The sequence below is a fragment of the Sphaerodactylus townsendi genome, linkage group LG04 (genome assembly GCF_021028975.2).
Source record: "Sphaerodactylus townsendi isolate TG3544 linkage group LG04, MPM_Stown_v2.3, whole genome shotgun sequence".
NCBI lineage: Eukaryota > Metazoa > Chordata > Lepidosauria > Squamata > Sphaerodactylidae > Sphaerodactylus > Sphaerodactylus townsendi.
The window spans coordinates 158,214,942-158,357,805 of NC_059428.1; the positions used below are offsets into that span (position 1 = coordinate 158,214,942).

Here is a 142,864-nt window from a genome sequence, read left to right on the forward strand (position 1 = left end):
ATGGTTGTGGAAGCAACCCATGGTAAATCTGGAGCGGCATAAACCCAAAGATCCCGGTGTCTTTGCAGCAAACTGAGCAAACTAATGTGCAGATTTGGAGTTTGTTTAGCAATCAGTCTAAATCAGGGGTCTGCAACCTGCGGCTCTCCAGATGTTCATGAACTACAATTCACATCACCCCTGCCAGCATGGCCAATTGGCCATGCTGATGGGCTGATGGGAATTGTAGTTCATGAACATCTGGAGAGCCGCAGGTTGCAGACCCCTGGTCTAAATGCACAGAGGGTTAGTTCCACTTGGAAGGGGGCCCAGCGGTTTTGGGTTCTTACATTCTGAGCCAAAGTCCAATCTCTCCCCCCCTTCTTGTCTAATTTTCCATGAAAATGTCCTTTGCTTGACCTCAATAGACTGCTTTCTACCCCATTTGCTCGGCAGAAGGAGGTGGTATTTATTGAGTGTATTATTTATTTTTTAAAGAGGCTTTAATGGATGTGTATTTTTTTAAACGAATAAAAAAGGGGAAACTTTGCTGCTTGGGGGAGGGATAGTTTTCCTCTGGGAACGAATTTCTAAATGTATATCATAGTAAATATTTGTAAAAAGAAAAGAAAAAAAGAGTTCTTTAAATTATTGCTTTTTAAATTATATTATATAATTGTACAGTCCGGTCAGTGAGACTAGAAAAAAATATGCATTGTATTTTTAAAACTACTGCATAGATCAACATGAAATAATTTGTAGGAAAGCCATGCAGATCTAATAAATGACAAGGTAATTTTTTTTCCCTTCCATAATCCCTTTCCTGTTAAGATCTAGCTATGAGAATACTGTTATATAAAATGTATAGCTCTAGAAACTGAATGTGCTGTTACATAATGTATAAATATATATATATTTTTTGGCCTACCTGCGAGAGCTATAGTTGTTTGTTCTTTCCATTTGCAGAGCAATCACGTAATTAATGCTACATGGGAACAGAAGTTGGAGCTTTCACCTTTGTTCCCAGCCTGGTTCTTGCACCTTTAACATTTATCAAAATAAAAACAAAGTATGCTCTTCTCGTTGATTCGTCAACAAGACAAAAACATATCAAAGGCTAAATTTCTGCAGGAAAGCTGTGGTTAAAGGTGAACCATGGGGCCAGATGAAAAGTTCACAACTGTGTTTATAAGCCGAGGCCCTTTCCACACAAGCCACTGGAAACATTTTCAAACTCCCCTGTTTGTCCGCACTGACCATCTCAAAAATGTTTCCTGGCTGTCATCTCGTGCTCATTCCATTTAAAAACAAAACTTAGATTTGCTCCCGGGCCTCTTGCTGTGATTCTCTAGGGGTCATGTCCAAATAACTGTGTAGTCACGACCCCTCAGAACATCGTCAGTGTAGCCAACGTACTTTTTGGTCCGGCTCTACCTTTCGAGAAAAATTAGCTGCTTGTGTACAAGGAGTGCAGTGTCTAGATCAAGGGATGTAATTGTACCTCTCTATTCTGCACTGGTCACCTGGAATATTGTGTACAGTTCTGGGCACCACAATTTAAGAAGGATATTGACAACTGGAACGGGTCCAGAGGAGGGCAACCAAAATGGTCAAAGGTCTGGAATCCATGCCCTACAAGGAGAGACTTTGGGAGATCGAGATGTTTAGTTTGGTGAAGAGAAGGTTAACAGGTGACATGATAGTTGTGTTTAGATATTTGAAGGGATGTCATGTTGGTGAGGGACAGTAGTAGGATTCAGCAGGTTCCCACCGGTTGTTAAAATGGTGCTTGTAAACAATCAGTTAAATTATTTGAATCCCACCACTGGAACTGGTTGTTACATTATTTGAATCCCATCACTGGTGAGGGAGCAAGCCTGTTTTCTGCTGCTCCAGAGACTAGGACCAGGAGTCATGGGTTCGAGGTGAAGGAAAAGAGATTCCACCTAAATATCAGGAAAAACTTCCTGACCGTCAGGGCTGTTCGACAGTGGAATGCGCTACCTCAGAGTGTGGTGGAGTCTCCTTCTTGGGAGGTTTTCAAAGAGAGGCTGGATGGCCATCTGTCAGTTTGATTGTGTGTTCCTGCATTGCAGGGGGTTGGACTTGCGGGCCCTTGGGGTCTCTTCCAACTCTATGATTCTATCAGGAAAGGTGGCTCTTAAGAGGAACCTTTTTATAATATCTTGGGTGCTTCCTCTTTGAGTGTTGCCCACGCCAGCCTCATACCCTCAACCTTTCGCAGGCCAGCGTTTGCTTGACCTTCAAATCGTTTGAAAGCCATGAACGCAGAGCTACCTTTTCTATCTTTAATAAGGCAGAACAAACATGTTTAAAAATAAATACCGCTGCTCTTTTCCCCTTCCTTCTACTCAAGCTGAAAGACCAACAAGAGATTGGCGCCTCCTTTATTTTCCTTGCCCTACTGAAAGAGGCGACTGGGGGCAATTGGCCAAGGAAGGCAAGAGACGTCCCTTTGTTTTTCTGGATCCCATGGCAAGATTCCTCAAAACTATTTGCTATTCCACACAGTAAAATCCAACTGCAAAGTGCCTTGAAAGTGGATTGAAAGTGCATTATTTTGCATGTGCGGAAGGGGCCCCAGACAGACTCTCACACCCGATAGATGGTCTGCGGTAGATCCCGGAGGTGGTTCGTGTCTTGGTTTGTCCTCAGGTGACTATCCGGCATTGGAGAAGTCGCAGCTGAACGTGGTGAGACCTTAGAAAAGGAGGGGAAGGACGGCGCTTAACAGGTGTGGGTCTGCTTCAGGCGAAAGCACATTGCACGCTTGTAGGGAAATAACCATTGGCACAAGGATACTCTGATTACCCTGCTTCTGGAAACCATGTAGTGTAGTCATGTGGAATTGACCAAAGCTGAGTTTTCACAGCCAAAATGCCCCATGGTAGATCCGGGAGCGTTCCTGCCTGCCATGGGGCTTTTTGCCCTACTTTTGACTCTTCACTGCTCCCTGGTTCTTCCTGGGATTTGAGGCAGGACCGGTGCGTTATGCCCCAACTGTTTCCTCACGAGCCCGGTACTTCTCCATTTGCACCGTGAGCTCTTCCGCAATGCCTTCCACGCATGCACAGACAACCTCCATTTCCCGCTTTCTGACTGGCTGAATCTCCCCCTCCCCCCGACTCGCTTTCACTATTTTACTTTTAAATGGCTCTGAACACAAAACAGGTGCTGAGAATCAATGCTCTTGCCTCCCCCCATCTAAAATCCTTGCATGTGCAAGGGAATTGCTGTCCTACACACACCCCTGTCTAAAATCTAAATCTACAATCCTTGCATGTGCAAGAGAATCGCTGCCCTCCCGTTTGCGGCGCCTGCACACACTGCTTTTCTGTCTAAAAACCAAGGTTTCTCCCTCCAAGGGGGGGGGGTTCCACTGCAAGAGGGGCGAGGGCACCAATTCTCAGCACCTGTTGGTTGGCGGGGTGGGTCAGAGTGGAGAGGCAGGAAAAATGTTCTGCTGTCGAGGAGTTTTGCACGGCAGCGGAATCCACCGGAGCAACAAAGGGGCATTTCAAAAGAACTCAACCTATGCGGTTCTGGAAATTCACAGAGCACAGCCAGTACCACGGGGTGTGACTAGGGCAACAACATGGCAGACACGCTGCAGCACTGGGAGCCGTGAAGAACTCCTGGCTGCCCTGGACGATTCTCCGTGCTAACAATGGGGCATTTTTACTGTGAAAAATCGGCCCGGGTGAGAAACTCTGCAGGCAATCTTGATTCCTGCCTCCAGTAGGTATCAGGACCCTGCAACTGAGCAGAAAGTGGGAAGATACAACAAAGGCATATCTCTGTGCACACATTTGTGCACACGTTTGGCTGCTAAGGAGGTGGAGAGGGGTCCCCAGGAGCACATATATTTAGAAGGTGGAAGGGCCAAGTCTGCGAACACAGGAAGAACCAGCGGAGCAAATAAAGAGCAGGTCATCACAACAACCGAGATGGCCCTCAGAGCACAGAAGGAGGAATCTGACACCAACTGAGAGGGAAAAGGTGCTGGAAGAAAAGGAACCTGGGAAATATTTATCGAACTCGGACAAAAATAACCGGGCTGGGGAGATGGCAGCTTCTAATGTGCTGTGCACAGTAGTCTCTAGGGCCGAAAGGAGGGGGGGGGGGTGTCTGTCCCATGTTGTGCTAATAAAGAACTGTTTCTGCAGAAGCATCCAAGGATTCAGGAGGCAGCCAGCTTCTAAATGTGCAGAGGCCTTCTGTTTTGCAAGCTAGAAAGAGGGCTAATAAATGCTTTGCATAAATGAAATGCACTTGTTGAATGTGGTCTTCGTATGCCTCTTACAGCCACCTGTAAGCCACCTCTCATCCAAAGCCTCAATGAAATCAGCAAAATTGTCCTTATCAGGGATGATATTACCCTAATGAGAAACAAGCAAGCCCCAGACCGCTTTGGCGTCCATCTTTCTTTGCTCCCCCAGACCCGCTTTATGCCGGTGTCTTGGCAGCGCCTTCTGGGAAGGCCCAGCGACTCGGTTCTGGGAGGTTTCTGTCTTTACCCTCGGGTACCATACCACTGGGAAGCGAATGGGTTGCCACACACGGGGGTAACCATAGCAACGCATCCTCGCCTTCTCCGCCACTTCTCTAATGTCAATTTTGTTTTTCTTGTTGGCATTAAGGGAGAGCCGCTCTCCCGTGCGCTTTCTCCCCAGCTCAGTAAAACGGAAAGGTATTCCAGAACCGGCAAAGGTTGCTCCTTTGCTTTTCTCATTTGCTTGGAGGCAAATTTTTGCCTGAGCGCTCTGGTTCCTAACAGCCAAACAGCTGGAATTTTGAATGGAGGCAATTTTAAGCTTCCCGCCTTCCCCTTTCCTTCCATTCCTCCTTAAGAAATAACTTAATTATGAAGGGAGGTAAACCAGGGGGTTAATAAGAGATCCTGTCAGGTTAAAAATAACAAATGATGTTTTCTTTCCCAAACCCCCTTTCTCTGCATTGTTCATCTCATCAGCACGATTCAACCCCCCCCTTTTCCTCCAAGAGGCTTAAACCGTTCTCTTCAAAGCAACCCTGTGAGGTAGGACAGGCCGAGAAAGGTCAGCTTCCTTCTTCAGTCTGGGTTTGGCACCTTAAATGAAAAAAGACATGGGGCTGCAGCATGGAGGTCAGACACACTGAGCTTCTACTTGGGCCACAGGGGCAACCATATCTCTGTGGGGACTTCCATCTGGGGGTTGCTGGTCAGCACCTGTAGAGGAACATTTGAGTCAATTGCATCTTAGACCAGCTAGATTTTCAAGGCCGCAGCTTTCAAGAGTCAAATAGAGAGCTGACTCTTCATCAGAGAAGTAGGGGGACTTGTGTAATTGTCCAGTGGGAGGGGAGGCGGCATGGTGTAGCCCGGGGGGGTCCAACTCTGGCCCGCCAGGTGTTCATGGACTACGATTCCCATCAGCCCCTGCTGATGGGAATCGTAGTCCATGCCCCCCCCCCACCCCCCCCCCCCACCCCCCCCACCACCCCCCCCCCCCCCCCCCCCCCCCCCCCCCCCCCCCCCCCCCCCCCCCCCCCCCCCGCCCCCCACCCCCCCCCCCCCCCACCCCCGCTCCCCCCCACCCACCCCGCCCTCCCCCCAGCTCCCCCTCCCCCCCCGCCTCCCCCCCCCCCCCTCGCCCCCCCCACCCCACCCCCCCCCCACCCCCCCTCCCCCCCCCACCCCCCCCCCCCCCCACCCCCCCCCCCCCCCACCCCCCCCCCCCCCCACCCCCCCCCCCCCCCACCCCCCCCCCCCCCCACCCCCCCCCCCCCCCCCCACCACCCACCCCCACCCACCACCCCCCCCACCCCCCCCCCCCCCCACCACCACCCCCCCCCCCCCCCAGAGTTACTTTAAGTGATAGACAAGAAGAGAAATGGATTAGAAATATTTTTCTTACTTTATTGTATTAATAGAAGAAGCCTCTTAGGATTTTAGTAGTTTTATTTTAGCTAGGTAACAAGGAAGTAGATCAGAAAATGCAAAGTTAGGACAACTCCTTTTTACAATCTGATAAGTTTGTCAACCTCAACAAAAGACCTTTTTGGACTTACAAGGAGTGCCTTGACCATTTGGAGGACATCACCCTACTTCCCATTGGACTATTTGAATTTTCACTTCTAGGATCTCAAGACCCATTGGATTATTAAAGTTTCCACTTCTAGGATCTCAAGATTCATTGGCAGCCTTTTCTTCTGGGACTTAATCCCATCAGCAAAAACAAAGGACTGTCTTCCTCCTCTTTGTTTTAGATTGTCTGTATTATGTGGCATGGGACTGCCCCCTTCCTCCTCTGATTGGGTGAAAAACTGTATAAAAGGGGCTGTGTTTCGTTCTGTACTGGGCAGTCTGGCCTGGAAAGAGCTTGAAATCACAATAAAGAACCTCTGCTCTGAAGGCAGCCTGCCTCTGCATCCACTCACTGCTGCCAAAGCTGAAATCACTCTGAAATCACTTTCTAGTTACCCCTGGCAGTGGGTAACAGTTTTGCACTCTTCTAATCTAGCAGTTGTCACATTCTCTCCTTCCCCTTCTTACCTGTGATTCTGGATTTCTGGGGATAAGGTAGAAGGAAACATTCTGTCCTGCCTCTGTAACCCTGCAGGTGTGATCGGAAGGAAAAAGCTGCACTGTGTCGTGGAACCAGTAGATCCGTTCCAAAACACCTCTGTGCTGAACCAGGAACTATTTATCTGGAAGAAGATCCACGACACAACGCAGACAAAAACATGCCACAGACCACTTTTATTGCAGTTTAGGTTCCGTATCTGGCTCCTCCTGCATCGCGGAAAAATGCATTCAGATGTACCACTCCCCACTTACTGCTCACCCAAATTACCATGTCAGTGTCAGGCCTGATCCAGGGTCAGTAGAAGAAGAAGAAGAAGAAGAAGAAGAAGAAGAAGAAGAAGAAGAAGAAGAAGAAGAAGAAGAAGAAGAAGAAGAAGAAGAAGAAGAAGAGGAGTTTGGATTTATATCCCCCCTTTCTCTTCTGTAGGAGACTCAAAGGGGCTTGCAATCTCCTTGCCCTTCCCCCCTCACAACAAACACCCTGTGAGGTAGGTGGGGCTGAGAGAGCTCCAAGAAGCTGTGACTAGCCCAAGGTCACCCAGCTGGCGGGTGTGGGAGTGTACAGGCTAATCTGAATTCCCCAGGTAAGCCTCCACAGCTCAGGCGGCAGAGCTGGGAATCAAACCCGGTTCCTTCAGATTAGATTAGTACTTGGAAGGAAGACCCCCAAGGAAGGCTCTGCAGAGAAAGGCAGCGACTAACCACCTCTGCTTCTCCTTGAAAGCCCCTTGCTGGGGTCAACAGGTCAGCCACAATGCCACGGCACGTGACGCACACGCAAGTGTCCAGAGGGACTGCCATGGTTTGGAGGTGGGAAAACGTAGCTGTGGGCAATTTGAAAATCTCCCCCCAGGTGTGGGCAATTCGGAAGAGGAAAAAATGCATAAAGCCCCGCACAGTAAACTCATAATATGAGGCATGTTCCCTTGCAGATTCTCCACTCTGGCTTAAGGGAGGTTTGGGGGTCTCAGAATAGGTGGGACTATTGACCCCTGATTGGCAGGTTCCCTCACCTATAGAACCACCCCAGGTTCCCTCCTTAGCCTGGGCTTTTCCTCATTTGAAAGGAAAATGGCTTCATCCCTTTGACTGCATCACCAATGGAACCACCCTTCCCATGATCCTCCTCTCCCCAGAGGTGGAACTTCTACCTTGCTTGCGGCCTACCTGGCTGTGGGCCCTCACTCCCCGGAGTCCAACTTCCTCTGAGGGAAAAATTCCCCTCACGCCCAATGGGGCTTCTCGTGAGGTGCCCCAACCCTCTTGCTCTGCGCTGGGCATGGGCTACTTGCAGCTGCCTCTCTGTCAGCCTTTGCTGCTGGCAAGGAGATGCCCGCAGGGAATGGGGCCATCAAGGATTCTCCTGCCGGGGGGCAAAGGGAGGGAGGCCGTTTCCACCTGCCAGGCCTCTGAAGACAAAGGTGTTGAGAAACCCCCTGAAGGTAAGCGCAGCAGTGTGGTCTGAGGCTGCTCAGGGCACTGTGGGAGTGCTGTGAGGGCATCAAGGTGTGTCCATACCTGTCCCTGGAGAAGGCTGGGAGGCCATGCTTGGGGCATCCACAGATACGTAACATTTCATCCGGTTTGGCCCCAAAAAGCTTTGTGGCTTGCCTAAAATTATCTAGTGAACATCTGTCGGGGGTGGGATTTGAACCACAGGAGCAGCAGTGGCTTAGGAGGTTAAGAGCTCATGTATCTAATCTGGAGGAACTGGGTTTGATTCCCAGCTCTGCCGCCTGAGCTGTGGAGGCTTATCTGGGGAATTCAGATTAGCCTGGGCACTCCCACACACGCCAGCTGGGTGACCTTGGGCTAGTCACAGCTTCTCGGAGCTCTCTCAGCCCCACCCACCTCACAGGGTGTTTGTTGTGAGGGGGGAAGGGCAAGGAGATTGTCAGCCCCTTTGAGTCTCCTACAGGAGAGAAAGGGGGGATATAAATCCAAACTCCTCCTCCTCCTCCTCCTCCTCCTCTTCTTCTTCTTCTTCAGTTCATACTTTGCTCCTCTTTGCTCCTCTTGTATTGTAGCATGGCAGAGACCCTGGAGGGTCTCCCCGTCAGACTTAAAACTGTTTAATTTTAGCCAAGTTGCTCATCTGCCGTGCCTGGGAGGTAGCTGAATGGGCAACTTTTCAACAAGCCCTTGATGGTATTTGAAAAAACATCTCCTTTCTATATATTTCTATATATTAATCTTTATTAAAATTTTTAAAATACCTTTCTTAATAAAGCATAGAAAATGAGATACAGATCTATGGCACTGGGAAAATTCAGACATCCATCATTAATACATTCTTTAAGTTATTCAGCATTAAATATGGAACGATGAGAATAAATGACTCTCATCTAAAGTCATCTAAAAGGAAAGAAGTAATTCAACAAAAGCAAAAAAGAAAATTAAAAATATAGAGAAAATGTCTGAATATCATAATGTGTATAAAACGTACTAAATTGTAGCAATTGCTTTACTGTCAATATCCTCTGTACTCTGTTCATAATCTGGATAAATTGGATGACTATGGTGTGTAAAACACAAATCATAGTGCGCTACCCCTGTGGTCACCAGACAGGAGTCTGTTTGCTGTCCGACCACTGTCTGGCATAGACCAGATCTTGGATCTTTTCTGTGGTGGCTCCAGTCTCTGCTGGAGACATTCAATGCCTTCCTGTTTACCAGGGATTTTGAGGGGTTTTAAATGACAGGCATGTTTTAATGTGGGGGGGGGGAGAGATGGTGTGGGTGGGTTATCTTTTGGTCTTAGCTGGGGATGTGTAACTATTAATGTAAGTTGTCTTGAATCCAGAGGAAAGGATAAGACAATTGTGGTATAAAAATTAAGGAAGAGACTTATAAATTGAGAGTGTTTGCTGATTACTTTGTGTAAGTGTCAGAATACCCATCAAAGGGCACTGAATTTTTAATGTTGAAACTGAGGAAGTTTGGTGCAGTACTGGCTTTAAAACCAATGTTTAGAAAACAAAGGTTTTAGCAAAAATACAAAACTACCGATGAAAAAATTGCTGATGCGTGAATCAGGTTGTTAAAGTTGGGAAAAAAGTGAAATGTCTGGGTGTTACATCAACAAATACGTGAATGTTGTTTCAAAATAACTACGTCAAAACATGGAATGAAGTTAAACAAGAACTTTGTTTTTGTATATGACATCAGTGGCGAGAATATTATATGTGCAAAAGTGGAAAAGCACAATAGAAGGATGCTTGTGAAGTTGTTGGAAGAGCCAGAAATGGCTAAAGTTACTTCTTTGATTCGAGAAAAGGACAAATCTACATTCACTGATATTTGGAAACCTATGGTAAGCTTTTTCATCAGATGGGAGAAATGAATGATTTGTGGATTTGAGGAGTAGAAGGACAAGGAAAGAGATAGTAGAGAGAAAAGTGTGAACTTTATTTGTAAGAATGATTAAGAATTAGTGTTATAATTGTAATTGGAGAGCAAGTACTAAATTTTTAAGTGGGATATGATGTTACCCTGGGTCAGTAACGACTCAGTCCTTGCATAGAGGACAAACTTTGCCTTGTTTTTGGGCCTGCTTCTATTTAAACAGCTGCCAACCTTATAACAATAATGGGTTCTTGAATTGGCCATAATGCCTCTTAGACGGTTAAACGTGAAAAGATATTTTTGCATTACAAGAACGACTTCTTATGCAGACTGCTCAGTAGTTATATATTTGTGTCTCTGTCTGTGTCTGTCTGTCTGGGGGCCTTTCCAACTTAATAGTTTCTCTCGGAGGAGATAAGCGAGCAGCTTTTTCATCTTGTACCTTAACTACGTGATGTGCCCGATTTGGATCGCTGTGACGTTTGAGACAAAACGGCTCCGTTCCTTGAGGTCATGTAACAGCCGCCTTTTAAGTTATTCCGTTTCCCATCAGGAGAGACCGGAATAAAAATGGATGAGTTATTTATGTTGGCAAATGCATGTCTGCGCACAAACGCCCGAGCTCTTTGGCCCAAATCTTTATTAATGAGGGCGTTTGGGCTTGTAAAAGCCTGGATTGCCCCCGTGAACAGGGCGACGAGGTGTCTCCAAATCATGTTGTGAGCATTAAGTAAATGATCGATAACATGGCTGTCCGAGCCAGGGCCAGCTGAAACATTTTGAGAACCGCACGGAGAGCGCATGGACTATGAATATGTGCAAATGACTTTAGAAGAAAAGTTTAGATTTACATCCCCCTTTCTCTCCTGTAAGGAGACTCAAAGGGGCTTACCTTCCCGCCCCCTCACAACAAACACCCTGTGAGGTGGGTGAGCTCCGAAGAACTGTGACTAGGTCACCCAGCTGGCATGTGTCGGAGTGCACAAGCTAATCTAGTTCACCAGATAAGCCCCCACAGCTCAAGTGGCAGAGCGGGGAATCAAGCCTGGTTCTCCAGATTAGAATGCACCTGCTCTTAACCACTGCACCACACTAGCTCTCTGTATATCTTCTTTTGTGTAATACTTAGAAGTTAATCCAGCCTCTAGCTGAAAGCCAGCGTGGCGTTGGGGTGTGAATGCTGGACTGCGGTAGGCACGATCTGAGTTCGAATTGCACCCCCTTAGATAGTTGAATGGGTTGATTCCCTAGAGCCGTGGTGACGAACCTTTGGCACTCCAGCTGTTATGGATTACAATACCCATCAGCCCCTGCCAGCATGGCCAATTGGCCATGCTGGCTGGGGCTGATGGGAATTGAAGTCCATAACAGCTGGAGTGCCAAAGGTTCACCACCACTGCCCTAGAGACATTCACCTCTTAGTCTGCATACCTCAGGGAAATTAACGGAACAGAGGAAATTGACAGATTTTAGCAGCTGCCTTTTCTTCCGAGAAACTCTAATCTCTGTCCATGGTCCTGGCTCAGTTCCTTTGGTGGTGGAAATATTACTTTAGCAATAAGAAAGGTGACTCTGGATTGGGGAATAGGCTGGGGAAACACCACCGTTGTTTCGCAGAATTGGGTCCATCGTTAGATGTGGGGAATATGTCACCTTTGAGCCTTCAAAGGGTAAAAGCCGAATGAAGTGGGGACCACTGAGAGCAGACAACTGAAGAATAGGGCAAATGTTGGTCTGGTTCCCACTTTGACCTTCCAAACTGCATTTCTTGGGAACAGTGGGGCATTGGGACTTCATTAAACCTCTTTGCACAGACTGTGTAGCTAACTGCTGAACCAGATGGACTGAGTGACTAATTCCTGTTACCCGTTTCCCATCCTTCCATTCTATTCACCTTCCCAATACGTCCTGCTTTTGTTATGTGATCTAAATCCTACCTAGCACTCACAATCACAATCACACCTAGCACTCCTGATTATGTAGTTATTTATTTGGGGAAATGTATAGGGCACCTCTCCAGTGTGGTGAAATGGTTAAAAGCAGGCGCTAATCTGGAGAACCAGGTTTGATTCCCCGCTCTGCCACTTGAGCTGTGGAAGCTTATCTGGGGAACCAGATTAGCTTGTGCACTCCAACACACGCCAGCTGGGTGACCTTGGGCTAGTCACAGTTCTTCGGAGCTCTCTCAGTCTCACCCACCACACAGGGTGTGGGGGAGGGCAAGGAGATTGTAAGCCCCTTTGAGTCTCCTTACAGGAGAGAAAGGGGGGGATATAAATCCAAACTCTTCTTCTTCTTCTCCAAGACTTGCTCAAGGCATGCCACAAAGCCAAACATCTGCAATAAAAGTGCTGCTTGCTTGGGTCACCAATCTCCAGGTGAGGCCTGGAGATTCCCTTGAATAGGTTGTTGGATGAAGCCCAGGTCTTCAAACATCAGAGGCCAGTTTGATGTAGTGGTGACAAGTGATAGACTCTAGCCGGGAGAACCAGGTCTGATTTCGCAATCCTCCACCTGAGTGGCAGACTCTTATCTACTGAACTGGATTTGTTTCTCTGCTCTTCCACACGAAGCCTGCTGGATGACCTGAGGCCATCGTTCTCTCAGGACTCTCTCAGCCCCACCTGCCTCACAACGTGTCTGTTGTGGAGAGAAGGGAGGGAGTTTGTAAACTACTTTGAGACTGTGTACAGTTGAGGAAAGTAGGGTACAAATCTGAACTGTTCTCCTTCGCTTCTTGGGGTGAAGAAGGGAACTCAGCAGGGATGTACTTCCAATAAAATTCACCCCCTGCTGTCTTTTCCTACAGGAGAATTGATCTTCCCTCTGGAAATCCGCTGTATTGCTGGGGAACTTCCACGGCCATTGGGAGACTGCCAACCCTACTTTCTACCAACAGAACCCAAGGTGGGTACCTGCACAATTATCAATATACAGTAAATAATCACCTTGTGAAAAAATACAAAAAGTGAATACACACTAGTCCCGTGGTGGTGAACCTTTGGCACTCCAGATGTTTTGGACTACAATTCCCATCAGCCCCTGCCAGCAGGTTGTATGGCAGGGGCTGATGGGAATTGTAGTCCATAACATCTGGAGTGCCAAAGGTTCACCACCACGGGACTAGTCCACCCCCAGCCATACAACCTTAAGGCTGACACATGGGTTCCCTCCAGCCTGCACATCCTTGTCATTTGATTCGTTGCTTGTCTTTCCTGTTCTGGGAGGGAATCCCTCGATCCTGACCGACAGCACATCATTTTCTTGCTGCGAGTAACCGCATGGATTCACAGGGGAAAGACAACCACTACACCGGGCTTAAAGGGTTTTTAAAAGTCAGTACTCGGACCTTATACATTTTTGAATGCCCTATCACCTGGAAACATTTTGAGCATTATGGCTTCCTGTGACCCTGACAATCAAAATAGGTATTTAATAAGTGTACTTATAAGGTCAGGGTTAGGGTTAGATCATGGAACTGGTCGGCGAATTCCTGGGAAAGGTTTTGGATTGTTGATCCTTTCTGGATCTCAGATGTTTTATATACTATTCTTGGATCCCATATTTTGTATTTATTGATGCCTGTTATGTTGAAGCAGCGGCTTTACTCGGAGTAGACCACCTTGCAGGATGCAATGTAGACAAGAACTGAAAGACACACAGTCACCAGTGCAGTTTATTGCTAACTACTGACAAAGTGCTCCGCCAGACCACAGGTGTTTTCAGGCACACATCACTCAGATATCTGTGCTAACTATATACAAAAGTGGTACCAATCAGGTGCCCTCACCTTATCAGGTTTTTCACACGGTACATGTTGTGCACTCAGTCCTAATTATGCACATGGCACCTGCTAGAAGGAGGGTCCAGCTGTCATTTAGATTTTGCTCATCTAAACACATGTTCTGACATATTAAAGGGTGTGTGTGTGTGTGTGTGTGTGTGTGTGTGTGTGTGTGTGTGTGTGTGTGTGTGTGTGTGTGTGTGTGTGTGTGTGTGTGTGTGTGTGTGTGTGTGTGTGTGTGTGTGTGTGTGATGCAGCATGGGAAGGACCTATTTTTAATACAGGTGATAATGTAGACATGCAAAACAAATAAGTTACCGGATACAGCAAGTTGATGCTGCATCAAGACAGCTGTACAGACAAGAGTAGAAGAGTTTGTATTTGTATCCCAATTTTGTCTCCTGTAAGGAGCCTCGAAGCAGATCACAAACTCCTTCCCTTTCTTTCCTCTGTCACAGTTCTCTCCGACCTCTCTCAAGTGTCTGTTGTGGGGAGAGGAAAGGAAAGGAGCTTGTAAGCCACCTTGAGTCTCCTTACAGGAGAGAAAGGTGGGGTATAAATCTAGAACTCTTCTTCTCTCTGAAATAACCATTCTGAACCGAAGGCCCCTTCCGCACATGCAGAATAATGCACTTTCAATCCACTTTCAATGCAAAATCGCAAACAATTGTGAATGTGGATTGAAAATGCATTATTCTGCATGTGCGGAAGGGGCCTGACATGGAGAGGTGGATATGTTGCTCACAATCGCTACCACCAACTCTTGGGCATCTCCGAGCAAGAGAATGATCAATTTCCCATGCAAATCTCCTTGCTTCTCTGCAGCCAGCTGCGGAAGTCCTCCCAATGCTGCAAGCCAGTCGTGTGATGTAGTGATTAAGATCAGGTGCACTCTAATCTGGAGAACCGGGTTTGATTCCCCACTCTGCCACTTGAGCTGTGGAGGCTTTCCTGCTGAACCAGGTTAGCTTGTGCACTCCAACACATGCCAGCTGGGTGACCTTGGGCTAGTCACGGTTCTCTTCAAACTCTCTCAGCCCCACCCACCCCACAGGGTGTTTGTTGTGGGGGTGGGGGTGGGCCATGTCTAGATGCCTCCTCCTCCCTTCTGCTAGGGTGGGTGGGCCATGTCCAGATGCCGGGCCCCCTCCCCTCCCTTGCATGCCACCCCTCCCTCCGTTCCCTCCCTTGCATGCCACCCCTCCCTCTCTCCCCTCCCTTGCATGCCACCCTCCCTCCCCCTCCCTTGAGGGATTGGAAGCCCTTTTGAGTCTCCTTACATGAGAGAAAGGGGGGATATAAATCCAAACTCCTTTTCTCTTCTAGAAGGAGGATGGTTTTTTTCTTTTAGACCATTTACACACTTGTGGTCTCCTTTCACACATTCCCTTCGATTTGATTCTCCATTGTAGACACATTTTCTCATCTATGGCAGTCATCCCACCTTTAGAGAAGTCTCCTTACAGGAGAGAAAGGGGGAGGGATATAAATCCAAATTCTTCTTCTGGTAGGCCAATAGCCTTTTAACCTACAATGAGGAAGCTCACGGGCAGCGTAGCATGGGGAGAAAGACAAGCTGGGTGGGCGGAACTCTTTGCCAAGGAGGAAGTGACCAGCGAGGAGTTTGTGTGTTCTGGAATGTGTGTCTTGGATCGGTGCCCTTGCAGCGCACTAAAAGCCAGGACCAGCCACAGACAGAGACTTCTGGGACCGTCGAAGTTGCTGTCTTGGGGCTGCGCGTGTGGTGATCCAGTGTTGCATGCACGTTATTATCCCTCTACGCACATGTTTTTGAAAAAGAAAACAAGGTTTCTGGAACAGGACCAAAGCAAATGGGCAAGTTGACACGCGGGGCTGGAAGCGTTGGTCGCCCGCCAAAGAACAATCAATGCTCTTTTCAGAGAGTTTCTCCAGGAAGCTCATCCTTGTAAAAGAAGCTCTTCGGGGCTTTTAATGTGACAGTTGTGTGAGGGGGGAAAGTCCGCACAAAAAATGCGCTAGTGTTTAAGGTGCCCTAAGACTTTTGTTGTATTTCCCACCCACCCACCACGTTTATCTCTCTTTTCAAAGTCACATCCCCCTCTTTTCGATTGTACAAAATCCCACCCCCCCCCCCGGGGTGGGGGGTGGGAATTAGACAACTGGTGTAAGTTCTCCCCTGAACAACCACCCGGTTAAAAATATATTACCCCTTCTTTATCTGGAGTCCAAGTGCCGCAAAGGGAAAGAAGTTCTTAATTATTCATTCCCTCAGTAGGTATTATTAAGAAGTAATAAGACCAAATGGAAATAGCAGAGACCTTTAAATGTATCTGTCTAGAATTGATGGAGGGCTGGGGAAAGAGAAGGGATCAAGCAGCTCAGGATTCAATTATAGGAGCCGTGTATATTAGCAGAAAGATGTAAGTGTGGTTAGTGGGTGTACCCATAAGGCGACAGCCGGAAGGACCAATTTGCACACTCTGGGAAGCCTTAACTGTTCGTGCACATCTTGGTCTGAGCAATGTCCCCCCCCCCCCCGAAATCTCCACTTGACTTGAGGGATAATGGAGGAGGAGGAGGAGGAATTTGAATTTATACCCCCCCTTGCTCTCCTGTAAGGAGATTCAAAGCGGATTACAATCTCCTTTCCCTCCGCCCCCACAACAAACACCCTGTGAGGTTGGTAGGGATGAGAGAGCTGTGATGAACTGTGATTAGCCCAAGGTCACCCAGCTGGCATGAGTTGGAGTGCACAAGCTAATCTGGTTCACCAGATAAGCCTCCACAGCTCAAGTGGCAGAGCGGGGAATCAAACCTGGTTCTCCAGATTAGAGTGCACCTGCTCTTAACCACTACACCGTGCTGGATAACTGGTAAATAAACATGACTGGAAGACAGGGCAATTGATAACTGATAGGGTTCTTGTATAAACCCCCAGACTTGATCCTAAGAATCCCCCAGTGTGAAGAATTCAGGTAAAAAAGGTGGGACAACGGAGTGTTAAATATTCCTGGTAAAGGGTGGGGAAAATCAAAGTTGTGGCCTTTGCAGTAGGTTTGCCATCCTCCAGGTGGTTAGTAGAGAAGCGAAGGGCCTGTTCCCACAAGAAAAACATACAGTTCATTAAAAGTATTTATAAACAGCAATCTAAAAATGCTTCCCACATTACAACAAAAACAGCATCGGATACAGCCTAAGACGAAAACATACCTAAAACAAAATATACCTTTAAAGAATACCTGGAACATACCTAACCTTCCCAGGCACAGGTGGATATGTGTGAAATATCCAGTAATTGTTGAATGTATTGCAGGGCCTTTCCAACAGGTGATCTAAAGACATCTAAACCAGCCCTCTCGCTTTTTTCCTCTGGCCATGGCGCCTGAGACACCCCCCCCCCCCCCCCATCTACTAGGAAACCTCAGACTGACTTTTGATGCTCTTCCCCTTCACAGAGTTTTATTGCATTTTGAAGCAAGCCCTGTGTATTCTTGGCAGGGGCTTCACCCCCCCTCCACTCCCATGCTCCGCCAGAACATAAGAACATAAGAACATAAGAAAGAGCCTGCTGGATCAGACCAGAATCCATCTAGTCCAGCACTCTGCTACTCGCAGTGGCCCACCAGGTGCCTTTGGGAGCTCACCTGCAGGGTGTGAAAGCAATGGCCTTAAGAACATAAGAAAGAGCCTGCTGGATCAGACCAGAGTCCATCTAGTCCAGCACTCTGCTACTCGCAATGGCCCACCAGGTGCCTTTGGGAGCTCACCTGCAGGGTGTGAAAGCAATGGCTTTAAGAACATAAGGAAGAGCCTGCTGGATCAGACCAGAGTCCATCTAGTCCAGCACTCTGCTACTCGCAGTGGCCCACCAGGTGCCTTTGGGAGCTCACAGGCAGGAGGTGAAAGCAATGGCCTGCTGCTGCTCCTGAGCACCTGGTCTGCTAAGGCATTTGCAATCTGAGATCAAGGCGGATCAAGATTGGGAGCCATAGATCGACTTCTCCTCCATAAATCTGTCCAAACCCTTTTTAAAGCTATCCGGGTTAGTGGCCATCACCACCTCCTGTGGCAGCATATTCCAAACACCAATCACACGTTGTGTGAAGAAGTGTTTCCTTTTATTAGTCCTAATTCTTTCCCCCAGCATTTTCAATGAATGCCCCCTGGTTTTAGTATTGTGAAATTCTAGTATTGTGAGAGCTAGGGAGGTTTCTGAATCCAGCCAGCCTCCAGGCAGAAAGAAAGAAATGGTACCTTCAGGTTATTAAAAACACTCCCCTGTTTCCAAAGGCATGTCACATCCCGAGAAGTTTTCATCCCGTCACAATCAACGGGTTCACTTCGACAAAGTCTCTCCAGCGGGCGGCATCGTCTTTGCCAACGTTATAGCGACCTTTCCCTAGAACACACCTCTCCCAAATGTGTAAGAGTTCAAATGTTATTTTTATCAAAACCTGTGAAATAGATACATGTCAGAAAAGAAAGATGTGTTGAATAAGAATAGATGCGTTCCTGGGTGCCACTAGAAAACGGCACTCTGTCCCAGTCAGAAAAATGTGAAGTGTGTGTGTGTAAGTTGTTCTGTTTGCAAATGTCTGTTCCTGGCTGCCACTGGAAATCTGTATGGCCCTCCAGTCAGAGAACAGTGAAAATGTCTGGAGAGGTGAGTTTGTTCTGTTTTCAAATGTACATTCCTGACTGCCACTGGAAATCCACATGCCGCTCAACAGTGAAAAGGTGTGCTTAGGTAGGTTGGCTTGCTCTGTTTGCAGACAGGTTTCTGACTGCCGCTGAAAATTCACATATCCCTCCAATCATAGAATCATAGAGTTGGAAGATACCCCCAAAGGCCATCAAGTCCAACCCCCTGCCATGCAGGAACACACAGTCAAAGCACTCCCGACATATGTTCATCCAGCCTCTGTTTAAAAACCTCCCAAGAAGGAGACTCCACCACTCTCTGAGGCAGTCAATTCCTCTGTTGAACAGCCCTGACGGTCAGGAAGTTCTTCCTAATGTTTAGGTGGAATCTCTTTTCCTGCACCTTGAATTCATCCCTCTGTGTCCTAGTCTCTGAGGCAGCAGAAAACAAGCTTGCTCCCTCTTCGACACGGCATCCCTTCAGATATTTAAGCATGGCTATCATGTTCGTAGGGCACGGATTCCAGACCTGTTACCATTTTGGTCGCCCTCCTCTGGACCCGTACCAGCCTATCAATATCCTTCTTGAATTGCGGTAGCCAGAACTGGAAAGGGGGGGGGGGGCAGTTAAAATGTGTGCCCAGGTGTGTTAGCTTGCTGTCTTCAAATGTCCATTCCTAGCTGCCACTGGCAGTCCATATACCTCCTCCCAAATTTCCCTCCGACTTCCTGGGTTTTTGACTGGAAACAACCCCTGGTGAGTCGCCAGGTGTGCTGTAAAGGGAACCTTGCCTGTAGCCCAACAGAGCGCCCAAATTTCTCCAGCTGGCAAACAGTAGCTCAGCAAGGGTGTTTCTGATTTTTTTTCCAAAAAAAACGATGTGGAATGGAACTACCCAATTCTGCCCCTGATCCCCCTCCTTTCTCTCCTGTAAGGAGTCTCAATATGGCTTACAAATCCCTCCCCTTCCTCTCCCCGCAGCAGACACCTTGTGAGGCAGGTGGGGCTGAGAGAGAACTGTGATTGGCCCAAAGTCACCCAGCAGGCTTCATGAGACCAGAGCCCTTCGGGGGTTGGGCGGGATATAAATTTGAAAAATAAAATAAATAAATAAATAAATAAATAAATAAATAAAAATGTGTAGGAGTGGGGAAACAAATCTGGTTCACCAGGTAAGACTCTGCCACTCAGGTGGAGGAGTGGGGAATCAAACCCGGTTCTCCAGATTAGAGTCTGGCGCTCTTAACCACTACACCACGCTGGCTGTCAGGCCTGACAGCAGCAGGGCTAATGGTCACCTCTTCCGTGCTTTCCCTGAATCTTTAAAACCTGCATTTTGAAAAGCTGGATGTGGAATTTCCTACTCCTGTTTGTTTTTATCAGTTTATGCCTTTTCCTTACTTACTATTCATTGCAGTTCATACTTTTGGGTGTTGGTTTGGGCGAGGCGTGTGGGCATTTTATTGTTTAAGCCAGTGATGGCGAACCTTTTCGAGACCGAGTGCCCAAATTGCAACCCAAAACCTACTTATTTATCACAAAGTGCCAACACGGCAATTTAACCTGAATACTGAGGTTTTAGTTTAGAAAAAAAATGGTTGGCTCCGAGGCATGCATTACTCGGGAGTAAGCTTGCTTTGAAGCAACCGTGCAACTCTTCCAACGTGTGAATCATGACCCTAGGAGGGTTTACTCAGAAGCAAGCCCCATTGCCAGCAACCGAGCTTACTCCCAGGTAAAGGATCGCGCTTTAGTTCTTTGCATGAAAATCAGTGGGGTTGAACAGCATTTAACAGGGTTCCCTATACTGCTTCCCCAAAACTAGGTCTTAGGTTTAATGCTAATAATCGAGCCCAGCGGCCCAGGCCAGCCTAGATGTGTGTGTGTGTGTGTGTGGGGGGGTACTCTGTTTGCATGTGCCCACAGAGAGGGCTCTGAGTGCCACCTCTGGCACCCATAGGTTTGCCACCACTGGTTTAATCTGTTTCCGTTGTGAGCCGCTTTTGGAAATTATTTGAAAGGACTATATTTGTTTGTTTGTTTAAGTCGCTGAAGAAATAAGTAGAGCGTGGCTAGGAAGCCTTTCTCACTTGCAGCCGAGGCCTAATCTGGCACGCTTGATTTTCCTTTCCGATCCTCCCCTTTTGGAGAAACCAAGTTGGGTCCAAACCTGATTACGTTTCAGAAGTGGGGAACTTGATTCCCTCGACCCGGCAGCTGGTGAGCAGGAAACGCGGCCCATTCTTGCATTGAGCCTCGCAGGGCGATGAAACAGACATGCCGTCTCTTTGTCAAAAGTCTTCTGGGGGTGAGGTCAAGGACCGTTTTCCGTTGCCAGCGCCAGAACAGCCCTGGGCCTGCTATCAGGCCAGAGGGTTGAAATCAAACACACAAAGGGCATCATCTGTTAGGTTGGAAGACAGCTGCAGCGTGCCGGCAATTCTGTCGGCAGGTGTGCCCTGAACACTAGAAGGAGAGTGCTCTATCTCTCTTTCCCCCACAAGCATCTTCCCGTCTGTATTAAATCCAGCAGTCTTTAAAAGTTTGTTTTCCCTCCTACTGCAAATGGAGAGGGAGAGACCATGGTCTGCCCAACTGAAACAGAAGAAGAAAATATCCCCCCTTTCTCTCCTGCAAGGAGACTCAAAGGGGCTTACAATCTCATTTCCCTTCCCGCCCCCAACAACCACCCTGTGAGGTGGGTGTGGCTGAGAGAGCTCCGAAGAACTGTGACTAGCCCAAGGTCACCCAGCTGGCGTGTGTTGAAGAAGAAGAAGAAGGAGGAGGAGGAGGAGTAGTTTGGATTTATATCCTCCCCTTCTCTCCTGTAAAGAGACTCAAAGGGGCTTACAATCTCCTTTCCCTTCCCCCATCACAACAACCAACCTGTGAGGTGGGTGGGACTAAGAGAATTCTGAGAGAACTGTGGCCAGCTAGTTTCTAAGAGCAGCAACATATTGTTGTGATTACCCTTAGGAGTACTGTGAGGTGGGTGTGGCTGAGAGAGCTCCGAAGAACTGTGACTAGCCCAAGGTCATCCAGCTGGCGTGTGTGGGAGTGCACAAGCTAATCTGGTTCACCAAATAAGCCTTCCACAGCTCAAGTGGCAGAGCGGGGAATCAAACCCGGTTCTCCAGATTAGAGTGCACCTGCTCTCAACCATTGCACCATGTGTGTGGGGGAATTTAGAAATGGGGCAAATGGATGAAACTTGAACTCAAGTCACCTGGCAAGTGTGAAAATAAGCCAAAAGGGTCAGTTCTGTCGAGTGGAGTCAGCCTCGGTGTTGGGTCTACCTTCTGGGGAATGAGGAGGGAGTGTGAATTGCGGCGCCTGGAATTCCATGGTCACCCACAAGTTGAAGATGGCTCTTGTCCTCATAACAGGAGGAGAATGCTCCTCCTGTGATTCTGCCCTCCCCCCAAAAAAGCATCCTTGTGACCTACGATGAGTCACTCCTAATTGTGAATACATATTCTTTGTATTTTCACCTCAGTGATTCAAAACACTTTGGAAAGGCAAATTAAGTACAACCCATCAATCTCCCGCTCAGCCCCTCTTGCTCATAGATGCACATAATGAAATCCTACATTTCACAGAGCAGAGCATGCAAACGAGGGCTGCCGAGTTAACTTGAAAACCTACATTTCGTAAAGAAAGGCATAGGGGACAATAGGGGCTGCTGAATTGATTTGAAAACCTACATTTCACAGTGAAAGGAACAGGAACAACAGGGCTTGCTGAGTTAACTTGAAAACCTACATTTCACAGTGAAAGGTGCAGGAACAACAGGGCTTGCTGAGTTAACTTGAAAACCTACATTTCACAGTGAAAGGTGCAGGAACAACAGGGCCTGCTGAGTTAACTTGAAAACCTACATTTCACAGTAAAAGGTGCAGGAACAACAGGGCTTGCTGAGTTAACTTGAAAACCTACATTTCACAGTGAAAGGTGCAGGAACAACAGGGCCTGCTGAGTTAACTGTTACGGGACGGAAAGCGTAAAGAGGTGTTTGCACAAAGCAACTAACTTTTCCTATTGGCAAATCCCCAAAATACGTATGCATGTTCCATCAGTCGCAACTGTCATGAGGATCCCAGCAAGGGGCTTTCGAGGCAAGTGAGAAGCACAGGTAGTTTGGTTTGCCATTTCCTTCATCTGCAGGATCTTCCACGGTAATCTCCCATCCACCCCTGCTTAATTTAGGAGAACCAGGGAGACGAAGCCATGTGCCGCCTGTCCTCCCTTTTCAAAAATATCTGCCTTTTTTTTTTTTTGGAAAGAGGACAATCCCAGGTTTAACAGGTTTCGGTCGGAGATAATGTGACATACCTCAGGCTGGAAGCCTGAAGAGAGCCAGCGTGGTGTAAGTGGTTAAGAGCAGGAGCACTCTGATCTGGAGGAACCGGGTTTGATTCCCCGCTCTGGCACTTGAGCTGTGGAGGCTTATCTGGGGAATTCAGATTAGCCTGTACTCTCCCAACACACACAAACTGGGTGACCTTGGGCTAGTCACAGTTCTTCGGAGCTCTCTCAGCCCCACCCACCTCACAGGGTGTTTGTTGTGGGGGTGGGTGGGAAGAAGATTGTAAGCCCCTTTGAGTCTCCTTGCAGGACAGAAAGTGAGGATATAAACCCAACTCCTCCTCCTCCTCCTCCTCCTCCTCCTCCTCTCTTCTTCTTCTTCTTCTTCTTCTTCTTCTTCTTCTTCTTCTTCTTCTTCTTCTTCTTCTTCTTCTTCTTCTTCTTCTTCTTCTTCTTCTTCTTCTTCTTCTTCTTCTTCTTCTTCTTCTTCTTCTTCCTCTTCTTCGTGTCAGCTTCCAGATGGTACCTGGACATCTCGTGCTATGATAAGCGATCTCCAAAAGAGCAAGATCAGCTCCTCTGGAGGAAAATGCCTGCTTTGGAGGGTAGACTCCGTGGCACTTTACTAGGCAAGGTCCTGCTCTTCCCCAAAGTCTGCTTTCCCCAGGCTCCCCCCACCCCAGATGTCCAAGCATGTCCCACCCAGAGAAGACATGCTTGGACATCTACATGGGACCCATCACTGATTTCTCCCTCCCTCCATCCCGTATGGAGTGTGTTCTCCTCATTACTGCCCTGGGGGGTTGTAGGAGGTTGATGCCGGGAGATTGACTTAATAGCTGATGCCTGTAACCACAGCGATGGGAGAAACTCTCTTTGGCAGATCTTTGGGGGCTCGCGGGTGCCCGTCCTTTGTTCTCCACCCTGAGCGACTGTCTGTAGGCAGCTATGAGTAATTCGTAACAATGGAGATCAGTATCGCTGGGGATGACTCAGAGTCATTCGTGTGCGATCTGCCAATCTCCCTGGGTGGCTGTGAGATTTCGGAGAGGCTGGAACCAGGGGGTAGGGAAGAGATCCACAGGGCTCAGCTTTGGGGCTGCCATTTCTCGCCTCCCCTCAAAGAGGCACGGAGGACTGAATCCACCCTCGTTACCTGTTCCCAACCGTTCACCTTTGCAGGGCACAATTTCTCTCATCCGTTGAGTTCCTCTTTGAACCCACGTCTCCCCCCCCCTCCGAAATTAGGCCCCCTAGAAATCACACCGCTGAACTATTGGAGGTGTGGGGGAACCGTGCAGTGGGAACTCAGATTGGGTGCACATTGGCGTAAATAGGAGTAAGGCTGGTTCTTCCAAAGAAACAGATGAGTGGAGAGGAAGAAAATAGAAAATGAAGGTGAATGTCACGTCGGGCATTTTTCCCTTGGGGTTTTTTCCCCGTTTTGTGCACCACCTGATGCAGGGTTGGTAGCCTTCAGGTGGGATCTGGGGGTCCCCTGAGAATGACAGCTCACCTCAAGACAATATGGGATTATTATACTCCACTGACACCCCTTCCTCCTAGTGATATCAGCCTCCAGATGAGACCAAGGAACAACCCCCCACCCCTGAATTAAGCTCCACTCCAGATTAGAAGAAGAAGAGTTTGGATTTATATCCCCCCTTTCTTTCCTGCAGGAGACTCAAAGGGGTTTACAATCTCTTTGCCTTTCCCCCTGCACAAAAAACACCCTGTGAGGTGGGTGGGGCTGAGAGAGCTCCGAGAAGCTGTGACTAGCCCAAGATCACCCAGCTGGCGTGTGTGGGAGTGGACAGGCTAATCTGAATTCCCCAGATAAGCCTCCCCAGCTCAGGCGGCAGAGTGGGGAATCAAACCCGGTTCCTCCAGATTAGAATGCACCTGCTCTTAACCACTAGGCCACTGCCGCTCCTACTGAGGTTAATACCCCTGGAGAAAAAGGGTGCTACGAAAGATGGATTGTATGGTGTTGTACTCCCCTGGCCCCTCCCGCCCATGCAGAATAACGCACTTTCAATCCACTTTCACAATTGTTTGCAAGTGGATTTTGCTGTTCCGTGGGGTGGTGGGGTCAAAACATTTGCAAAACGTTTCCTGGGGCTTGTGCGCAAAGGGTCACTAGGAGACTTTGAGCGCGCCTGTATTAATTTTGTGGCATCTTTAAGGCTAACTGATCAGGCTGCCTGATTGTTTCATGCTCTTTGACTATAAGGAGCTCATGTGGAATATCTTTCTAACCACGGCCTCTTTCATTGATTAAAAGTACAGGTTGTTTGGCCTCTCTGTTCACCTGCTATCGGCACTCTTTCTCAGCGAACGCGAAATGTGATTTCCACGCCGCTTACCAAACGACTGACCGCTGGACAATTCTTGAACTGGGTGACCGACCTTAGAACAAAACCATCTGACATCCGCGGCTGTCTCGGCGGTTCCATCTCTATCCCGCATCTTCCTTTCCCTTCAGGCTGTCCAGCTGCACAGGTTTGCTGTCCCGGGGATGTCGAAAGTGCAACGTCCATCTCCTTTCGTGTCACGGCCCCGTTGCTAGGAATCCAGACAGAGAAGGGAATTGTTGACAGCGGTGACACGTCCCTTTCCGGATGCAAGTTTAATTTTACGCCTTGCTTTCTTTAGATCGTCGCTGGCTTCCCATTTCCTCTTCTGATCGCCTCTGGAGAGGTGTTCGCTGGGTGATGCGTGCGAAGGGTGGCACGTGGAGAACAAGGAGGCCTTGCGAATTCCAGAAGACATCCCTTATCCCTGACATGTTGGCAAGTGGTTTCTCTAATGTCTTGCCTATTGTTGACTTATGCCAGTGATGGCGAACCTATGGCACGAGTGCCAGAAGTGGCACTCAGAGCCCTCTCTGTGGGCACGCGTGCACAGAGTTCGTCGTGTGGAAGGGGGGGCAATAGGTAACCCTGTTAAGTTCTTTTAAACCCCACTGATTTTCATGGGAAAAACTAAAGCAAAATCCTTTACCTGGGAGTAAGCTCGGTTGCTGGCAACAGGGCTTGCTTCTAAACCCTCCTAGTGTCGTGAGTCACCCATTCGAAGCATTGCACAGTTGCTTCAAAGCAAAGCCACTGACTACCACCAAGCTTACTCCCGAGTAACACATGCCTTGGAGCCAACAGTTTTTTTCTAAACGAAAACCTCAGTATTCGGGTTAAATTGCTGTGTTGGCACTTTGCGATAAATAAGTGGGTTTGGGGTTGCAGTTTGGGCACTCGGTCTCGAAAAGGTTCGCCATCACTGACTTACGCAGTTTACAACATTGACACCCTGCCTTTCTGCCTTCCTATGGGGCGGCACAGTGGTGGTAGTGGGGGTGGGGAGTGTGATGCTTCTGTGAAGTGTCCTCAAACCGCCAGGGGATGAAGAGAGAGCATAACCTCAGCCCTTTGAGGGCCGGATGACATGAGATGCTGAGCTTTCCATGTCCGGCGTTCTCCAGTGATTCTTACCTTTAAATAACACCAGGCATCAGGGCTGTCTGTAACAGCTCCAGGGGCCGTTTAAGGTCAGGGAAAAGAAGCAAAGGGGGGAGGCAGAAATCCTCTCGGCCAGCCACGTCTTGATCCGAAGGTAGCATGCTTTTCAAATCCCACCCTTCTTTTGAAGCTGTTCGGGGCAAATGAAGTGTCCCTGTGTTATTTGCACAACACCCCTGCAAGGTAGGTTAGAGGGAGTTTTGGTGAGTAGGCCAAGGGTGCCCATTGAGCTTTAGGGCGGGCAGGAAATGCAAATCCAGATCTCCCAGGTTCTAATCTGACACTTTACCACAGCAATAGCTGCTGGCCAGGTAAAGGTAGACCTCGACCGTGACATTTGACTTTGCAAAAAATAATATCTTTTCAAAACGCATAAGAAGTCAGTAGATCCTCCTCGAGTTGATGCTATCACAGCTGAGAATGCAGGAGAACTGGTTTATGCGTGTGCGCACAGGCGTAGCTACCATGGGGACATCCGGGACAGCAAGCGTCTGGCGCCACAATTTTGTGGTGGGGCGGAAAAATTGCAGGTCTGCTTGACGCTTCTGTATTTTTTTTTTTTTACCGTTTTTCCACTTTGGTCTGTAGGAGGCACAGTTTTTAGGCTAGTGGCACCAAAATTTCAGGTTATCATCAGGGCGACTCTCCTGACGATATCAGCCAAGTTTGGTGAAGTTTGGTCTAGGGAACTAAAGTTATGCAACCCCAGCGGGGTAGACTCCTATCCTCCATTGCTCTTCCAATGGGAGCTAATAGCAGATGTAAGGGTTATCATTTTGAGGGTCCATAACTTAAACCCTCTGAATCAAACTCACTAAACCTAGGTGGTATCATAAGGATAGTGTCTTCTTTGATATCACCTTAGGTTTCCAGGAGCAGTTAATTAGTCTGGGTTCAGCGGACCCCCCAAAAGGAGTGTCCCATCCCCCATTGTTTCCAATGGAGCCAACAGTAGATGGGGTTACCTCTTTTGAAGGTCCACATAACTTTTGGACCCCTGAACCAAACTTCACTAAACCTGTGGTATAATCAGGATAGTCTCCTAAAGATGTTTCAAAATTTTGGTACTGTTATCTTAAACATTGCTCCTGACAAGCACTCCTCAATTTTTTCCCCGATTCTCTCTTAAATCCACCCCCTTTGGAGTGGATTTAAAGGAGAATCTGGGCTCCCCTAGATTGGGTAAAAAAAAACATTGAAAGTATTGTTGAAGGCTTTCAACCAGATTCAACTGATTGTTGTGGGTTTTACAGCCGTGGTCATGGTCTGTGATCTTTGTTCTAACGTTTCACCTGCCTCTGTGGCTGGCATCTTCAGAGGTGTATCATGGCAGTTCTGCTAGTAAAGAGAAGTTCGACACAGCGTATACCAGACTTCTGTGATACACCTCTGAAGATACCAGCCACTCTGTGATACACCTCTGAAGATACCAGCCACAAGATCTACCAGACCACAGCCGATGCAGCTAGAAAAAAACTCCCACAACAACCAACTTTGACAATGGTGCTGTCAGGGGTGGATGGCGGGAAATCTAATTCTGGAACAGCATCACTTTCTAATGTTGTTTGGAACCAGAGAGCCCAGAGCTCCTCTTTAAGGTGAATTTAAAAAGGAAGTAATCTGGGCTTCTAGTTTAAACAACATTAAAAGTGATAAGCACGTGCGGATTCCCCTTCAAAAATAGCATCATCTTTCAATGTTGTTTAAACTAGGGAGCACTGGGTGTGTCTTAGATTCATGTGGTTAGTGCGTTCTATAATGTGATGGTGTTTGGTCATGGTGGGGGAAGGGAGGGGCACTGCCCATATGCCGGGGCTGGGGCAAAACTCAGATTTTGTCCCGGCTCAATTTTCCTAGCTACGCCACTGGGCGCGGTGCGCCTGGCTATTAGCTACAGGGACATCGGGACAAGCGCGGGCGCCACCTGTGGTGGGCGGAAAAAATTGCAGGTTCGTTTGGCGGCTTTCTGTATTTTTTTACTGTTTTAATTTTGGTCTGCAGGAGGCACAGTTTTGACTAGTGGCACCAAAATTTCAGATATCATCAGGCGACTCTCCTGATGATATCAGCCAAGTTGGTGAAGTTTGGTTCAGGGGTCCCAAAGTTATGGACCCCCAAAGAGAACGACCCCATCCTCCATTGTTTCAATAGAGACTAATAGCAGATGGGGCTATCATTTTGAGGTCCATAACTTTGGACCCTCTAGATCAAACTTCACTAAACCTAGGTGGTATCATAAGGATAGTCTCCTTCTGTCTACCGATTTAGAGTGAGAAGGATTTGGTTCAGGGGTCCAAAGTTATATGACCCCAAAGAATGCTCATCCCCATTGTTTCCAATGGGAATTTAATGGTAGATGGAGCTACCCTTTTCGAAGGTCCATAACTTTGGACCCCCCTGAACCAAACTTCACTAGGCCTGGAGTGGTATAATCAGGATAGTCTCTAAAGATAGCCTAAAATTTTGTAGTACTGTTATCACAAGCATTGCTCTCCTGACAAGCTCAAATTTTCCCAGTTCTCTCTTTAAATCCACCTTTAGGTGGATTTAAAGGGAGAATCTAGACTCAAATTAAAACATTAGAAAGTATTGTTGAAGGCTTTCCCACAACCAATTCAACTTCAGTTATTTGTGGAAGTTTACAGGCTGTGTAGCCATGGTCTGGTAGAATCTTAATTTCCTAGCGTTTCACCTGCTCTGTGGCTGGCATCTTCAGGAGTGTATCCACAGGGGAGAAGTCTGTTATAAAGAAGTCTGGACACAGTGTATAAGACTTCTGTGATGCACCTCTCTGAGGCTCCCAGCCACACTCTGTGATACACCTCTGAAGAAGATACTCAGCCACAAGATCTACCCAGGACCCGAAGGACAGCCGGATGCAGCCAGAAAACCTACAACAACCAGCACTTTGACAATGGTGCTGTTTGGGGTGGATGGGTGGGAAATCTACCCTGAAAGTCAGCATCACTTTCAATATTGTTTAAACTAGAGAGCCAGAGTCTCTTCTTTAAGGTGAATTTAAAGGGAGAATCTGGGCTCTCTGGTTTTAAGCTGCATTAAAAGTGATGCTGTTTCCCAGGAGTGGATTGCTCAAAAAATAGCATCACTTTCAATGTTGTTTAAACTAGGGGAGCACTGGGTGTGTTCAGATCTACATGTGTTGGGGCATGTCTCTATAATGTAGATGGTAGTTTGGTCATGGTAGAAGGGAAGAGGGAGAGGGCAACTGCCCATGGCATGCAGAGAGTGAGGGCAAAACTCAGATTTTATCCTGGGCTCAATTTTTTTTCCCCTAGCTTCTACGCCACTCGTGTATCTTGGCCATTTCTACCTCGGGACTGGGATCATCATTGGGTAACAACTCGCCTGTTAATGGATATAATGTGAGAATCCCCTGGGTTCCATACCGGCGGAAAGCGGAGAGTTTTTTTTCCAGCTTCCTCCTAGCATTGTGGAGCGTTTGTGTTCCTCCTGAGATTTTCCTTGCTCTTCTCCAATCTGTCTCAAACCTGCGTTGTGTCAAAGTATTGTAGAAATTGTAATCGAACCAGGACAACAGCCGTTTCCCTGCCCTTATTCTCTGTGGTTGTCATTTCTGTCCACTGCTCCATCCTGCCCTGGGATGGCTTTTAACTTTGTAAAACAAATGGACACTTGAATATCATTCAAAGAAGAAAAGTTTGGATTTATATCCCCCCTTTCTCTCCTGTAAGGAGACTCAAAGGGGCTTACAACCCCCCCCCCCACACACACAACAAACACAGGGTGGGTGAGCTTAGAGAGCTCCAAAGAACTGTGACTAGCTCAACTGGATCAACTGTGATCCAGCTGGCATGTGCTGGAGTGCACCAACTAACCTGGGTCACCAGATAAGCCTCCACAGCTCAAGTGGCAGAGTGGGGAATCAAAGCCGGTTCTCCAGATTAGAGTGCACCTGCTTTTAACCACTGCGCCTCTTTTATTATTATGCCATTGTAAAAATAACATAACAGTTTCCCTGAATTCGTAGCATCTTTCTTAAACTGCAGTGTTCAAAAATAGAGTTGGTGATATTTGTGCCTTGGTTTCCAGTTGGATTTGAAAGGATGGGGCAGCTGAGACTTGTTCAGTATGACCAGCTTTTGATGCAATGAGGCCATTCCCAGACCTGGGTCCTTGTGACTGTTGATTCCCTGACTGCTTGCCAAGGTGAGGTGAGACGGTGAGCGGACGCTCTGGTCAACCTCTCCCGTCTCTTGAAGGAAGAAACGTTATTATGAGTAGTTCCCCAGCTACAAGAGAAAAACACACGAAGCAGCTTTTGTTGTCAGCTTGGTGGATATCATGCTTATGATCTCACTTTCACCTAATTGCACATATCGTGAGTATAATGTGGAGACACTACAAACATCCCCTCTGTGTTTGACACAATGTGGGAGTGACATGAGAGCCCTCAAGGTCTCATTCCTCGATGGAAACAAAGAGCCAGCTCTCTCCGGAGGCTTACTCGCATCCTTCGGCTTTACTGAGCACAATATGTTTCCAATGTCATGTTTCCTAAACTCATCCATTACAGGAGTTTCACGATGCAGAGGGTGTAGGGTTACCTTCTAGGCCCCTTCCGCACATGCAGAATAATGCACTTTCGATCCACTTTCACAATTGTTGGCGAGTGGATTTTGCTATTCCTCACAGTAAAATCCAGCTGCAAAGTGCATTGAAAGTGGATTGAAAGTGCATTATTCTTCATGTGCAGAAAGGGGCCCTAGAGAGCACCCACAGGGCTGTAACAGATAAAATGTAGACCCCAACCTGGAAATAGTACAGTCGTCTATGACCATAATAAAAATCCTCCTCCTCCTCCTCCTCTGCTACCTAAAGCCAATATCCCAATACTCTGGCCATTTCTTGCCGTGAAAACCTTAACGGGGGTCACCATAGGTTGGTTGCAATTTGGCGTAGCTTTGCGCCACTGTTGTCTATTCTTATGTCCTCAGTAAGGGACTCCTGGTGACCGCTCAAGTTGAAAAACCACCTCTTCAACATGTAATGAAGACAGTGTTGAACACCACAAGTAATAATCCAAATTAGGGGTGTGATAAACTGTTATGGACCGAGTCTGGGAATTTAAGGCTGAAGGCTCTGGCGATAATTCCCTCGTCCACCGTTTTCATTTTTCCTCAGTTCTGGCAATCGCCACGACGCCGTGTGTTTCAATTCCCTGCGGTCGGCATTGTCCATCGGTATCCGAAGTAGCGACTGTCTCGCCCCTGCGTGCCTCATGGGACATCAGACGGAAACAGAAGAGCCAGGAGAGGGTTTGGTGATGAATGATTAGGGATTAAAATAGCTCTCGCCCTGGCTGCAATTGAATATGAAGCTCCAGAAATGATATAGCAGATGTTTAAAACAGATTGAAATGTCACCCTCGGAATGGCGGGTGGAACACAGCGTGATCAGATTTTTTCCCCCCCTCTTTTCTAATCAGCCAGTTCCTTTCACCCGGCTCGTTGAGTGATGACGGAAGTTGGCGAATGCCCAAAACTTAGGTGCTAGGGCCAGGTCATGGAAAGAGGCAGGCCAAGAGGGTTTGGGAGCCAGGTAAGCATCTCTCTGACCCCCCCAGAGAGTCCAACTGGATTCTGATTGTGTTGCCTACTTCCCGATTTGCAAATCTTTCTCTGAGCATAAATTGTCCGGCACCTGGACTTTCACTGAAAGACTCCACGTATTGTTTTCACATGGCGTTCAGAGATGTGCTCGTCCTGCATGGTGTAGTGGTTAAGAGCAGGTGCACTCTAACCTGGAGAACCGGGTTTGATTCCCCGTTCTGCCACTTGAGCTGTGGAGGCTTATCTGGAGAACCAGATTAGCTTGTGCACTCCAACACATGCCAGCTGGGTGAGCTTGGGCTAGTCACAGTTCTTTGGTGCTCTCTCAGCCCCACCCACCTCATAGGGTGTTTGTTGTGTGTGTGTGTGTGAAATTAAAAGTTTGTAAGCCCCTTTGAGTCTCCTTACAGGAGAGAACATAAGAACATAGGAGACAGCCTGCTGGATCAGACCAGAGTCCATCTAGTCCAGCTCTCTGCTACTCGCAGTGGCCCACCAGATGCCTTTGGGAGCTCACAGGCAGGATGTGAAAGCAAGGGCCTTCTGCTGCTGCTGCTCCTGAGCACCTGGTCTGCTAAGGCATTTGCAATCTCAGGGGATATAAATCCAAAGGGGAGATATAAATCCAAACTCTTCTTCTTTTTGCAACCCACAATAGTGCTGATCTGTAGCAGACGTGTCTCTGTCTGTGTGCTGGCAAGCTGACTGGGCAATGTTTATGAACTCAGTCTGTGTGGCCTTTTAGGTGTTCCAATGTGAGGCATTCCAGTTGAAATGTCCCCAAAATAGACAGTTGCAGGCAAAGTGCTACTTGCAGGCTTTGGAAGGGGAGTTTTAATCACGTGCCACTCTTTCTGCTGTAAGCAGAGTGTCTGAACCAGTCAGCTCCATTGATCTTTGAGAAACAGGTAGTACATAGTCTGGGACAATGATCTGAAGCAGGGCTGGACCAAAAGAGGACACTGAATCCCACAAGCTGTAGTCATTGTCCCCAGTGAACTGCCAGCTGCCTGCGTTGGGGTTTTCCAGTGGTGGAGAAAGAACCAGCCTTTGAAATCCTTCATGCGTTCCTCCTGGAAAACTGTAATCATAAAAAGAGATATCCAGTTTCAATGTATTGTTGAAGGCTTTCACAGCCGGACGCAGCATGTAACACACTTCTCTCTGTGATACATTTCTGAAGATGCCAGCCACAGATGCAGGCGAAACATTAGGAACAAGATACACCAGACCACGGCCACACAGCCCGGAAAACCCACAACAACCAGTATCCAGTTTCAGTTTCCAGAACTGAGTGTGGGTGTCTTTTCTGTAAGTAGCCCCGTTCTAAATTGTGGCTGTCCACATGTGTTTTACCATTCACAGGTCGACGGAGAGCTGCGATGTCGAAGTGACGGGTGGAAGCGGCAAATAGACCTTTTCAGTAAACGAAAAGCGGCGCATGACATGGGCTAGACGTGATTTAACGGCAGCGAGTTTATGCCCAGTTGTTGTGAACTTCCAGGGATGCTAGTCCCTTACAAGGAAGTATTGACTTACTTCCTACATTTGCAGAGACAGTCCTTGCTCAGGAAATGACATTGGATGTGAGAAGGAGAATTGTCACTCAATTGTTTGCCTCCATCTTGCCCTAAAGCTGGGAGGAGCCCAGTGTGAGATGAAGGCAGACCCGAGTAATGGAGGGATAGAGATATGTGAGAATTAGTTGATAAGTAGCAGGTGATCCCCCCCGCCCCCCCGAAAAGCCTTGAGAGCCAGCGTGGTGTAGTAGTTAAGAGCAGGTGCACTCTAATCTGGAGAACCGGGTTTGATTCCCTGCTCTGCCACTTGAGCTGTGGAGGCTTATCTGGTGAACCAGGTTAGCTTGTGCACTCCCACACATGCCAGCTGGGTGACCTTGGGCTAGTCACAGTTCTCTTAGAGCTCTCTCAGCCCCACCCACCTCAGAGGGTGTTTGTTGTAAGGCTGGGGGCGGGGGAGGGAAAGGAGATTGTAAGCCCCTTTGAGTCACCTTACAGGAGGGAAAGGTGAGATATATATCCAAACTCCTCTTCTTCTTGAGTGGAAATTACCGAGATAAGAACGCAAGGAACATACAGTCAGATGTTGAGCTGGCTGTGTTGAGAAGCGGTTTTGTTCTCATATTTTTCATGTGTAATGTCATGTCCAAGTCGTAACTGTTTTACTTAGCAGCTGTATTCAGCTGGGGTTCCCCTGAGTGTAGCTTCCTGGTCAAACATCTGGATTCAGCGGGAGGTCAGATGTGGTTCTGAAACGGAGAAGTGTTTTCGATTCTGTGTGTGGAGAGGCAAGCCACTGGGGAAAGACCAGCCTTGGAGAAACATGCTGAAAATTCTGAGCTGAAAAGAGAAACACAACAAGGCAGAGCAACAGATTGTTCAGAGGCAAAAGTGGATCGGTGCCCACTGAATTAAAAAGACCACCCCATAGCTACACAAAGTTCAGAGTTAGGAACTTAAAAAGAACATAAGAAAGAGCCTGCTGGATCAGGCCAGAGTCCATCCAGTCCAGCACTCTGCTACTGGCAGTGGCCCACCAGGGGCCTTGGGGAGCTCACAGGCAGGAGGTGAAAGCAATGGCCTTAAGAACATAAGAAAGAGCCTGCTGGATCAGACCAGAGTCCATCTAGTCCAGCACTCTGCTACTCGCAGTGGCCCACCAGGTGCCTTGGGGAGCTCACAGGCAGGAGGTGAAAGCAATGGCCTTAAGAACATAAGAACGAGCCTGCTGGATCAGACCAGAGTCCATCTAGTCCAGCTCTCTGCTTCTCACAGTGGCCCACCAGGTGCCTTGGGGAGCTCACAGGCAGGAGGTGAAAGCAATGGCCTTAAGAACATAAGAACGAGCCTGCTGGATCAGACCAGAGTCCACCTAGCCCAGCACTCTGCTACTGGCAGTGGCCCACCAGGTGCCTTTGGGAGCTCACATGCAGGAGGTGAAAGCAATGGCCTTCTGCTGCTGCTGCTGCTGCCGAGCACCTGGTCTGCTAAGGCATTTGCAATCTCAGATCAAGGAGGGTCAAGATTGGTAGCCACAGATAACTTCTCCTCCATCAATCTGTCCAAGCCCCTTTGAAAGCTACCCATGTTAGTGGCCATCACCACCTCCTGTGGCAGCACATTCCAAACACCGATCAAGCGTTGCGGGGAAAAAGGTTTTCTTTTATTAGTCCTTCCCCCCAGCATTTTCAATGGATGCCCCCTGGTTCTAGTATTGTGAGAAAGAGAGAAAAATTTCTCTCTGTTGACATTTTCTACCCTGTGCACAATTTTATAGACTTCAACCATATCCCCATAGCTGCAGTTTGGCAACTTTCAAAGGACAACCGTTGTTTTTATGAAGGGGCTAAGAAGTGAGCAGTCGCTGTTCGTCAATATACGTTCTTCATCTCTAGCAATGTTGTTTTTCCTTGCAAGTTTGGCCACCCATGCCTCGGGTTCAAACGATCAAGCTTCAGGCTTTGCTCGGTCACAGGCTTGGCCTTTTTCGTTGGAGAGATGTAAGGGGAAAGGTCCAGCTCAGATATCCCTTAACGACTATCCCAGATGAAACCTGTTGAAGTGCTAGTAGGTCATGACAGCAGAGTGTTACAAAATTATAGTGGCATAGCGCTGAAGTAGTAGTAGTAGTAGTAGTAGTTTGGATTTATGTCCCTCTTTCTCTCCTGTAAGGAGACTCAAAGGGGCTTACAATCCTTCCCCCCCACACACACACAACAAACACCCTGTGAGGTGGGTGGGGCTGAGAAAGTTCTGAAGACCTGTGACTAGCCCAAGGTCACCCAGCTGGCATGTGTTGGGGTGCACAAGTTAATCTGGTTCCCCAGATAAGCCTTCACAGCTCAAGTGGCAGAGCAGGGAGTCAAACCCGGTTCTCCAGATTAGAGTGCAAATGCTCTTAACCACTACACCATTCTTAAAAGCCTTGTGGTAAAAGGAAACAGCTATATGGATGCTCCACTGCCATGATAAATGTCTTCAAAGTCACAAGCAGAGGCTACCCAGAGAATGGTGACTGCGCGGGAGGGGCTGTGAGCCGCAGGTGCTGATGCGTCTTTGTGTGTATTAATGGATCCTTTGGTCAATGCACAGGCAGCGATAACCCCCCCGCCCCGCCCGCCCGAGAAACCTTCTGGCTCCCAAATTCATCTCCGCTTAGGCCGAGGTTTTGTGTAAAAGCGAGAGAATCCCTTCTTCCAGGCAATGGGCAGGCACAAAGGAGAGAGCATCTTGTCAACGCGGACGCAGCTACTAGCCACAGAGCTGCGCTCAGAGGTACGGATGGTAAAGACAAGGCTGCCCCCCGCCCATCCGAAATAGAATTGGCTAAAAATAGCAACTTCTCGAGAAGAAGACTGCCTGGAAATAGCTGCTGCTTTGCCTCCCCCCCCCCGCCCCCTACCACCACCTCAAACAGAGACGGCTCCTTTTGAAAGCAGAAGCTATTCATGCGTAAAAGTTCCTGAGGCTGGCTCTGAGGGGGAAAAAAAAACAAGGCAAACTTGTTGTGTATACAGGTTTCTAGCAAGCTCACCAGGAAAGAGGGCCTGCGTTAGCTGTCAGGGTGGCTTGGAAAAGTCCTGGAGCGGAGACCTCAGAATGTCTGAGATCCACCAAAGAGTCTGGCGGTGTTTGCACTGTGGCAAAGAAGAGGAGGAACGGTCACAGCGAACGTCCAACACTGGGCCAAGCAAAAGAGACACTGAGTTCAGACATGGTTTACCAAATTTGCGTGGTCTGGAAATCTAACGCAGTGGTTCTCATTTTATCCATTTTACAGATGGAGAACACTGATGCAGAGAGTCTTAGGCAGCCCCTGTGAAAGGGCCGTTTGACCCCCCAAAGGGGTCCTGACCCACAGGTTGAGAACCACTGATCTAATGCACGCTGACGCTGGCTGCAAATCTGTGTAGACCTGCGACAGAATGCCCAGACACTGCTGGAACTTCTGGGGGGAATGCTGTAGCAGGTGGGTTCTTCCCAGCATGCAGCTGGTCAGATGTGTTGAGATTTGCTTGTTCCCCCTGCGGTGTGTCAACAAAGGGGAAGATAGACAAGAGTTGCTGCAAGAGAGACAGGTTGTCAACGGGTCCCTTGGAAAGCATCCGATTGTTGGAGGTGTTTTGTGGGAATGCTGCAGAAACAGATTGCCTTCCTGCCAGCTGCTCCTGGGATACCCTGAGGGTTGGTTACATTCAGGCAGGGACTAGCGCAGTCTTGGGAGTAGAATTGGTTTCCAGAGAGTACGGACAAAACAGCTGCTTTGAAGAGGTGGATCCTATGGCATTATGTCCCTCTGTGGTTCCGCACTCCTACATTCCTGCTGGGTGACCTTGGGCTAGTGACAGTTCTCTCAGAACTCTCTCAGCCCCACCTGCCTCACTTTAAGGTGTCTGTTGTAGGGAGAGGAGGGGAAAGGAGCTTGTAAGCCACCTTGAGTCTCCTTACAGGAGGGAAAGGTAGGATATAAATCCAAATTCTTATTCTTCTTCCTGGGCCAAACGCCATCTTTCCCACTGCGGGGCTGTCAATATCCAGATGGGACATGGCGATTTAGCAGAATAAATGTTAACTGATACATAGACGACAGAATTTCCTGTGGAGAAAATGACTGGGCAGCAGACTCTATGATAGACCATAGAGTCTACCCACCCTCAGTTCCCCCTTCCACAGGCCCTGCTATCCAATCTTCCGGCTGTAGACTCTGTGAGTGTTCACCTGCCCCCTGAACTCCTTCGAAGGCCTGCAGACATAAAACCCAACAGCAGGTCTCTTTCTAAAAGCACAATGTTTTACTGGCTGCCTCAAAACATTTTCAACGAACATCCTTTTAAAATGATTCTCTGCTTAAAACGTTTGAAAACTTCTTCAGTGGCCTGTGCAATCTCTTTGAGACGTTTCCCTCGCTGCAGCGCATCGCCGCATCTTGATTGAGACCATGTGCACACCAGCCCTGCAGAGTTGGCATGTTTAGGACCCAGCGCCACGTTGTGGCCGCCACCGGTTACGGCAACCCCTCTCGCGTCTCTCCAACCCCATTAAAGTCATTAAAAGTAAAAAGCATGGAGCACTGCCGCCATCTCATGGCCGCAACCGCCCATAGCAATCCCTGTAGCAGCCACATTTAGGACCCTATTACATGTATGAATCTTTGCTGTACAGGGACAGAGGTGTTTGAGCTGTGTTTATCCCTGCATGGGGCTAAAGGGTGACTGGGAACGATGGGCCAATGTTTCTTTCAAGGATGCATATCTGCTGTGATTGAGCACTAAGAACACCAGTGGTCCGTGCCCACTTTGTAAAAATGACTGGAATAAAGGATGCAGCTGTTGAATACAACCCAGCCAGGTTGAGGGAAAGGGGCAAACCAGCTGAAGAGTTGTAAGCCAGACTTTGCATCTTTTGTCCAATCGCTGGACCCGATCCAGCTATAACCACTAAGGCCCAACCTGGAACCTGTGGAAGGAGCTAGTTCAGAGGTCTGCAACCCGCGGCTCTGGAGCCGCATGCGGCTCTTTCACCCTTATACTGTGGCTCCGTGTGGCCTGGAGGTCGGCCAAACTGAGTGTGTCCCTCCAGGAAAGGTGAGTGGAGGGGCCAAACTGGAGGCAACCGCCTCTCCAGCTCGGTAGATCTTCAGGGCTGTGGGAAACGGGTCCAAATGGCTCTTTGGGTGGTAAAGGTTGCTGACCCCTGTCCCAGAGGAACATCCGGGATTCTCCCACCATTGAGGAACCAGCCTTCCTGTGGAATAAACAAAGGAGCAGAGAAGATTAGTTTCATTCTTGGCCTTCCTCCACTCAAGACTAGACCCCCCCCCCCAATTCTCTACACCCCCCCTCCAAAGCACAGCACTCATCCTCTGCACCATCGCAAGAGATTGGCCAGACCCCAGGCAGGTGTCCCACACCCCACCTGCCCAACCAGCTGCTCAGGTTTGCATAGGTGTCGAACTCGCGGCCCTCCAGATGTTATGGACTACACTTCCCATCATCCCCTGCCAGCATGATGCTGGCAGGAGTGATGGGAACTGTAGTCCATAACATCTGGAGGGCCGCGAGTTCAACACCTGTGGGTTAGGGCTACTACAGGATTAGCATATTAATCACTCTCCACATCCGCGCCTGCGTGCATGAACACAAAAGCGTGTGCACATAGGATCCTGCCACCGAGAGCGAGGACCAAAAGCGCTGATGGTGGCAAATATGCCAGGGCCGAATTGAAGGAAGGCCGGGCCAAAGGGGCCCGAGCCACACAGAGGGAAAGGGGAAGCCGCGCCATAGATGGGAAGGGGGAAAACGGACCCGCATTCACGGGTTGCAATTTTGATTTATATCCCCGCAGGAGGCGGGCAACCAGTAACACACTGAAGACACACAACACTGAAGACAGACAACACAGCATGGAAGGCAACGTTATGCACGACAAGTCAGCAAGCCTCAAATGTTCCAACTACAACACAGCCTGTCTAGCGAATGCATCAGCCTTACGGCCCCCCACTCCCAACGCAAAATCCGGTCCGACGACCGCGCACCCCACGCACACACACGCAGCCACTCGCCCGCCCGGCTCACCGGCCTCTCCCGCAGCACAGCCACCAGGCGCCGCCCGTCGACTCGGGCCCCGCTCCTTGCCGCCGCTCGCCTGCCTCGGCCCGGACGACTCGCCGCAGGAACCGGCTGCCTGCAGAGAGAGAGAGAGAGAGAGAGAGAGAGAGAGAGAGACCGAGTGAGACGGCAGTCCCCCGCCCAGCTCCCGCCCTCCTGGCACCAGCCCTGGGCAGCCTGTCGGAGGGCGACTGAGAGAGGTCGGCGGAGCCTCGGCCCAATGCCCCCCCCCCCGGCCGGCCGGCCAGAGTCCCCGCCGCTCCCGCCACGACGACGCCCCTCTCCAGCCAGCCGGCCCAGCAGAAGCTCCGCCGCGGCTCAGAGGCTCCATGCTGAGCACTTCCGCCTTTACGGCCCCCCATAACCCCGCCCCTCCGCCACCGCAGCCAATCAAGAGCGGCGGCCCGACACCCCGACCAATCGACGCGCTCGTCAGCAGCGGCCATTGGCTGGGCCGCCTCACCCGGAAGACGGCGGGGGGCGTGCAGTTACACGTGTGTGCGGGCTGGGCGGGGAGGGGAGCAGCGACCTTCTGGACCCCTGGACCCCACCGGCGAGAAGCGGACCCACCTGGGCTGCCCCTGAGAGACACCTGGTGGCCTGGCCGCTTATTGCACACGACCCTCAAGTGTGCATCTGCAGGATCCCCAACAGCTGCGGGAGTCAGCCTCAGGACCGCCTCCTCTCTCCTGATTCCCACACTACTGCACAGGGGTCAACAACAGGTCAGCCCTCCTGGGCTCCACACTGATCCCATTCTCCCTCCCCTGGCAACGAGAGGGCACTCCCAGGCAGGGCATCATCCCCCAAACCACCTCCCTCCTCACATTTGACAGGGCCACAAACCACCCTCCACAAGGGCGGGCACCTCACGGGGGAAATTGGCTCCTCCAGCGCACCTTCAGATTTACATTGCTTATATTACGTTGTACCACCGTCTCCTTGTTGGTTTATTGCACGCTGCCCCTGAGCCTTTCGGGGGTCGGGTGGTCTATTACATTTAATAAATAATAATAATAATAAAATAATAATAGTAATGCCCACTGGCCATTCTTTCAGTACGCCACACTGCGACTGCAACATCAGAAGAATAGCTGGATTTACGCCCCCTCCCCTTCCTACCATTTCTTCAGCGCTCAGGAGGGTAAACACCACCCCCATCTCCTTCACAGGTGCCTTCAGCACGAAGTCTGGAGACAACTGCCCCCCTTTCCACCACCCACCACAGCGGAGGAATAACACCCCTGAATATATCCACCTGGCACTATATGTTCGCCCTCCCCTTCCTCTTGCTCTGCCCCCTAAAGAAGTGAGGCTGGTCAAGGCAGGCAGGGCTTATTTTTGGACGATTTGAACACCCTGAGCTTTACCTGAACACTGAAGGATGCCAACGGGCCACTTTAGCAGCCCAACCCGCAGTGAGTGAGGCAGGCTGGGGAACACTGGAGAACACAAGGGAGAATGACTCCACTTGAAAGACCTGAAACAGCTGGCCCACGTCACAGTTTAGGATCTTTTAGAAAGGGACTCGCTGTGTTGGGTTTTATGCATTCTGCAGGGGCTCCGAAGGAGTTCAGGGGGCAAGGTGAACGCTTCTCACAGGCAGTCTCCAGCCTGAAGAGATTGGACAGCACAGCCTGTCAGGAGGGAGAACTGAGTGGGATGGGAAAACTCTATGGTCTATCATAGAGTCTGCTGCTGCCCAGTCATTGTCTCCATGGGAATTTCTCTCTGTCGCCTACATATCAGTTAACATTCATTCTGCTAAATCGCCATGTCCCATCTGGATACTGACAGTCCCGCAGAGGGAAAGATGGCGTTTGGCCCAGGGAGAAGAGGAAGAGGAGTTTGGATTTATACCCCACCTTTCTCTCCCGTAAGGAGACTCAAGATGGCTTACAAGTTCCTTTACCTTCCTTTCTCCGCAACAACAACCTTGTGAGGAAGATGGGGCAAAGAGAGTTCAGAGCTACAGAGGCTTCTGGCCTCTGTCGTTCCCAAAAGGGCTCTGCTTTAGCCAAGGTGTCTGCAGAATATAAAAGGTTAGCTCACTTGCCTTTCCCCTTCTGGTGACTGCTTGCCAGCGGGCCAGTTCTGGTACTTTCTCTTTTCCCTACAGTTATTATTATTTATTGGATCTGGTATACTGCCCAATCCCCGAAGGGCTCTGGGGAGTATACAATAAACAACCACTAACAAGTAAAATACAACAAATCCAAAATACAGATTAAAATACAATAAATCACAGATAAATCCCTTTAAAACAACAGCAGCAGCAGCAGCATAACCTATAAACCAAATACAGTACAACTGTATTTGGTCCCCAACCCCCCTTTGTTCGAAAGAAGGGGATCATTTCTTCTACATCTTCAAGGTTTCCTTTCTTCTCCACAGGCCCACTTAGAAGGACACCTTCAAGCTTTCAGAAGCAACTCGTTTTGCAACGAGAGAGGTTTCCTTCACGTGGGCGTTTGGATGGCGGGAGCGACGTCGCTTTCTTTCATTTGCTTCCGACGTTGCTGCAAACGCATTCGGAGTCCCTTGGGGCAGAGAAGCACCACTGCAAACGGCTCCACCCGTAAAACAAAATATCACTTCCCCTCCAAGGCCTTCTCCGAACACGGATGATTCGGACATGGCGCTGCAAACTTCTCTTCCGTGGCACGCAGTCTCGTGCAAAATATTTAAAAACTCATTCTTCGTTTGTCCAATTTCTCTTCTCCCTCCAAAATAACGGCCTCGTATACTTTCACCCCCAGGGATAACAATTCCACTGCCCCATCACATTCTGCAGCATTCTGGAAGTCAGGCGTGTCGGCTACTAGCCAGTCTGTCCTGCACCTTCCATTTCTCTTTGTGGAACAAAATGGCTCTACCATTGTTAGCTATGCCACTGTTTACTGTTCGTTGTGTTATGGGCTGCATCCTTCCACTCCACCATGCAAAGTTTATTTATTAACATATTGCGGTGCCCCCAAGTTTGACACCTTTCTTTGAACTTTAGTGGAGGGGCGGATACATAGAGAACTGGGAGATCCAACACCACCCCTGCATTGCGGTCTCATTCTACACTTCAGTTCTCTGCGTGGTGGGGGAGGGACGTTGATCACAGCTTATATTTTTGCACGGTTGTCATTTCAGGCTTATCGCCCTGTTTGAGAATGCTCCAAGCCATTGCACCTCCAAGCTAGACTTCTCCTGCCATTGCATCATATATGAACGTTTTAGACATTCCTCAATACAGGAAAAGATTCATGCTGATAAGACACAATGCTTTACCAACACTAGTTTTAACTGGTAAATATTTTTTAAAAGCCAGTGAGGATTGTAAATGCTTATGCAATGAAGGTTCATTAGAAACTACTGAGCACCTTATTTTTGATTGCAAGCTGTTAGAAACTGAAAGGCAGAATTTCATTAACTTAACATTGACTAAACATTGACTGGAAGAGAAAGGAAAATCCTAAGTTTTGGTTAATGGAACAGACAAAGAAATAATGGCAAATGTACAAATACTGTAAAAAGAAAAAATTATGAGTTGGCCTCAATTTTAAGGATTATGGATTTTTTAAAATTGTACTTTAGCTTTAGTGGTTTTACTTGTAATTTTGACATAGAAATAGGAATGTTATTGTGAATTTTAGGTTGAGAAGGAACCATTTAACCTTGCACTGATTTTAATAACACTTGTAATACCAACTAGTTGGCTTTGTATATGCTAGTCTTTGTAATTAAATTTAAAATACACATTTCCTGCCATTATGACCCATCTCCTGGCATCTGTTACCCTGGAGAAAACAGTGGCTTCATAAGGTGGGCTCAAGGGCTCTATATCCCACCGAGGTCCCAGCCCCTCCCCAACCCCTGCTCTTGCTAGGCCCCGTTCCCCCCAAATATCCTAGCTCGCAGTTGGCAGCCCTGCCTGCCCTGCCACAAAAAGAGTCCTCATCTCAAGTCAGCTGATGTAGTAATAATTTATTGGTCTGCGTGACATTTAGTATCACAGCTTTCTTTTTTAAAACCAGTGGTTTAAATGTCTACAGTGGACCACAGGGAAATTTTTCTACAAACACACATGTTGGGGGAGGTGGGTGCTGGTTTCCCAGCCTCATTTTTGCTCTGTTTTTAGAAAACCGGGTGCCCGTTTTACCAGTTTAATATATTACTGACAACGATCCTCTGGAAAAGTTCTCTCTAGCTTTTACGACTCTGCAAAGATTGTTGCAGAAGTTTGAGCAGATGGGATGGAGTTACATTTCTAAGGCGATCCTCTTAGCTTCTATTTTTCTGCAAAACGACAAAAGGACACTCGCTCACTTCATGTATGACACAAGTTAGCATGCTCCCAGGCACCAGCAATGCAGACCAGCCCAGAACTACGGTGCTTTCCGCACAAATCACCTAAGACATTTCTAAAACGTTTTCAGTCCCCACCCCCTTTTACCGTGACATACATTCGCACTCACCCCCTCAGAATGATTTACGGCAGCTGTTTTCCCCCTTCGTTTCTACACTGCATCTGCAATCGAAGCTTTAAGACTTCACTGTCTTGTGCTGCGATTCTCTGCACCTATAGCTGCACTCCCCCCCCCCCCAAAAAAAAACCCCAGCAGAAATGGTGCAAATAAACAGGCAAAGGGGACCAGAGTGAGCTCAGAAAATGGCACGGGGGAGAAAGTCTGGGGACGGCGCAGAGGCGAGGGAAACGTCTCAAAGAGATCGCACAGGTCGCTGAAGATGTTTTCAAACGTTTCAACCAGAGAATCATCTTTAAAAGGACGTTAGTTTTAAAGGTTTTGAGGCAGCCAGTAAAACGTTGGGGGTGAAACGACGTGCGACTTCGTGGAGGGAACGTTTCACTTCCTGCCTCAAAACGTTTTGAAAAAGGTTTGGAGAGAACTGTAACTTTTGTAACTGTAACTGTTTTGAAAAAGGTTTGGAGAGGCTTCATGTGGAACAGCAGAAGTGTGACTGGCCCAAAGTCACCCAAGCAGGCTTCATGTGGAGGAGAAGAGGAACCAAACCCTGGTTCTCCACATTATTTATTATTATTTATTTTATCATACTTATAGACCGCCCTCCTCCGAAGGGCTGAGGGCGGTGAACAACAATAAAAAACAGGATTCACTATATCTTGACCTAGCCTGACCAGGTCAAAGGAGGGTGGGGTCTGGGAGCTGATAAATTGCTGAGTGGGAGAGGGGTGGGGACATTAAGAGTCCGCTGCTCTCAGCCATTACACCAAGCAGTAGGCTTAAATGGCCACCCCTATTTAGCAACCCAAGAGCAGCCACTAAGTTCTGGGCCTCCTCTTCCAAGCGCAAAGATAAAGCTGGAAAGAACCTATGGCAAAGCAGCATCGCCAGAAGGAAGCAAGTCACAAGTGGGTGGGGGGGTAAGCAGAGGGGGGAAATGGATTTTTTTAGCTATGAGAAGAGAAGTTTGCCGTGAGCAGAGTGACAGCTTGGAGGCCTTGAACAGTACAACGGAAGATGTCCTTCAGAGTTTGGATAAAAGAAGCCCTGCTCTTGAACACTGGGGCAGAGAAATGGTAAGGCAACGAAGCAAATAAAGTAAATAAAGGAACTCCGTTCCAGGACTGTAAATAAAGGAACTCCGTTCCAGGACTGTAAATAAAGGAACTCCATTCCAGGACTGGAATGTCTCTCTGCTGTCAGGAACCCACAAACGGATAAGCTGCATCCCGCCCGCTACTGTCTCCTGTTTGGTTCTGCTTAAAAACACTTCTGGGCAGACGAGAGGATCGAGACACACTTATTGATAACCTGTTTGGGGTTCACACGTTACCTTCTCCCAGCTAAGTGCTGACCAAAGCGAGTGGACCAAAAATACTTTTCACCCCTAGCACACCCTCCAGTTTGGGTGAAGGTATATGTGTTGTGTGTGGAATGATCAATAAAATGGCAGTGGGATAATCAATTAAATAAATGTAGGGTTAACAATGAGAGCGGCGTGGTGTTGTTTGTTTGTTCAATTTATACACCGCCCTCCCCCAAGGGGCTCAGGGCAGTTCACAACAATTACATACATGAAAACATGAAAACAGCTAAAACAGTCCACCCCCCACAAAAGAACCACAGTTTGTTAATGGCGTCAGAAAATTTTTGTTTGTTGCGGTTAAGACTGGTAGACTCTCATTCGGAGAACCGGATTCGATCCCCCACTCCCCCATGTGAAGCCTGCCGGGTGACCATGGGCCAGTCACAGTTCTCTCAGAACACTCTCGGCCCACATGGAGGCAGGCTGGCAAACCACCTCCGAACATTTCTTACCTTGATAGCTCTCCTGGGTTGTCGCCAGTTGTAACCTGACGGCACACACACAGGCACAAAGGAAAAGTTGCCGTCTGTTTTAACAAGAACTACCAGAAAGTGAAAGGGGCCAGAACCGTAGTCCCTTCGGTCAAATAATGGATTTGCAAAATCTACAAAACACACACACACACCCCTGCCCATGTTAATAAAGCATAAAAAAGCAAATATACCGTGAACTGTCTTCGATAGGCAGAGCTCTACAGCTGCAGAAGAATTTTTTTTTTAAAAAACCCCAACACTTTGCAAAACCAAAACTGCCAAATCGCTGCAGAGATTCCTCGCCGGACACCTATAAAGCAGCTGATCTGCAATCAAGTTCCAGAGGCAAGCGCATCCAAACAGATCCCAGTATAAAGTATTTATTTAATACTCAACAATGAACACAAATCCATCCTTTTTTGTTTGCTTGGTTTTTACAGGAAATAAAAATGCATTCATTCCCCTCATGCATGATTGCTGTTGTTCATCTAAGCCTTTTGTCTTAAATGTGGAAAAAATAGTGCCCCGCCCCGCCCCGCCCATTTCATTTTTCAACAGTGCCTCTAACACCCGGCGTTGCGTGCCGAACGAGACAAGACGGAGGTTTGCACGGAGGCCAGCGTGTGTGATTTGTGGTTACTTCTAAGTTTGTTCTTGTCGTATTTTTTTGTCTTTACACGAAGTGTTAAAACGGACTGATAAATCATCTAATAAAAAATAAATATCCCACAAGACGGAAACCAGAGATTCGCAGCGATGCCTTCGCTTGAGGAGCGGCTGGTTCCCGATCTCTGCGTGCTGGGTCTCCGGCTGAAACGTAGTGTTTTGGCTGGGCGCCGGGGGCAGGATCGGCAAACCGCAGGAGAAACTAAAACCGCCAACTCGGGGGAACGAGAGGTGTTTTAGCTTCTGGACACAAAAAACAGCAGCACATTACAGGAAGAGACATTCTGCTCCGAGATTTTTACTGTGCAGAAAGAGACTCTGAGGTGCAAGAATTGATTGGTAGCTCACGGACCACTTAAAATCTTACAGGGTCTCACCACACATCTCCCTACAATAGAAGGGGATTTGTTCTTTGGGGTTCCCTGTTTACAAGAGGCAGGCTCTTGTCCAGCTCACCCCAAAAAGCTTTCGGGCCGCCTCCCTCGCAGGCCAAACCCTGTCTTTCAAGAGGCTGTTTTGTGCAGTACGAGCGCTTAATTTGGTAAGTGAAACAAAAACTTTCCAATACGTGTGTGTGGGTGTGAATGGCCCCACGTTCCACGTCCAGTTTTTAATTAGTGCGATGGTGAAAGAGAGAATATCGAATACTGCTTACGGATATCACGGGAGGTGGCTACATCGCAGTCAATGACCGGCCAGCGCGTCAGAGGTCCGTAAAGGATCGCGCCGGGCTACCTCGCTGCCGTTTTTACATAAATAATATAGACCAAAACATTATGAACATCTGAGCAACTTTCTTTGAAAAGAAAAGGAAAAAAAAATAACAGAACGGAGGAGCCCCTGGACCTGTCGAGAAACGATCTTGGGATCTGCCCTCAAAGTGTATTTTCCAAGCGGGCCGACACGCTGTCAAGATTCCTGGCAGGGCCGGACGTCATCAATCGAGCTCGATGGGGCTGCTGTCTTCCTGCCCGTCGTCCCCGTCTTCCTCCTCTCCGGCTACCATCAGGCTGTTCAAAAGATTGCCTGAAAGTCCGAGACAAGGTCAATCTGTTAATGGTGCAACTATTCTCTGGCATTTCTTCGCTCTTTATGTATTACAGCATAGGTGCCAAACTTAGGCCCTCCAGATGTTCATGGACTGCAATTCCCAGCAGCCCCTGCTAGCATGGCCAATTGGCCCTGCTGGCATGGGCTGATGGGAATCTTAGTCCAGGAACATCTGGAGGGCCTGAGTTTGACACCTATATATTGCAAGATGCCCTGCGTGCCTCTGTGAGCAGGGGCAGATTTTAAAACCAAACAGCCAAACGTAAAGACACAGATTTCTGCCCCCGCTCCCTCCGCCTCAAACTGCCAGAAGCAAGATGTGAATTCATTTGCATGCATGTAGACAGAGTGATGAGGAGCCATGTGGCATAGTGGTTAAGTGCTTGCACTGCCACTCACACAGTCAGGAGTTCGATCCCCCTGTGGGTCAGATATCCTGGCAGCTGGCTCATGATCAACTCAGCCATCCATCCATTCCTTGGTTGGTAAATGAGTACCTAGCACATAGCTAGGGGGTAAAGAATAGTCGGGGAAAGCAATGGCAAACTACCCCACAAAAACGGCTTGCCTATGAAATCACTGCTTGCAGGGGTACCCCAGGGTCGGACACGACTGAAGGGGAAACTTGACCTTTAGACAGAGTGATGTCTATGCACAGAACATTTTGAACTTGAGGGCACTTCCAAAATTCTGACACAGGGCCGTATGTGCAGCTACAAAATGGCGGCTGCAAGAGGTGGAGCCAATCAGAAAATGGCTGCTGGAGGAGGCAGAGCTATTTGTATGCACACAGAAGCAACCCAAGAGCTGGGCAGAAAAGAGGTAATTTTTTAAAAGGCTGGGAAAGAGAAGTAAGAGAGAATACAACCAGCTTTGCTAAATTAACAGAAACGACATTAATTCAACCGGATCTACAGTAGCCAATCAGAAGTCCTGCTTGGTGAGAGCCCCACCCTCTTTCTAAAAACACTTTTTTTGGGGGGGGGGGATGCTGCCTAAAAACATTGCTGCACACTGAACAAATGCATGAGATTTCGTGGCGGTCCCTTCCTATCAGGTTCAGAAGTGTGAAATACTGTTGTGCGAAAACCCACCTAGCAATCCTCCGTAGGATGACGTCTGTTTGGGGGGTACACCAAAGAAAAGTTGTCCTATTCGGTCTAGATACTACAAAGATGGGGGGAAACAAGAAAAGCTGTTATGGCTGGCAATCTGTCCACATGGTGTGGTAGTGGCGGTGGGGGGGGAGCGATCTAATAGATTCCTGCCAGCAGAATTAAAGGTCGAACTACAGGGCACGACACAACCTCCCTCCACCGACAGATCTTTTTAGACATGCAATAAAATAAAGGGTGGGACTGCAGTCGAGCGAGGTTTCCAGGATACCTGATTGAACCCGTTCGCTATGATATCAGTTCTACCACAGACAAACATGGCTACCTTCTGAAGCAATCGTCATCACCCATCTAAGCTGTGTTGCGGAACCAATGGGCTGTTGTGGATTTTCCAGGCTGCGTGGTACTTTTTGTGGATTTTCCAGGCTGTGATCTGGTACTTTTTTGCTCACATCATTTCACCTGAGTCTACGGCTGGCATCTTTAGAGACATGTCACGGTTACAACAACGTGCCTCTAATGACCCCAGCCACAGATTTTGGGGGGGGGGGGACGACATTGAGAGCAAAAATGTACCAGATGCTGGCCATGTAGTCTGGAAAACCCACAACAGCCAATCTAAGATATGATATATATAACAAGGTATTCCCTCCCCTTTTAAGTCAGGAAGCATTCCAGACACTATCGCACACACACAAGCAAATCACAAGGGTGAGAACTATGAAAAGAAGGGTTTCTACACTACGCTGTTAGGGTGTTTCTATGGAAACGGCGCCACTGCACAGACTGAAAGCGACTTACTTCGTTATACATGGGATCCCTCTTCAGTGAAGGCTGATACTGTTCACACAATACTGTAAACACCGTGAGCTTCCCTCTGAAACAGAAGAGAGACACACACCCCGCTTCCCAATGTAAAACCAGGCGAGAAGGCAAACGCGAACAAAGTGATCGTGTTACTAGAAGGGGCCTTACCCGTCCACTGCCAAGAGCAGAAACCAGATGAAGTTCAGCAAGGGCTGGACGAAAGGAGGGCCCCGTTCTATGGAAGGATGCTTCTGGGTGTAGGTCGTAAAAACCACTAGTGCGCTGGTTTTGTTTTTCAAACAGAGGAATCTGAAAAGGGCAAACAGACCAAGCTGAAATGCTCCCTGTCCAGGTCAGCCCTGGGAAGCTGTTCGAGAATCATATACAGCAAAGGGTCTCAATAGAGAGATCGACTTTTCATGTTATCTTTGAACCCCAAACTGGGTATATCCCTTTAAGAAATAGAGAACTGGATACAGCTGAGAGGAGTAAGTGCAAAGAGCATTAAATAATGAAGTGAGAGATTACGCCTAGTTAGAAGGAAAAAAGAAGGGATGTGAGAATATCACCTTGAAGAATTGTAAGTGTTTTAAAATTATTTATAAAATATTTATTGAATATGTATATAAGAAAAATATATTTTTGTGCTAATAATAATATGAAATATGGAATTGTTAAAATGATAAAACGTTGTTATGTATAAAATTTTTAAAAACTTATTTATATATATGAATATTGAACAGATCCCAACCAAGACTGACGAATTAAACATAATCTGAAGAAGATTGAATCGAAAACGGTTACAGTAGCGCAACCCGTTAAATGTGTCTATCGGACTTGCCCAAGACCAGTCCGCTTATCTATCATACGTACAGCAAGTCGGTTTGACGGAATACAGGGAACGCAGCATGTTGAAATCGGTTGATAGTCTTCAAGAGAGAGATTTCGTCCTAGTATATATACGGACTAATTAAAAGGACTGTTTGAAGACGACACCAAAGAGCTGCTATAGTGATTGATGTGCTATATCGTATAGAGTTGTATGAGATTATTGCACTGTTGGTTTTTGCACTTTTTCACTGTTTGCGCTTTAATGTTTGTTGGTATACTGATAATATAAGCGGTTGATGCAGTGCGTTTGTTTCTTGAGTCACTGCTATTGTTCCCACCTTAAAGGGGGTGGGGGGCAGTTTCCCAGGTCTATTTGGCCAGGCAGAGCTAAGAGGGCAAGCCAGGAAGCACCTGGTTCAGGTGACACTTCAGGCACATTCCCGAGTGACAGCCTTAGACAGATCACACAAAAGTGCCCTTTGCAGAGTCATTCAAGTCAGAACTGTCTACTCTTCATGTTACCTGTTAGAAGAAGAATCGGATTTATATTGCACCTTTCTCTCTTGTAAAGAGACTCAAGGCGGATTACAAATTCCTTTCCCTTCCTCTCCCCACAACAGACGCCTTGGGAGGTAGGTGGGGCTGAGAGAGTTCAGAGAGGACTGTGACTGGCAGAAAGTCACCCAGCAGGAATGCAGGAGTGCGGAAACACTTCTGGTTCACCAGGTAAGCCTCTGACACTCAGGTGGAGGAGAGGGGAATCAAACCCAGTTCTCCAGATTAGAATCCACCTGCTCCTAACCACTACACCGCACTGGTTATCTGGCCCTAGTAACAGGAGATTTTCTGTATGCTAAGCGCAGACTCTACTGCTCAGCCATGGCTCCCTCTGAAAATATTTTTTGTTATCGATTTTTAAATTATTGTAAAATTAAAATTCGACGGTACAATTTATACGATACAAGAAGAACGCTTATATCTATTGTCATTTGATCGTACAGCATCTTATATTCCAGTTAAGGTTTTCATGTCTAAATGAGATCTAAAATCTAAGTTCCACATATTAAAAAATGCATACGGTGAAGGGGGGGGGGGGGCGACACTTACTGTAAGACCGCTTGTGCGACAAACATGTCTGCCTCGCTGCGGTACCCCCGGGAAGAGGAATATTCCACCAACATGTTCGCGCATCCTTCGCCGTCCGTGGAGTGCAAGAAGTGATACCGAGATTCACAGTAGTTTTGCTCTAGAAGGAAATGGAGCAACGCTCACAACGAAGACCAAGGACAATTTGTGGCACCCCACCCCCCCAAGAATACAGAGGCCAAAGGAGTTGTTTTCAAGCTTACATTGGCTTGATGTCAGCAGTTTTCCTTTGCGAGAACACCACACCCTTTGGACCAACCTGGAGAGCACGTGTGTTCTTACAAAACTTGAGAATCCCAAGAAATTTCAGTTTTTTTCTTTTTTTAAAAAAAAGTGTCAACGTTTATAGGGGTATAGGAAGCTTGGAAATATTTGGGTATGGTGGGTTGGACCAGGATAGGAAACAGAAAGATTAATCAAGCCAGCTCTCCATTCGCCATACCACAGCCATCGACAGAAATACCACAGCCATCGACAGCCATAACTCCACAACTGAAAAAGGGAGAATTTCAGAGGCGAAGAAGAGTTTTGGATTTATATCCCTCTTTTCTCTAGCTTAAGGAGCCTCAAAGCGGCTTACGATCACAATCCCTTCCTCTCCCCATAACAGGCACCTCGTGGGGCAGGTAAGGCTGAGAGAGTTCAGAAACTGTGATTAGCTGAAGGTCACCCAGCAGGCTTCAAGTGGAGGAGCGGGAAATCGAACCCAGTTCTCCAGATTAGAGTTCGCTGCTCTTAAGAACTACACCAGCATGTTGGGAACTGCTAGATCTAAGTCTAGTAGCATCTTAGAGACCAGAAGATTCTCAGGGTATAAGCTTTCGACTGTCAAAGCTCCTTTGTCAAGTGTCCGACGAAGAGACCTTTGACTCTCGGAAGCTTATACTTTGAAAAGCTTCTAAGGAGCTAATGAACTCCTGTCTAGTTGTATCGTGGCAAGTCAGCTTGGATTGGGAAAAGATGCGGGGAGAAAAATCCGAGCTCCCTCCGAACCAATTAAAAGGAAGGGGGGAAAGGCACACAGACGCTACGACCACTATGAACGCTATTCAGACTTCAGGAGACGCATGTTGTCTTGCGGCGGAGCGCCCAGGATGACAACACGCTGCTCTGGATGGCACCGTGCCCAGTGTGTCGCGCAGGGCTAAAAAGGAAATCAGCTACCTAAAATAAAAGTCTGCCGAGACACCCGGCTGAATTCCTAATCGAGCGCGTTTGTCCTAGATTTAAGATCAAGGAGTTGGTGAATCTGCAGGCTAATCCAAATGGCTAGAAACGGGGACAAGCACAAGTTAAGAGGCACGGCGTGTCAACGCCAAGACTCTTCCGACTCCCTTCTCTTGACACATTTCCCCAAGGCGAAGCAGAGCCATCATTAGTTTACAAGACCCTGGGCGGGATTTGAGGAGCTATTTTAGTCACACCCAAGGAACCCGAGGGAATATTTCTGTTTTTCTGGTGGCAGGAAGATTTCCCAGCTTCCAACTTGGTCAGACAAATGGCTGCGGAAGCTGTGCTTCGCTTCTGAAAGGAGTTTCACAAGCCACGTAGGGGCCAGGGTTCCCTTATTTCGAGGACATGAAGAAGAAAAAGAAGAAGAGTTTGGATTTATATCCCCCCTTTCTCTCCTGTAAGGAGACTCAAAGGGGCTTACAATCTCCTTTCCCTCGCCCCCCCGCCCCACACAACAAACACCCTGTGAGGTGGGTGGGGCTGAGAGAGCTCCGAAGGACTGTGACTAGCCCAAGGTCACCCAGCTGGCATGTGTGGGAGTGCACAAGCTAATCTGGTTCACCAGATAAGCCTCCACAGCTCAAGTGGCAGAGCAGGGAATCAAACCCGGTTCTCCAGATTAGAGTGCACCTGCTCTTAACCACAGATTAAGGGTCCTTCCAAGGGCACTGGATAATGCACTCCAGTGATCATTGCAAGTGGATTTTGTGATCCCGCACAGTCAAATCCAGTCACAGGATGCCCTGGGAATGTGTTGGAAGAATATTGTGCCGTATCTATGGAAGTATGAACTCAACATTCATGATTTTTCTGGACCTACCTTTCCACAACGTGATGGCAAGTAACTGGTGTAATTTTGGATGCCCAAGTTTCCCGGAGCCTCCACTGGACCACTTCAAGGCCCTGGATACAAAAGCTACTCTTTCGGGGGAATTCGGATCCATCAAGCTGAACACTTTCGCCAGGTTTTCTAGGAAAGAAATCAGAACAAAGCAGGGCTTTGACATGGCTTTTCCATGGCGGCAGCACCCTGACAGCGCAGCATGCAGGCAGCAGAGCTCTGAAGGCTGAGTCGAAAATCCCCAAACGCTGACTTTCCTGAGTCAGACAATCTGACCAAGGAAGGGATCAACCCACGGGTGGCCTGAGCTCAGCCAAGCCGGGTGCTCACGGGCGGCTGGCAGCCGAAAAGGCACGAGAGATCAAGTACTGAGCAGGCACTACAAGACTGTGCGTGCTGGGGACGGGACAGCGCCAAAGATCCTGCCCTGTCTACAAAAGCAGCCATGTGGTCAGGGGACCAGCGGTGGTATCATCAGTAGATGCCGACCACAAGGTGGTTTCTGGCAGGCCTCTCATGTATTAGACGGGCAAAGAGAGGGACGGGCACTGCCTTCACACCCTGGCTGTGGGCTTCTGGAGGCACAGTGTTGGAAAAGGGAAGCTGACGGGCCTCAGCAAAAACGGTTGGCGGGGTCTCCCGGCTCATGCCGCTGGGATGCCACAATAACAAAAAGCAACCAACAAGCAACAGACAGACCCAATGTTCACAACAGTAAAAGAAAGAAAAAGAGAAACTTCTCACCTAAGACCTCATCGGTCACTTTAGCATCCGATTTCTCCAGCGACTCTAAAACCAGCATGGACAGATCAGCGGCGCTATTTTGCTATGAAATATGGGGTGGGGGGAGAGCACAGAGAGGTCCTGAGCGCCGCTAGGGGAGAACTTTATAGAAACACTCAACAGGCAGCGTGAAGTCCACCCCAAACCCTTTAGGCAGCTGACTAGTGGTACCATAATTACGCCGTGGCTGGCTGCCACAGTCCAAACGCCCCATTGGATCGCCCCGCCTGCCTTTTGGGATGCAGCAATTCACCCCTTGGTCCAGCCCCACCCCATCTTTCTTTTCTCTATGCTGGGCCCACGATCGTCTGCATCGCAAAAGAGAGACCCCCCCCCCCCCCGCCGCCGCCTTTTCCACCAGCAGAAAAGCTGGACGGCTGGCTCCAATCCTTTTCTGGTCCCCCCAATTTCCCCTCCCGCCTCTGCTGGCTGTTAAAATTTCTACTAGCATTTCACAGGGAGAAGGGGAACGTGCGTCATGCCCTGCTTCTGTGCCCTAAAAGATCTTGCCAGATGTCAAAGGGAGGGGGGCAGCAAACTGAGCACCCCTGAGATCAGCCTTCTGCGTTATTGTGTTTAGGAGCTGGGAAGGTGAGTCTCGAAGGGATGGAAGAGAGGAGAAAAGACACATCACGTGACAAGAGCTGCCAGCTGGCACACTGGCGTTCACTGGGGGCCTCAGAGCGAGCCCAGGGGTTAACAGATTGCTTGGGTGCCTTGCGAGCTCCACAAATCCGAACGTCCTGTGTCTCCTTCCCCCAGAAAACTGTGGGCATCGTATACTGCAGTGTCTCTGCCCGGTTTTGCGAAAGGCCTTACCTGATTGTGACTGAAGAACAGCAGGGCCCCTGAATACATTAATTCTCTTGCTTCCACGTGTTTCCCTTGGGACATGTACCTGCACAGAGAGACACAAACAGAGAGGTTCCCAGAACACGTCGCCACGAGACCCGTGTGCAGATGCCTCCTGCGAAAAGTTACTGGGGGCCCTTTGATGGGCAAGATACCATAAATTGTTTGAGAGTCTGCTGCTCGTGTGGAAGAAGAAGAGGAGTTTGGATTTATATCCCCCCTTTCTCTCCTGCAGGAGACTCAAAGGGGCTGACAATCTCCTTTCCCTTCCCCCCTCAGAACAAACACCCTGTGAGGTGGGTGGGGCTGAGAGAGCTCCGAGAAGCTGTGACTAGCCCAAGGTCATCCAGCTGGGAGTGTACAGGCTAATCTGAATTCCCCAGATAAGCCTCCACAGCTCAGGCGGCAGAGCTGGGAATCAAACCCGGTTCCTCCAGATTAGATACACCAGCTCTTAACCTCCTACGCCACTGCTGGAGGAGTGGGGAATCCAACCTGGGAGAGTTCACCCACTCTTAACCATGACCACTGCCAGCCGCTGCTTCCCCCACACCCAAATCCCTAATTGGGGCAAAGTGGCCACAAACGGGGTCAGGCAGTGGCCAGATGGCGGCTCCCTTTGCCAATTGTGTGCCAAGCCAGAATATAAACACCCTTCCTCGGTATTGCACCCCTCTAAGTGTCCCATGCTACGTCCGTTCACCCAAGGAAGTATTTTGCGGCACCTTATTTCCGAAGGACGCAAAAGGCCTGCTCTTAACTGTGTGCAACTGGGCATAGATAACACAGTGGCATCAGCTTCTTTTAAACAACTGCAGCCTTCTAGCTCTTACGGCTGTGAGAACAGACGTGAAAATGCGTGGGCAACCTCGAGGAAGGGGTACTTGTCCACACCCTGTAATCAGAAGCGGAATTAAGTCAACAGGGAGGATGCGTTTCAGACTTTATCAAAGCCATTAAAGGCCTTTTTTCCCTCGGCAAAAGAGTTTTGCTTAGCACACAACGCCACAACCCGGACTGCAGCTTAATTATACCCTTGGAAGTTCTTGTAAGAGTCTAGATAATGAATCTTGCCTTGCTGCTGCCCTGGGTTCCTGGCACAGGCAAGCAAGTCTAAATCCAAACATCGCTCGTAACAAAAGATCCCAGGTGTTATCTGTTTGATCTAGTTACTTTATGGAAATTACGTGGCCTGAACAGAAGCGCTGAACCACGGAAGAAAGGGAGGAGTTTGGATTTATCCCCTGCCTTTCTCTCCTGTAAAGAGACTCAAGGTGGCTTCCAAGCTCCTTTCCCTTCCTCTCCCCACAACAGACACCTTGTGAGGTAGGTGGGGCTGAGAGAGTTCAGAGAGAACTGTGACTAGCCCCAGGTCACCCAGCAGGAATGTAGGAGTGGGGAACAAATCTGGTCCTCCAGATTAGAGTCCACTGCTCTTCATCACCACGCTGGAAGAACGAGCTAGGTAGCTGCTATGAAACCAGGGAGCCTTCGTGGCTCCTCATCGCTAAGCTGACTGGAACTGGGGTTCGCTATGCTCCATTTTCCAGCCGCTGTTTCAAAAAGGAACAGCTGCAGGTCAAATCATCCCAAACACACCCCACTTATAAAAGTATAGAGAGTTTGTTGACTTCAGTGGACTTGGAAGGGTGGCACTGTTTACGGCCACGCTGCCAGAGACTCAAGTCCCTGAGAAATTTTGTATTTTGGCAAACCCAACCAATTTAGACCACTGCTTGCTTTTCAGTGCAGTCCCAACAAGAGTTACACCTGTCCAACTCTGCCGAGGAATTAGCTGTCGATCTCTGGGAACTCTGATTATTTGCCAGCGCCCTCCTTTTGAACACTGGGAATGGCCGGTCGCAGGGCCTTTTGACCAACTCAGCAGCTTTGTGGTTTCTGCCACGAGCTAAAAGCCATTCGGCAAACGCAACGACTCCACGGAAGGCAGAGAATTAAAGGTGACAACTGAGCTGAATAAACACAAAGGGACAAAGATCTTCCAGCCGAGGCTGCGAAGAATTTAAAATGCAAACTCGATCACATTCGGAGTCCCCTAAAACATACCACTGCAGGCAATTAGGAATGCCCCAGTGGTGATTTGCATTACTTACCAGTAAATAGAACTGGCAGAACAACACTTGACTGCATGATGTGCTATTTGCAAACTCACTCACTCGGAAGCAGAGACGCACCCTTCTACACCCATTGTTAGGTATTCTGAGCCATATAAAAGAATCCACAGCGTAGAAGGGGAACCAGAAATGCATGTCGAATGACGGTTCATGTGAATACTGTATTTTATCCCCATCAATACTATGCAGCAGTTCCTCATTGGCAAATTCAATTTTTACAAAAATTGAATCTTTTCAGATCAGAGGTAAATCTTTTCAGTTGAGATGCCAGCGTGGTGTAGTGGTTAGGACCAGGTGGACTCTAATCTGGAGAACCGGGTTTGATTCCCTACTCCTCCACGGGAGTGACGGACTTTTTTATCCGGTGAACTGGATTAGTTTCCCCGCTCCTGCACATGAGGCCTGCTGGGTGACCCTGGGCTAGCCTCTGAACTCTCACAGCCCCACCTACTTCACAAGGTGTCTACTGTGAGGAGAGGAAGGGAAGGAGTTTGAAGTCACCTTGAATGTCCTTACAGGAGAGAAGACGGGGGAATAAATCCAAACTCCTCTTCCTCATATAAGACACCTGAATTTTTTTTTGGGGGGGGGGATGGTTTGGCTCGGGCTAATTTGCTATTTTATAACCAGGAGTTTTATTCCATTTTTACAAGGACATGACCTTTATGCCATCCAATACCTTCACCGCTTTAAGAATTCAATTTTATTTTTTTAATTTTCAGTTCTAAAAGTCTACAGCGTTTCGGAAGCTGGGCTCGGCCCTGTACTTAGAAACTTGGCTTCAAATCCCCGAGAGACCTTGGGTGGACCAGCTGGATCCTTTTTCACACACATACATGATTTTTCCTTTTTGTCCTATCTACTCCACAGGCCTGTTGTCACAAAGAGGGAAAACCAAACATGCTGCTGTGTGCCGTGGAAACAGAGCACACAAAGTACAATAAACTAATAACAAGCTTGGGAAAGAGAAACAAACATTGTCTGTGTTTTTGGTACAGAAGGAGTGATACTGTGGGTTCCCCCCACTCTTCTGGGAAGGAAAATGGGTTATCATAGATTGAGCAAATTCAGTCGCATGCTGTAACGATCGTCAATGGCGGTAATCTGCAGCAGCGAGAAGAACATGGCTCAGGCGTCAGGCGGTACTCCACGTCTGTAATTTTATTTTACGCGATTGTTAAATGTGCAAAGTATTGAGACGAGCCTAGAGCTTCCAGAAGGCTCAAGGTTGAGAACAGGGAATGGGAAGAGATAATATTCTGAGCTGATCCAGGATACCAGTTAAAGCAGGACAAATGAGGATGTTTCAGCTTTGGAAATGACACACCAAAGCCTCAATAGGTGGGTGAAATAATAAATCTGCAGAGAAGCAAGAGAGCCGTATCAATCTCACCAATGCGACTGGGCGTGGTGGCGGCTGAGTGACATTCTCACCGGACCAAAACGGCTCCAGGGTCTTCTGCCAAATGCCTGCGCTCTTTAGCGCGTGTTCTGGAATTCAAACCTCCCACCCGCCATCCCATGTGCTCCAGGTTCCTATGTTTGCAAAGCGTTTTGTATTTGAGGGGAAGGGAATCAGAGAGAAACCAAGTGCACCCCCAGCTAGAAAAAAGGCAGTACGCTGACGAGGTGAACAGCCAACTCAGTTAGCAAGGTTCAGGGGGATGGAGGTCTGGCCCTCCCACGTGGGCTGGGCCCAAATACACCTACCCCAAAACTCAGCTCGGCTTACTCCCAAATCCTGCTTTCTCCCGTCCAGCTGCCAAACCCAAGAAAAGTCTGGTAGTGACTCCCAGGGCAATGATATCACCAACGTAATGCTAAGCAGAGTTGCGTTCCCCTTTGTGTATTTATGTAAATTGGTTTAGAAAGATGCAGCTCTGTTTAAGATGGCATGTTAAGTCTCTTCTCCAATCCCATCCTCCTTTGCCACCTTCGGCTGGGACCTTGAAGAGCAGCTATCGGCCAGCAAAGACAATCCTCGAAAGTAGAGAGGCCCACCGCGATCTGATTCGTCAAGCAGCTTTGCACGTCTGCGGATTTCTCACCTATTGACATCCTAGTCCCTCAGCGACATGCAGATAGAATCGGATTCGCCCCCTGCTCTCTACAGTTGAAACTTGGGAGCCTGGCCTTACATGCTAAATACGGATCTGGCAGCCGCTGTTTATCCCTCATTAACCTCGGGTAAAAGGGCACAAACTCTGCTTAAGCGACTTCCTCTGGCATGAGGTGTAATCACCAAGAACAAACTCTTGAACTGCACATTATCCATGTGCAAAGTATGACCTAGTGCCGTGGTGGCAAACCTTTTCAAGACCGAGTGCCCAAATTGCAACCCAAAACCCACTTATTTATCACAGAGTGCCAACACGGAAATTTAACCTGAATACTGAGGTTTTAGTTTAGAAAAAAATGGTTAGCTCCAAGGCATGCGTTACTTGGGAGTAAGCTTCATGGTGGTCGGTGGCTCTGCTTTGAACCAACCGTGCAACTAGGTGGGTTTACTCAGAAGCAAGCCCCATTGCCAGCAACTGAGCTAACTCCCAGGTGAAGGATCGCACCTCAGTTCTTCGCATGAAAATCAGTGGGGTTTAACAGCATTTATCAGGGTTACCTACACTGGCCCCTTCCGCACACGCAAAATAATGTGTTTTCAAACCACTTTCACAACTGTTTGCAAGTGGATTTTGCTATTCCGCCCAGCTTCAAAGAGCACTGAAAGCAGTTTGAAAGTGCATTATTCTGTGTGTGCGGAATGAACCTAAGTCTTAGGTTTAATGCTAATAATCGAGCCCAGCGGCCCAGGCCAGCCTAGATGTGTGTGTGGGGGGGGAGACTCTGTTTGCACGTGCCCACAGAGAGGGCTCTGAGTGCCACCTCTGGCACCCGTGCCATAGGTTCGCCACCACAGACCTAGTGCATACAGAAGGGGCTTTGGGTGGGGTGGCGGCTAAAACTCTATCCCCCAACAAACTCACCTATAGTTCAGGGGTGGGCAGTTCTGGAAAACCTTCTGGCTTGGGGATGATTAAAAACAACAACAACAACAACAACAGTGTTATATTTTAACTCTTGTCTTAAGCCTAGTTGGTTTCATTGTGGTGCACCGGAATTGACTACTCTCTGCCCAGAGTTCAGAGGGGTGCAGAAATTCACGCCGCTTCCACGAAGCTCAGCCCGCTAACAAAAACTAAGAATCCAGAAATGCTTTGATTCCAAGCCCGCCCAGAGGCAAGCCCCATGGATCCCGCCTCCAAGCAAACTGATCTACAACAGAGCTGCAGGCAAACAGGTTTATTCGTCACCTGGGCTTCTGCAGGGCGCAGGCAGAGCACGACAAACTGTGCAGCTTGTATTTCTTCAGCGAGTTTCTCCAAGCTTGCATTTCTATTGGGATATCTAGCTGCTCGGGATGCTAGCGGGAGTTGGAATAAACCAAACATACATCAACGCTACCTTCAGAAGGCCACAAGAAGGCATATAAAGCTATAGGGCAGTGGTTCTCAACCTGTGGGTCGGGACCCCTCTGGGGGCCGAACGACCCTTTCACAGGGGTCGCCTAAGACTCTCTGCATCAGTGTTCTCCATCTGTAAAATGGATAAATGTTAGGGTTGGGGGTCACCACAACATGAGGAACTGTATTAAAGGGTTGCGGCATTAGGAAGGTTGAGAACCACTGCTATAGGGGTCACCAGCATTGCTGACAGCCGGTAACCTCACTGGTCTAATACCTCTGAACATGGGAGGGTGAGTGGGTGGGTGGGTGGGGGCTTATTTAGCAACCATCACAACTAGCCAGCAGCAAACTCCTTAACTTGTTCTTGAAGTCCTCTAAGCCAAAGGCCTTTGCTATATTTCAGGGTGCCAAATCCCGTCTGACACCTATGGCCACTGGACTGAGCCAAAGGACAGGGCTCGTAGTCCACAAAGGAACATGCCGCAGTAAGTCAGTCTGGGAGGGAGGGAGGGCAGTGGTTCGTGTTTGGCTGGGAAGGCTGGTTCAAATCCCCATTGAGTCGTGGGTGCCAGCAGGCCGGCCTCGCAGGGCTGTCCCGTGCAGCAAATGAAGCCAGCCAGGGCAGGCACAAAAATGAATAGTTAAATTGTTGGCTGTTAGTCACGGTGTCTAAAGGGAATTTCCACGCTCAGTAGAAAAAAATTACTTGTGACTGCAATTATTGTACCAGCAGCAACGAGTTGCTTCCCAGAACCGGCTTGAGGTGCCGCTTTGGGCCCTTTATATCCTGGGTTCCACATACCTAAAGACCCAGACGATCTGTAAAACCTTCCCAACAAGTGGGGTGCTGTGTGGTTTCCGGGCTGTATGGCCGTGTTCTAGCAGCATTCTCTCCTGACGTTTCGCCTGCATCCGTGGCTGGCATCTGATCCTCTGAAGATGCATCCGTGGCTGGATCTGATCCTCTGAAGATGCCAGCCACGGATGCAGGCGAAACGTCAGGAGAGAATGCTGCTAGAACACGGCCGTATAGCCCGGAAACCACACAGCACCCAAGTGATTCCGGCCGTGAAAGCCTTCGACAATATACTTCCCAACAAGGTTTGCTCTCCCTCACCTCCCCTAAAAAAAGAGAGATCTATAACCATAAGGGCAGGGACCTTTTCTGTGGAGCCCAACCTGCTTTAGCTTAAAATCTGCCAGGAGAAATTTTGAGGTTGTATGATGCCTGCCTTTTGATTCATTTAAACATGACAGGCTTATATCGGGTGCAATGCTGTGCAGAAATGTATCAAACAAAATATAAATACTGGTACAAGAACGTGACACGGGAGGAGACCCCTCTGTCCCTGTTTGCTGGCTCTCCAGAAGAACTGTGTAAGATGGGACGTGGACTAGATGGACCTTCTGTGGTCCAGCACAGCCCCTCAGACGTTTCCGGACAAAATTGTTATGAGTTTGTCTCGCTCTCTCATGCCACAGTACGGAAAAAATGAAATGCACAGATATAGGAGGGGTGACCCCTGGCTTGACAACACTACAGGTGAAATGGAGTCTGGGAGTCTTAGTAGACGCCAAGCTGAACCTGATGGCCAAGAAAGCCAATGCTGAAAGGCAGTAGCTGTCCTTGGGGCAACCTTGGCATAGCCTACTCACAAGGTTGTTGTGATGACAAGGCAGGGAAAGGGAATAGGTTGAAAAGCAGCAGGTGACCTTGGGCCAGCTTCGGCTTAGCCCACCTTCCCGGGTTGTTGTGATGACAAGCAGAAGAAGGGAGTATGCTGACAGGCAGCAGGTGAGGGGGCAGCTCACCTATAGATCAGCCAGGGGTCAGTCTCGGCTTAGCCCACCTCCCTGGATTGTTGTGACCACAAAAGAGAGGGAGGCAATATGGTGAAAAGCAGCATGTGGCCTTGGGCCAGTCTTGGCTTAGCCCACCCCACAGGGCTGTTGTGAACCTTTACGGAGTGGATGACTTTGAATCACTCGTCCTCTCCCCGTCTTGGCCTTCCTCTCGGGGTTGTTGTAAATGCCGACCCCCCTCCCCGAGCTTCGCGGGCTCATCTCCGGCCAGGCATTTCCCGCCCCCTCCTCCCGGCCGCCCACCGGAGCCCCCTTCCCTTTTCTCTCGCCTACGCAGGAAGCCGCAGGCAGACCACCTCCCTCTTTCCCGACCAATCAGGCGCCAGGCCCGCGAGAGCGGCGGCCGGCTCGACCAACGGCGTGCGGGGAGAGGCTGCGTGGGCGGGTCCAAGCGGTCACCGGGGCTGCCGTGTCGTTAGAAACATCTGGAAAAGGGTGGGGCGAAGGAGAGAGACGAGGGGGGAGGTGCGCGCGCAGCCCCTTTCGGCGTACCTGAAGAAAAGCGTCCGGTACATTTGGTGCGCCTCGTAATAGTCCCCCTTCTCGACGCTGGCGCGGAGCTTCCCCTCGACGCGCTGAACGCCTCCGCGGTTCCTCACGCTGCCGCCGCCCCCCTTTAAGCCCTCGGGCTCCGCCGCCATGACTGCGCGGCGACACACGCACCGCCGGAGTCGCCTCGCGCCGCAGCGCCCTGCCCGGCTTCCGTCGGCCCCGCCCCGCGACCGTGCGCAGGCTGGGAGGCGGGACGGCGGCCGCCGAGGGACATACGCGACAACGCCGCAAACGCGGCCCGCATGCGTAAGGGGACGTCTCTATGGCGACGCCGAGCCGCGTGATGACGTCGCGTAACCTTGCAGGATTTGCCAACCTCCAGGTGGAGGCTGGAGGAAATGGCTGCGCCTGCGCGGGGTGGCCTTCCTGGGGCTGCCAACCTCCAGGTGGAGCCTGGAGAAACAATATCCCTTATCCTCCAACTGTATCCTACGCTCCTATCCGTTCCTATGGCGGATTCTGTCTTGTGCCCCACGAAGGTCCCTTTCCCGCAATCCCCAGGCATTTCCCGGCCTTGTGTTGGCGACCCTTCCCCCTTGGACGAAAGGCATCTGGTGCACGTCAAAGGCGATCCGCTTTTATTCCAGCCTGGGGCTGTCAGTCTCCAATCAATAGCTGTCAATCTCCCCCTTGCTGCTGAGCTGGAGGGGTGCATTCCCCTACCCTGAATTAAAGGGAGCCATCCCGCGGTTCGGGTCTGCGCAAACACGGTTAGGATGACAGCGTTTCAGAAAATGCATGTATATTTTCTTATGGGAAATATGTCAGAAACGGCCCCACTTCTGCGAGTTTCCCGTGGCCTGGGTTTTGGCTCCTGATGTTTCGCCCACCTCCATGGCCAGCGTTTTCAGAGGCATGTCACAGTAAGACGCGTTTGTCTCCAGGTACATATCTTTCCGTGGCATGCCTCGGAAAATACCAGCACCAGATGTTAGCTAAAGCCAGCAGGTCATGGCCACACAACCTGGAAAAGCCATAACAGTGGATTCTGGACACAGGAGCCTTCAACAATGCAAAAGGAGAGAATCTTTGTTCATTGTAAACAGAAGCAAACAAAGTTTTATTGATGCTCGGTTCTGCGCTCGAGTTTGTTTTAATATGCTTTCCTTCCACTTTTCTCCAAGAAGAAGTTGGGATTTATACCCTGCCTTTCTCTCCTGTAAGGAGACTCAAAGTGGCTGAAAACTCCTTTCCTCTCCCCACAACAGACACCTTGTCAGGCGAGTGTGGCTGAGAGAACTGTGACTAGCCTAAGGCCATCCAACAGGCATCATGTGGAGGAGCGGGGAATCAAACCCAGACAACCAGCATGACTTTCCCCTCCTTCAGTTTACCCTCACCCCCAACCCTCCCCAATGAGAAAGATAAGGTGGGATCCGAGTCCGTCACGTTCACCCTCGTTGAATGTGGTCACCATTACCCCACCCTTGTCTGTAAGATCCAGTTCCTAACAAACCTCCTCTTGTGCACAATATTTAGGTTGAAGTGGAGGGATTATTTTCCCACCCACAACCCTTATGGAAACGAAGATCAGCCATAGGCCAACCCCAAATCAGTCCCAGGGGCTCATTCACAATCCCACTCAACAGCCATCCCTCCCCAAATTTATGCTGCACCCTAATAAACACTCATAACCGTTTGCTGTGGGTTTTCCGAGCTGCGTGGCCGTGGTCTGGTAGATCTGTGTGTCCATGGTTTGGCAGGCTGGCAGCCACAGATGCAGGCGAAACGTTAGGAACAAGATCTACCAGACCACGGCCACACAGCCCGGAAAACCCACAGCAACCAGCTGAATCCGGCCGTGAAAGCCTTCAACAATACATTCATAACCGTGTTGGGAATTGACCCAAAGAGGCCCCATAGCATCTCTCTCTTGGAGTGTTAAAAGCAGGAATTCCGTCCTTCCCCACAAATCATCCTATACCCGTGGTGGCGAACCTTTGGCACTCCAGATGTTATGGACTACAATTCCCATCAGCCCCTGCCAGCATGGCCAATGACCATGCTGGCAGGGGCTGATGGGAATTGTAGTCCATAACATCTGGAGTGCCAAAGGTTCGCCACCGACCTATGAAGAGTTCTACCATTTCATGCCAGATCAGGATCCAGCCCCGCATACCTGTGTGCACAGAGATCCTATTTAGGCACCCAGAGAGTGAGACGACAAAAAAAATTGGCAAATTTGGCTAACCTCTTTGAAAGTTGCGGCTCACGGTCGCTAATGTTGCTTTCCCAATAACGTGCATGCTGTGAGGCTGATGTGCGTGTCGCACGTGAATGTTTAAGGCACAGCCGGTTTTCGAGCAGCGCTCCTCTGATGTTTAAAAACATTTCGCACACTTACCAAAAAAAGAAAAGGAACTTTATTACTTACTTCCAAATATTACATGCGCTTTCAAAAACAAAATTAAAACTCTTAAACATTTTTAATAGCTTCTTGTCAGTTTGGGAGGCAGCAAAGGATACCAGAGGCAAATATTCTGAAAAAAGCATTTACAAAAATACATTGCACAAAGTCCTATTTTTTATTTGTTTTTTGCTTCTTTAAAAATAAGTTAGTGTTTATTCAAAATATTCCCCACCCTCTCAGCTCCCCAATTTAGGTTTATACAAGATAATTCTGATTTTATATAGTTAACCTACAGTATATGAAACACCTGTACATATTTAGCAAACTCTTTTTAACAGGCCATTGGTTCTATTTCTAGCTGAACTTTTACGTGAATAAAACATGGTATTCCTCCAGAGATAACTTTAAAAAAATAAATATTTGAAGACTCTTGTGCAAGGTACGTTAACTCTATTTGGAAAACCAGACAACACCACCGCGGTGTCTTTCCAAGAAGAAAGAAATATATATTTAAGTTACTCCTCCTCCTTCTCACACCCCACTGCAGAAATGTAAGGTTATGAGTGAGATAAATTTTGCACGCTGTGGGTTTAAAGAGTCTTGTTCCAAACAGAAGTTTTAACAGTATTTATACCAGATCATATTCAAAAGGAATTGAATCACAAGGGTGGCCAATAATTTTAAGAACAGCCCCCAATGAGCCAGAAGAATAGTGGCAAAATTCTGATGGTGGTGGTGAAATTCCCAACCAAGATCTATTTTAATGTTTGGGTTTTGTTTTTTGGCAGATGATGACTTTGCAGAGCTAATTGTGTTCTTGGGGGGGGGGGGGGGCTTTCCTGATAATGCTCGTGACGTCGGAGGTGTGCCCTGGCTTTCCAAAAGATTAGCAGCAACGCCAGGATCCCCAACAGGACCATGAGACGATAAACATGCCCGACAGAAATGCGTGAAAGAGTCCCGGGTGCGAATTTTGCTTGCAGTTTAACTGTTGTGAGGCAGAGGATTTCTGGAACCCGTATTCTGAAGCCGGCTTTTTCTCCTTTTACTTCATCTCGTTACCTCCCTCTTACCCTCGTAAGCCTGCCCGGTTCAAGCCCCCACATCACCTTCCTTCTGGAACCAGAACTTTCTCCTTGCTTTATGCCCACAATATTCTGGTTTTGGCCAAACTGTTGCCTGAGCATGCGCTCTGTATACTGACGACGTACTAAATCCATCGCTTTAATTACGATCACCATCCGCTTGCTCGAAAAAGGACAAATAGAAAAGGCTTAAAAGGGCGGGTTTTTTTAAAAAAAAACATCACTATCCCTCCCTCCCTCGCATGTTTTTAAAAAAATTCCTTATAGATTCCAGGTCTCGTGCTTGAATTACTGCCGGGGGTATTACGCCCTCCTCCTGTATGTTAGGATTTCTAGTAAATCCTTTAAGGGAGATATTCTAAAATCCAGGAGGTGAGTAAAGCACGCTTCAGGTGAAGTAAAAAAACAACAACCCCATGAAACAATAAACTCTCCCGGAAAGACAGCCTGGGATAAAATCTTGCTGCAACGAGAGCTTTATAAATGGAGAGAGGGAAGGGCTGCGATCAATCTATGGAGGCGTTTCGTGAACTGCCTGTTCCAACAGGTTCTGTGCGGGAACACACCCACATGCCATCGATACGCTTGGGAAACCGCACAACAGCAGAGAGCGACGGACTACATGCCAGAAACATTGCTGGATCTGCCGCAGTTGCCAGTGCAGGTGAGCCCCACCCAACCTTAAAAACCAATCCCTGGCTGCCCCCTCCCCCACAAGTTTTAAAAGCTTGACACTCCAGTGTAACAAAATAGTGGTCCCCCCCCCCCCCCCCGGTTTGGTTAACTGGGTTTTGCTTAGTTTACGGTTGGCATGCGACAGTCTCGGAATGAACGCGTCAAAAATATATATATAAAATAAAGCTGATTGGCAGTAACAGACTGAGGCGTTCAAGCAAATAACCATTGAGTTTGGTATACAATTCGAGTCGGCAGTCTTCTACGCGTAGCCTGCATCCTTTGGAGGACTTCTCCAGTTTTCCCTTTATATACATACATACATACAGAAAATAAATGTACAAGGAGGAAACCCTAGGCCGTGTTCATTTGGCGGGTCTCCCGTGCACTCGGAACCGATAGAGGCATGTGTATTCAGGATGGCCCCAGTTGGAAAGAATTCTGAGTTCTACTATCTGGAACGCCTTCTCCGTTGCGTCCTACGAGGAAGGAAAAGACGCATGCTCGTTTATTTTACGAAGTTTTTTCCAGCAGCAAGCTTACCATTGTAGAATCGTAGAGTTGGGAGAGACCCCAAGGGCCATCAGGTCCAACCTCCTGCCATGCAGGAACACATAATCAAAGCACTCCTGACAGATGGCCATCCAGCCTCTCTTGAAAAACCTCCAAAGAAGGAGACTCCACCACACTCCGAGGTAGCCTATTCTGCTATCGAACAGCCCTTATTGTCAGGAAGTTTTTTCTGATGTTTAGGTGGAATCTCTGTTCTTTCACCTTGAACCCATGTCTCCTGGTCCTAGTCTCTGGAGCCGCAGAAAACAAGCTTGCTCCCTCTTCAACGTCGCATCCCTTCAGGTATTTAAACATGGCTATCATGTCACCTCTTAACCTTCGCTTCTCCAGACTAAACATCTCCAGCTCCCTAAGTCTCTCCTCGTAAGGAATGGATTCCAGACCTTTGACCATTTTGGCTGCCTTCCTCTGGACCTATTCCAGCTTGTCAGTACCCTTGAATTGTGGTACCCAGAACTGTACACAACACGCACAGCTTTTGTAAGGTGTTGAAAAGCTGTGTGCATCCTGTAGCCACAGTTAAACAGATTCGCTGTGATCAATTTTGATGCAAAAGCTTAAACCGCTTAAAACCAATGGGAATGAAAATGGTTTAAGTTTAGACTGGTTGGTGCATTTTACCTTTAAAGGATTTGAAGGTTTGCACCTGTAAGCTCCTATACATTGCTCCACACACTTTTCATGGCCGTTCCCCTCTGTCGCTTCTAAAATGTTGCAGCCGTGAATCGGCCAGTTAAAATCTACAAGATCATCACTGGTAAAACTTAACAAGGGTCTCAAACCTGGGGTCGATCTATATAATAAGCCTCCAAAAGTGACTGCCCTCGGAAACAGGCATGGATCAGTGCACCTCAATAAAGAGGTCAGAGGCAGCCACGGGGAACTCCATTTAGCATTTCAGGCCGACTTCTAATCTAGGCCTCTAATAGGAGCAATTGGGACTGTAGATATTAAACATTTTTCACAGGCTTCAGATGTTAAAAACTACTTGCTGGAGTCAACAGCTCTTCTAGGAAGGTTAAAAAGCTGGACCAAAAATGACTAATGAGCAAAGAAAAAAAATAAAACAGCTTGCCAGCTTCTTGCAAGAAAAAAAATGAGCAAGAAAAAAAAATAAAACAGCTTGCTAGCTTTTTGAGGCTGTATTTGCTCGGAAAGAGCAAGCAAGACATTTGGATTTTTACTTGTTGCAAGGACACTGTCCATTTGTTTACAAGGACATGCCAGTGAAACAAACTAAAACCCAATATACAGCAACCTTCAAGCAATAGTTCCACATTAATGCTGGAAGACTGCAGTTGTAAAAGCAGAACAGTGACAGCAAGAAAAAGAAACAAAGGCAGGTATGTTTTACAATTGTATCTTCTAGTAATAGTAACATACCATTGCTAGGAACATCTGGAGCGACTCTCCATCTTGATTGTACATATACTGCCCTAGAAGCACACCTTCTTCTTGATACTCGTTTTCAAGACCCTGCCAACGGGGAAAAAGGGAGAAAACAGTGAGGGAGAAAAAGGGAGAAAACTTAAACAGCACTCTCAATTCAAGAGGACAGCTTCAAATGAAAAACTCAAAGCAAGGATTCTCTCCTCAGGAAGACAGGAAAGAGCTTCTATTATCACAATGTAGAAAAATCGAGAAGGGTTTAAGAATCGCTTTTCATCAATTGGCGCTCCTCTCCTGGGCCCACAAAGGCTACGGAACTCTCTGGCCAAGGAAATTTGTCTTGCCCGTTCTGCGCCGTCAAGTAAAAGTTGAGCTTTTGACGAGCAGTTTTGGATCTTAGCCAGTTTTAATGGCTATGAATTGTGGCGTTACGGTTGTTGTTAGTCACCCTGAGCAGGGCTTATGCCGAGAAAGGGCAGGATAGAAACCTAATAAAATAAAATAGTGTTTCTGCTTGCTTTAAAAATACCTCTATTTCTATTGGTCTTGATTATTCATAGAAGGCCTCTGCTGATTTTTTGGGTAGTTTTCTAATGGAGGGGTAAGGTTAATTTATTGTTCACTGCCTTGGAGGCTTTAGTTGAAAGATTTCAGCATACACATTTCAGCAAACGTGCACATACTGCCAGTTTGAGGCAGTCAACAAGCAGATAAATGAGAAACTGTCAGGAGGTTTGCTTTTGCTGCTTTCTGGATGCTGAGGGTGGTTAATTGCATTTCTAACTGAGGCTCATTCCGCACATGCAGAATAATGCACTTTCAAACTGCTTTCAGTGCTCTTTAAAGCTGTGCGGAATGGCAAAATCCACTTGCAAACAGTTGTGAAAGTGGTTTGAAAATGCATTATTTTGCATGTGTGGAAGGGGCCTGACTTTTCTCTGTCTTTTGTGTGATGCTATACTGTACCAGGTGCTGCCCAAGGTCAATGCCTGGCTGTCTTCACTGTTATCTCATTTGCAGTTCTTTTGGCGGGCAGTCCCACGAGGGGGGGGGGGGTGCACCCTGCTTTAACTTTAGGGGTTTGCACGGGCAAATCTCAGTTCTGACATTAGCCAGGGAAGATCCTCATTACCAATAAACTACTGTTCTTCTACATGAGTTTGTTGCAGTTTTTGGGATTCTGACATTATGCCAGAACTGAGATTTGCCCGCGCAAACCCCTATAGTTAAAGCAGGATCCAATTCTGATAACCGAGACAGAAAATGGCCATAATTAAACTCAGGAACAATGTAAAAAGCCATCTATGGGTTTCCGTTTAAACAACCTTCAAATTTCAGTGTCCGCAAAACACCCTTGGGGGAAAAAATGGGCCCTACATTTCTTTTGGAAACAAATCATGGTGGGTGGGTGGCGTCTTTCCCACACTTTCACCTCAAATTGCTGCCAGCCACAACTGAAGAAAAGCAGCAGATCCGGTTGTGGTTTGAATTCACCAAAGCAGTGAGGAAGGCAAGAAGAAATGGCCAGTGGGTCTACGCCAGATTGCTATCCTAGTTTATTAGGATTCTGCTTCTAATCCTCATGAGTTTAGTGTGCAGCTTTTCCACAGGACTCAAAGACATGATCAAGGGGAGCAGGCACTGAAAGCCGGGCTATGTGGGGTGGGGGGTGTCGTAACTCAATAACACAGAAGCGTTTAAAATCCTTTAAATAACCATTAACTGCAAATCAACATGAACAAAAAGGAGAAAGTAAGATGGTATGCTACAAATCTTGTAAACAAACCTTGTAAACAGACAAAGGATGACTTTGATGAGGTGGGAATTGTATTTTTTACGTGGCTGAATCAATTACGTAGGAAAATTAATTAAAACAATCATAATACCGAGATCAAAATTAGATTCAGAGAAATTAAACGAGTAGGTTAATATGTTAACAGTTTGTCAGTAGTTCAGGCCAGAAGTCATTGTTAAGGTGATATATAACAATGGACATTAATTAAACAACTAAAAAGCATTCTGCTAGGTGAAATACGTTGCGACAGAAAGTTCTCTGTCAAAAATTGTATCACGTTTTATATTTTATGGATAATATTAAGATTTACCCTGTAGTCGTGTTGTTTGTTATATGGTCTGTTATTTTCCTTTTCTATTTTGGTTTGAGTATAAAAATTAATTTAAAATGCTACAAACATGAGCGAAGATAAAACTTACGTATACAGAGAAATCCTTGGGAGCGCTGGTGATGTTGCCGGTCGGGGAAAGCGTTTTTGGTATATGCTCCAGAGTAAACGATGTCGGATAGATCAGCATGGAAAGGCGGACGACAAGGTACCCCTGCGACCCTTTGAACGCCCAGCAGTTTCCGGGATGCATGTCAGGCTGAGCAGACGGGGAGGGGGCGAGAGAGTTAACCAAATAAACTCTGCACCACGTACACAGGTGGGGTAATAACGCAGGCTATGGCATTTGCAAATCGTTTAAGATGAGTGGGGTGGCCATTCAAAAACAGAGAGACCAGTCAGCAATGTTTTCTTTCTCTTTTACTGGACCTGAGAGGAATTAAAACTGTCTGATACAAGACTGTCTGTCTACCTTTCGCTCCCAGCTCCCACCCAATGCCTTCTCTTTTAGGTTTCAGTATCCTGCCTTTTGGTACTGACCACCCAGGGCAAACTGGGGTTCCACACCTCTTCTGTCTTGATTTTTAGCTGATCTTCAACTCTCGTTTGATTGGTGATTACCATGCCATTTTAATTGATGGAAAGAAGACTTCGATCTGACATTGGAGAACTGCATTTTTTAAAGTGACTTTCAGAGACATTTGACCTTCAGGGAAACTTTCCACCGTGTCTGTTATTTTTTTATAATTCACCCACCTTTCTTACCCATCATTCTCTCCTGCTCTCCACATTAACGATAGCTCATCTGCCACTGAACAAACGATTTCCTGCAGCACCCATGTATTTGTTGGAAAAACCCCAGACCCAACCCAGAAGCCGGCAACCCAGAAGTGAACCGCCCCAATTAGATGAGTTTTAACTCAGGCACTGTCTTAGTCAGGTCAGGCCTCTGGAATCAACATATGCGTGCGCCTGCAAGCATGGGAAGGAGACGTCGCTTTAATTACCTGGATCACGACGCGAGGAGACTGCGAGAAGTACCACAAAGGGATCCCAAAGAGACTGATCAACGCTGTTTTGGTTTCATACGTCTCTGAGCAGCGGGTGCTCAAAACGCTGCCACCTCGAAGAGACAACGGAAGGGTTAACTCCCACCCCAGACACTCACCCCCACCAGTAACCCACGCCGATTGCATACCCAAGCAGGAGGGCGCTTTCCGCACAAACCTTTTAAAGCCTTTTGACGCAGCTGCGCATTGTTTTTACCCCCCCCCCCACGTTTTATTTGCAGCCTCAAAACGTTTCAAAAGCATCCCCTTTTAAAACGATTCTCTGGTTGAAACATTTTGAAAACGTCTTCAGTTGCCGTGCGATCGACTGACTACGTTTCCCAGGCTTCTCCGCGCCATTTTCTGAGCTTGGGCTATTCCCTCTCGCCTGTTTTCCTGAAGCATTTTTGTTTTAATTTGGGAGGGGGCAATTTTCAAAGCACTGAGTATATAAGTAGAGAATCGCGGCACAAGGCTTTGAAGCATCAATTCAACACAGAAATTTTAAAAAGTGAAAAATCATGTAATGGTGGCCATGAATTGTTTTGAGGGGGTGAGTGTGGACTTACACTGTTGTAAAGGTGGCGGGACTGAAAATGTTTTAGGCAATTTGTGCAGAAATACTTCCATATTTCTGACAATTAAGGGTTGGCAAGGTTTAGCGCAATTATCTGTTATACTCCTGTAGCTCAGTTTGGTCCCACCTATGGTTTTATTTCTACAATCCTCACGCAAAGCGTTAGCAGCCGAGATCAAGATACCAACAGCTGTCTAAACAAGACTTAATAGGTCTACTTTTGTAAATCTTTTGCACGCTGCCAGGCTAAAAAGTTGTGTGTCCCCTTCCCGGTTTTTTTACCTCCGGATTCCAAAGCAAAGTCTACTAAGCCCGTCTTGTCTTGAGAATACAGCTTCAGCGCGTTGTTGACGATAATGTGTGCTTGCTGCAAACGTGCCAGAGGAGGGAAAAATAGAGCGTGAGAAGTCGGGAGAAACTCCAGGGCTGTTTTTCAAGCGTTCTGAGAAGCCAGTACAAGTTACGCCCCACTTTCTAAGGCAGACTGGTCTCCTCTACAGAACTACCTCCGCGGATCTGTTTATAAAGGCATTACTACGATAGCCAGAGGTCCGGGTTTCACCTGTTGAGAGGTTCTCAAGGCAAAAGCCTTCCTTATTGTGGACAAGCAGCAGCTGAGGCTTCAGAACAGGAAGAAGGCCCTGATGTTCTTTGTACACTATGAAAAGGTTCTAGGTCTGTGGTGGTTATGGACTACAATTCCTATCAGTCCCTGTCAGCATGGCCAATTGGCCATGCTGGCAGGGGTTGATGGGAATTGTAGTTCATAACATCTGGAGTGCCAAAGGTTCGCCACCACTGTTCTAGGTGGTGGGCAATAAAATGGTATCATTTAGATTAAGCCCATGGCTGCATTTATAGCCACTTCTTCGGGCATCTTTAGCAGATGATGCCTTCGTAATGGTATGTTCACCCTTACCAACCCAGGAAAAACAGGCTTGGTACATCTTAGAAGGCAACTCAGCAGTTAGAGAGTGGCTTTTGGGACAGCTGTTCACACAGGTATCTATTATCTTACACTTAGGCTCCTTCCGCACATGCAGAATAATGCACTTTCAAACTGCTTTCAGTGCTCTTTGAAGCTGAGCGGAATAGCAAAATCCACTTGCAAACAGTTGTGAAAGTGGTTTGAAAACGCATTATTTTGCGTGTGCGGAAGGGGCCTTAGATGGGTTTCGGCATTACATATCACACTCAAGCTCTTGGAAGCGCAGTTGCAAAAATAAGCCCCTCCTGACACGGCTGACGCGCTTAGGAACTCGCGTACCGCTTCCGTGATGCCCGAAATCCCGACCTCATTCACGACGCTCGTCACCACGTCCGAAGACGGCCTAGTGTTTGTGGTGGACATGTGAAGAGATATCTTCTGGTGGATTTTCAACTCCAGGTCTCGCAGCAAAACCTGCAAGTCGCCCTTGCTGACAAACTGGGACGTCAGCCACTGGAGCAGTGGCTCTGGCAAGTCCCCTTGTTGATCGCCGAAGAGGACAAACTTGACAGATTCTTTGATTTGGGCATCTACCTAGAAACAAAACAGCACACGCTTAGATGCGTGATGAGCACCGGTAACCTCATTGACTGCGCTGGGATAAATCCTCGCATCGAGCAGAGAGGCAGAGCCCAAGACATGTTTGCTGACCTGTCAGTGGGCGCACAAAGAGGATTACGGAATTTCAAGCTGCTGGCTGTAATTCAGAAGACAGACCCCCACCTCGCTGATTTTTGTGCTCACTTAAGCGGCCCAAGCAGCTGGACTTTCAGTTTCCTTTAAGAGGGACGGCTCTTTGCCTTTAGTTAACTGAGTTTTAATCTCTCAAGACCTAGATAAAGCTTTAGAGCCTTTGGGAATTTAGTTTTTAATCCGAGGCCGGGATCCTACTACATTTGCTTGCTTCATGAGATCTGGCGGGAGGGAGAGCTTTAGGTTTGATTCCTCTCCCTCCCAAAACACAGCCCTTTCCCACGCCAAAACCTGGGTGAGGGGCTCGTCCGAAGCAATTGAGGTCCAAAAGGGAAGAGGAGTTGAGTCTGCGGACTCGTGGAGTGTATTGGTTAGTGTCAGACTGCAACTGAGTTCAAATCTCAACCTCCACCATGGAAGCCTATCAGTCAACCTGGGATCTTTCACAATCTCTCAACCTAATCTCACAAGGTTGTTGTAAAAACTGGGGGGGGGGAGGGGGGAAAACAATGTGAAAAAGCCATGTTGGGTCCATGATTAGAAGAAGAAGAAGAAGAAGAAGAAGAAGAAGAAGAAGAAGAAGAAGAAGAAGAAGAAGAAGACGACGAAGAAGAAGAAGAGGAAGAGTTTAGATTTATATCCCCCCTTTCTCTCCTGCAGGAGACTTTCCTTGCCCTTCCCCCCTCACAACAAACACCCTGTGAGGTAGGTGGGGCTGAGAGAGCTCCGAGAAGCTGTGACTAGCCCAAGGTCACCCAGCTGGCGTGTGTGGGAGTGTACAGGCTAATCTGAATTCCCCAGATAAGCCTCCACAGCTCAGGCGGCAGAGCTGGGAATCAAACCCGGTTCCTCCAGATTAGATACATGAGCTCTTAACCTCCTACGCCACTGCTGCTCCTTAGGGAGAAAAGTGGGATATACATTTTTCCAAGAAGTAATTCCACGGGGCTAGCATAAGCTAAGCAACTTTCTGCATCCCTGACCTAGACTCTTCGGTATGTCAAGGTCTGCCTCGCAGCCTTGTCAAGTCTCCTAGAAAACGTTGGCACCTTGTAACCCTGGCTCGGCGCACTTTGCCAGCTGTTTTTTGCATTCCCTTTTGCGCCTGGGAGTGTAATCATCTCATCCTCTTGGGAGGACTGCTGTGCCCAGCAGAGGTTTTGCTTTTGGCTGGAGAAGCAAAGAGGGGCGGGCAGGCTTTAGCTTGGCCTTAGATTTACTGCCGTGCTGACTGAATATCAGTTCTGGAAATAGCCCGTTGCATTATACATCGCAAGTGCTCAGTAAAATCAGATTTCTCTAACCCTTGAGTCTGCCTTATGGAGGAGAGAACAGGCCCGGCACGGCCCTGTGTGATGCTCCAAAGGCGGAATAATGAACCCCCTGAATCCAGACAATATAAACCTGAAATTTTTAGCTACCGATCCTCTCTACAAGCGTGAATGACCTGTGTCAATCGTTCTTAATGGCCAGTCTCCTCAGCAAGCTGCAGATAATGCAACCAATCACTGCGTGTAGACGCCTGACAAAAAGTCAGGAAATCAACCTGTGGATGCGAAAGGCCACAAGAACATGGTTCGTACATGTGGGGGCAGGGGAGTCCTTTTCCGTCACCAAGACATCCTCCCGTTCTTTTGGAGCTTACCTTTTCACGAAGGGCGTCTGCCGTCTCACAGCCGGCTTTTAAGCTCTGTGAACTGAGCAGCTTGGCCCTCATATCAGCCAGCTGAACTTCCAGTTGCCGAATCATGGATAACAGATGCTGGATTTGCTCAACGGCGTCACTGACACACAAAACGGGGAACCAGTTAAGAGACTGTCGAAGGGCAGACAACACAGGTCCCGTCAAATTCAGACCTCGTTTAAGCCATCGCTTTTTTAAAAAAGGACAACAGAGTTTTACATCCTCAACGGCCATGTGACGTTAACTGAACTACGAAGGTGAGAATCCAACCTACGCTTCTTCTGCTGTGAGCCTGAATTAAACTATTGGTTATATAAACAAAGGGTAGCTTTGGATGATTTCTTTAGAGAAACGTAGGTGACACATCTCCTCTGTTGCCCATTTGGTTCTCTTTTGCTTATGAGCACACACACACACACACCCCCCATGCAAAGATGCACACTCTTGTCTATATCTTGCTGAAGTGATATATTGGCAAATTTTCCTTCTTTGCACACAACTTGGAAGAGGAGGAAGAAAAAGAAGATGATTTTGGATTTATATCCCACCTTTCCCTCCTGTAAGGAGACTCAAGGTGGCTTACAAGCTCCTTTCCCTTCCTCTCCCCACAACAAGGCACCTTGTGAGGCAAATGGGGCTGAGAGAGTTCAGAGAGAACTGTGACTAGCCCAAGGTCACCCAGCAGGAATGTAGGAGTGCGGAAACACATCTGGTTCACCAGATAAGCCTCTGCCACACAGGTGGAGGAGTGGGGAATCAAACCCGGTTCTCTAGATTAGAATCCACCTGCTCTTAACCACTACACCATGCTGGCTCTCAGAAAGAAGATTTCCTTCGTGAATGTTTTACCAAGCCACCGCTTGATTAGGAGAGCAGCTCCTGTCAGTCTATGGGGTATTTTTGACCCCTAGCAGGGTTTCGCTGCAAGGTTTGCGACTCAACCTCTTAACTTAAGGCATACCTCGCTGTTCTTGCTTTGCTCAGTTCCAGATCCTTGTGGATGCTCTGAAAAATAAATGATTGTTACTACTGTTAAAAAAAAACCCCGTGCTACAGTTATAATCCAGATGATAAAAGGGAACAGGGGAGGATATATTCTTGAATTGAATTCTTTCTCTGCGTGGCAGGAGCTGGACTCCGACAGGGAAAAAATCCCTCTTAAAACTTTTCCAAGGCGACTGTTAACTATAATCCGACCCTTACCAAAGGGCAATTAGGTGAACATATGGTTATGGGGGAAGGAGGCCATTCACAGTGACCCTTGCTCTGGACATATGGAGTTCCACGTAAGGCTCTTATGGTGAGAATGACATTTAGGGTCTCTAATCTTATTTCCACCTGGGCCTCTTCCTTTTCCTGCCTGTCACTTATCCAGACGGAAACCTGATTACGCAAAATCCACTTCACTTCGGTACCCAACACATTAGAAGAACGTTTCAACTTGGAATAGCTTTAAGGATACATTGATTTTTTTAAAAAAATTAAGCATTGGAAAAGCAGTTCTGTCATTTCAGACCAACAAAGCACAATGCTGAAGGCATACAGACTGGCGATATTTGCACCTCGCTTTCATCTACCCTGTTAAGAGACATCTCTTATGCTCCCGGCAGTGTGGGGCTGGTTAGGTTACCCCCCAAGGCCCCTGATGAAATTCCGAGACAAGAACCTAGTTTTCCCGTTCACAAACGCAGCACTGCACATGATGTACCCAAGGTTACTCCCTTTCTAACAAATGGAACGATTATAAAAAAAACCCCGAAAATACCCTCAGCCTTTCCGCTGCGCCAAACTTTCTCATCTGCTAAGAAACCCTTAAGCGTCAGCCAAGGAACCGATACATCGCTAGAATAGTAGGTGGCGAAGCCTATGGCTCCATGATATCAGCCCCTGCCAGCATGGCCAATTGGCCATGCTGGCAGGGGCTGATGGGAATTGTAGTCCTTGAACATTTGGAGTGCCATAGCTTCGCCACCACGGTTGTAGAAGATTCCCAAGGTGGAGGGCCACAGAGCACTGGACCAGCTTTTTGGCCTCCCCAACACATCCCATAAATTGTGCGCATTTGTGCATGCTCTGCGGTGTGCCAAGGATTGTGCATGAGAGAAGAAGATGGACGGAGGTAGAAAAGCGGACTTGTTTACTTCTTGCTGAGGAACCCGAGAGCCCCAGGGGTTTCCTGGAACTTTGAAGAAAGCCCCAGGGAACACCAAGTCCCCTCCTTGTTGCCCCGGAGCCCTTTTGCCAATCGGTTCCTCGAGAGCTCGTTTCAAATTCAGCGCACTGAGAGCTGTAGTTCTACTCACATCAGATTTTTCAGAGAGTTTGGCAAGGAGGTCTTCTAAAGCCGCGATGCGCCACTCATGTCCTTGGTGCAAGGATGAAAAGTCGACCTTTAAAAGCGAGACAAGAAGTCAAATCCGGTTTGATTCACCACGTAGTTGAAATGCGACTCCCCAGACTTCTCCCGTACTTAAACACTGATTTCAAAAATGCAACCCCTCCCTCCCCGATTCCCCACCCGCTGAAGACGTTCTTGACTGAATGAGCTTTCTTCGGCGAGAAAACCCCAGCAAAAGCCAAAGGTGCTACTTCAAAACCCATTCTCAGTGGTATTTCCTGTTCCTTATACACAGTCTACCTGTGGCACATGTGGCTGGAAACCAAAATCTGCTTCAGGCTGAGCAAAGAACGCACAAGTGCCCTCGTAGACTTCGCTTTTTTGTCTCTGAACTTTCCACCCTGCTCAGGTTTCACAAGCAGGTAGCTGCTTCTCGGGAGGCACTTAAAAGTTTCCCTGGGCACACAGGAGGAGACTGGCTGCTCCAAATCGTGACAGGAATCTGTGGCGGTGAGCTACCCGCTGTTCCTTATTTAGAAGCAGTTTTATAGTGCTGTCTTCCGTTTACATTAATGCATTAGCTCTAATGGAAGGCTAATGGCGTGTTTTCATCACAAACGACTAAAATATCATTTGTCAAGACGATTACCCCTCCCGGTGCAAGCAGGAAATGCTTTTAACCCCACCCACGCGCATTTCCCTTTCCTAACCAGACTGCGGCAGCAACGCTAAGCGTGCCTGGTATAGGATTACATTAAATCCCCCGGAGACAAGCGATGGTTCCAAACGACGTTTACCGTTGGGTGCGCCGTTTCATAGGATTTCATTTCCTTCAGATGCTGGTCCACCTCGTTCTTTATGAGCGTCAGCATTTCACTTTTGTCGTTCAGTTGGGCAACTTGGTGCTGAAACGTCTGAAGGAGGAGGAACATTTGACTGTATTCCTCGTCTCGATGACGCCACTTCTCCGATAGGAAAGCCATCTGCTTTTCCAGCTCGCTTAAGCGACTGGAGTCAAAGGATTTCACGTGTTCCTAACATAAAGGGGAAAAGCAGGAAGGTCAAGATTGAACACATTTATTCCTACGGAGCAGGTGCTGTCAAACCCACTGGAACTTAGATCCTAGCTAAATAGCAGACGAGTTTGGATTTATACCCCACCTTTCTCTCCTGTAAGGAGACTCAAGGTGGCTCACAAGCTCCTTTCCCTTCCTGGCCAGTCACAATGCAGAGGGCTTCAACAGAAGGGGAAAGAGCAATGTGGATTAACTGGGTTATTCAATCTCCCTCTTATGTGTGCACCAGAACCAGGAAGGAGGGCCAATACCTATTATTGTGAGTGTGCCAAACAAAGCTAAAGAATTCTTCCCCTGGTGGCGGAAGACACTGAGCACGTATCATATCTCCTTGGGAAGGGAGTTCCAAAGTTTTGGAGCCATGACCAAGAAGGCCCTTTCTCGGGTTGCCACGTCTAAGAAGGTACCCACCATAGTAGGTCCTATTCCTGGGGCTTCCCTGTTTGTGCAAAGACAGGCAGAAACGCAACTTACGTTGTAAGCAGCGTCAGGCAAATCCGAGGGCGGTTCGAAGACCAGTTCAGAGTGGTCCCACCAGTGTGTTTTATGTATCCTTGACCAATTGAATGCCGGCAGCAAGGAGAGGAAGCCTTCAGAGCCCCAGTGCCATAAACCTGAAGTGAAAATGCAGGAAAGAAAAATGGGGAGGGAGAAACGATCTTGCCAAGGGTTTTGTTTTGGATTAAAAACAAAACAAAACAGAAGTTCAATAAAAAAGCCTTCACCCTAAGCATGGTTAAGTCACACCTTCAGTCCAAACGTGTAACCTAAGGGCATCCCTCAAATTCACAGCAGCCAACTACAGCAAAGATCTCAGTTTCCCCTGCAAAACAGAAGCTGCTTATTCACGTTTGTGGATACTAGTTAGCACAATGCCTTTCCCAGCTGGGCAGCAGCCCTGACCTTGGATGTCTGCACTTTTTACAAGACAGTACATGTCCGGCAAAGCTGCCCAAAGGCTCACACACAAAAGGACACGTCAAGGTTAATTGGTCAGCCTTTAAGAAAGAAGAGTTTGGATTGGATTTGGATTTATATCCCACCTTTCTTTCCTGTAAGGAGACTCAAGGTGGCTTACAAGCTCCTTTCCCTTCCTCTTCCCACAACAGACACCTCAAAGTGAGGCAGGTGGGGCTGAGAGTGTTCTGAGAGAACTGTGACTAGCCCAAAGTCACCCTGCAGGAATGTAGGAGTGTGGAAACAAATCTGGCACGCCAGATAAGCCTCCGCCAGTCAGGTGGAGGAGTGGGGGAATCAAACCCAGTTCTCCAGATTAGAATCCACCTGCTCTTGACCACTACACCACGCCGTAGCAGCTCAACTTCTGTCCTAGGACACTGTGACTCTGGGCCCATACCCCGCTTGCAGCTGAAGTAGGCCACAATTCTTGGCAACATGAGGCCAAATAAGCGTGGATTCACTTTGGAACATTTATTTCCGTTTTAGCATCTCTGGACTAACAGAGGGGGCTCTGTGCATGTTTTAATGCCTGCCTACGTAACCCGTCACCCACTCGACACAGCCCACGACCCACACTATGAATAACTTCTCTGTTTACAACCAATGTCGGTTGCAGTATAAGAACGCATCCCGGCGCAAAGAACATTCATGAGAAGCTACAATGGCGTTTGACAATAAAGCGAAGCAATTAGTCATAACGATGGCTCTCCCAGCTGCAGTCAGATCCGACGGTTCCCCCTGAACGGGATCCAAGACTGCGGGAAGGTTTCGTGATTAATTTCTGAGTTGCTTAAGTAAGCAGGGCTTGCTCAAAACAGTTCCGTCCAAAACTTAGGATATCACTTAGGATACTTTTAAAAACTCAGATATGGCAAATGTCAAACATCATATTTTGGGGGTGGGGGGGTGGAGGCTGCTATTTTCAACGTATAATCAAACTCGGGAGGACATTTGGCATGTCTGCCATCCAAACAGGCTAAAGCCCACTGATTCGGATTGTAAGAAACGCGGAAGCCTTGGATAAAGTCCAGAATGTCAGATCGTGCGGGGATGGGCCAAGGACAGAGCTGGCCAATGGTGAGAAATTTGCAGTGCAGACATATAATCTGCATGAAAAAGCACATCGGCCAGGTGTATACATTTGTAGCTTCCTTACCAGATTCCCCACCACACTGTCCTGCGGGTAGCAAACACGGGCAGCAATTGAAGCACCGCCCCAGGTAGTCATTGGATGACAATTTTAACTGCACGCGTTCATCCTTAGGAAACAGGTCACCTCTACTGGGGAGATTTTCAGGTACAAATTGCACATACGTTCCCCTTACCTAGCAACAGCAGCAGAGGGAGCAGGAACAAGAGCAACTTGAACATTTTTGGAAGGCATCTGAAAAACAAACACAGGAGCTTCATTGTTTTAAAACAACACACACGCACACATGCGTTTGCTGGCTACACAAACTGATGTTTAAACCTCCAAAAACCTGCTTAAATTGATGCATGGTGTTGTGGTTAAGAGCAGGTGCTCTCTAATCTGGAGAATCGGGTTTGATTCCCTGCTCTGCCACCTGAGCTGTGGAGGCTTACTTGGTGAACCAGATTAGCTTGTGCACTCCAACACATGCCAGCTGGGTGACCTTGGGTCAGTCACAGCTCTTCGGAGCTCTCTCAGCCCCACCCACCTCACAGGGTGTTTGTTGTGAGGGGGGAAGGGAAAGGAGATTGTCAGCCCCTTTGAGTCTCCTCACAGGAGAGAAAGGAGGGGACATAAATCCAAAATTCTTCTTCTATATGTCTTGACCAACTGTGAAATTGAACCAATTCAAAAGCTCAATTACAACCACAATTCACCTCCCAATTCCGTCACGCGCCCAGGTGTTCTGTTATCAGGTTTCGCCCTGTTAGCACAGTATCGTCGGCAATTGGCAAGCCTGGTTTCCGGTCCAGTTGGCACGCCTAACCGGCTCTCAAGCCAAGTGTTCTAAATGGAGCCCCGAGAGGAAACTGTGATAAACACAGTTGAAGAGTCTGGAACCAAACGCTGTTGGGACTGTGGACAAACCTGGTCAGAAGAAAGACATTTAGCAGAGAGATCAGGGTCACGAGTTGATACCAGCCGGTCCCAAGCCACCAGAACACTCCCGAAGCAGCCTTGCCTAGGAAAAGAAAGGACATGATGAACAAATTCGGAACTTCCACGGAAATGCTGAGGACGGTCGTTTTCAAACTTTTAACCCAAGGGGAACTTTCCCAACTTTATGTCCCTGCTGAGGAAGCTCACGGCTGCTCAGACTCTTGCGGTCATTAGGGAACACACAGGCAACTTGCCAGATTTTCTGGATCTCGCTTTCATCGCCTGAGCCCAAAATGCGCTCTTGGTCGTGGCCAGCGCTCATCCTGTGTCTGCAGGCTGCAGAGAAAGATTCATAACGGTGGCGGAGCTTTTGAAGAAAGCTCATCTGCCGTTCCTAGACTTTTTTGTTGTGGAAAAGCTCCGTGGGAACAAAGTTTGAAAACCACTGACTTCCAGGGTAGGCCGAGCAGAAAGCAATGCCGCAAGACACACATTTGAGAAGGGATGCTGGCAAACGGGAACAGACGTGCAGTTTTAAAAACAAACAAACAGTTCGCAGCCTCTTTGCGCTTTTCGGTTCTGTATTAGTGACCCGGTTTGGCATGCAAAAAAATAAAGTGCGTAAATTAATGTCATGCGGCGAGTTTAGTAAAGCAGCGACTCAGGACTCGACAACGGTACAAGCAACGCACACTTCGAAGCAGCAGGCGCGATATATTGCTCACTGGATGGATGAAAACCCAAGCAAAGAGATGGAGAGAACAAAATAAGATGCCCAAAGTGTACATGGAATTACAGGGAGTGAGTCCTCCCAGCCTCTGAGAGCAGTCTCTGGCTTGCGGCTCTACCCAATTCTGCCCCTCAAAAACCGGAAGCAGCCGAGTTACAGAACGTATGTGGTGCTATGAGAGATTCTAACCCACAAACACAACCCCACAAGATTTTCAGCATTAAGCACACACGGAGGAGGACGCAAAAATTAATGAATGGGAAAAAACAAACAAACAAACCCAGAAGGTTGCTTCCAATAAAAGCGCCGTTTCCTACACAGCAAGCGCTTCCAAGCCGTGCGAGAGCAGTACCGGTTCTACATCCTGGTTTGACATTTTCTTCCCTCTGATGGAAGTGGCCGGGCATTTGGGACCCAACCTGGTCTGGCTGAAAGCGGGGAGGGAGCCGGCTGGGGTTTCCCCTGTTCCGACAAACGCTATCAGGAAGGCCCTGGGACTAGGCAGAAGAAAGCGGAAGGCGGTAGATTCCTCCAAACCACCGGATTTGGTGTTGGGTTGGGAGACTTGGGCTCATGAAGGTCACTGGGTGATCCTTGGCTAATAGCCTGCTCTGCTTCTCACAAGGTTGTGGAGAGCATAAAAGGTGGAAAGAGACTCAGGCGCACAACCCAGAGCTAAGTCAAAGGAGGGTGGGACAATTTTTTAAAAAATATTGGCTCAACGGCCTGCAGTCTCTTTCCTTCTCCTGCCTTGATCAGCTATGAAGAAGAGGAGGCAGCGGCAGCGGCGTTTGGATTTACACCCCACTTTTCTCTTCTGCAAGGACCCTCAAGGTGGCTTACAAACTCCTTTCCCTTCCTCTCCCCACAACAGACACCTTGTGAGGTAGGTGGGGCTGAGAGAGTTCTGAGAGAACTGTCAGGTCATCCAACAGGAATGTAGGAGTGGGGAAACAAATCCTATTCACCAGATAAGCGTCTGCTGCTCAGGGGGAGGAATGGAGAATCAAACCCACTCCTCCAGATTAGAATGAGGAATGGACCACAGAGCAGGCTCATAACAGGAAGCGCCTTCTATGTAGGAAGCGTGTTAGCACCCAAAGCAGCCCCTAAGGACTACCCCTTCGTATTCCTCAAGGGATCCCTGCTACTGCAGATGTCGATCAGTCCATAGAAGCAAGGAAGCGCATGCAAGAAAAACACTGCGCAGGCACAAAGTCCATAGTAACCTGGGGAGACAACGGCCAGCCACAGGAGAGACACAACCTTCTTTGAGGCCAGCCATCCCGCTGTTCCCGTTCTCTGCAACGCGTGCAGCCAAAAGGAACCTGGGGCGACAGAGACGGAGATCGAGCTCGAAACGTGGGCACAGGGGCTCGCAGTCAAAGCCAGCGAGACACATTTTTCGAAAGCATCACACACACACACACACACACACAACAAGTTTACTGGCATTGTGAGAAAGAGAAAAGGGGGAAGACATGTTACAGAGGAAGGGCTTGATCATTCAACAGGGCTTGGCAGCTCAGAGATTTCACTTTTTTAAAAAAAAATGGTTTGGAGAGAATACGCTGATGCCGGAAGCCCTCGACCACTAACCACCACCTCATCTTCAAGTGAACAGCAGGTTACAAACCCCTGGTATTCATTAAGGGCGGTCGCAAGTTTGCCTCTCGGGACCTGGTTGATAATGAAGAATTCAAAGACAGGTTTCGACGTGCCTCAAAGTGACAGAAATGTGTGTGGGGGAAAAGGTGGACCACACAATCACCTTTATTGGCATTAGGTATGAGACAGTGGTTATACCCTATTATTAAATTTAAAATCATATGTTACATCTGTGGATTTTGCTTTCCAACTTGACAGTTCATTAGTAGAAATATAAAATGGATTAAAAGGGTTTGGCCATTCAATTTAAAAACAAATTTGTAAAACTGATACCATCTGACTACATTTAAGATCCAACACCAGGAAATATCTGGCACTTCCCGATTTAGTTCCACTTGCTAAAAGGCCACATCCACTCCTCAGGCTCTAGAGAATTACCAATTAAAACAACAGGACAACCAACCTAATATTAAAATAAGTAAATAAATAACAATAAGCATACACATATGCATCTTAGAATCACCCAAGGTGCCATGGACGAGAAGCATTACCCATCTATATAAGGTTTATGTTAGCATGATACTGATTTCATTCAACTTTATGTTCAGCATCCTTGGCTGGAACATCATTCTTTGAATTTCAATGCAAAACGCTACACTCCATACAGTTACACATCTTCTTAGGTAATATGACCTTCAACAAGAAGCTGGCTAATCTCTCCCCAAGCATATCAGGATCATTACTCCCTAGTAATTTTACCATTGATATTTTGGCCTGCTTCCCACCCCTCATCGATGGGCAATAGGGCTTCTCTCTGTGCTTCTGTATTTTTTTGGACAATAGTATAAAATGTGATCCAATGCCAATTCGACTATGGAGAGACAGGAATGGACATACTTCATGTGTTAGGGGCCTTTCTCAAACCGAACCTTGCAAGAGAGCAGGTGAAAAAACATTACATCTGGCTCTGGTCAGTAATCCGCCTTCTTGGTTGGGATCAGGGATTAGTAATAAATAGCTGGCCATCTTACCAGGTTCCGGAGTTCATACCAAAATACAGTGGGGAGCATGTGGTTGTTAAGCTTTATTAGTTAAGGTTGAAGCTCCTGGATCATATAATCTGAGTTTAATTAGACTATATATTTGTTGGGGGTCCTTTTCCATCGCCAGCTCTTCCAAAGAAAAAAAGCCTAATCGTGTAGCCACTTGCCCATTAATTGTGTTCCACCAATCAAAGCTTTTGACTTCAGCTAAGGCCTTATGCAAAGTAAACTGCCCTAATGTAACTGGGAAGCATATTTTTTATCCAAAACTTGAAGGTGAAAGCAGCCAAGCCCTGGTATTTAATAGGTGCATGCCCGCTTCTAAACATAGCACCGCGATATACAGTACACAATGCGGGACTCCTAATATTTTGTATAGAAACGCTAGATCGTATCTTTTTTTTCTGGCCGATTGCACCAGTGCAGTTAATATCCAAATCGACCCCATAGAGCAGTTAAGCTGCAAAACTTACTGGCTTGAAAAACCTTTAAGGCCGAGGGATATAAGTTGCTGTCCTTTAGCGTAAAAAAAAATTTAGCACACTGGGCGTTTATTACAGCTGTACATCCCTTCACTGCTGCATTTCCTGTGCTGTACCCATTTGGTGCGTTATAGTGGAGGTGGATCCCTAGATATTTAAAGGATTTCCAACCTGTTCAATTTCCTTTTCCATCTATGCAGAACCATTTGAATGGTTTAAATCTATTAGAAAAGACCATGGTTTTAGTTTTGGCGATATTTATGGTTAAGCCGTTTATTTTACAGTAGTCCGCACATTTTAACATATGTATGATTCAGGCCTGCTCTAGTTCTTGATAGGAGGAGTAAAGGCCAGTCCCAAGATATAGCAGGACGGGAGTTGGGATGTTACCTAGGATAGACTACTCACATTTAGTGCTTTTAAGGCTGATCGCCAAATCATTTAAGAACAGGTTAAAACAATGTGGGGCCAATATGCATCCTTGTTTAACACCAGTTGTTGTTGTAATTTTTGGGGTAAGCACACCTTCTTGTGTAGACCTCACTTGGCAATGGGTTTTATGGTACAGTAATCTTTATCAAAAGCTTGTGCAATCTGCTTTCAATACCCCTAGGATTTCAAGTTTTCGCCATAGCTTGTTTCTTTCAACAGAATCAAATGCCCCCTGTAAATCGAGAAAGGCAATGTACAATTTAGTACGGCCTTTCTTAATATATTTGTGGAATATTACATCAAGGAGTAAACAGTGGTGTAACGTAGTATACCCCTTCCTGAAACCTATTTGTTCCGATCCTAATATTTTGTTCTGCTCAATCCATGTTTGTAGGCGGTTAAGCAGCATCTTTGCGTATAATTTTCCTGCTATTGATAACAGACTTATTGGCCTGTAATTAGCTGGTACATTAGGATCACCGAAAAGGTGGACCAAAGGAGAGATCTAAAGCTTAGGGGCTAAGATGGCTGTGCTTCATTTCCTGAGGAGCTCAGGCGCGCCCGTGTCCTGACTTCTCCCCAAAGAAGCAATTCACACGGAGGAATCTCCCCGACCTCCTGTTCGCCCCAGATTAGATTACTTTCTAGGAAGGGAAAGAGGCCAGCCGATGTGCACGGCAGACACTGGCTCTTTCTGGTGTCAAGAGCAGCATCAAGCTCTTAGAAAACAGAATGTCAGAGCACAGAGGAATGTGCTTCGAAAATCAGGTTTTCCTACTGAATGTGTGCTTGCTGGAGAGATGCAGCCGCAATCCAAGCTGTGTAATGAATGCCCTAGCGTTCATTAGCCGCGATGCATGTCCACCTCACACTGGGAGTTGAATGAATTAAAACATAATAACCAGCCACCAGAAATGTGCTGGGGGCGGAAAGAAGAAGAGTTTGGATTTATATTCCCCCCTTTCTCTCCTGTAAGGAGGCTCAAGGTGGCTTACAATCTCCTTTCCTTCCCCCCTCACAACAAACACCCTGAGAGGTAGGTGGGGCTAGCCCAAGGTCACCCAGCTGGCACGTGTTTTGTTGTACAAGCTAATCTGGTTCCCCAGATAAGCCTCCACAGCTCAAGTGGCAGAGCGGGGAATCAAATCCAGTTGTCCAGATTAGTGCACACCTGCTCTTAACCACTACACCACGCTGGTTCTCATGTTGTGCCCGGCTTATGGTGACCCTGTAGGGCTTTCTACGCAGACTGGAAAGCACTCTCCAGGGTCTCCGGCAGAGGTCTTTTGTATCACCTGCGACCTGGTTGTTGTCAGCAGAACATGCTGGGAATTGGACCTTGGACTTTCAGCACGCCCAATGGAGGCTCTACCGCTGAGCCAGTTCATCGCCTGGAGGAAACTTGTGCACCGGATGCGGAAGAGGGACTGCGTGCCCCGAAACTTCCTAGGGGAGAGCGGGTCAGGGGTGCCAGAACAAACATGATTTCAACCTAGTCTACTCGAAAAGGAAATTTGGGGGTGGGGGGGTAAGCAGTATGAGTGGTTCACAATGGAGAGGTTGTGAAGGAAAAGGAAGACATTGAAACGCAAACAAAACCAAAACAAAGATACGTGTCAACCTGCGTAAGAAAAGATGTGCCAAATGGTCCTTGCGACCCCTTTAGACCGTGAAGAGTGTGTGCAGACTGCTGTGTGGGCCTCAAGCTGTTTCTTCCCCTGACAGTCATCACCTGTTGGTTACGGTAACAATCGATTAATGCCAGGCAATCCCACCCCTGCAAATCCGCAACGCAGACAGAGACAGGCACTGGGCACGCCGCAGGAAAGGACAGACCCGGCAGGATATCAGAAGGTGGTGACCAAGCTCCGTTGGGGACCCTGGGGGCGACAAAAAGCTAAAGGTCTGGAAGAAGGATCCCCCAAGGCACGACAAAAGCAGCCTCTCTACCCTGGGGTGAGGGTGGCTTTTACCACTCACCAACTGAGCCGGGGAGCATTCAATGGGAGGTGTAAGAGGCCAGGGCAGAACCCGGGACAGACTATATCACCACCAGCTTCCAAAAGGGAACCCTGTGGGCTCCACCACCAGTGCTTTAAGATGCGACGCCTCAGCACACTTGCCCATAAGCAACCCTACCATTCTGAAACAGAGCACAGCTGTGTCCATTTGCACGTGGTATTATTTGAATTTACAAAGGGAATCTCTATAGCAGAAGGACTCCAGAAGGGGTATAGGCATTGTGAGGCTGGAGCCCCGGGCACCATTCTCGTGGGTCACGCTGCTGGGCATTGGGTCCACGCCCCCCCTCCCCGCGCAAGAGTGAGGAGCTGGAAGAGCACCGCGCTGCTTCCTGCTCCTCGGTGCCACTCTCCATCCTGACTCTGCCACCCGCCCGCACGGCCTGCACAGCTGGATTATGGGTGGGGGAATCCTCAGGCTCCAGGAACTGCCGTCCCAGAAACTACACAGGCTTTCGCGGCAGGGGTGGGGCGCAACGCCAGTGCTTGTCCCGGGGCCCTGTTTTCTATAGCGACACCCCTGGGTACAGGAAGCAGCTGGGACCACTTCAAAAGTGGGGTGCGTGCCCAGTCCACAGACTTATCACTGCAGCATTGAGAAGACCAAACGGACCAGCCAAAAACACCCCCCACCCCCCGCCCCAACAAACCACACACTTACAGAAGTATTCCCCATTCACATCCCGTTGGTCGTCTTCCCTGAGAGTTCCTTTTACATTCTTGTTTCCGCTGTAATCGGAATGAGCTGCAACAAGGGGTGAAAGAAAAGAGAGAAAGGTTTTCACCTGGCGAAGGAAACAGAACGCCACGCAGAGAGCCCCGTTTGGGGGGGGGGGGAGGGGGCAGGTGAGCGACTTTCCCCTCACTCTGAACCGAAGCTTCCCCAAGCGCAGAAATTTGCTTTTAGAAAACAGAACAAAAAATCAGATTGTTGTCAAGAACTCAGGGAAAGAGAGAAAGGGGGTGCCGGAGTCGGGGTGAATAAAAGGACTGTGAGCCAGAATTCTGAGAAGCAAGCCAATTAGGGCTATATCTGTTGCTGGGGGGCAGGCCAGATGCTGCCCCGCATATATTGGCCAATTGTCTGGAGGCTGCGGTAGATTGAGAAACCAAAGCTTTCAAGGCAATGCAGAGAGCGTTTGACCCAAAACGCTAGCCAAATTGTCCCCGTAAAGCTTTCCCTAGCAACACTCCGCTTGTGCAATTTCAGGACAGAAAGGAGAAATCCACGCCACCACCTCGTCCCCGCGTGCCGGACGCTTCCGAGAGAGAGGAAAAGAGCTTGCGCAGAGAGGAAACGGATGCGAGAAAGGAACCGACCAAGTTGCCCCAGAAGCCGTAGAGCAAAACAGACGGAGAGATGTGCGGACGAGCGAAGGGCTGTTGTTTTTTTAGAAGGGGTGTGGGGCACTTGACAAGGGGAAGAGTAGCAAGTTTCAAAGGAGAAGTACCTTTCGAATCACAGCCCAACTTCAGCAAGGCCACGAGAAATAGCTGCATTAAGAGGGACGTGACGGATGACACAGAACGCCTGACCCCCTGCAGAATCTTACTCGTGTAGAACGTGAGGCTGCCTAATAAAAAAGCAGGGGTATCAAAGTGTCATTTCCTTCCGGCGCTCTGTGGAAATTCAAAGACGGTCCCGGCCAGAGGCGGTATGGGGCGCAGAAGCCGCCTGCCAAAGGGCAGTTGCTTTCGCTCTCTCGAGGGGATCACCAGATCAGGAAGCTACCTTATGCTTTACAGTAGTGGACGTAAACCTTTCTGGACTCAAAACCCACCTTTCACTTCCTGGCAGAATGTAACACAGCCTCACAGTCACATGACATCAGAGCCACGTCCCAGGGAGAGGACATGGGACGCCCCTGTGCTCTATGCATCAAGTCTAACGGCGAAACCCGCCCCAAGAGTTCTGTATAGGAACTTGTAATCCAGCAAGTGTAGTTCAGCGAGAGTCCCGACTCATGGGGGAACAAACGCATTGTTCTCTAGTCCGAGAGCGGGATGGCCCCATTCTGTCGTGGTGCTGAAACAAACCAGAACCAGTCCTGCACAGGTCCCGGTTGCAGAAGTGGGCTTTGCTGAAAAACCTGTCTCAGTCTGAAATGAGTCTGCCATTGACCGAAAGAACCCTCAATGACGGGGTGGACGGAACTGGGGAGATGGTGGCAGCGCTGGGCATTATTTTGGACAAACGCAGCCCTCCAGGGATGTGGAAATATTGTTCCAGCTGCACTTATACCCCCCTGCAGTTATTTCCATGCGTCGGCTGCCCCCCAGCACGTACTGACCCTGACCTGTTTTGCTCCAGCAAGGCCGCTGGCGATTTGCAACACAGCAATACGAAGAACATGTTCCCATTTGAACTGAGTGTGTGAACGTCTAAAGGGCAGGGATGCAAGGAATATTTGCTCAAACACACATCCCAAAATGCCTGTAGATAATGTCCAAACGATTCTTTGGTGGTCTACCAGAAGAAGAAGAAGAATATGGACTTATGACCCCCACTTTCTCTCCTCTAAAGAGACTCAAGGTGGCTTACAAACTTCTCTCCCTTCTTCTCCACACAACAGACACCTTGTGAGGCAGGTGGGGACGAGAGACTCCAGAGAGAACTGTGACTGGCTCAAGGCCACCCGGCAAGATTGTAGTACTGGGGAAACAAATCCGGTTCACCGGATAAGACTCCGCTGCTCATGTGGAGGAGCGGGGAATCAAAGTTTGGGAGCGGGGATGAAGAGAGGCAGACGGCAGGGCTTTTTCTCACAGTGCTGCTTTCAGCCCTATTGGATTTGGCCTTTGGGGTGACTTTCTGGCGCATCTCGCAAGCCTGGACATTGTGGGCTTCACCCAGACACAAGAGTCACGGTCGCTGTGGAGCAGTGACAGCATTTCTCAAACAGTGCCTTGGGGGCCAACCCAAAGAAGCCGATCGCTCCAGGGACCCAAGCCACAAGGGGAGAAGAATCGATGCCCTGGAAGGGTGGGAAAGGAGGGGCGGGTCAGCGGAAGATACCTCAGCCTCGACCAACGAGCTGGATTCACTCCAACCAGGAAGAACCAAGGAGAAAAGCAACGAGGAATGTTCGAAGGTGGAAAGACTGAACACGGAGCCCTAAGGAAACATTCTGCACAACAGAAGCAAGAAGAGAAACCAGGGCAGGAAACAGTCACAGATCAAAATGCCACAGGAAGTTAGTATTTTAATTTTGGTTTGAACTGTATTGATTTCTGTGCATTGTTTTATTCGGGATGCGACCGGCTCTGAGCCCCTCTGTAGTTGGGAAAGGGTGGGCTAGAGGTCTAATAAATCAACAAGGTCGAGTCTTGAGTCTTCGGCCTCATGGACTATATCCCTAAACCAGCATATCTAATAGATCAGTGGTTACCAACCTGGGGTACATTTAGATCTCCTAAACAAAATAACACCAACGGGACAAACGCCACACCACCTGGCCAAATATCAACTGTCAACATGGCGAGTTTGCAGACCACCGACATTCATATACAGAAAACAGTTCCACACTTACTAAATTTGTGCTTTTGGCTTCGATCCCGGGAGTAAATTCTTGAGGGCGGCATGCAAGAAGCCGAGTACGTAGTGAGGACTTCCTTTCGCTCCGAAAGGATGCTGCAGTCATTACAGGTGTATCCGTTGCTTGAGACCGCCTGGCTCCCAGCGATTGCTATGTCACCATTGGCCTGAAGCACCGTCGTATTTCCACCTGCTGGGCCGCAAACGAGGGGAACGTTATCATCTAGTTCACAGGTGACAAACTCACGGCCCTCCAGATGTTCATGAACTTCAATTCCCAACAGCCATTGCCAATATAGCCAATGCTCATATTGGGAGGGACTGATGGGAATTGTAGTTCGTGAACATCTGGAGGGCTGCAAGTTTGACACCCCCGATCTAGTTCAACTGTTTGGCAGGGAGGGCCACACACGCTGTCCAAATTACCTGTGAGATTCTCGTCATCGTCGAGACCTGGAAGAGATGCTTTGTGTGAATTTAAAAGGAACGCAGTGTGGAGTTAAAGCCAACTATGGAGGCTATTTACCCAACAAAATGAAAAGCCCCTTCAGTGTGGGACCTTGGATTTTGACTATATCCCCCAGGGTAACGAGGGTACCTTTCTGCTTCACTGAATCAAGCACAGCACTGCCTCGTGCTGCAACCACAATGTCAGAATCCCCAAAACACACACAAACTCTTGTTGAAGAACAGCAGCTTTAATGGTTTAGGATCTTCCCTGGCCAAAACTACAGGCCTCCTGACACACAACTCATGGGGCTGTACCAGGATCAGCCACACGGCAATGGCAGGCATATGGCAATGCAATGTTCCTTACCCCAGAAATGGTCGACAGCCGTCTGCTCCTGTATGGAAGATTCATCCAGTATGTTACGCATAAAAGATGCGTCGCTTGCGTGGCTGCTGAAACTGCTGTGGCTAAATACGGAAGAGCCGGACACAGCTTTTCTAGGGGTTTGTCTCACGGAGCCGGACTGTTTTGCCACACTTTTATGTTGTTTGGTAACTCTTTGAAAAGAAGACAAGAAGACAGAAGGGCCATGAGTGCGCCTTATTCGGGGAGAAAGGAAGTTGAACTACTGTCCCATCATTTTCAAGTGAAGCGTGCCCCGAAGATGCCAACGCTCCCGTTTTAAATGGCTCCAATGGGATTTATATTTATTTGGAAGCATCCCACGAAAGCAGATAATCCGTAACAGGAAGGTCACAAGCCCGTCCAAAGTTATTTTGAGCCTCGCTGGTTTCGTTGGGACAAGACACACAAAAACACACAGGGGTCTTAACGTGCGCCCAGTGCCAAAGTAGATAACATGGTGCAGAATGTGTACACAAGGAGCTATCGGAAGAAAGGCTTACCTGGATGACTGATCGGCAAAATTCTTCTCGGCGTAGGAGCTGTTGCCACTGCGGATGCCGTCTCTGTGAGCATCCTCTGCTGTGCCATATGCTGCGCCGGTCAGGCGCAAACTGCGCCTCGACATTCTGGGAGAGTCGAAGACGGGATCTAGCTGGTGTTTAGTCTCAAAATCGAGAGCGGCAGTAGAATAACTGGAACTGAAAGACCAGAAAATTTTAGGTAGACAACTGCAGATTGGGAAATAAAAGGAGGTTTTGGGGGGTGGGGGGGCCAAAGGTGAGAAGAAGAAGGTTTATACCCCACCTTTCTCTCCAGTAAGGAGACTCAAGGTGGCTGACAAGCTCCTTCCCCTTCCTTTTCCCACAACAGACACCTTAAAGTGAGGCAGGTGGGGCTGAGAGAGTTCGGAGAGAACTGTGACTGGCCCTAGGTCACCCAGCAGGAATGTAGGAGAGCGGAAATACATGTGGTTCACCAGATAAGCCTCTGATGTAAATAGATCAGCAGGAAGGGAAGGAACACGTTAAACGGGTTGCCGTCTGGCTTCTGAGTCCAATTCAAGGCACTGGTTTTAAAACTTAAAGACTTTGCACCCTGGGATTTGAACATCCTTTCTCTCCGTAGGAACATCTTCCTCTCATCCCCATGCCCGTCTCCCGGTTCATTCAGGTCATTGGAACAGGCTTGGCCGAGACCCCTGTCACAAAAAGCTCTTGAGGAGAGCCGAAGGAGCGGATCAGGGCATCTGTCTGCTGCAATAGCCCCCAGGCACTGAAAGGAACTCCCAGAAAGCAGAAGGCAAGTGTTCCCTCTGCGTTCGCTCCGAGAGAGGAAATTCAAAGCTCATTTCCCACAAAAGTTGCCGACGTGAGCTGCTGTAGCCGTAAGAGCCATGTTCACCATTTGCACTCCAGTGTTTATATTTTGCAACTGCAAAGTTCAGAATTTTAGTTCTTCATCATCTGCGGAATTTACCTCAGCTCTGCAGGGACTGTAAGACAAAGACGTTCTGCCAGGCCTCGAGGCGGCTTACAAACTCCTTTCCCTTCCTCTCCCCACAACAGACACCTTGTGGGGCTGAAAGAGTCTGGACAGAACTGGGACTAGCCCAAGGTCACCCAGCAGGCTTCATGTGTAGGAGCAGGGAAACAAACCAGATAAGAGTTTGCCGCTCATGTGGAGGAGCTGGGAATCAAATCCAGTTCTCCAGATAAAAGCCCACCCGCTCTTAACCATGACACCACGCTGGCTCTCAGATATAGGGTATAGTAAGCACAATAAGGGTGCAGTAATCACAGTGTACATGTTCCCATGCATATACAGCCATTACTTTGACAGAAAGGTAGCCTATCAGGCAGAAAATCAGGCAATTCCCTTACATGCTAGCTTTCTATGTGGACATAATTTTTGCATGGAGGTGCATTCAAACCATTGAGATTCCATCAACAGTTCGAAAAGCTCTAGCTCAGAGACAGTCCTGCCGTGTACCTCCGTGAGTACTAGGCCCACACCCAGAGAAGACTGAATCATGGCACGCCTCTAGTCGACGAGACAAAGCAGGCCGACTTCCTTATGGAACCGCCTACTCTACTGTGTGGACTTCATGCCCAGCAAACTCGAGAATCTCTGCCTAAGTGAGAGACTGGCATCAATAACTTATTTAGATTTCGCCGTCCCCAAACAAGATGCCTTCTATGTACCATTTACAGTTGCCACTATACAGCTGTTTATACCCTGCCCTATGCCAGCAGCAACTACAGACGCACTATTCAAATGAAGTACCAGGCGCCACAGACAGCTGCCACCGGGCCAAAATTGGCATTCGGCATGGCAAACAGGTCTATTTATTTAATAGCATAATAGCCCTGGGCTTCTTACACAGAGAGGTTATTTTGTGGACAAGGCTGGATCGAGTCTTACCCGCTCTAGTACCCCTCGGGGTCTTACGAAAGGAACCGGATTCAAAATTAAACTTTGAAGGTACAAATATGTCCATGATTATTACAAGACTGCCCATTTTTTTACCAGTAACTACCTGCATATCTTTTACTTTAGTCATGCACAACATACCAACCGGCTGAATGAACCAAACCTCCAGATAAAAGCCCACCCGCTCTTAACCATGACACCACGCTGGCTCTCAGATATAGGGTATAGTAAGCAATTCTTACTCACCACAGGGGACTAGAGGGTTTCCTGTTTGCAAGTCCAAGGTAACATCTTCTATTAATGATAACTTTATTAAAAGCAGGGGGGACCATTTCCTTGACTGTAAACTGGCTGGGGACTCAGAGTCATGGGGAAGGCTATCAGAGAACAGGGCACCAATTATTTCTGTTTTCAGAGCTCCAACGTAGAAAGCTCTTTGGAGATAGTGCTGTGGTAGTAAGAAAATCTGATCACCCCACGCTTCAACTTAGTCCCAGCTGTCCCGAGAAACTGCTGATACTTTAAGCACTAGTCCTGTTTCTACAACAGGACCACACTAGTGAAGAACAACGTGACTATCACTGATCCATAGGCAGGATCTACCAATCTATTTTTGTGCATATACACTCCAAAAAAGATCCCATCCACTCCGCTGCATGCACTGGGCAACCCTAGTGCCAGATCTCCTGACCTCAGGAACTGCCTGTAGAGACCAACAAAGCACTAGAAAGAGATGTGTTGTCAAAGGCTTTCACAGCCGGAATCACTAGGGTGTTGTGGGTTTTCTGGGTTGTATGGCCGTGTTCCAGTAGCATTTTCCCCTGACATTTCACCTGCATCTGTGGCAGCCATCAGAAGATCAGGAACGAAACACCAGGAGAAAATGCTACTGGAACACGGCCATACAACCTGGAAAAACCACAATACACTAGAAAGAGAACTTGGCACTCACTAAAACCACTTAGCCAGAAGACAGAAAGAATACAAACAGTTGGCTGCTGTGTATTTAGGGTTGTCAAGGAAACAGTTTTCTAGAAAGATGCTTTTCCGACGTTTCGCCGGCATCTGTGGCTGGCATCTTCAGAGGATCTCCAGCCACAGATGCAGGCGAAACGTCAGGAGAGAATGCTGCTAGAACACGGCCATACAGCCCGGAAACCACACAGCACCCAAGTGATTCTGGCCGTGAAAGCCTTCGACAATACATTAAATGCAAACAGTTGCAAATAATGGCACAAATACCCCTTTGCACTCTGCAAAATTAAAGCCCAGAACTAGAAGAACCATATTATGCTCAGGGCCCTAGAAAGCCCCCCCACATTCACAAAACAATAATCTCTGGGTGCGGCTCCAAAATGCCTTATTTTCAGTGACTAATGAAATCGTGAGTCACCATCTTAATCTCTGGATTTGTCGGCTCAGCACCCACTGTTGTCTTTAAGCCCGCACAGAAAGCAACAGCGGAGACGCTCGTGTACAAATATGAAACCCAGTTAATTAAAACACACACACACACACACCCAAGTCCCCCACCACCTCCCTTTGCCTCAAAAGGTACCAAGAAACCAGCCACACAGAAATCAACAGATGCAGGCAACTTCGCGGCAAGTTAAAAGCATTCTCACCTGAGTGCGTAAGTATAGCCAGTGTTCTCTGGCATATACTGGGGAGGAGCGTATGTGTGCAGATGTGAAAAATCCATCTTCACTGTTTCAAACCATACTGCAAGAAGGTGGGAATAAAGCACGGTAACAGTTCAGAGAGCACATCGGGGACAGCCCTTGCTTGCTTCAGCCTGTGCAACGGTTCACGGCAAGTTACGCTTTAGAGCCCCGCCAATAGCAGAAGTGGTGTGAAGTCACTGCGACTGCCCATGTTAGATACTCCTTATCAGAAGTCGCACAAACATAAACATTTCCTCTCGCGGAGAACTTCCAGAAAGTTTTCCAGCAGGCAGCTGCTTGATATTTAATTAATTCCTTCAAACTTTATTGAAAACTGCCAACGTTTTGCATAAGATGTGGCATGCCCTGCTGTTAGACGGCGCTGTGCCATGGAGCGCACAATACCTGCAAATGCACGGCTCCGGTCGTTCGCCCAAGCAGAAGGCCAAACTTTTAAAAGCTTTGAAACGTCAAGGAGACCGTGCCAATCCAGAGGTATGCGTTTCATGCAAGGGTGAGCTGTTTTTTGGAGTTACGCTCTGTGCCGAAGGGAGGGAGCTTGGCTCAGTTTGTGTTTTTAAAGCAGTCGCCGGAAGAGAAACTTATGTACGCATCCCAGTAGGCGATCCAAACAGCATGAGTCACCAGTCTGAAAATGGATCTATAATCGTGGAACTTGTTTGGGATTTAAAGAGAGCCTGAAAACCAACCAACAGAGAGATGGCAACGTTTGGGCAGTGATCTAAAAAACTACACAACTAGTGTCGCTGATCTGGGCTACGGCTGCAAACAATTTTTTAAACCACAGGGACCATGTAAAGCTGTGGTTCTCAACCTGGGGGTCGGGACCCCTTTGGGGGCCAAACGACCCTTTCACAGGGGTCTCCTAAGACTCTCTGTATCAGTGTTCTCCATCTGTTAAATGGATAAATGTTAGGGTTGGGGGTCACCACAACACAAGGAGCTGTATTAAAGGGTCGCAGCATTAGGAAGGTTGAGAACCACTGGTGTAAAGCTTTCCACCATACAGCATGTGGCTCCGCTCTTCACAAGACAGACATGCTGCCGGAGATGTCCGAGATCGTGTCCGAAGCGGCGCTTTGGAGTCCAGCCATGGCTCAAAGGGCAAGGAATGCTGGTACAAGATAAGAACCACAGATATCAAAACAAAGCCACACGCAGGAAGAGACAGTGTCACGCCGTGCCAAGATATGGGCAAGTCCAGCTACTGTAACATAAGGAAACATTTTGAAGGCCACTACTGCAGAGTTTGGAACTATGGTGGCTCTTGAGATAATTATGGTTGGATCTCAAGGGATCAAAGTTTCTTCAAGGTTAGGGAAAATAAATGTAGGCCTCTTCCACACATGCCAAAAAATGCACTTTCAATGCACTTTGCAGCTGGATTTGACTGCGGAATAGCAAAATCCACGTGCAAACAATTGTGAAAGTGGATTGAAAGGAGAGGTTATTTAACCCCTTCTCCCCTAAAGTGTAACCCTATGCTTATTTTTAATACAAGACAAAGCAGTTCAGATGCTGTCAGCTTCCAAAACTCAGGTCTGAAGTTGTTTTCATCCTTTTGCCCATGTCTAGAAAGCTAACTGCAAAAAAGTAATTATGAAAACATCTCTCGGGATGAAGCTATTCCAAACTCAAAAGTGTTCGCTTCATTTCCAAACGGGAGCAGCACGCAGCGGAAAGGGGAGGGAAAAGCATAGTTGTAGGTAGGAAAAGTGGGAAGGCCCAGAACAGAGAACGTTGCACTTCACACAACCAGAATTCTCACGGGGGGCTACCGCAATCTGGCAGCACAACTTCCCAGATGGGCCCAGGGTGAACGGAAGGTGTTTCTGCCAGCTGAGGACGCTCAGAATATGGAAAGAGCATGTAAGTCACCTGGGATTACAAAGTCCTGGTCCCACAGCAAACTGCTTATGCAATTAGCTGTAGAAAAACAGGGAGGATCCGGACATACAGGCGCACCCAAGACACCTGAGCAGTACAAGTTTATGGGCACATGGAACAGGTGGTGTGGAGAGCTGACTTCATATGGCTGTGGACGGAAGGCAAGCAGTTTCACAAAGGCTTTCACGGCTGGAGGTAATTATTTGTTGGTGTTACGTCACCATGTCCAGAATATCTTTATTCCTCGCTGACCTTGTGCAATTCTTCCATGAATGAGGAGGCGTTTTAGAAAACCCCAAATCTGATCTTTCTTAGTTCTGCAGAAATATACCACAGTTGTTCTAAAACGGGAGGGGGGGGGGTCCAACTCTGGCCCTCCAGATGGTTGTGGACTATGATTCCCGTCAGCTCCTGCCCCCTTTCCCCAATGATATCAGTTTTCAGGTTCTTTATGCTTCATTAACAGATTTTAGGGGAAGAAAACTTTCAAAACAACCAACTGCCAGGTTTCTAGGGAGGAAAACAAAGCCGGTCCCTTCGAGGAATCCAAGCACAGCCTGGGCCTTCGTCCCAAAAACTGCAGCTTGTGGTCTCGCTTTAGTTAACCAATCAGTCAGATACAACAGGGCATACCTTGCAAGTTTATATGCACTTTCCTTTTACAGGGAGAGCCAAACTTGGACCCCTTCTGCACATGCAGAATAATCCACTGTCAGTGCTGGATTTTGCTGTGCGGAATAGCAAAATCCACTTTCAAATAATTGTGAACTGAATGTGCATTATTCTGCATGGGGCATAGCTTTAAAAGGGCCTTGGACAGATTTCTGGAGGAGAAGTCAATCTATGGCTCCCAATCTTGATCCTCCTTGATCTGAGATTTCAGCAGACCAGGTGCTCGGGAGCAGTAGCAGCAGAAGGCCATTGCTTTCTCCTCCTGCCTGTGAGCTCCCAAAGGCATCTGGTGGGCCACTGCAAGTAGTAGAGTGCTGGACTAGATGGACTCGGGCCTGATCCAGCAAGCTCCTTCTTATGTTCATAAGGCCATTGCTTTCACCTCCTGCCTGTGAGCTCCCAAAGGCACCTGGTGGGCCACTGCAAGTAGCAGAGTGCTGGGCTAGATGGACTCGGGCCTGATCCAGAGGGTTCCTTCTTATGTTCTAACATCTAGTGTTACCTCTGGACCACTGAGGAATGCCGCCAGGATCAGAAACACATTTCAGTTTCTGGTTTGAAAGCAAATTGTTAAGGGTAGTCAGGGGCTGTGTCAGTCCAAAGCTGGTTGCCGGGGAGTGGGGAGAATTTATGTTTCTCCATAATTACCCCCTTACAATTTGGCAACCAGGAAGCATTTATTCTGAGCCTGGCCGACGGATTTAACTTCTACAGAACAGTAGAATGCTGGATTATTATTTATTTCTAGAGAGCTATCAATTTACATGTTGTTTTTTTGCAGAATATAGTCTAGTGGGAAATCAGGCTCCGTTGGCAGCTTCCTTCCCCCCCAGGACCAAAGACAGACGAAGAGGCACCCGTGACCCGAGCGAGGAACATTGCATCAACGACTCTAATTTTGATCTGGCTGCTCAACAGCCGCTGTCCCTCTTCTGACACCCCACACATGAAACCTAAGACTACCAGGGAGTGATTTTTTAATAGGCACAAGCTGCAGCCGAGCTCTGTAGGAACCGGGCCCCTCGCTGCAGAGACCCCCTCTGCCCAAGCCGGAGAGAAGTGTTCTTAGCTCCGTGGTTCTGTTCCCGCAGTTGTGCGTCGGGCACGGCTCCAAGAGCCGAAAACTAAATATACATTCGCTGCTTCTGAAGGCAACCAGCAACGAGCTCTTGGAAACTCCCACCGGTAGCTAATTCAGTCATCTTCCTTCTGTTGTGACAAGGACACGCATTGTCAATAAAGGATGGGAAACTTGGGGGACCTGAAGGCGATTGGAAGTGAACAGGTTGCCGACAGCCAAACCCTGAAAAGCTAAACAGCGGGCTAAGGCAAAGTTAAAATTACAATTGCTACAAGTATGGTTAAAAGATGGGGGAAAGTCGAAGGATATCTGTAAACGGGGACATTTATACACTGGCTCGTACAAAACTTCCCCTTTGTGATACAATATTTAATGAGCATGGGGCTTTTCCACCAGCTAGAAAGCAGAAATCCATACGGAAAGAAAGGAAGATTCTTTTCACTCTTTACAGGTCTACAACAAGCCAAGTCATACACCTGAGAAAAAGAAGTTTTTATGCCTAATAAAGGTTTTGGATTGGAAGTGGAATGGAGAAAAAGAAGTTGCTCTGGAGGAATTATTTCCTCCTTCACATATTTCAATTTGCCTGTGACTGGAAGGAAAAACCAGATTGGCAGAGGGATGCAGGCCTGAACATAGGACAAGTTGAATGTTTCATAGAATGGAAGGGAGCAATCGGACCGCCGTCATACGCTGACCCCAGCGTGGCTAGAGGAGGGTTCATACAGGCAGCCTGGAAAACATACCATGTTAACTGACCACATTCAACTAGAGGCAGGAATAAGAGGGACACAGTCCCTGTCCTGGGTACTAAAAACAAAACAAGGAAAAAAAACCCTGTCAAGGCCAGCAGGAGTAGAAGAGAAGGGATAAATAAAAAGAAGAAACTTTGAGTGTGAGGTAGGAAAGAACTGTCAGGAAGCCAAGGGCAGAGGTCCCGGGGCAGGAAGCAAGTCAGCCAAGACCCCTGCTCTGTCAAATCATCTGAAAAGCCTTCTCCAAAACAAAGGGGGCCTTAACTTCACTGTAGACAACATCACCCAAGGTAGGCAACAGTTTCAGGATGAGTGCAAAAAAAAAAAAAGAATAGAAGAAGAGGAGTTTGGATTTATACCCCATCTTTCTCTCCTATTAGGACACTCAAAGTGGCTTACAAGCTCCTTTCACTTCCTCTCCCCACAACAGACGCCTTATGAGGAAGGTGCGGCTGAGAGAGTTCAGAGAGAACTGTGACTAGCTCAAGGTCACCCAGCAGGAGTGTAGGGGTGTGTAAACCCATCTGGTTCACCAGATAAGCCTCTGCCACTCAGGTGGAGGAGTGGGGAATCAAATCTGGTTCTCCAGATTAGAATCCACCTGCTCTTGACCACTACTCCACGCTGGGGAAACATTAAGCATCTACTCTGGTGTGCAGTAGGGTTGACATCTCTGAGCTGGGAAATACCTGGGGATTCGGGAGTAGGCCCTGGGGAAGGCAGGTTTTGGCGGCAGGGAGGGGGCTCACCAGTATATAATGGCATAGAGTGCACCCTCCAAAGCAGTCATTGTCTCTAGGGGGACTGTCGCCTGGATACTAATTGTATCATCTGGAGATCTCTAGGCCGTACCTGGAGGTTGGCAACTCTAGTGCACAGATAAGCCAATGGGACAGAGAGAAAGAGACAAAGGGAATGCAACCGCCTATTTTATACAAAATAATCAAGAATTTTGGCTCGTGCAATGAACCCCGCTGGGCCCAGCAGAGTTTCTGATATCCTAAGAAATGAACTTATCTAGTAGACTATAGATTCAGATTAAGCAAAGTTTCTACTTTCTCTTTTTGCGTAACCTAGGTTCTCTTTTTCCTGTTCGGAACGCTGGAAAAGTTCCCCCGTGACAAGCTCGGTCGCAGCTTAAGCGATTGTGGTAAAGCTCTGATTTTTTACGTTCCCATCGAGAATGGCAAACGAATTCAGAACCATGGACACCCATTTCTTTTTTTGATCCCCTGTTCACGGGTTGTGGTGAAGAAAATCACACATCCGCTTGGGTAGCTAAAAATACCTTCCAAAGGGCAACATCCAAGTTTACTTTCACATTTGATGAAAGGCGAAGGAAAGGGGGTTTTTTTTTGGGGGGGGGGATTTGGGATTTGACAGAAAATCAGTATTATGTTCAGTGTGATGTAGCTGGAACACTCGCCCAAGTTTGGGAATGATAGCAATAACAGTGAAAGGAATAACTGGTAAAAATACATTGGTCTCCGCATTAGGATTATCATTATTTCTGACCAAGCATTTACAAAACCACTTTGTCGTAGCCGTTTAAAAAAGACCTTCTGTTCTAACAACTTTTTTGGGGGGAACAATTTCTGCTTTCAAGAGATAGTATGCAAAACATGTGCATTCCAAACCACTCCCTGAAACAAAATAAACTCTTCTTGTATGACAACACAGCAGAATACACTTAACCCAAGAAACAAAACAACCATTAGGATGACAAAACAACCTTGTCAACCAGGTTAATTTTTTTTAAAGCCGCTACAGAATATCCAAAAATGTGCGACCAAAGTCAACTTAATAAGGAGTATCTAACATTTGCAGTCTCTGACATATCTCCGCCCCCATCTTACACTGGCTGAGAAGCAAAGGGCTGTGCGAAAACATGTATACAAAATGTAGCACAAATGTCACACACGTTAGCATGCTGGTAATTGTCTTCTGCAACCGCAACACACACACACGCACACACACAAAAATCATGTGCTTTCAGATATAAATAGCATTTGGAGCAAGCCTCGGAATCGTAACATGCCCAGGTTGCCGGGGCTGTCAAGCAGCAACGCGGATCGGAAGGTTTAAACGTTGCTAATTTACTCTGCATTTTCAGAAGCTGCAAAAACTGACCACAATGCAGAGCATCGTGTCTGAGGAGCTGAGCATCGGAGGCGTGCTCCAGGTGGAAAACGACCTGTTTCACTTTGCTGGATCACAAGGGAGCTGTGATTTAAAGCCCGCCTGTCCTGCACGTGAATCAAACCAGCCCCTTGCGTTTACTAGTTGGTAGCCAAGATGCTCCCGGGGGGAAGGGGAAAGCCAAACTGGGGAGACGGGTCAAAAGCACCTAACCTCAGGCACGGCTGATCGGCGAGCAGCAGCGGAGGTCCGCCTTCCCGGTGGGGTCTCTTCAAAGTCCCACCTCGCCCATCCCACACTGGGGAGAAGGGAAGGGATCTCCTCCTTCAGCACCAAGACGGGAGGACAGGCCCAGGTCGCAGCTCCCGGGGGATTCAGGAGAAGTTTGAGAGTTGACAGCGCATCCCTCCGGCTCCCACACTGCAGAATCCCAAAATGGCTTCCTGGACTCAACAAAGCCAGAAGGATCAGACTGATCTAATCCAGCCTCTTCGAGCTCCCACTGTCAGTCACGGGCAGGGTTTGAATTTATTGGGCAAAAGCTCCTTTGGCCGGCCCACAATGTTTAACCCCTTGAGCACATGCGGAATGCTGAAACTTCTCCCCCCCTCTCCAGTTTTATTTATAGTTACAGGTTTCCATGGCAGTCTCCCCCCCCCCCCCCCCCGTTTCTCAGGAAGGGCAAACTATGGGATTTCTGCCCCCCCCCCCCCCCATGAACAGCTTTGATGTTTCGCCAGGCAACCTATCCTCTGAAATAGTTTTTGTTCTGTAGGAAAAGAAGGGGGGAAAAGGACTGGGATTCTCTCTGCTTTGTATCATGCAAGCTGACCCGCCCACTCTCCAAACCTCTGAGCTGGGACTAACTCAAGGGGGCTTAATTATTAAAACAACAAACGCCAGGAAAGCAGGCCTCGATTGGAATGCTACATAAAGCCGGCTTGGAAAAACCTGTCCTGCGCACACAGACGGGAAAGCCTGTCACATCTGCAAAACTGACCAACCCACCAATCAGCCAATCAATCTTTATTGCGGTCACGGACCGGCAGGAGGTTAAACGAAATATGACTAAAGGAGGAAATGGTTTACAATTGTGACTGCGCCTCTGAAAGGATCGACTGGGAAACAGAAATCGGAAACAAGAGAAAGTATAGAAAAGTAAAACAGTAGGAAAAAAGGGCAAGTATTAAAAAGGAATAAAGACTTTAAAATATTAAAAAGACTTTAAGAAGCTATGAAAAGGGGGATAGGTTTAAGGGGGCAATAAAAGCCTTTAACATCCGCAAAACCAAACGTATCTACTAGGACCCTCTTTTAAATACTCTCTTCAACAAGCACAAAGTGGCCTCAGGCAAAGCGAGCCAAATGGCCCTCCCTGTTTGCATTCCTAGAGTGCCAGGAACCTGACAAGCTCGGTTTATCCGCCCACACCTGGCCTGGGATTTTGCTCTGGCTGTCTTAATGGCACCACCAGCCAGATTGCCAGCACTGGGGTGGGCCGCGCATCCGCTCAGAACGACTGCCACCCACCCACAGCCCAGGCTTAATCCCAAAGCCGGGAACAATGGCTGCGGAGACCCCGCTGACAGTTGTGTGACCTCCCGTCCAGCCCCTGATCCAGATGGCCCAGGCTAACCTGATCTAGGAAGCTAAGCAGGGTCGGCCCTGGTTTGCCCTAGAATGGGAGACCCCCAAAGAAGCCCACGATCACTCCCGCAAGTCGGCTGTGCCTTGACAGCATCCACTTAGAGGTAAGCAGGGTGGCAGGAAATTGCAGCTCCGTTTATGCTTTGCAAGGGATGAACCACACTTTTAAAGGGCAGGTAACACAGACACCCAGCGCTGGTGACCGAGTGGGCCTGCTGCACGGTTCTGACATTATTAGCACTCTTTAAGGCCAGCCAAACAGACAAATCGGTGGGTTCTAGATCCAATCAAGCACGAATGCTCCCGAGAACCCAAGCTGTACTTTGGTCACATCATGAGAAGGTAAGAGTCCCTGGAAAATACAGAAATGCTAGAAAAGGTAGGAGTCAAGAAGAGAGAACGGCCCAAAATGAGATGGACTGACTTTATCAGGGAAGCCACAACTGAATTTACAGGCTGCACATACATTCCAGCAAGCGTGTCAACAGAACACACCGCGTGTTTGGACAAGGCTCTCGAGTTAACTGCCAGACGTCTCATGTCTGTTGGGAGAGGAAGGGAAAGGAGTTTGTAAGCTGCCTTGAGACTCCTTACGGTTGAAAAAAACAGGGTATAAATCAAAACTCTTCTCCTTCTCACTTGGATACATGTTTCTTGGCACACGCCAAATCAGACTTGACAATCAAGACATGGGTTGCAAAATTCAAGCACTTTCCAATACAGGAATAAAGTTTTAAACTACTGAGGAGGATTTGAGACTGCAATTTGGGTTTAAACACTGACGCTGGGTCTGCTTTGGAGGCAACTGAGAATCACGGGCAAGTCTGGGAAAACAGTACAGTAAATAGGTCAAGTTTTGGCTCGGGAACGCAAAAGCTCCATAACTGCAGAATAAAAACCTTTCTGAGTGAGCTCTGTTTGCTCCTAAAGTCACCTCGAACCTTACATATACAGTGTATTTTCAATTTTTTTGAAGAGCTGCCAATAACTCCTTTGGCCCAAGCTGCAACACAGTTTGTTGAAGGCTTTCACGACCAGACTCAACTGGTTGTTGTGGGTTTTCCGGGCTGTGGGGCCGTGGAACAAGATCTACCAGGTCACGAAGGATCAAGATCTACCAGACCATGGTCACACAGCCCGGAAAACCCACAACAAACACTTCACAGTGATGCTGTGAAACATAGATTCCAGACACCATATATGACACACGTTTCAGAATGTCATGATCGACACAAGGGACCGGAATATGCTACACGCAAGATTCGTATGGATTTTCGCCACTATCACAAATAGCACCACCACTGCGACGGAACTACTCAACGGCTGCTTCACCGTATGCCCCCTGAAGTTTACATGCCCCAACAATAAAAATAATAAATCACCTACATCATGCTAACGCTGGACCGTTTTTTACCAGAAGGGACCCTTTATCTGAAAATCCCTTCTGCCCGGATCAAGGGCACAATTTTTTTGTTTACCAGCTGTCCGCCGCAAGCCCCAAAGCCCTCTTGCGCAAGGAGGCACACGGCGGGAGGGCACAGAGAACCGTTTGTCGCTCTCTTACGGCTCGGGCATTCGCTTGCCAAGGAGACAGCAGGCACTTGCAGCTGCTGCCGTCCAAACTACGGCTTCATTAAACCCCGATGAGCTGGATTATCCTGACGGGGCTGCCTGTGACACATTCCTGGGCATGGGTACGTGTCTGTCGACAGCGCTTCTTCAAGTGCTACTCTCTGAGAAAGGAGAGCACTCGTAGCTATGAGTCGGGGGGGGGGGGGGCTTTCTTTATTTGACACGCTTGATTTCCACGCCAGGGGTGGCGGGATGTGACCCACCCTATACACGCAGTTTGCAGTTACGATCGCATGCACCAATACAGAAGCATGCATGGAAGAAAAGGAAACAGTTTGGTGTCTTGCCTTGGTACAAGAGAGGTCAAGGGCTCTGGACTTTTTAGTACGTGCGCTAAGGAGGAAAGCATCGTAGATCTAATGTCACCTGCTTCAGCTATCTGCAGCAACACCAATTTGTCTCCTCCAGAGCCATTAATGGCACAGATCCACCAGCACCTCTCTGGATGCGACCACGGCCTGGTCTTGTAAAGAGAACGTACCGAGGTTTGTCTCGAGAGCCAGGCTGGTACCGTAGCAAACAGCACCGGGCTGGGAAGCGAGAGACCCAGGTTTAAATCCACTCCAGGTCATAAACTGCAGAACTGGTTTTGTCGTTATACCTCCCTTTGTTCCCAAATCAGTTTGTTACGCTGCTGTAAGAGCCAGTGTGGTGTGATGGTTAAGAGCGGTGGACATTAATTCGGAGAACTGGGTTCGATTCCCCATAAGTGATAGACTCTAATCTGGTGAACTGGATGTTTCTCTGCACCTGCACATGAAGCCTGCTGGGGGGGACCTTGGGCCAGTCACGGTTCTCTCAGTCCCACCTACCTCACAAGGTTGTTGTTGTTGGGGGGAGAGGAAGGGAAAGGAGTTTGTAAGCCTCTTTGAGGGTCCTTACAGGAGAGAAAGGCAGGATATAAATCCAAACTCTTCTGCTGCAGTTGGTGAAATCAGCTCTGGATTACCTGAATGACTCCTTTGCCTATAATCTCTTTATAATAATCCAGGTCAGGATTTAATTTATTTATTTGGAACATTTATAGTGCCCTTGAAGGTCATACCCTTTCAGAGAGTCTCACGTTCTTCCAACAGGGCTGCCAACTGCAGGTTATGGGATTCCTGGAGATGGGATTTGGGCGGGGTCTCATATTGCCCTAAAACCCACCCTGCAAAGCAGCCTTTCCCCCCCAGTCAGTAGGATGCAGACAAATTACCATGTTAGGTGGTCGGGTCGTCTCCAGGCCGCCCCTGGAGGTTGGCATCCCTCTGAAAGCACACCGCGCTGGGGTCTTCTAAAGGAAGGAGCCCGCCGCTCCTCCCCCATTATGAAGACACGTGTATTTGTCCTCCATTCATTCACACGTGCAATCCGCCCCGGCGAGGAGGACGGGCCATGAAACGACGAGACGGTATAGACATGCCTACCCCCCGCCCGCCCCCCAAAGGAGGCTTCGGAGGGGCTCCGGGGTCTACTCGCGTGTAGGGAGGGAGCGAGGCCCGGGCGGCGGGCTCGTTACCTGAGACGCTCGCGGGCCGCGGCGGTTGAGATTCGAAAACGGACGCGGTACCCGCGGCGCAGAAGGGGCGTGGCCGCGCGAGCGCGGAGGAGGGACCGGGGCGTGATAGGCAGCTGTCGGGGCGGCGCCGCGAGGAGGGGAAGGGGCGTGGCAGCGTCGCGCCAGAGAGGAGGGGGCGTGGCAGCGAGGGCACGGAGGACGGGAAAGGGGCGTGGAGGAGAGGGCGAGGAGCGCCGCGCGAGTGGAAAAGAGAAGGGGCGTGGCGGGGGAGTAGGGGGCGTGGCAGTGCCGCGACAGAGGGGAGGGGGCGTGGCAGTGCAGCGCGAGGAGAAAGGGGAAGGGGCGTGGCAGCGCAGCTCGCTGCTAAGCTCTCTTCCTCGGGACTGCGGGGAAGGAGCGGCACTCTGTGCGCATGCTCCAGGTACGCCGCCTGGGAGAAGCTCCTCTTGCTGTCCTCGACCACCCCCTGCTGGCCAGGTGGGGTTTTGGCCTTGTTTTATCGCACCTGCCTTCCCTTTCATTCATTTTTTTTAAATTGAGGCACGGAGTCGGATTTTTGCCCCTCTCTTTCCGCTACCGATCTCAAACCTCCAGGAATGTTCCAAACCGGAGTGTGGAGCCCCACGAGGGTGACCTTGGGCTGCGGACCCTCTGGATTGAAAAATCCCTGGAGATTTGGGGCCAGCGATGCCCCATAGCTGCCTCCATCTGGACGCTCCACCAGAACCCCCAGACCCAAAGCCTTGAGCACCTGCAGCCAGCTCTTCCCCAGGGATCAGATCTCGAAGCACGAAAGGCTGCTGGACCGAGCACACCATTCGCCTCGATTTGCAGGATGCTGTTTAAATTCTATCTATTCATTATTATTATTTAGATTCTATTCCCAGATCTTCATGGCAGCCTTATTTAAAATTAAAAACCCGCCTCGCGCCCCATTCCGAATAGTGAATAATGAAAGAGTGCTCCATTGTAAATGTGAGGTTTTAAATGGTAAACTAGTCACCGCTTCTCGGAGCTCCCTCAGCCCCACCTACCTTACAGGGTGTTTGTTGTGAGCGGGGAAGGGCAAGGAGATTGTCAGCCCCTTTGAGTCTCCTGCAGGAGAGAAAGGGGGGATATAAATCCACACTCTTCTTCTAAACGTGTTTTAAGATATTGGGTGGTTGACTTTACTGTAAACCCGCCTGAGCCCAGCTGTGGCCAGGAATAGGTGGACTATACATCCAATAAAATTTAAAATAAAATTTCTGTGGTCCTCTTCAGAATAATTCCCTGGGCTCCCAAAGCCCGCTTACCAATCTGGCTGCATATGTCATGCAGGTGGCTTCGGACGCCCATGTTAGCTGCCTTACTGGCAGGCTGGGGAATCCCTGGAGATTTAGGGGTGCAGGCTGGGGAAGGGAGCAACCCCAAGGGGGTAAAAGGCCACATTCCAAAGCGGCCATCTTCTCCAAGGGAACTGATCTCTGTAGTCTACAGATGGTGCCATTCCAGGAAATCTCCAGGTCTCACCCGACTGTATGGTTCTGTAACATTTCCCCATTTTCTGCGAAACTATTACACATAATAACAATAATTTAAATCCCTTCTGTTCTTTTATTTGTTTACAACTGGGTTTGCGGCTTGGGTGTGCAACACGGAGCCCCAACTCTTGAGGAAAGAGTTGTTCAAGAACCATTAGGGTGTGCGTGCATGTAGGAACCTTCTAGAAGAGTCAGCATGCACCCTCGGGTAACCAAGAGGATGGCACACTCAGTCATGAAAAGTATTCTCTGTTAGCACAGATGTTGAGCTCTTGTCAGGGGGATTGTATCTAGGTGATTAGATGCATTCCTGGCTCAATGCAATTGCTACAAGACTTCTGTAACCAGCCTGCTATATGTTATCACGGCCATTTTGGGACATTCCTGCATTGATATTTGCTTTGTGGCATCACACACTGAGTAGGTAACTAGGCTCTCCCCTGACACTTTGGTCTCATGGGAACCGGGACTGTTTCCATTATCCTGTGGGGGCAGGAAGCCAGGTGGCTCTCTTATCTATTGCCGACCTTGGGGCACCTCAGCCCCAAACTAACTCTCACATTTCTTGGGAAAATGGGAAGCGGGATTAACATTGGGATAAAGGGGATTGCAAAAGCCAGGTTCGTCAGAACTGGTTTTGCCAAGCTGGGTGCTTCGATGCTGATCAACAATACAGAGTCCATTTATTGCTTTAAGGTCTGAGACCTAACAGCTCTCCCCCTCCTTTCCATCCTGTGCTTCTGATATCATAACTTCCAATAAAATCAAGTCTGGAAAAGTGAGGAGACGATGGGCTGAAACCACCCGCCCACACCCACAACATACACGCACAAACACAGTCAAAAATCCCTCTGTATTGATCTATCAAACGTAAAAATAGACCTTGGAAGGCAAATGTGGTTATTTAAAATTTGAACATGTTTAGCTACAGAGCGACTGTCAAAGAACAGTTCGTTTTGGAAGGCACTGAGGTACAACGAACAAGAACTCGCAATGGTCACTGCTCTTTTTCATGAATAAACCGATCTAGGCTCGGGGTGTAAATACTTCATGTTTGAGAGGTTCATTATCAACTGTAATAAACCTATTTTTGGCATTTAAAAAACTTCCTCACTTGCTATGCTGTTTGAGCTATCTATGAATGTTTTTGGAAGAAGGGGTCTCAATTCTGTGAGGTGCTGGAGGTCTAGCTGCAGAGTCCTGTAAGACCCACAGCCGGGTGACCGATTAAAACAGCGGGTACTAAAGGCTCGCGGCATAAATATTATTAATTCAGAATCGGCAACAATAAATATTGTGGAACACAGGGAGAATTTGTTTGTTCTTGCAAAGACCTTCTGTTATAAAAACAGTTGAAACGTCTACCTGTTAGGGTTTCTGTTCTTCTATTAAAAAAAGAAAAGAAAGGCACATCTTAAAATAGCCCAAGTATAAAAGGGCCAACCATTCTGTGGCAAAGATTCTCAAATTCCTAATGTAAGACGAAGCTTGTCCGTTGCTGAAAGGCAATGTTTAGGATTTGGAATAACTCCAGCCAGTAGATTCAATGTGTAGGAGCAATTGGTTTAGGTAGGTCGGAGAACGGTGTTTGTGTAGGACAGCTTTGATTTCTTCCACCAGAAGGTCTGGATAGAGAATCCCTCCTTGTTTTAAAATATCTGCACAGAGAGAGAGAGAGAGAGAGAGAGAGAGAGAGAGAGAGAGAGAGAGAGAGAGAGAGAGAGAGAGAGAGAGAGAGAGAGATTTCAGCAATTACTAGAATGGTTTGTTTGTATCCAACTGATTTGGAAAAAAAGCCACATACTTTTCATACCATGGGGTGGGTTTTTTGGGGAAATTTCAGAATAACAATGTACCAAAAAAAAAAAAAAAGTCAGGTGCCATGCTTCATTTCTTCATACGTTTGAACACATTTCCAGAAATATACAGAATCAGACTCTAGTTACCCTAATAAAAGGACACTGGTATCAAGCCCAGCAATAAAATTGTTAAAAGTTAAAATATACGAAAGCTAAACTAAATTAAAAGCCAATAATAGCTAGGAGATAGTAGGTTTAAAAGTTTTAAAAAGACTCAAGTAACACAGAGCCCAGTCAAATGAGTGCAACTGGCATGTCGCCAGCATTAAGCAAGAATGATAAAACAATTTTAGATTAAAAGGAAGTGCTAGTAGATAAAAGGTGAGTGAGGTAAAAGAACTTTTAAAAACTTATCGTAAAAATGCAGAGGAGCTCATCAGGGAGCGACCGCATGGAACGGCAGCCGGAACCAGAACCCAGCAACAGCTTTCAGTGAAATATACAGAATCTCTACAGGTTACTGATGCTTGCAAGCATTTACAATACTCTATGACGGTGAGATTGTAAAAGCGACTGTGCTCAAGCCTCTGGACAAATTTGTGTGGAGCACATGAAATGCTATTGCGGAGAGTTTGTCTCAGTCATGAGAAAACTCGCCTCAAAGCTGATCTTCCAAAGGAAAGAAATACAAACTTCTCCCTTCGCTGAAGCAACTTACAAGGCGATTATATTAAAATCTTCATTGTGAAATCATTTTTAAGTCCCTGCGGGCTCATTTTCAGCTGCTTGCCCCTCAATCGATACTTTTTATTAGCTTCAGTTTTTCCAGACTCCTTTCAGTTTTGGTTCAGTCATCCATGGACTACAAGTTCTTAACGAAAAAGGAATTCTCGCTTTTCTGTTAAGGGGTGAGACAGAACGGCCAGTTCACCTGCTCAAAAAAAATCTAAAAGCAGAAACACTCCAAAGCTTACCCAAGACGGCCAACTGGATATTTTGGTTGGGGTCGTCCAGTTCCACTAAAAGCTCACGGTAGAGAAACTCGATGTTGGTTTTCAACAGGGCTTTCTTGTCGTCGTCAATACACCTGAACCAGTTGACCAGGGCTTTTGCGGCTTCCAGCCGGACCTCGTGAGATGCATCATCCAAACGCTTTAGCAGTTCTAAAACACAAAACAAAACACTATCAAGGCCTGGAAAAAAACAGCTCAGATAATAAGGAATCCTTTGGTCTTTTACTCTCCTGATGACAAAAAATAAAAACCACTCTACCTTTTTCGAAAAAATTCGATCTCGGTACACTATTTCAGATGATTTATTAAGAGTTTCAACATCCAATGCTGAACTCCGAGACTGGGTGTACAGAGAAGATGCCAGAATAAACAGACAATTAATAGTCCAGACAAAAACTGCTCCATGGTATAAACTATTTAAAAGAGATCATATTACAGCTACATATCTGACCACTACGCTAACAAGAAACCTAAGAATAGCTTATACTTCTATTAGATTTCAATCAATGCCTTCAGCGGTGCTTACTGGTAGATACACACGAGTACCATTTTCTCAGGGCTTTTGTATCTGTGGAAAACAAGAGTCTGAGGATCTCTTTCATTACATACCCTGTTTCCCCTAATATAAGACATCCCCGAAAAATAAGACATAGTAGAGGTTTTGCTGAAGTGCGAAATATAAGGCATCCCCCAAAAGTAAGACATAGCAAAGTTTTTGTTTGGAAGCATGCCCAACGAACAGAACACAGGAAAAATAAGACATCCCCTGAAAATAAGACATAGCACATCTTTGGGAGCAAAAATTAATATAAGACACTGTCTTATATTCGGGGAAACACGGTACTCTCCTGTCCTTTATATTCAGAAATAAGGAAAAGGTTTTTGGAGCCAATACTACCTAGGACAGCTTTTTTGTCCGATGACGAGAAACTGATTTTCTTATTATCTGATATTGATTCCTATGTTTCTTACAAGATGGCTCTCTTTGCCCTGGCGGCTAGGAAATTACGAGCAAAGTATTTAAAGCGCTGTTTGAACTGATGTTCCAAAGCACTGGAGGTTGACTTAGACTAGCTGAAGAAGCTGCAAAAACATCTGACGTGGAAAGTATTTGATGGGGCATTTTAATTTAGAGACTGCGAATACAAATAATTTATATTGTAATGTAAAACTAAGATATTGCTTTAAATTTAAATTATTGTTTTAACTAAGTTACTGTTTTAACTGCATGTATCTCTGTATTGTTAAAGCCAATGGCTCAAACAATAAATACTTGACTGACTGACTGACTGACACAACACTATCAGCAGCAGCTAGATCAAATGCGAGAATTCGAGTTGTTCCTCGCCCTCTAACCATTAAGGTCCTCGCAAAGCCTCAAGCACACAAAACTATTCCATATGCAGTGGTGGCGAACCTTTGGCACTCCAGATGTTATGGACTACAATTCCCATCAGCCCCTGGGCTGATGGGAATTGTAGTCCATAACATCTGGAGTGCCAAAGGTTCACCACCACGGCCATATGGTGAAATAATTTCACAGAACGATTTCTCCCCCAGCTACACGCAGTTACAAGTGATGGAATAAAACGGTGGCACTGATGCTTCTGGCATTCCTTCCCCAACATTTTTATCCCTCTGTTTTCTTCAACAATGTGGCTGAAAGCGAAAAGCGGAGGCTTCGCTATTGGTTGTTCTCCGTATTGATCCATGTCCTCTGGCAAACACAGTCCTGCCGAATCAGCTCCCTTATACTGGCCTGCCTGTTTTAAAAAGACCCCTTGATGGAGGGACTGTTTGAAAAGGCCTCCCCTCCTCATTCATGACTACAAGATCACGGGAAGAAACTGAAATGTGAACTGGACGCCAGCCCAGCTGATGCCGCAATGCCATGTCATCGTACCGGGATAAACGCTGATGAGCTTGTCCGGTTCAAACTGCTTCCCGTTGGCAGCCAGAAAAACGCTGATTATTTGGCAGGAGAACGAGCGGGTCATTTTGGAATCTTCGTCCAGCGTGGCCAGGATCTCTGGCAGCAGCGATCGCTCGATGTTGAGAGTCTGCAACCCAGAACAAGAATCGCCGCCTTTAGCTGCAGTTCAGAATGGAAAAGGGGTGTGTGTGTGATTTGTGTTGGGGAAGGTGGGGGTGGGTTAAGGCAAAAAGGGGGAGGGGGCTCCAAGGGGAAAGAGGAACTGCAGAAAAGGAGCCCCCGATGCCCCCAATCCAGTCCTGGGCTCTTGATTAATACTATCTGGCTCATTGCTTTACTGTAATGAAATGTTTCAGAAACATGCTTTGGTCAAGCGATACACTGCAATCCGCCTTGAGTTCCACAGAGAGGCAGCTAAGAACTGTTGTAAATAATACGGACTATGGACTATGCTACGGTACGTACGGTCTGATGCTGCAACTATAATTTCTGCACCATTTCCATGCATCGTATTAATGCTCGTGTGTCTTTTGGCTCTGTTTTCAGATTTCTGTGGTCCAAACCATAACTGCTCTGGGTACTGGATTTTTCATCCTGACTGAGCAACGTGGTTTGAGACTCAGGGAAAAAGGCAGGCTATAAATAACTCACAGGAATAAAGGGAAGAAAAATGCTGTCAACTCACAGGCCGGAAACCAAAGGATGGCTCTGGCCAAAGACTTGCGAGAGCAGCAGTGGCGTAGGAGGATAAGAGCTCGTGTATCTAATCTGGAGGAACCGGGTTTGATTCCCAGCTCGGCCGCTTGAGCTGTGGAGGCTTATCTGGGAAATTCAGATTAGCCTGTACTCTCCCACACACACCAGTTGGGTGACCTTGGGCTAGTCACAGCTTCTCGGAGCTCTCTCAGCCCCACCTACCTCACAGGGTGTTTGTTGTGAGGGGGGAAGGGCAAGGAGATTGCAAGCCCCTTTGAGTCTCCTGCAGGAGAAAAAGGGGGGGATATAAATCCAAACTCTTCTTCTTTTTCTTCAAACTCCTTTCCCCAGCAAACTGCTTTGGAAAGAGGCAGGAGTTTGAAAAGCAGCTGTGAAAATCCGCTTTTTCTTTCAGTATCCCATTTTTTTTGTCCTGTCAAGTCACAGCTGACTTGTGGCGAACCCTGGTGGGCTTTCAAGGAAAAGACCTTTGGAGGTGGTTTGCCACTGCCTGTCATGACCTTGATATTCCTCGGAGGTCTCCTATCGAAATACTTGCCAGAGCTGCCCCTGTTTTAACTTCTGAAATCTGGCAAAGGCATGCCAGCTGGGTTACCCGGGTCAGGGCCTGCATCCCAGCAGGTGGGCCCGAAGTAACGGCTTAGGTGCCAGCCGTCCCCCTCGTTCTTTGAAGCATGCAGATCTTCTTCGGATGACTTTGATGCTGTTCAGTGAAGGGGGGGGGGGAGGAGGCAGCTGTTTCTCAGTATTAAGAATTCAGTGCCTGATAATGAAAATTGCTTTGCATATGACCGGCTTCCCTTCAGCACGCCAGAAGATGGAGCTCATGTTCAAATTTAAGCACTTCCGCCTCGACTGACAGCCTCAAGCCTGTGCAGACCTGAGATCGAGGTTTAACTCTCTGCTGTCACCACTGCCTCCCTCCCCTTTCCTGTTTCTTCTGTTCGCCCCTTCTTTCCTCCCCCCCTCCCCCCAACCTTTTGCCTTGACTTGAAAATAAAAGCCCAAGCGGAAAAAAAAAACAGGGAGAACATCAGCGCTTACTGCGGCACAACCTTTTTTGAGCCGGGCAGAACCCACTGGTTCTTCGTGACCTAATCGGTGGGAGACCGATAATCTACGCAATGTCCCTTTCGGCTAAAACACCTTCTCCTCTCTGGGCTCCCAACTGCACCTCTTCACTCCAATGAAAGTTCACAGAGTGTATTCTCTGGGTTCATCTTAGGGGAGTGCGCTGCCGTCTAATCTTCCCAACTAAGTCAGTTTTGCTCTTCATAGAATTGTAGAGTTGGAAGAGACCCCAAAGGGCCGCAAGTCAAACGCAGCCTCTCTTGAAAAACCTCCAAAGGAGGAGACTCCACCACACTCCGAGGTGGTGCATTCGACTGTCGAACAGCCTTGCCTGTCAGGAAGTTTTCCCTGATGTTTAGGTGGAATCTCTTTTCCTTCACCTTGAACCCATGACTCCTGGTCCTAGTCTCTGGAGCAGCAGAAAACAAGCTTGCTCCCTCACCAACATGACATCCCTTCAAATATTTAAGCATGGCTATCGTGCCACCTCTTCACCTTCTCTTCACCAAACTAAACATCCCCAGCTCCCTGAGTCTCTCCTTGTAGGCATGGATTTGGTTGCCCTCCTCTGGACCTGTTCAAGTTTGCTGATAACCTTCCTGAATTGTGGGGCCCAGAACTGTACACAACATGCCATGGCTCTCTTGGCCGTGAAGATATTCCCACCATCTCAGCAGAGACAAGGAGTTAAAAGCACGTTGACAGGGGAGTGCTCCCCAAATAAAGAAAAAGAGGAAACCCCGAATGTTCATTAACCAGAGACAAGGGGATTCAATTGTCCCATGTTGACTGTTCAGTCCAAGTGCCTTTTTAAAATCTAGTGTCAATTTGCAAGTTCAGGTGGGGAAAAAGATAATTCGGCACCCATCTCCCTAGGCCTATATTTTTCACCACCAGAGCTTGATTGTAAGTAATAAAAGAAAAATCCCTATTCCAATATTCCACGCTGGGTTAAAGTGCTGGTTGGGGGGGTGGGGATAGGAGGGGCAGACACACCTCTTCTGGAGAGAGCAGCTCGCTGTAAATCAGAGCCCAGAGGCAGGACACGGCTGTGGTGCGGATGGCAGCTGCGGTTCTTCCCCCTTGCCACTGAAGGTTCGGAGCCAGGATGTCTTTTATCATGATCTCGAGGTAGTTACAAAACTGCCTGGAGCCAAGGAACAGCAAAAAGAAAGGAAAGGGGGGGGGGAAGCTTTGTGTGAACATGATGGAATGACTGGGGGAGAGATGAAAAGGCGCACCCCCCCCCCTCTCAAAAACAAGATAGCCAGAAGAACAGGAAGAGAGGTGCATGGAAACCGGGGGGGGGGGGGGCTTTAACGGAACATGATGACAGTGTATGTTAACAATATTTCATTACTCAAACTTCTTCTGGGGGAAGGGGTGACGAGGGGAGGGGAGATATGTTGACTTTGTATAAACAAACATCTTGGGAAAAGGAGCAGGAGTCTTTTTTTAGTTCCGGCTCCTCCAGCAACATGTCTTGCCATCCGGGCAGGCCTTCTTTGCAGTGTGAGCGGATAAAGTCACTCCGTGCTGACATGAAAAAGCCTCTGCTAGCAGAATAGAAAGCAGGAATGTAGGACTGTTGCCGAGATGAGGCACCTTGTCATTAATAGAAGTAGAGGAATTTGGATTTATATCCCCCCTTTCTCTCCTGTAAGGAGACTCAAAGGGGCTCACAATCTCCTTTCCCTCCCCCGACCCCCCACACAACAAATACCCTGTGAGGTGGGTGGGGCTGAGAGAGCTCAGAACTGTGAATAGCCCAAGGTCACCCAGCTGGCATGTGTTGGGAGTGCACAAGCTAACCTGGTTCACAAGATAAGCCTCCACAACTCAAGTGGCACAGCAGGGAGTCAAACCCAGTTCTCCAGATTAGAGTGCACTTGCTTTTAACCACTACACCACGCTGGCTGCAACATACGCCAATTGCGGGATGTTCGGCTCTCTAAAAATTAATTGCAAATGCTGGCTTTTCGCTGCGTGGGGAGCTAGGATCAATGACACTTTTTTTTTAAATGGTGGGGCATGTTTTAATCAGAGGACATGGGCGAAGGTCGAGCTGAACTTGCAATGCCTTTAGCTCATTATGGTGACTATGAAAGAAGAAGAGTAAACCCGTAAGCCTTTTAAAATGCAACAGTTTTGCCTGTATCAATAAAAATATGATAAGCTCCGTCACTGTATCCTCTCTCTCCAGCTATTTCAAGGTTGGCGTTTAGTTCCAAGGTGGTCTCTGCGGCTGCGACCCTTGGGCACTTTGCAGGTTTGGGGTGGGGGTGGGGTAAGGGCTTCTTTTTAATCCCTTCTATAAAATGTGTCAAAACCACAAAGGTGGGTTTTAGCGGGGCCACTTACTCACCGACAATGGAATGCTCTCGGGGAAGACGAACAACAGTTAAAGTGTGCTATATTTAATATCACCGAGGCAAGACGAGAAAAATGAGACGCCTGCCCCGAAAGGTATTTAACAAGGTACATTGGAACCTGTCAGTTTGAACCCAGGAACACACACCCAAACTGTTTCCAGATAATAAGGCCTATTGTATGGTTAAAGAGGGAGGAAAAAGGCACACCTGTTGAAAAGATGAGGTAGTTGTTCAAACATGGAGCGTGTCTGGTGCAGGGGCAGGGGGGTCAGAACTAGACTGTCAAACTGCTCCCTCCTCACTTCTTAGCAGGGGTGGGGGGAACATCTCATGATACCCATTGTTAAAGTCCACACAGGTGATATCTCCTGCCCCCAGATATGTGGGCGTGTATGCCGTCAAGTCCCTGTGGATGTATGGTGACCCTGAAGGGTTTTCAAGGTAAGAGATGTTCAGAGGTGGTTTGCCATTTGCCGTTTTCTATCTTGCCTTTCCCAAAACGTGTTCAGGGCGACGTAGATGCTACCAAAATAAAAGAACGAATCAGCTGGTCTTTAAATCGCCGTTAGACTCCTGGCTGTTGACTTCCTAACAGACCAGTGCTCCCACTGACTTAAAGTGACGGATGTAAGGCTTGGATTTACCAAGACTGTGTTGTGTTGTAACTGGGGAAGAACTGTATTTATTAATCTTTTCTTTCCCATTCTTTCTCTCTCAAACTCGCTTCTGACATTTTAAATATTTGTCAGCCTGCGCTTCTTTTGTTCTGCGGGGCCAGTGCAGCTCCGGAGATTGGGCCACAAATCACAATAATCACTGCAGCTTAGAGCTGCTCTCCCCTCTCTGTCATCCCCCGCTTCACACCCAGTACCTGAGGCTGCAGAATGTCAAGGGTTACACTGCAAAAGTTACTGCTTGCCAGAGGATAAAGGCAGGTGTTGGGACTTGCCGGCTGGCCCCAGATCAAGCGCTCAGAGACTCGACTGGTGTCCAAGGCTGGGCACAGGGGTGCAAGCGGCAAAGGCATTTTCGGAAAAGGCTTCCCCCCCAGCTCACCCTGCCTCCTTAACGCTTATCTGCCCCCACGGCTTTCTCTAATTTCCTCTGCATACTACTAAGGGCACGCCTGACCCACAGCCATGGCATTCCGATGAGAAAAAAAACAAAACAACAACACACCCGCATATCAATGTGTGGGCTCACTGATAGACCGCATGGACTACACCAGTTCTTAGAGAACTACACTGGCTGCTGGTCAGGTTCTGGATCATTTTCAAAGTATTGACCTTTAAGGCCTTGAGTGGTAGTGGACCTGCCTGTATTCGGGACTGTATCTCCCCATGTTCATCGGAGGGGAACATCCTGGCGATCCCCGGCCCGAGGGATATCCGGGTGGCTTCAAGGAGAGACAGGGCTTTTTTGGCCCTGGCTCCGGCCTGGTGGAATAAGCTGCCTGGTGATGTCAGGGCCCTGTGGGAATCACGTCAGTTCCGCAGGGTCTGCCAGGCATGGCTGTTGCACCAGGCCTTTTCCAATTAGCCAGCCAGCCAGATTGATTGAGCACACACAGCATCTTTCGGTCTCCGGCGGGAGGGGGAGGAAGGAAAGGTGGAAGGTGGGAAGGATGAACTCACATTAATTATCAGCATTTTTTAAACTATTAATTGATTAGGACTTATATTTTTAATGTTTGTGGAATGTTTTAAACTATGTTGTAACCCACCCAGAGCCCTTTGGGGATAGTGTGGGATATAAATCCAACGACCGACCGACCGACCGACCTCAAGCTGCATTATCTCCGATGCCTTGGGTTGAAGTATTTCTTCCTGCCCAATTCTTTTAAACAGGGGATGCCGGGAACCGAACATGGGAACTTCTGCATGGCAAGAAGAGGTTCTGCCCCTGAGTGTTGCCCTCCTCCCCCAATTTATTTTATTTACGCATTCAGGGTATTTCCACGCTGCCCCTCCAGAGCCCTGCTTGAGGCGTAATATTTAAAACTATGTCACAATACTAAAACCAAGCCACAATATGGTTACTGTAGGTGTCACGTGTCCTCGAGAACCAAAACTAGACAGTCTCAAAAGCGTAACAGACAGAAGCGCCCGGATGAAACGGGGCCTACCCTTGGGAGTTTATCGTCTTGTTCGGCTCTTGAAGCAACTGTGAGAAAGTAGAGAACAGCTTCAGACGCATCAAGGGGTCTTTGGATGTCTGCAGGCATGTTTTAAGAATGAGGAAGAGTTCTTCGAGGGCTTCTCCTATCGCGGGACCTAGGAAACAAAAAAGACAGAAATAATCAAGGGTTTTCGCACTACCTGTGACTCAACCTACCTCGCGTCACCAGACTTAGCAAACAGTCAAATGAGGGTTTAAGACAATTTGCTTCCAAATAAAAGGGGAAGTCCTGCAGAGGAAAAGAAGACAAGAGAGATCTCCGGCACTTCTGCCTGGACAAATCTGCACAAATGGTATTCAAGGCCCGGTTTGCCAAGGCACTTCAAACGGTGGTTGCAAAGAAAATAACCACAGTTAGAGTGAATGATAGCTAAGGCGGGGACGAGAGGGGCTCTCCTGCAATTGAACCTGTCTTGTAGGATTACATAAGAACATAAGAAAGAGCCTGCTGGATCAGACCAGAGTCCATCTAGTCTAGCACACTGCTACTCGCAGTGGCCCACCAGGTACCTTTGGGAGCTCACCTGCAGGAGGTGAAAGCAATGGCCTTCTGCTACTGCTGCTTCCGAGCTAAGGCATTTGCCATCTCAGATCAGATCAAGGAAGATCAAGATTGGTAGCAATAGATCGACTTCTCCTCCATAAATCTGCCCAAGCGCCTTTTGAAAGCTATCCAGATGGTGGGAAAGTTCCTTAGTGGAGATGCTGCAATTGAACCTGGGAGTTTTGTGTGTACCAAACAGGTGTTCTATCGCTGAGCCACACTGTCTTGCCCTGAATCAGGTCACTGAGAAATCAAGGCCAGCTTGTCTATTCTGACAAGCAGTGGCTCTCCAGGGTCCCAGACGGAAGTCTTTCCCATTACCAACGACTCAATCCTTTCAAGTGGAGATGTGGGGGCTTGACATTGGAATATTCCACATGCTGGACAAATGCTGTATCATGGAGCCAGGGCCCCGTGTTTCTGTAGGCAAGTCCCAACGGCAACGGAAAAAATCTTCCTTTGTCCGTAAGGGAGACAGGACTGGGTCAAGAAGAGGAAGCGTGTGACATTCTGAAATGGTTCCCAGTCTGCCCTGGATGGATTACCTGAATGAGTGGCGATCACGTCCAGCTGCAGCAGCTCGGAAGAGTAACATGTCCAGGTGTCGGGGGCTGAAGAGACCCAATGCATGAGCTCAGAGATGTGCTGTCGGTACAGGCCCCCCAAACCAGCCAAGCCCTGCACTTCCGCCAGGGACTTCATGGCCTCTTCGATCTGTTAGGTGACAAAACCAAATGCATCTAGTTCAGTGGTGGCGAACCTTTGGCACTCCAGATGTTATGGACTACAATTCCCATCAGCCCCTGCCAGCATGACCAGCATGATCCGCCGCCACGGATCTAGTTGAAGTTTTACTGCTGGGGTTTTTTTTTACTCACTAGGTGAGTAACATTTCAACGTTATCTTACAATCATAAATATACAAGAAAGATTTTTGTAAGTCAGTACACCGTCAGGTATGGCTATAAAACCTCTAGATTAGGTTTTTATTTCGGCAGTCCTTTGTCAAGCCAATCTGAAATGTACAAATACAAATGTCAATAAATAAAAGTCTATCTAATCCTTTCATTTTTATATAATTAAACAAAAACCCAAAGAACCCTCCCAATACACTTACAATTGTTGTATAAAGTATTCTTTTTCCTTACTCCTCTAGGAGCACAACTGTTTTTTCTTACACTATATAAAAAAATTAAACATTCATATTATTCAACATTAAACCTAAATTTTCATATAAATAATAATACAACATTTTTCATTGTAAAAATTCACCTAGATAGTTTTCAAATTCAAATTTCCCTTGAATGGCTCTTCTTCTATTAGAGCAAACAAAAGGGGAGAAGAAAGAAAAAGGAAAAGAAGAAGATGAGGAATACATTCAAAATATATTGTTCCAAGCTTTTTTAAATGTAATCAAATGTCTTTCCAAATACATAAACACACTTACTAAATAGTCCTTCTCTCTGGATATATAGATGACCTATTTTTTATTTTTACAGATCACACCAAAGCACAGGCCTTTGTGAGCTGGTTAAATACCATACATCCCAATATAAAATTTGTTGGCAATATAGATATGAATGAAATTACTTTTTTGGATTTGAAGGTCAGCCTTGACAGGAGGAGGCAGGTTAAAGTATCTCTATTTAGGAAACCCACGGATAGAAACTCCTATCTCAACTGGAATTCTTTTCACCCTCACTACTTAAGAACAAATTTACCGTATGGTATTTTTCTCAGGGCCAAGAGGAACTCCTCAAGAGCTCAAGACTACAAACAAGCAGCTAGAAAGATTGAGGTCAATTTACTCAATAGGGAGTTTCCATGGCAAGTCATTAAAAGGGCCAGAGAAAGAGCAGATGATATACATAGGGACGCTCTATTCACCCCTAGAGTGAAACAGAATTCACAGAGGATTCATATGTCACTTGAATATACTGAGCTGAGTGGAAAGATAAAATCTATTGTAGCCAAATATTGGCCATTGGTACAGGAATTACCTGGATGTACATTAGCCCCAAGGATAGGGCTAAGAAAGACACGTTCTTTGGGCAATCATTTAATAAAAGCAGATATTAGTGGGAGGACCAAGAAAATACCAGTCACCACAGGTCATTTCAAATGTCACCATTGCATAGTGTGTAAATATGCATGGGAATGTAAGGAGATTAGCTTCCCAGAGAGAGGGTGGTTCAAAACATTGAAGCATTTTTCCACATGCAGAACAAAGAATGCGATATATATGATCAAGTGTGAATGCAACTTGTTGTATAGAGGGGAAACATCTAGGGAAATACGTGTCAGAATTTTGGAACGTCTATCAAGAATACGCAACAAAGTACAAGCAGCTCCTTTGGTGGACCGCTTTTTGGCAAATAACCACTCACCTGAATCCCTGAAATTTACAGTAATAGAAACAGTGGCTACGTGGGATTGTTCAATGGACATAAGAAGAAAATTAAAACAAAGAGAGACAAGGTTGATCTTTGAACTAGGAATAACAGCCCCACAAGGACTCAATTCTGCAATTGATTACTCAGCATTTCTGTAATTACATCTGATACCACAGCTGGGAACAATTCACCAGTATATACTGTGGAAACTCCCTTGTGTTGTGCTCTCACATGAAATCCTGATATCCAGAGAGAAGGACTATTTAGTAAATGTGTTTATGTATTTGGAAAGACATTTGATTACATTTAAAAAAGCTTGGAACAATATATTTTGAATGTATTCCTCATCTTCTTCTTTTCCTTTTTCTTTCTTCTCCCCTTTTGTTTGCTCTAATAGAAGAAGAGCCATTCAAGGGAAATTTGAATTCAGTTTGAAAACTATCTAGGTGAATTTTTACAATGAAAAATGTTGTATTATTATTTATATGAAAATTTAGGTTTAATGTTGAATAATATGAATGTTTAATTTTTTTATATAGTGTAAGAAAAAACAGTTGTGCTCCTAGAGGAGTAAGGAAAAAGAATACTTTATACAACAATTGTAAGTGTATTGGGAGGGTTCTTTGGGTTTTTGTTTAATTATATAAAAATGAAAGGATTAGATAGACTTTTATTTATTGACATTTGTATTTGTACATTTCAGATTGGCTTGACAAAGGACTGCCGAAATAAAAACCTAATCTAGAGGTTTTATAGCCATACCTGACGGTGTACTGACTTACAAAAATCTTTCTTGTATATTTATGATTGTAAGATAACGTTGAAATGTTACTCACCTAGTGAGTTGGAGTACGCATGGGTGTAATATTTGTGACAGTACCTGTTGTACACCTGCCTTGATTATTATGGGGGGTTTTTTTGAGCCAGAGTAATTTTTCTTGTAATATCCTAACTGTCTCTGGTTCATTCTTTATGTGTGTGTGTGTGTGTGTTGTTGGACTGGATGCCAGATTTTCCCATTTCTGGAGCTAGTAGCCCGCGCTGGATGCAGGAAAAACGGTAACTGATTCAGTGCTGGCAAAAATGGGTGGCCCAATCTGGGTTTCCAATGGGGAGAAAATGGCGTCAATAAAAATTAACAAATCAAAGCCTCAGTTGTTTTAGGACAGTGATGGCGAACCTTTTCGAGACCGAGTGCCCAAATTGCAACCCAAAACACACTTATTTATCGCGAAGTGCCAACACGGCAATTAAACCTGAATACCGAGGTTTTAGTTTAGAAAAAACGGTTTTCTCCGAGGCACATGGTACTCAGGAGTAAGCTTGGTGAAGCAACTGTGCAATGCTTCAAATGGGTGAATTACGATCCTAGGAGGGTTTACTCAGAAGCAAGCCCCATTGCCAGCAACCGAGCTTACTCCCAGGTAAAGGATCATGCCCAGGCCAGCCTAGATGTGTGTGTGTGGGGTGTGTGTGATTTTCCACCCCCCTCCCACATGATGAACTCTGTGCACGAGTGCCCACAGAGAGGGCTCTGAGTGCCACCTCTGGCACCCGTGCCATAGGTTCGCCACCACTGTTTTAGGAGATGACGCAGCATCCTGTTGGCTGGAAGGCATCACAGAGCCACTGTTTAAGAATGCTCCAACCAGCCTATTTTTCTTTGCAAGTCACAGATCACATCATCTTAAACACTAGTTCGTTTCAAAGACAAAAAGTGGAATATGTCAGAACAGAAGATTCTCGTGTCACGGTGCTCTTCTATCCGCCCTGTGCATAAAACGAAAACTAACAGGCCTGGAATTAATTCAGCTAAAAACCAGAAATCAAAATTCATTTCAGAAAAGGAGAGCCGGAAACAACCTGGCTGCCAAAGGGGCTGTAAATATTAACAGGGCTGCTGTCCGGAAGCCACCGGAGCAGACGTTAAAACAAAGGAGGGAACCTGGAAGCGAGAACTTGCCCAGCCGCCAAAGAGCTACTGTAAAGAAAACGGCAGCCACCTGATTTATTTGGCATTTGGGAAGAAAGTGATTTACGACGGTCTGATAGCTGTCAGGGAGGAAAAACGAACGAGAGGCTGGTGTTTATCAAGGGCATCTTTGGTTGCTGCTTCTTATTTCAAAGGGTGGGTGAAATGCTTTTTGGAACCTTGGAGGGGAGCAGAGGTGAAAAGGGCAGCGGGTGAGAAAGAACGCTTCCTGCTTAAGGTGACAGGGAGGAGGGGGGAAAAACCAACACCCCATTCAGAGTTATGGCAGATGCACAATAAGCCACCCTACGCACAATCCCTACATCTGATCGCTTTCATTGTATCTGGTTTTTAAAAGCGTGGCCGCTACCTGTGGTCACTGCCTTCAGAAAACTATCTGGGGGCCATGCTGCCGCCCATCATTTTATTTCCATTTTTCGTCTATTTATAAGGCTCCTATACCGCCCTTCCAAAGCTCAAGGTGGTTTGCCACACAGTAAATATCACGCTTAGATATTTCGATGCCGCCCTTCTGCAATGCGTTTGGAGAGGCAAAGCCCCTCTTTGGTCATTTCCCAATGATGCTGGTTTCGGATTATATCTTTACAGAAAATGCCTGAGAGCCAGCGTGGTGTAGTGCAGTGGTGGCGAACCTTTGGCACTCCAGATGTTATGGACTACAATTCCCATCAGCCCCTACAATTGGCCATGCTCAGGGGCTGATGGGAATTGTAGTCCATAACATCTGGAGTGCCAAAGGTTCGCCACCATGGGTGTAGTGGTTAAGAGCAGGTGGATTCTAATCTGGAGTGCCGGGTTTGATTCTCCACTCTTTCACCTGAGTGGCGGAGGCTTATCTGGTGAACCAGATGGGTTTCTGCACTCCTACATTCCTGCTGGGTGACCTTGGGCTAGTCGCAGTTCTCTCAGAACTCTCTCAGCCCCCCTCCTCCTCACAAGGTGTCTGTTGTGGGAAGAGGAAGGGAAAGGAGCTTGTAAGCCACCTTGACTCTCCTTACAGGAGAGAAAGGTGGGGTATAAATCCAAACTCTTCTTCTTCCCTTAGGGGAGGTGGCAAAACTTTTATTATGAAGCCCAGAGAACAGACTGACACGCTGGAGTGAAAACCTGGAACTGTGCAAAATTTTAAGTGATCGCCAAGTCAACTTTGGTCGGCAGGTTTTTCACCAGACGCCTTGCAGGAATGGCTCAGTGGCACAGCACGCATGTCGCCCGTGGGCATTTCGGGCATCTCTGCTCAGAGAAGATCAGGCAGCAAATAACTCTCCTACCAGGATCGAGCTGCCGCCAGGTAGAGGATGCTGTTTGTGCAGACTATATACCCGTGGTGGCGAACCTTTGGCACTCCAGATGTTATGGACTACAATTCCCATCAGCCTCTGCCAGCATGATCAATTGGCCATGCTGGCAGGGGCTGATGGGAATTGTAGTCCATAACATCTGGAGTGCCAAAGGTTCGCCACCACTGCTATATACCCTTTTCAGGATAAAGATGACACCAGATTTGAGAATTCATCCACCATTTATTTTTATTCCTATTTATATATATATATACACACACACACACACCTCACTTTTACTGTTTTTCTTCCTTTTTTGTGCCAGTTATACAGATGTTGATCAGATAGTTTGTTCTTTTTATTGTGGGTTATTAGAAATGGACCCCAGCAAAGAACGGGATGTGTTGAAAATAGGAAGCCCGGCAAACCAGGAAACAGCTACAGTATTTCCTTGGGCTTGCAAACTTCTATGGGGATTTCATTGAGGGATTCATGCACGGCAGCGGGGAAAGGTTGCCACTCAGCTTCGAAAACCCAAATGCTAAACATCTTGGGTGGAAAATCCCCCCCACTGTGCTTTGAGAATCATAATAATTATGTCCCCGGTACCTGTTCATGAAGATGTCCAGCAGTCGGAATGGCCATGACTGTTACCAATATCTTCGTCAGCTGCAGGCCGATTTCTTTGCAGTCTTCTTGGCTCGTTTCGAGGAGAGCTTCCACACAACCAAGTAACTGCTCCAGATAAGAGACCTGCCAAACAAGAAAACAGACAGGAAAGGTACGCTTTCTAAAGACACCTGTGCTTCCTTTGCTCCATTCTATACTCCATTCTATACTCTTTTCCACCAAAAGGTAAAAGTGGAATAGTATATCAATTCATGCCATGCTGGACCTTCTTTGTTCTAGAACGTTCCAGTTTTGAAAAGATGGGTGGCTCCTGTCCACCCTACGTGAATATATGCTGTAACGATTCATCCCATACATATGTGGAGCAGTGGATAAGAGCAGCTGGACTCTACTCTGGAGAACCCGGTTTGATTCCCCACTCCTCCACCTGAGTGGCAGAGGCTCATCGGGTGAACTGCATTTGTTTCCGCGCTCCTCTGCATAAAGCCTGCTGGGTGACCTTGGGCTGGTCACAGTTCTCTCAGAACTCTCTCAGCCCCACCTACGTCACAAGGTGGGGAGAGGAAGAGAAAAGGAGTTTGTAAGCTGCCTCGAGACTCCTCACAGGACAAAAAAAAAGGCAGGGTATAAACCCAAACTCTTCTCCTCCTCCACTGCTTTCCTATAGTAGACCATCACCAGTGTACGACTGCTCTCAACAACAACATAGGTCTGAAGATCAGGTGAGATGCACTGTCGCTTTTCCAAGGCCGCTGCTTTCTTCTCACCTCTGCAGTGCACTGAGAGATGTGCGGGTGGGAGAGGGTGTCTGCCACTTGCACCAAGTGAGGCTGCAAGACTTTTCTCGGGGAGCCGCGGATCACGGCAGAGAGAACCATCAGGTGGGGAGGCTGGGGGGCTTTCTCGAGGTCCGACAAGATCAGCTTCAGAGACACCGTGGGGCTGACGAACGTGCCGATCAGCTCGGCGGCTTTCAGACACTACCAAAGAGAAGACACCGCTGGTCAGACTGGAAGCGGCAGAAGCCCCACAGAGTTTATAAAGCATAAACAAACCTTTATTAGGTGTTAAACATTTACAATTAAAATAAGAACGTTATTTCAAAACATTCAAAATATGTGGAGTATTTCAATGTCATTTCAAAACGTAATAGGAACATAATTTGAAATGTTATTTCAAAATATAATAGGAACGTGGCTACAGCTTCCGATATTTCTGTCTCAGAATTATTCAATAGCTTAATCATTTTTGTTTTAGCTGGAAGAGACACAGGGCCTTTCCCCACTTACCTTCTGCTGCGCGTTACTCAGGCCAAGTAGCGCGGGGTCCCAGGGCACTCCCCACTACAGGGGCGGCGACAACGCAGCAGCCCCGATGCTGCTGCTGTCGCGCCCCCTCAGCACGCGTCATTCCTGGCGCTGGAGAAAATGGCGCCTTTTGACGACCCTGTGCAGAGCCAGAAATGACGCACGCAGTGACGGTGGCAGAGGGGAAAGTGGGGAAAGGCCCACAAATTCTGTGGGGAGTAATGCCAACCAAATCAGATCCGAGACTGTTAAGATTAGGACAGTGGGGCAGAAGAAGAAGAATGGGAGGACAAAACAGACAGTGACGCTCAGAATTGAGAAATGTTAGAAAAGCAGCCTTGAAGGAAAGCTGGGGGAAAGGAGTTACATCTTGCTCTGGGTCCTGACCCACCTACATTTATGATTTACCAATTGGTCCAGATAGGTGGCAGGGCAGAATGTATGGGGAGTAATCCCAAAGAACAATAGAGAACATGAACTTTTCGCTTTACTCAGGAGAAACGGATGTTCCTCTTCAAATCACCTAGCTTTTAATTGGTGAAATATCTCTTGGGCAATAAGCATAAGTAAAGACTCCCAGAAGTAAAGACTCCCAGGTGAAACCCAAAGAGAGGGCCTCAGCTTCAATATTGAGCCACAAATCAAGAGTGTTGAAGCTCTCACCTTCTATTCTTTTACATACATTTTTTAAAAAAATTCTTGACATGCTTAGGGAAAGGCATGTGCTGCTATGCCTCTTTCGGCACCATGCTCAACAATCCAGATTTTTTATACATACATACATACATACATACATACATACATACATACATACATACATACATACATACATACAAATGTACATACAATATATATATATATATATTGGCCAGTTTAGGTCCAGACACCTTTTAGAAGAAGAAGAAGTGTTTGGATTTGTATCTCCCCCCTTCTCTCCTGTAGGAGACTCAAAGGGGCTGACAATCTCCTTGCCCTTCCCCCCTCACAACAAACACCCTGTGAGGTAGGTGGGGCTGAGAGAGCTCCGAGAAGCTGTGACTAACCCAAGGTCACCCAGCTGGCATGTGTAGGAGTGCACAGGCTAATCTGAATTCCCCAGATAAGCCTCCACAGCTCAGGCGGCAGAGCGGGGAATCAAACCCGATTCCTCCAGATTAGAATGCACCTGCTCTTAACCACTATGCCACTTCTGCTCATCTTTGAACTTTTAGGAGTTTCTGGCTTCCCTGGGCTTTCTGAGCGCCATTTCTCCTCCTCAACCCTGTTTAACAGAGCCTGTGTCTTCCCTGAGAGAAGCGGGGAGAGAGTCCGTGATCCCTCCCTAACATCCATCATATTATAAAATCTGAGAACAGTGCTGGGAGGCAGAAACTTGCCTCCTTGCCTGCCAGGGGCAGGGGAGCGGAAGCCAAGCCCACTGCCTCTCGGGTTGCTCACCGCAACACAAGCCAGCCTCAGGCGGAGGACGGGGGCACGCAGCTTCTCCCTGTCGATGAGGAGGGTGGGGCATCTGCAGGCAGCCCCTGAGGTCCTGCCGTTTTTGCTAAGCGGAAACCTCGACAGGATTTCTTTCTTTCTTTCTGCCCCAACAATTATATGCAGAAGGTAACAAGGCATCTAACCCAAAATTAGACCTTCAGAAGATTCTCAATGCATCTAGTTGTTGTTTTACTGCTGGTTTTTTTGAGCCAGACAGGGTAATTTTTCTTGTAATATCCAAACTGTCTCTGAGGGGAGCACCTGAGTGGCAGAGGCTTATCTGCTGAACCAAATGTGTTTCCGCACTCCTCCATTCCTGCTGGGTGACCTTGGGCCAGTCATAGTTCTCTCAGAACTCTCTCAGCCCCACCTGCCTCACAAGGTGTCTGTCGCGGGGAGAGGAAGGGAAAAGAGCTTGTAAGCCACCTTGAGTCTCCTTACAGGAGAGAAAGGGGGGGTATAAAGCTAAACTCTTCCTTCTTCTTTGACTTTAAAGAGCTTAACTTCAAGACTTTAATGAACTTTAAGGCTCTAAAGAGCTAATAGCAAAGCACGTTAATGATTTCCCCGCTACACACCTTATACATGAACACACACACCGGAAAAAAGAAAACGAATGGGAAGGAAGCGTAAACAGGCTGTGTCTGAACACCAATTAAGGCCCTCGCCAGGAATAAGCACGCCTTAATTCGGTGGGAGGACTGCGAAGAGAGAGGGAGAGCAACAGATAACATGTGAAATTAACTAGAAAGGGCATGAACCGTGCATAGTTTTCAAATGGAATTCATCCCCCCGAGGCATTTCACGATTTAATCTGTTGCTTATGATTTTTAAGAGGCTGTTTAACAACGCCGCATTTCGGGCGGAGTTGCCAGGGAGGTGAGGGGCTTGAGGCCGGCAGCTCTTGTGTTGAGATCCGAATAATAGGCCGGAAGGAAAAGCAGCATTAGCTTAATGGGAGACGGGGGAGGGGGGGAAAATCTCATTGCGCTCCATGCATGAATCCCGACCTGCTTTCTCCAGCTCATTTTATAAACTTTTATGGTACCCCCCTGAAAAGGTAAAGGCAGTCCTCCGTGCAAGCGCTGGATCGTTAGTGACTGGCGGGGTGACGTCACATCACAACGATCATCACAATGTCACATCACATCACAGGCTGTATTTACAGGATGGGTTTGCCACGGACTTCCCTGGTTGTCCACGCTTTATTCCCAGCAAACTGGGTAATTTAATCGACCTTGGGAGGATGGAAGACTGAGTCAACCTTGAGCCGGCCACCTGAAACCAACTTCTGTCAGGATCGAACTCGGAGCGTGAGCGGAGCCTCAGCCACGGTCCAGAGCCGACCGCTCTGCGCCACGGAACTCCCGTTTTATAAATTTAAAAGGCTGAAATGCTCTTGATCCTCCGCTTCGACAGAAGGCGCTCCAACCCCTAGAATCTGTTTGGCTTACTTTCCTGCCCCTTCGCTTCCATCTCTGCACCTCAGTTCCAAAGAACAGGCTCAAAAGCAGGCGTACTCACCTCCCGGCTCACGAGGATTTCCTCGTCTGAGCACGCGCGGTACAAAGTCCGGAGCAGCAGCTCCATGTGCTGAGTGATGTGGTCCTCGGCGTGCTGCAGCAGGATGGAGAGGAGCCGGGAGGCTTTGATTCTGGTGCCGACGACCCAATCGGTCATATCGCGGCAAAGGCCGGGGAGGATTTTGTAGAGGTGTCTCGTCACCAGCTCCCGGCAGCCGAGTCCTGGTCGAGCCTCTGGGGTGGGAAGGTTTTTAAAGCAGAGGGAAATTTAGGAAATAAACAGGCCCAGAAAACATTTGTAGAAGAAGAAGAAGAGTTTGGATTTACACCCCTCCTTTCTCTCCTGTAAGGAGACTCAAAGGGGCTGACAATCTCCTTTCCCTTCCTCACTACAACAACAAACACCCTGTGAGGTAGGTGGGGCTGAGAGAGCTCCAAAGAACTGGGCCGAGCCCAAGGTCACCCAGCTGGTGTATCTTGGAGTGCACAAGCTAATCTGGTTCACTGGATAAGACTCCACAGCTTAAGCGCAGAGTGGGGAATCAAACCCAGTTCTCCAGATTAGACTGAACCTGTTCTTAACCAATACACCATTTACACTCTTGACTCAAGAGAAACAAAAATGCCTGCTGTCTCCTTGCCTTGACCTGGATGGCCCAGATTGGCCACATCTCAGAAGCTAAACATGGTTGACCCCGGCAAGTATTTGGATGGGAGACATCCAAGGAGTAGCAGGGTTATGACATATGACTGGAGAAGCTGATGTACTCCTGGTATATCATTTTATTAACATTTTTAAAAAACATTAAAAAGACAAGCAGAAACAGTGGGAAACTCCCGATCTCCTCCTGCCAAATATAAACATAAATATTTACCGCTTGCTCCTTAGTTACAGTTCACTTAATTCTTACCAATTAAGTGGAATTTACCAAAATAAAAAGAGGGAAGCACACATCATGCGACTGTTGCAAAAACAGTCCTAAACTTGGACCCTGGAGGCCACCGTCCATGTGGAAGACCAAAGAAACGACGGATGGACAGCATTGCGGAAGACATGCATGTGCTGTCAACCTTACCCCTGAAAATGACCCAAAATCGAGCTATTTGGTGAAGAAAACGTCAGTGCCAACCCCCTCAAGGGGAACATAGTCCAAGAAGAAGAAGTAGATTTACCCTTTATCATACTTATTTTCTTATTCTCAAATGCACAAATCATCAGGTCATTTTTCCCCCCTGTCTTAAGCAAATAAGTCTATCGGTGTTTCCAGTGATGGGTAATCTTAGTAAAGCTGAAGCGCTCCCAAGAAATTTAGGGTTTTGCAAGGAGGCTCTCCACCTGTGTGGCTCGTCAAACAATGCAAAATCTGATGTCGAGATAGGAGGCAGAAATGATTTATGGAAGGCCCGACATCAAGGCCGGGATCTTCAAAGGCATCTGACTGCGGCTTCATGATGGAGAGAAGACAGCGCTGGCGTTATGGAAACTGACAGCAGAGACTCGCGCAAAGCAGAAAAAGGTCAAAGGCAGGAAGAAATCTGCCCGAGAGGACAAAGATAGAGAGTGGCGGGTTTGACCGGAGGCGTAGCTTAAGAAAAAGGAGGATGACTTTTGACCATTCCGACAGCCCCTTCGCTTCTGACGCTCAGCGTGGCTATTTCATCCACTGCCAAAGTTCCCCTTGTCCCCCGCTTCTTCTAATCTGATTGCGCCCAGACCCTCAGGCAAGTTTTTTTAAATCTCGGCAGAAAGTTCCCCTATTGTCAGGCCTGCCAGGAGTCCCTCCATCATCCCAACTCTCCGGCCCGCAATCTCTGTCAAGGGAGATCAAAGCGGAGGTGTCGACTTGGTGACCTCGCTGCTCGGAAAAAGCCAGGTTAGATGGGATAATTTGATTCTGCCTTGAAAACTGGAGGAACCGGATGAAGGGCAGCCTGGAAATCAAAGTATGAATAAAATAAAAATAAATTTAGACTTCAGAAAGGGAACAGGGCTCTATGACTCAGTGATGGAGCCACGGCTTGCCACGGAGAAGGCCACGGGTTTGATCCCTGGTTAAAAGTACCAGAAGGTAAGTGATGGGAAAGACCTCCACCTGAAGAGCGGCTGCCAATCCGCGTAGACCTTTGTAGGCCAATGATCTGATCACATCCTACATCAGTGATGGCGAACCTTTGGCACTCCAGATGTTATGGACTACAATTCCCATTAGCCCCTGCCAGCATGGCCAATTGGCCATGCTGGCAGGGGCTGATGGGAATTGCAGTCCATAACATCTGGAGTGCCAAAGGTTCGCCACCACGGCCCTACATCCTACCCCTCCTCCAGAAGAACTCAGAGGGGCCTTTTCTTGGGAAACAATGTGATCCTGCTTGTCTGACGGCTGGGCGACCTTGTGCCAGACACACACTCTCAGCAGGGTTGTTGTGATGATACAAACAGGCTGGAAACTTACGCAAGGCATGGCAAAGAGACTGCCGCTGCCGAGGAAAAGGGCCAACAAGTTTGTAGAACTAACAGGACACTGAGATCACCACACCTGGACGTTTAAAGGGTAATTCCCTTCTCTGGTTTTCGGTTTACTGTGATTTCTTTTGAAAGTGTAGTAAGGACTCCGTACGCTCAGCCACACACACAAAATGTACACAACTGTGAAGAGAAGACCTCGCTCTCTGAGGATCCCCATCTTCACGATACTAACCTCCATGAGGATAATACGAGGGTGCGCTATAAAAGTCCAGCTTATCCTTGATGTCGTCTTCGTTTTCTTTCTCCCACTGCAGACCCACTTTCTTCCAGTAACTCAGAGCCAGTTCCCTGAAGTTTAAAAACAAAACTGTCACCAAACGCAGCCCGTGAGCAATCTTTGAAAAGATCCCTACAAGGTGTCACCCGCCACCCAAGATCCCTTCTGAACTTGCTTGAGAAATCTGTATAAAAAAATAAAGACTCCAGGGCACTTTGCAAGTTCATTAAGACCACCAGAGTCTAAAAATAGCCAGAGTTCTCTGACCATAAGTCTGATGTATCCATGAACAGCTATAAAAGCTGTTCTATCGGAGCAAAAACTTCCTTCAGCCAGTGTGGTGTAGTGGTTAAGAGCAGGTGGATTCTAATCTGGAGAACCGGGTTTGATTCCCAACTCTTCCACCTGAGTGGCAGAGGCTTATCTGATGAACCAAATGTGTTTGCACACTCCTACATTCCTACTGGGTGACCGTGGTCTAGTCCCAGTTCTCTCCAAACTCTCTCAGCCCCACCTGCCTCACAAGGTGTCTGTTGTGGGGAGAGGAAGGGAAAGGAGCTTGTAAGCCACCTTGAGTCTCCTTACAGGAGAGAAAGGGGGGAAATAAATCCAACTCTTCTTCTTCTGACACCATGTCTACTCCAAGGGCCAGCGTTGCACCCCAATCTGTGGGGTTAACAATAAATTCTGGAAATTTAACAGGAACCCTCGCTCCCTCCCTGGAGCCATTTTTCTAAATCTTGGGCTCTTTCCACAGACACCTCAAAAGTTTCACTTTTACCCTATCATACCCGCAAACAGAATAAACTGTCTCTCCGCTCACAGCATCTACTTTTTAAATCTGAATTACTTTTGTTTTGAATTGCCAGCAACTCGAAAGCATTTGGTTCCCCCCAAAAGCACTGGGAACCTCCGGACAGTTTCCCCATCTCCTGGGCGGTGGCGCGCTTACCGGTTCTCGTGCATTTCGTCTGCAAGGCCGCTGAGGAGCAGAGGAATCAGCTTGGGAAAGAAGGAATATCGATCTCGAAGATGCAGCAACCACTCCCCCATGACGATGATCACGGCTTCTCTGACCTAGAAGAAGAGGTTAAGGGGAGACATGATAGCTATGTTTAAATACTTGAAGGGATGCCGTGTTGAAGAGGGAGCAAGCTTGTTTTCTGCTTCCTCAGAGACCAGGAAATGGAGTAATGGGTTCAAGGTGCAGGAAAAGAGATTCCACCTAAACTTAAGGAAGAACTTCCTGACTGTCAGGGGTGTTTGACAGTGGAATTCACTACCTCGGAGGGTGGTGGAGTCTCCTTCTTTGGAGGTTTTTAAAGAGAGGCTGGGTGGCCACTTGTCAGGAGTGTTTTGATTGTATCTTCTTGCATGGCAGGGGGTTGGACTTGATGGCCCTTGGGGGTCTCTTCTAACTCCATGATTCTATGATTCAACGACAGGAAAAGAGGAAGGCCCAGCACGAGACGGTTAAGCTCAGTCAAAGAAGCCACGTCCCTCAGTTTGCAAGACTTGAGCCCGGGTTTCAACGAGAAGACACTGATTCATTGGGTCGCGGTGAGTTATAGAATCATAGAGTCGGAAGAGGCCACGAGGGCCATCCAGTCCAACCAACTGCCATGCAGGAACACACCATCAAAGCACTCCTGACATACGTGCATCCAAGTCGTAAAGGACTTGACGGCACTTCACACCCCCTGCCCCAATGAACCTTGGAAACAGAGAAGAAAGGGCAGCCAGCAGCAAGAGTCATGGAACTGAGGGCAGAAAGGGCAGGGAACTAAAGACTTTGAGTCTGGGCTGAGCGTGGGGGTGCCGCCCTTCAGCCCCCTGTTCCCCTTCTGTGATGCTTTTCTTCTTTGCCCATCACTTCACAGGTGACTTACGGCAACCCCGCAGGCTGTTCAAGGTACAAGATTAATAGATCCGGTTCGCCGTTACCTGCCTTCGCAGCATGACCCCCGCATTCCTAGGTGTTCTCCCACCCAGGCACTACGCAGGCCTGACCCTGCTCAGCTTCTGATACCCGACAAGATCAGGCGAGCCAGCCCTATGCAAGTCAGGGCTTGTCACGCCATGCCGGTGGGTGCCTGGATCGAACAAAGCACTCTGGGGCAAAGAAACATCTTCAGCTATCCACTAGTGACTAGTCAGAACTGTATCAAGGCCAACAATTATTGCCAGGTTGTGACCGCTTCGGACTGATAACCTGCTCTAGGAGCCAGTCCAGCTGAAAAGCAGGGGATAAATATTTTTTTTTAAAACCTTCAAAAAGGCTGTAAGAAATTCATTGCTAATATTAACGTTCTGGTGGGTTTTCCGGGCTGTGTGACCGTGGTCTGGTGGATCTTGTTCCTAATGTTTCGCCTGCATCTGTGGCTGGCATCTTCAGAGGTGTATCACAGAGAGAAGTCTGTTACACACAGTGCTGGACACAGTGTGTAACAGACTTCCCCCTGTGATACACCTCTGAAGATGCCAGCCACAGATGCTGGCGAAATGTTAGGAGCAAGATCTACTAGACCACGGCCACACAGCCTGGAAAGCCCACAACAACCAGTTGAATCCGGCCGTGAAAGCCTTTGACAATACAATATTAACGTTGTCTGTCAGGTTATGCCGGAGGAAAAGGAGGACCACCATGAATTAACATCCAACCAATTCCATTCCCGTCCATAGCCTTTATAGGCATCAAATAAATATTAACCACGCACAGATCTCAAAAATGGGGTTACATAGTTTAAAATTAAGTTATGAAACTCCAAATACAATATTATTTCTTTTCTTTTAAAAAAAAAGGAAAAACCATCAAATCAGTCCTGGAATCACTGGAAAATATGGAACAAACTGTACTAAGAAGTCCTCTAGATAACACCATGGCAAAGCTCTATCACTCTTGCAAGAAACTAGCTACATCTTCACATATGGTTGGATCAGAAGGATTTAATCAAACAAGACAGCTTTACAATATCAGGAAGCCCAGCTCTAGGGATTAAAATCGAGTTTATATCTTTCTCATGGATCACATCATAAAAAGGGCAGTGAAAGAAAAATGGGCATTACAGTCTCAACACTCCCCATCCCACAGAAGAAGAAGAGGAGTTTGGATTTATACCTTTCTCTCCTGTAAGGAGACTCAAGGTGGCTTACAAACTCCTTTCCCTTCCTCTCCCCACAACAGACACCTTGTGAGGTAGGTGGAGCTGAGAGAGTTCAAAGAGACCTGTGAGTAGCCCAAAGTCACCCAGCAGGAATGTAGGAGTGCGGAAACAAATCTGGTTCACCAGATAAGCCTCTGCCACTCACGGGGAGGAGTGGGGAATCAAACCCGGCTCTCCAGATTAGAATCCACCTGCTCTTAACCACTACACCATGCAGTGGCATAGCCTCTCTTCCTGAGGGACATTATTAAACCATCCATACAGAAGCGCAGCAGGCGTTAAGATCTAACCCATTTATATGCCATTAAAGGTTAAAATGAAATGAAGATCTAACCCAAACATTACGCCTACCTGTGGGATATCGTCGAAGCATCGCTGGGCCAAATGCGACAGCACGTCGTCCAGAGACTTTGCGTTGCCAAACTGAATCCACGGCCATTAATGGATGACAACAGCGGACGCGGAAGTGCTGGTGGGAAACAGCTTGCATTAAAGGGCTGATCAGGCTTTCCGACTGCATGTGGAAATGCTCTGGTTGAGAGAGAAGAAGAATTCAGTTACGCTTCTGATCCACACGCGTACGTTGCCGGACATGCAATTTGCGGCAAATGCCTGTTACATGGTGAATAATGCATTCTCGTGAAGAAAAGTATCACGATAATATGCAGATTTCCAAATCCTAAGAGGCTTTTGCTTATCTAGCTTCACTACCTGAGAACGCTGGCGTTCCTAATAACTGCTGCACAAATCAATTAACTTATTGACAGCAATAGACTACCCCTGTGTAGAACACCAGTTTCCAAATCTGACTCGGGACAAACATTTATCCCGTCTATACTGCTCCAAAATGCTGAAGGGAACACAAATGACTGAAAAGCAGAAGCCCTTCGCCAGAAGACAGGCGGCGTGTCAGATGCCAATCTACTCTGCAAGAGGCCCCAAAATCACACAGGGTACTCCTGTGTATTTTATCTATTGTGAGATTTTGTGTGTGCCAAGTGGCAGACGTGGGGGCTAACAATAAATGAAACACAATGACTGCTGTTTGGGTTACAGAAATGTCCAGATGGCAAGATGAAGAGAAGAAGAGTTTGGATTTATACCCCACCTTTCTCTCCTGTAAGGAGTCTCAGAGCTGCTTACAAGCTCCTTTCCCTTCCTCTCCCCACAACAGATACCTTGAGAGGCAGGTGGGACTGAGAGTTCAGAAATAACTGTGACTAGCCCAGGGTCACCCAGCAGGCCTCATGTGCAGAAGTAGAGAAACAAATCCAGTTCCACTCATGTGGAGGAGTGGGGGATCGAACCTGGTTCTCCAGATTAGAATCCACCTTCTCTTAACCACTACTGCACGCTGGCTCTCCGAGCAATTGGCCATGTAATGTATGCTCTTTGGGGCACAGTCTTACCCTCTGTGACAACTAGTAGAAATCAGTCTTTGAAAACACCCAGATACAAATGCAGAAGTGATTATTCCTACAGTTTGCAAAGACAACCACATGCTGTATGTTTTGTGGTCACTGATTTGGGCTAGTACAATTTGTACTGATCTTCTACTTTAAAGCTGCGATAAAGAAGCTACTGGTGTGGAGGGGAAGCACAACAATACGCAACCAACAGCTCAGCACACACAAGGAAACAGCCGCACTGATAAGCAAACAACTTCTGAGTCAAACTATAGCTAAATAAATAGCGAACAACAGACAAAGTTAGAGAGCAATTGACATGAATGGGTTTAGACTGGATCACGCTGGAAATTATCTTGTTAAGGAATATAGACACATGTAGACACATGCTTGTAGTCCATAAACACAAAGCAACCGGGGTTTGTAAACTTGAGTGCCCTGGGGCCAGCTCTTCTAGCTCAGCCTGGCCTAACTTACAGGGTTGTTGCAAGGATAAAGGACTATGGAATCTTGCAGAGTGTGGGGCCATCCTAGCCTCCCTCGCAGGGTTGTTGTAAGGATAAAGGAGAAGAGACCCATAAAATCTTGCTCTTGGGCCAGCCCTTCTCTCTCTCCCTGGCTTCCTTCGCGGGGCTGTTGTAAGGACAGGAGACCTATGGAATCTTGCAGAGTGCTGTGGGACCGACCTAGCCTCCCTCACAGGGTTGTTGTAAGCATAAAGGAGAAGAGACCCATAAAATCTTGCTCAGGCCCCTTGGGCCAGCCCTTCTCTCTCTCCCTGGCTTCCCTCACGGGGTTGTTGAAAGGACAGGAGACCTATGGCAATCTGTCAGGGCGGCCCGGCCTCCCTGGCGGGGTCGTCGTGCGTTACCCGGGAGGGCGGCGGCGAGCTGGGCGGCGAGGGCGCAGGCCTGGCGCTGGGCCTGGGGGAAGGGGTCCTGGAGGGCGCCGCGGAGGGCGGCGAGGGCGTCGGGCAGGTGCGGGGCGAGGGCGGCGTCGGGGCCGAGGCGCAGCAGGAGGCCGAGGAGGCGCAGGAGGCCGAGGCGGAGCTCCTCGCAGGGCTCGCGGGCGTCGGGGCCGAGGCGGCGGGCCAGGGCCGGCAGCAGGAGCGGGAGGGCGCGGCCGGGCGGCGGGGCGCGGGCCAGGCACAGGCCGAGCAGCTCCACGGCCTCCTCGCGGCACCGCTCCGCCGGGTCGCCCGCCATGCAGCGCGCCAGCGGCCGCAGCAGCCCCTCGCCCGCCGCCGCCGCCGCCGCCGCCGCCTCCTGCCCCGCCAGCGCCGCCCGCAGCCCCGCCAGCGCCTCCAGCCGCGCCGCCCGGCTCGACCCCGCCGCCTCCAGCGCCGCCAGCAGCCGCGGCACCGGCGCCCTCGCCTCCGCCGGCTCCGCCATGCTCGTTGCCAAGGCCGCGCCGACGACGCCGGGCCCCGTTGCTAAGGAAGCCCGGCGCGGCGCCTCTCTTCGCGACGCTCGCGCGGCCGCGCTCGACGGCCGGGCCGGAAAGCGGGGCCGGGCCGCTGGTTGCCATGGAGACGGGGCCCGGGCAACGCAATGAACATCCGTTGAAACGGGATGAAATCATACAAACGTCTGCAATTCAGATCAGCCGAATAAAGACGTGCAAAATGTGGAACATGTATAATTATCAAACTTCAGATCAACTGAATAAAGACATGCAAAACGTGGAATACACAGCCCCCCAGAAGGATGCTTTATTGTTGTTGTTGTCGTTGTTTTAGATTTCACAGCTGCCAGATCTTTAGCTGGTTGTTGGCCTTCATTACAATTGGAGCCTCACACATTGTTGTTGTTGTTTTAGATTTCACAGCTGCCAGATCTTTAGCTGGCTGTTGGCCTTCATTACAACTCGAGCCTCACACATTATTATTGTTGTTGTTGTTGTTGTTGTAGATTTCACAGCTGCCAGATCTTTAGCTGGTTGTTGGCCTTCATTACAATTCGAGCCTCACCCAGAAGCCTAGGAAGTTGTAATGTATCGGAGTAGTATTCATGCGGATCCCAGCAGGGCTGCCTCCTGAATTTGACAGATGTTAATTTTGTCAATTCGAAGATGTTTCAAGTGCCGCCCTAGTGTTTTCGGGATGGCACCCAGCGTGCCGATTACCACTGGGACGACCTCAGCCGGTTTGTGCCGTAGACGCTGAAGCTCGATTTTCAAATCGTGGTACCTAGTGACCTTCTCGTGTTCTTTTTCAATGACCCTGCTGTCACCAGGGACTGCTATGTCGATGGTGGTCACTTTCTTGTCCTCGATCACGGTGATGTCTGGTGTATTGTGTTTCAACAGGAGCAGCAGTGGCGTAGGAGGTTAAGAGCTCGTGTATCTAATCTGGAGGAACTGGGTTTGATTCCCAGCTCTGCCACCTGAGCTGTGGAGGCTTATCTGGGGAATTCAGATTAGCCTGTACACTCCCACACATGCTAGCTGGGTGACTTTGGACTAGTCACAGTTCTTTGGAGCTCTCTCAGCCCCACCTACCTCACAGGGTGTTTGTTGTGAGGGGGGAAGGGCAAGGAGATTGACAGCCCCTTTGAGTCTCCTGCAGGAGAGAAAGGGGGATATAAATCCAAACTCTTCTTCTTCCAAACTCTTCAACACTCTGTCCGTTTGGATTCGAAAGTCCCACAGGATCTTGACCTTCTCATTTTCCATTACTTTCTCTGGGCAATGTTCCCACCAGTTCTTAGCTGTTCTTATGTTGTAATTCTTGCATAAATTCTGTAGATTTCACAGCTGCCAGATCTTTAGCTGGTTGTTGGCAGTGGTGGGATCCAAAAATTTTAATAACAGGTTCCGATGGTGGTGGGATTCAAACAGTGGCGCTGCCGCACACACGCACCTCCAGTCCCTATTGGGCAGGGAGGTTGCTTTAGTAATCACTTCTCGGCACTCAGAAAAAATTAGTAACCACTTCTAGAGAAGTGGTGAGAACTGGTTGGATCCCGCCTCTGCTTGTTGGCCTTCATTACAATTCGAGCCTCACCGAGGCCTAGGAAGTTG

The 142,864-nt window shown here is 48.0% G+C and overlaps 3 protein-coding genes across 17 annotated transcripts; all 3 read right to left on the reverse strand.

Moving 5' to 3' along the window:
- Positions 1 to 46,037: 46,037 nt before the first annotated feature.
- On the reverse strand, positions 46,038 to 63,223 carry GET4 (guided entry of tail-anchored proteins factor 4). The gene is made up of 9 exons (XM_048494789.1): positions 62,949 to 63,223; positions 54,965 to 55,043; positions 54,107 to 54,188; positions 53,342 to 53,491; positions 51,250 to 51,388; positions 49,480 to 49,620; positions 49,306 to 49,381; positions 48,484 to 48,556; positions 46,038 to 47,365 (listed from the first exon to the last, which is right to left on the reverse strand). The coding sequence occupies exons 1-9, from the start codon at positions 63,095 to 63,097 to the stop codon at positions 47,277 to 47,279; spliced, it is 978 nt and encodes a 325-aa protein (XP_048350746.1). The 5' UTR covers positions 63,098 to 63,223; the 3' UTR covers positions 46,038 to 47,276.
- A 2,125-nt stretch (positions 63,224 to 65,348) lies between these two features.
- On the reverse strand, positions 65,349 to 108,844 carry SUN1 (Sad1 and UNC84 domain containing 1). 15 transcript variants are annotated; one of them, XM_048492708.1, is made up of 23 exons: positions 104,209 to 104,517; positions 97,402 to 97,498; positions 93,847 to 94,044; positions 93,308 to 93,498; positions 92,917 to 92,943; positions 92,486 to 92,680; positions 90,407 to 90,529; positions 89,617 to 89,700; positions 88,556 to 88,666; positions 84,599 to 84,697; positions 82,628 to 82,721; positions 81,894 to 81,952; positions 80,083 to 80,222; positions 79,330 to 79,566; positions 78,498 to 78,584; positions 77,156 to 77,199; positions 76,156 to 76,294; positions 74,097 to 74,351; positions 73,112 to 73,196; positions 72,211 to 72,326; positions 71,295 to 71,462; positions 69,075 to 69,167; positions 65,349 to 67,597 (listed from the first exon to the last, which is right to left on the reverse strand). In XM_048492708.1, the coding sequence occupies exons 2-23, from the start codon at positions 97,476 to 97,478 to the stop codon at positions 67,484 to 67,486; spliced, it is 2,736 nt and encodes a 911-aa protein (XP_048348665.1). In that variant the 5' UTR covers positions 97,479 to 97,498; positions 104,209 to 104,517; the 3' UTR covers positions 65,349 to 67,483. The 15 variants fall into 15 exon arrangements, with proteins under 15 accessions (XP_048348665.1, XP_048348664.1, XP_048348663.1 ...); XM_048492707.1 differs by having other exon boundaries at positions 92,486 to 92,683; positions 104,209 to 104,512; XM_048492706.1 differs by lacking the exons at positions 97,402 to 97,498; positions 104,209 to 104,517 and adding an exon at positions 108,473 to 108,844.
- Positions 108,845 to 111,195: 2,351 nt separating this feature from the next.
- On the reverse strand, positions 111,196 to 141,234 carry DNAAF5 (dynein axonemal assembly factor 5). The gene is given in 14 exon segments (XM_048494200.1): positions 111,196 to 111,956; positions 113,072 to 113,260; positions 115,014 to 115,170; positions 117,828 to 117,978; positions 121,329 to 121,476; positions 122,471 to 122,639; positions 128,200 to 128,343; positions 128,988 to 129,200; positions 132,531 to 132,763; positions 135,229 to 135,344; positions 136,226 to 136,350; positions 138,789 to 138,866; positions 138,868 to 138,968; positions 140,715 to 141,234. Coding segments are annotated over 14 exon segments (2,490 nt in total). The 3' UTR covers positions 111,196 to 111,810.
- Positions 141,235 to 142,864: the final 1,630 nt, after the last annotated feature.

Bases quoted from the DNA above. Each gene is read 5' to 3' on its own strand.
- GET4 (XM_048494789.1), bottom strand. From the start codon at position 63,097: ATGGCGGCGGAGCCCGAGGGCTTAAAGGGGGGCGGCGGCAGCGTGAGG. The intron at 55,044-62,948 runs GTACGCCGAAAG...CTCTCTGTGCAG, and splicing joins TACCGGACGCTTTTCTTCAG to GTACATGTCCCAAGGGAAAC. The intron at 49,382-49,479 runs GTAAGGCCCCTT...CTTCTGTTTCAG, and splicing joins CTGCTCTTGGCAGTGGACGG to AGGGAAGCTCACGGTGTTTA.
- SUN1 (XM_048492704.1), bottom strand. From the start codon at position 108,582: ATGGGGGAGGAGCGGCGGGCTCCTTCCTTTAGAAGACCCCAGCGCGGT. The intron at 78,585-79,329 runs GTAAACGTCGTT...TCGCTTTTAAAG, and splicing joins ATGAAACGGCGCACCCAACG to GTCGACTTTTCATCCTTGCA. The intron at 73,197-74,096 runs GTACGCGAGTTC...GCACGTTTGCAG, and splicing joins TTTCGGGCATCACGGAAGCG to CAAGCACACATTATCGTCAA.